At 50.1% G+C, this 141,669-nt stretch overlaps 2 protein-coding genes across 3 annotated transcripts; one reads left to right on the plus strand and one right to left on the minus strand.

Annotated features, from left to right (window-relative positions):
• Positions 1–1,815: 1,815 nt before the first annotated feature.
• On the plus strand, positions 1,816–90,046 carry TNRC18 (trinucleotide repeat containing 18). Its single transcript, XM_065411812.1, has 30 exons — positions 1,816–2,204; positions 4,282–4,614; positions 32,102–32,257; positions 36,723–36,848; positions 38,233–40,026; positions 48,225–48,327; positions 49,088–49,293; positions 49,625–49,771; positions 51,073–51,257; positions 52,003–52,426; positions 52,976–53,926; positions 54,613–54,788; positions 56,410–56,546; positions 56,907–57,035; positions 59,148–59,322; positions 60,382–60,745; positions 64,540–64,812; positions 73,810–74,043; positions 77,267–77,709; positions 78,723–78,887; positions 79,981–80,122; positions 81,044–81,161; positions 81,689–81,764; positions 82,282–82,390; positions 83,491–83,607; positions 84,069–84,233; positions 85,380–86,647; positions 87,474–87,710; positions 88,343–88,417; positions 89,063–90,046. Exons 2-30 carry the CDS (start codon positions 4,410–4,412, stop codon positions 89,267–89,269), a joined length of 8,907 nt encoding a protein of 2,968 aa, XP_065267884.1. The 5' UTR covers positions 1,816–2,204; positions 4,282–4,409; the 3' UTR covers positions 89,270–90,046.
• A 17,882-nt stretch (positions 90,047–107,928) lies between these two features.
• On the minus strand, positions 107,929–122,084 carry SLC29A4 (solute carrier family 29 member 4). Of its 2 annotated transcripts, none has more exons than XM_065412613.1 (10): positions 121,922–122,084; positions 119,320–119,451; positions 118,265–118,378; positions 117,047–117,175; positions 115,364–115,438; positions 112,787–113,052; positions 111,537–111,672; positions 110,167–110,354; positions 109,385–109,625; positions 107,929–108,071 (listed from the first exon to the last, which is right to left on the minus strand). In XM_065412613.1, exons 1-10 carry the CDS (start codon positions 122,082–122,084, stop codon positions 107,929–107,931), a joined length of 1,587 nt encoding a protein of 528 aa, XP_065268685.1. The 2 variants fall into 2 exon arrangements, with proteins under 2 accessions (XP_065268685.1, XP_065268687.1); XM_065412615.1 differs by having other exon boundaries at positions 112,796–113,052; positions 121,922–122,030.
• Positions 122,085–141,669: the final 19,585 nt, after the last annotated feature.

Consider the following 141,669-nt stretch of genomic DNA (forward strand, 5'->3'; position numbering starts at 1 on the left):
AACTTGAAACTATCCTACAGGACTCGACTTTTTTTTTATTATTATTTATACTGGAATTAAATTCGATTTCCCCTCCCCCTTTAAATACCCAAGTTGGGGGGGGGCAGAGTTTCTAACTGCTTGACGAATTTCAGGACTGCTTGGTTAGGGGAGAAGAGGTGATTCGACTGATTTAAACGCCTAAACTGTTAAATCTAAGGCTTTAAAAATAAATAAATAAAACCAAACCAAACCGTAGAGCAGTTAATCCCAAACCGGGGTAACAAAACAAAGCTGTTTACAATGTCTCTCGCTCATGCGGAGCATTGGTTAACCATTACAGTATCAGAGCCTTCCAGATCGCCTCTGAAGGTTAAAAGGAGGCATGTCTCGCTTGCTGTTAAAAATAGTTTACAAGCTTTTTTCGTGAGGAAGGCGGCTGAATTTTGAGACAGGGTCTCCGTTTACATGGGGCCGTGTGTGTGTGTGTGTCTCCCTAAAACAAGGTATGTTCATCTTCCCAGGCGGGGAAAACACCAACAGACCAACAACGCAGTGTGCAAACGGATTATGCTGAAAGAGGCATTGTAATATCAAATACCGAGTCGTTCGGTTTCTCTCTCCTCTCCCCGCTCCAGCTAGGGCAGCCGGGCTTCTCCCACCTAAGCAGATTTCGCATGGGGAGAGAAATATCGTCTTTGAAACTCAACACGAGGTGGAAAAAACAGAGCCAAGAATGTTTATTAAAATGGGGAGGGAGAAGGGTCTCGTAGGAGCCCTGCAGTGAAATGCAAATGAAATGAAATGTCAGTTGGGATTTTTGACCACAGATCATTGCTCTTTAATCGTGTTTTCAGATCGGATTTTTTTTTTTTTTGGCTGGGGGGGTTGTTTGCCTTCAAAGGAGCTGTATAAAGGGACTATTGACTCTCCTCTAACGTGCATTTATTCTGGGATTATTTTAACCAGCCGGGCTGCAGTTGGCTCTTATCACCTATGTTTCTATAGGAACCTCTGTTGAAAAGGTTATACACACACTCACCGGCCTCTCGAAAATATTAAAGAGTAGCTGCCTTCGATTACGGTCTAGTGAAGGTTCTTTAGTTTCTTCCCCGACCCAATAGCCACCCACCCCCACTGATCCTTGGAGCAAACAGCCCCAACCTCCGGCTCTATCTCTCCCCCCCCCCCCCGTTAAGAACAACGTTTTCTCTGGAATCCATTAAAGCTCTATTTGAAATGATAAAGGGGGTGTGTGTGAGTGTGTTTTTTAAAAAAACCAAGCTGGGAAATATTTCCCAGTAGATCTGAGTAAAGCCCCAGCTAGCAACTGCAGAAGGGGGGGGGGGGAGAGTTTGTCCTCCCCCCCCATCCTGCATTATTTGCCCTGCCAGTTTATTTTTCAATCCGAACCGCACCCCCGCGGCCCCCTGATCCCTGAAAATAGGGGACTTTCGCTAAATGCAGCATTTTCACTAAATAGAGCGAAATGAAAAGCGCCAAGCTTCAGCTACAATCACCTTCTATTTTGATCAGTCAGCCCAGACTGGGGAAGGGGGTGGGGGGCAGCCTTGAAACGGCCTCCAAAAATTCTCACCACCAGTTTTGATCATTCAGCCCTGTTAGGGGAGCCTAGAAACCGGTCGAGTCCTTGGTCCATAATTGGTTTTATAGGAATGGCTGAGGGCCAAAGTGTTTACATGAGGGTGAGTGGCAGTGCGAGCAGCCAATGGGAGACTTACTATGAAATTTTGGCTGGCCAGCTTGGAGAGGGGTGGGACGGGAGGAACAATGCTTGTTTCATTGCTAAAGAGGTTTTTTTTTTTTTTTTTTTTTAAGATCCAGAGAGAGGAACTTGAAAGGGGGTTTGTGTAATGTACCTTTTCCAATCGCGGGCTGTATATGGAGATTCTGAATTCTCTAAACCAGCGCTACCTGGATTTTATTAAAAAGCAGAGACCTCTGGAGCAGGAAAGCTGGATTTTAAAGGAAAGCAGAGAGATCGGTGCCTGTGCTCCTTTTTCTTTCAGGGTGGAGGAGAGGGTGAGACCGACTTATGGACTAAAAGGACATTTTTATACCAAAAAAAGGCAAGACGGGCAAAAAGTACAGTTCTAGCTTGGATCTAATTTCGGAGTCGGGAGAAAAGCAAAGGCAAAGAGCTAAAGAATGCCAAAGAAGAGAGTTGCATAGAGGAGAAAAGCGGATTCTTCGGGGCTGGAAAGGTACAATTCTCCGATTTTTTTTTTTTTTTTTTGCAGCAAGTTAACTAGGTTTTGTTTGCATTTTTGGTGAATAGCTTCCCTATGGGATCCGCTCCCCCGTCATCCTCCAAAAACCTTCCCGTAGTCTAGTTTGCTTTGATTTCACCCCAATTTCATTACTTAAAAGCCCCCCTCCTTTCTCCACCCCCTCCCCCGACACACACACACACACACCAAAAAAACAAAAACCAAAAACCCTAACCAAAAACCGAAAATAAAAATAAGGTTTCCAAAGCGACTCCCCAACTTCTCCTTTGCTGATACAGGCTTGGAAAGGAGGTAAGAGAGAGACATGTTATGGTTATGGGCTGTTTTTAATTAAAAGCAGGAATGCAGCCATTTTAACTGCGTTTAAGAGGAAGGAAAAGTAAGGAGGTTTTGAAATTGGAACATTGAATGAAGGCAGATAAATTAACCCCCCTCCAAAAAAAAAAAAAAAAAAGCTAGAATCAAAAAGGGTCAGCTAAACTTGTCCATTTTGCCATATTTCATTCCACCGTAAAACAGACCATTAAGAGGAGGGCTTTAAAAAGAATGCAGCAACAACCCCGGCTTAAAATGGAAAGCATTTAACTAAGGATGTCCAGTATTATGTTTTTTTGTTTTTTTTTTTAAGTAAATGTTTCATCTGGTAACCAGAGGAGGGGAAGAGCCACTACTTAATAAAGTGTAACTAAAACCAGGCTAAAATAAGAAACAAAGCTGGAAAGAAAACTCATGTTAAATGGCTTTTGAGTGTTCTGGACAGTGCATTCCCTCTTTAAATTCTGTGTAGGTTAAAGAGGGGTGGAAATAATTTCAATTTATTTCAGATAATTCTGAGTATTTGCTCTTGAGAGAAAACATGGAATACATAAGATTTCTTCACTTGATCTGGGAACCAATGCTCACTAGACAGCTTGAGTACCCTTTAAAACATATATATATATATATATATAGGAATGATTGCATGGTATTGAAAATAAATATTTGAGGGGGGGAAACAGATTTAAAATATTCTGCTTCCCTCTACCGCCCCTTTTCCCTCAGTAAATTCTAGATCTCTTAACATTTTAACTGAAAGGTGAGGAGTATTTACGAAGCAAAAGAGGGTTCTCGAATTAAGCATTTTTTTTTACTAACTAATTTCAAGTCGCGGTTTAGAAAATATGTAAGAGTATTCCTTAGTAAACCAGTAACTGAAAATGAAACTGAGGATAATACTGTTTCTTCTAAGACTGTGCCAAGATGCAGTCCCATCTCTAGGTAATCTCCGAATTAAAATTATATCGTTGTTGTTTTTTTTAATCGTGTGTTCAGTAATAAATCCACTTTCACACAAAGTGGATTAAGGAACACCAATTTAAAAGCCAAATAATAATAATAATAATAATAATTAATTAATTTAAAAATCCCCAACTGCGTGTACCTACTGCAGTGTGCAAGGGCTAAAAAGTTAAATATTAAATACTTTCAGGATAAGATAATGGGTAAATGTGTAGTGGGACATTTTAATCCATGGGAAGGGGAGGTTTCGCGGTTTTGTAACCTAAAGTTGGTGATTGTGGAGAAGAATATATACTGCGGTGGCTGGTTTCAACCAGATTCGGGGGGCAGGAGAGTCTGGAATGCCTGAGTTAGGTTTTTATTATTTGTCAAAATTATTCTAACTCGATCTAGCAGGGCTTGGTGATCTCCCCCTTGGTTTTGGTTGGGGGCGGCAGAGGGGAAGGTTCTTTTAATTTAAACTGAATTCTCTCTGCTGTTATTGCAACAAAAATATCGGATTCTCCCAAGCAACATTGAGGTCCTCCCTCCGTCAAGCCCTCTCCTTTCCCTCCTTCGAGGCGAGGATTTTTTAAAAAAATGATTTATATCGGTTGTTTAGAGAGAGGAAAAAATCAGCCCAACTTTTGGGTGACTTGTGTATAAATCATTTAGCCTCCGTTTGCAAACAAAATGACTGATCGCGTGTGTGAGGTTTGGATGTGAGGGTGAATTCACCGGAGGGACGGTAACCTCCCCCCCCCCCGTGTTTGTGTCTGTCTCTCCCCTGCAGGGCACTCGCCTCGCCAGGACCCCAGCACCCCACCGCGCCATGGGACGATTTCACACCTTAGTTTTAAAAAACATCTGAACTGGGGGAGGAGGGGGGGGAGATAAAGTCAACTCGGAGTCCGCGAGTGGATGATGGATGGCAGAGATTTTGGGCTTCCCCGATCTTTCCCCCCTCCTCTGTTGTCCGGGCTGGCCATGGAGAGTCACCGAGTCGGACCCGCCAGCGCAGCCGGGCGCATCGCTCCATCCGCCGGCCACATGGCTGCGGGGCTCCCGGCCCCTCTGGCACCTGGAAAATACCTCGCATCGGGCATCAACATCCATTCCCACCCGGGTAAGGCGCTTTGCGGCCCCTCTGGCGGTATGTGATTTAAATCTCCGAGTCTGACCTCGAAAGGAAAAGCCCCCAGCCCCTTGCAGAGCCCCGGGAAGGGTGGGTCCCGGTTCGGGGGCACTCGCTCACCCTGGCGCGGGACGAAATAGATCCGATCCCATTTTTTCTCTTCCCAAAATGTTTCCTTTTCCCGAGAAGGAGGAAGGCTGGCGCGTGAGGTGAGAAGTCTAGGGAGGCATTTCAGTGTCTGGGGGGCTTTTTACTTTCTCTCCCCTCGAAGAAACTGACTTGAAACGCGTCCCATGCCCTTCTAAAACCTTCTCCCGGCTGATACAATTTTGTATTGATACCTTTGAAACTTGTCTCGTGGTTTTTTTGCTTTAAACATAACCCCAAGATTTCTCCCACCTTCCTCCCCTTTATTTTTGTTAACTTGCTCGATTACACTTTCCCAAAAAACTATTTTTATATAAAACTGGGACAAGGGAGAAATCTTCGCTTCTTCCTAGTCCGGATTTTTGTTTAAACCAAAGGATTACCAGGTTTCTAGTCTAAATACCCCCCGTAGCCCCAACATGTAACAATTCATTACATTTTTTTTAGCATCGGATTTAAATCTCCTGCCGGGAACAGGATTAAAAAAAAAAAGTCTGAATCTAAATTTCAAGACGAGATCGCTCTCTGGTTGGTTTTCTTGTAGATGATCATTTCAGTGAGTGAGAGAATCTTGTTTAAACAAAAAACAAAACGTGCTTTTCAGTTGAATGGCAAGAGGTGCTAACGTAGGGGTGGGAGACAGGACGAGTTTCCACCCCCAGTTTCTAAGCAGGGCAGTTACATAGTTGGAACAGGCTTTGTTTTGCTAAGGTCTGTTTGTGTTAGCGTTTGAGAGCTCCCCTCTGCTTTCATTCCCCAGCGTCTTCATGGCGTCCTGGGAAGTTCGTTAAGTAGGGCAGGATTTTTGTGGGGGAGGCAGGGGGATTCAACAACCTCAAAAGTAAATTGTTTAATAGACACCAGCTGGATTTTAAAAAATCAAGGAAACTGCCTGGGAGGAAAAGAAGAGAAAGCGGTCCGAGCTGTGTGGTGGCTTGCTCTTTTTTAATGCATCGCCTATAAATACCCCCAATATACCATATGAAGCCAACATTGTTTAATTTTAGCAGCCTTATTTCTTTGATTGCATGGCGGAGAGGTGTGTGTGTACAAGGAATGCAAGCTAAGAATGTCAGATCGAGCCTTCCTCTCTTTCCCCCTCCCCCAGTCGTTTATTGTCCGGGTTTTGAGCTACAGCGGTAGTCGGTTGCTTTGGGGGTGATTCAAGGCAGATGAAAAGTTTTAGTGTTCTCAGAAATTCCCTGCTCCTAGACCTCCCCTTACTCCTTGGAAGGAGAGGGGTCCGCATAGGGGAGGGGAGTGGGGGAAGGGGAGGCAGTCAGAAATAACACACACACCGCATTATGAATCCCCGAGGCTAGCAGAATGTCCAACTTTTGCACATTAACTGAAGCTGCATTTTTGTGGTTGTGTGCGAGACTCCGTTAAAAAGCTGAGTAGCTGGAAGTGTTTTTATTTTTAAAACTGTAGATAGAAAACTGTGGTGTGGAGGGGGGTTTTACGGTTTACGCTCTTTTAAAGAATCAATCTTTTACCAGCCTGATGGATGCAATTTCTAAAGTGCTTTGGGGCTATTTCTTATTAATACATAAAATCTACTCTCAAGTGCCTGCCTTTTTTAGATAGGTTTTTTTTTTGTTTAAATTCTTATAAGTCAATATAGCTGGGAATCGGTCTGCACGTGTGCCAGCCAACTGTTTATTTTTCTTTCATTGCACATTTAAAAATATGTTGCCTTTTCAGCTACTTCGTGTTGTGTAGCCTGTGTTTGTGGACTGAAAGGCGGTTGCTTGCAGTCCAACACTCAAATATTTCTTCAATTAAATTTCTTTTTTTCTGGGTGTGGAAAGGTGACTGAGTTTACTTTAGGCGTTGGTAGGGGACAAGTTTTGCAATAATAAACCTGCTTTTCTCCACGGCCTCATGGAATGAATGACTTTGAAATTTACAAACCTGATTGCCAACATCTGCAAAGAAGGAAGCAGCCCGCATCGAGGGAAAGATTTATTGGTTTTAGAATAGGTGGCAGTGCCAATTTTCCAGGTGCTAAAACAAGAGGTGTAAAATGAAGAGCAATAAAACGAAGCACATGGGCAAACACCTCATTTTCCACCACCTCCTGCTAAGGCAAAATGTAATCTCTCTAAAATTGATCTCCCTGCCTAGACAAACAGGTTGAGCCTAGTGTACCAGTTTTTAGTTTCTTTTATTTTTAAAAGCCATACAGACATGTAATTCTTTGCTAGGGAGGATGATTACAATTACCTTTCCAACTTGTATTAATAGAAGCGTGTTCTTCCCCCTCCCCCCTCTTGCTTGCTTGGGCTATCTCATGAAATAATTGCTTGATGTTTACCCCATTTTCCTCTGGCTGATCCCAGAAGCTTCTATTAATCTTGTGGCTCTGAAGTGCAAACACTGTCCTTTGAAAGGGGGTTCAGGTAGAACTTCCCCAGGGCTGGTAAGCCAGTGGGGAGATCTGGTCCTTATTTCAAGGAATTTAATCTTCTCTTTTCCACAAATTCGGATTTTACATCTAAGCCACTTCCAAGATAACTCCCCCATCAGCCTTCCACAATTCGTTTCCCTGCACTCCCTCACCAACTCCCTACCCTGTATTACTAACTATTAACAAAGCTCTCTCACCCAGGTTGGCTACAGTAGGGAGTGGTAATTCCCAGACAGGCTAAATTGCATTAAAAAGATATGTACAATTAACAGTTTAAACTTCCATTATACCGTGGCAGTTGGTAGACAGGGATTTTTTACGGCTTTAACAATTTCATTTTAAATGATGATTGCTTCCTGCTATTTAGAGCCTTTTTTTTAGGCTGTCATTTTAAGTTGTTGAATGAGGGAGGGGTAGCATTTTAACAGAGCATCTTAAAATCAGTCAATGAATAATGCAGGGCTAAAGAAAGTGACTGTTGAATCCCTCCCCAAGTCATCTTAAATTAAATTCATCCCTTTAAAAATAGCATGATTTACCATGCTTCTGGATCTAGTTCTTTTAGCCCATTGATTTAAAAATTCTTTGCTGTGTAGCCTTTCTTTGCTAGAAAACCCCGAGCTGAAGGACCCTGCACTCTGGTTCAGCTAAGAGACTTGCAGGCAGCTGTCTCTTCTCCTATGTATGTATTTTTCATGTGAACTTGCCAATAATCCTGATCCATTGAAGATTTTTTTTGGGGGGGGGGAGTGGGGACAGAAGTCTACTGTCTGATGCAGTACAGTGTGGGTTGTTGCAGTTATGGGGAGGGGATACTTACTAGGGGCAGTGAGAAGGTAGAACTGGCTTCTCTGCCATCTCAGACCTGGGGCTGGCAGCAAGCAGTTCCTAGGGGTTCTACATTTCTTTGATTCTTGGCTTGTTGGAGATAGGCAGGTCGTTCATGTGGTTTTTGGGTGGCAGAGGACAGGATGTACATGCCAGCCAGGAGGCAGCATGACGCCTTCCTAAGGGTCCTGCTAAATGTCCATGAAAAGAGTTAGGAAGGTGACGTTATGCAATGGGAACTCATCCACAGCAGCAAAGGAGTTTGGCAAGAAGAGGAGGTGTCCTTTAAATAAAAGAGAAGGTAATTGTAATCAATGATGCCAGACTGCAGAGTCCATTAATACGCTAGCTTTTCATCTCTGGAGACCTGGGTTCAAAATCTGGTGGGTTATTACTGGTTTTTGCCTTGGGTCACAAGTGAAATGAGTTTAGTGGTCTCGGCTTAATCCACAAAGCAATTTTAGTTCCAGCACAAAACCCAGAGTTAGTGTGTTACTATTGGCAATCTCGGCATAGGAAAAGCCTGAGACTGAACAGTATGGGCCAATGCAGGACCACGTTGATGTCAAGTAGCAGAGATGTGTGAGAGAAACTTGCCCAGCACCTGACTATACCAAAATGTACCAAACTCCCTGAAAAACAAAACAAAACCCTGCTTTCCCCCCCAGCGTTCGGATTATTATTTTGTGTAATCCGGTGAGTGCTCTTTGTAGGTATTGCTACATTCTGGTCTGAGGAACTCGATCTTCCAGTGTGTTCCACTAAGGCTTCCTTAATCCACAAAAAGGGACTTAAATCTTAATGGCAAGACAAGTTCAATATTAAATAAAACTTGCAAGCTTGCCAGCCAAAGAAAAAGGGCCCAGATTGAGGGAAGAGATGCTTTTATATTTCCACGTTAAGTATCTGTGTCCGGATATAGGAAGTGTGAGAATTTTAAAATGGATCGGAAACTGATCCTATGTACACCATTGCAGTGATTGGCAAGAAAGTCTGTTGCACGTATTTACTGAGTATGAGACTTGGGCCTGCATAAAATTGATAATTTTTGCCAGCATAGCTACATTGGTTAGGAGTGTGGGTAAAAAAACCACAACAAACCTCTCATCTGACATAGCCGTGCCAGCAAAAGCCCCACGTAATGGCAGTTATACTGGCAAAAGTGCAGTTTTGCTGATATAAGCTGCATCCACATGAGGAGTGCTTTGCTGGCGTAGCATCTGGTACAGCCGTACTGGCCAAATGCTCTTAATACAGACCTGGCCTGCCATCTTCTCTGCCTGTAAATTGCCTATCACACTGTTTAGTGCGAGACAAATGGTAAGAAATAACAACCTGTAACCTCTACACCAGCCTGGCGCAAGCTGGGATTGGGATGTGGACTCTAAAGTTATCCAGTGCTGTAAATTCAACTGATCAGCTTAGTGGTTCAGCACAGGTATTTTTGTAATTATGATACATTCTGGGAAAATTTCATTGTGTTGAATGGGGAAAATTTCATTGTGTTCAATGGTCCTTGAAATCACACTTCCCCTCTGGGTAGCGTGGTGGGTCTGGTGCTGTGGAGTGCCGGCTTGTAATGTAAAACAAGAAGGAATGTTAGCTGACTAGAGACCTGCCAGAGGTTGTATTTCTCCCTCGCATGCCCCTCCCTTGTCTAAACTAAGCATTTTTGACATAAACTTACCACCAGTGCAGTCCCCCCCAATAGCAGTGGTGGAGAGAGGCACTTGTGCAAACAGGGCTGCAGACCACCATGATCTAGATCGGCTCTGAACAGGGTTCATGCTTGAACCAGTCACGTGCAGCCTTCGCTGCTAAACCCAGGGTTGTGAGTTCAATCCTTGAGGGGGGCCATTTAGGGATCTGGGGCAAAAATCTGTCTGGGGATTGGTCCTGCTTTGAGCAGGGGGTTGGACTAGATGACCTCCTGAGGTCCCATCCAATCCTGATATTCTATGATCTGCTGCAGTAGCAGCACAAGTGGAAAATCCTTGGCAATGAAGTCTAGGCTAGGAACACCCCCCCTCTCCCCGCAAACACACACACGCTGTCTGGGTTACCAACTTCTTGGCAACAAATTGCTGAAGGTTGATAGAGGAACAATGACAGTTCTTTGTCTATTCACCCCAAGGGGAAGTTGTGAATATGGTAGTTAGGCCATGTATTACTTTTGTCCCCTCGTAGGTTTTTTTAGAAATATTTAGAGCATACATTGGTAAATTACGGGGCAAGAAGAATAATTGTTTTGTACCTAAGAAGGACGGGAATGGATTGAGATTCCCTGACCTTCCTTCCCTCCACTACCAATTTTCCCACCAACTTAAATTGAGATCACTTCAAAGCTTGCAAAACCAGAGAATGTTATGAGAAGAACTGGCTTCTCTGTTCCTGCACTAGTCTTCATTTCTGGGACTGTCCCATGGGTGCAGCACTTCTTCCAGTGCAGTGACCCTAGTGACAGTCATTGTGAAGCCATGACTACATGAGAGAGACTTGAACTGGTGTAACTAACACCAGTACAGAATGCTAGTGTGGACCCCTCTTGTAGGTGCAACAGTCTTTTTAAACTACAGATGTACAGTTATTAACCTGTTCTAGACAATCTGCATAGAAAGGGCACCAGCATGTATGTCACTGTGTCATCTAAACCTGTTCACACCAACTCCAGGCATTGCTGGTGACCACCTGATCCCTGTCGACATTAGAGCGTCCATCATTGCAACTACCACTGGAGTTGAATACCTAGTAGCGGCCATAGGAAATTCTAGCAGAGGAAGAGTGGGAAACTACTATAGACTAGCCCTCATCGCTCTAGTTCACAACAGACCTATTCCTTTCCAACCCTTCAGCTGGTAGGGGAATGGAACTTGTTGGAGGGAAGATGGGGATGAAGCTTGCTTGTTATTTAGCTTTTCTAATATAGCAACGTTGGTGAGCAGAGCGGTTGTTTGCAAAAGGGAAATTCTAAATTTCATTTCCTTCCTAAAGACTGCAGCAACGTTCTTGTTTGTTGGTTTATAATTATATTATAATAGTGGTTATTTAAGGAAATTAATTTAAGGTTCCTGCAACAACGTTAACACAGCGTGTGGCACTTTCTGGTGTGGTCTGGACTAGGATTAAAGGTGTGATGGTAGATTTAGCTAATGTGATCTAACACCTAGCTCTAGACAAGGCAAGTTGTCCTTAAGCAAATGCTAAACTTGTCCGGTTACAGCCTGGGTGCTCCACTCTCCACATTTTGACTGGCCTAGTTTAGCAGGTGCTAAAGTACAAGTTGCAGTGTTTTGTCCAGTTTTAGGAGGTGTTAGCTAGCTCAATCTAACATACATGATCAAAACCATGTATTGGTTGTACCAGTGTCTGGTTTAAATGCATGGCTTAACCTAGCACTGTCATACAATGTATACCCTAAAATATAAGGGATGTGTGAGCTTGCTGAGTTAATATTACTGTAAGAACCCTTGCGTTTTTGCTTTTATTTTAATTGAAAACTTGAACTCAGTTTTTGCATGTATCTTTTTAACAAAAGAGGGTAGGATGCAGGGAGTATGGGGGGCAAATGTCTGCCCTTAATGATGGTAACATTTAAGGGGTCCCAATTAGATTTTAAAATCCTCACCTCAGTGAGGTGTGAATTTTAAAACTAGGGTGACCAGACAGCAAATGTGAACAATCAGGACAGGGGGTGGGGGGTAATAGGAGCCTATATAAGAAAAAGATCCAAATATCGGGACTATCCCTATAAAATTGGGACATCTGGTCACTCTAGACCTCACTGAGATGAATGAGATAGGAGCAGAGAGAGAGAGAATCTTTTCTGCTGTGGTTTGTCTGAAAATAGTTTTCTGAAGAGGTGGGTTGGCAGAGCAGCCTGTCATCTGTTTGCATGGTGATTGCTGCATCTTACCAATAGGGGTGGGGGGCCCTTTAAAGAAATTCAGGCAAGTCTAGAATTGCAGGAATACTGCTCAGTGCAGCAAAATTTGCAGAGATCTCCCTAAGATCATCCAGCCCATAATTCTCATTCTCACCATTTTCTCTTTTTTCCCTGTTGTTGAGGCAGAATTAGGGGAGATTTTTGTTGTGTGGATTTCAATGCAACATTTAATATTTCTTTTTAAGTGTATCAGAACTGCCCTTTTGTAAACTCTAGCCCTCTGGTGCTGTGGCTGGATCTGTGTGGGCATGAGATTTTCTGCACCTAGCAATTGTGGGATCAAGACTCCATGTGACTTTTCTCCAGTCTCCAGATTTTTCACCAGTACAAACTCCCTTTTTGTACTAGTACGGCACAAGTGCACTGGGAGAGTAAGTGGTGAAAAAATCCCTAATGTAGACAAGCTTCCAGGAGTGGTGTAGCCATGAAAGTTTGGCTCTCTTTACTTAGTGTCACAAATGATCAGCTATTGTGTATGCAGTATGCTTCTGTTTTCCTTTCCAGCTGTTTTAGATGATGATTATGGGAAACAAAAGGTGATCATTTTGGTATCACTCTAAATCAGGGGCGCATTGAGAAAAAATCGGGAGGTGAAGGATGATTCTAAACGGACATTGCTGGGGACCTGAAGAATTTTAGTGTTTTAATGTGGCAAGAGTTGAAATGTTGATAAAAGATGTAGGTGACCTTGGAAACAATTTTTATTACAAGCATCAGTAGTGGCCAAAAGAATCATTTTAAGGGAATTGGAAATTGACAAACCAGCTGAAGATTGTGGGACTGGTACAATGAAATGAGTGATGTGGCAAGTCTGGAAGAGATATGGTTGCCTTAGAGAAATGACTGAGGGAGAATTTTAAGGAGATTTGGACCTCCTTTCTAGATCTGTATGCCTGATAACTTCAAAAATGGTCCCAGTTCCATATATCTAGCCATCCTTTCTATCCTGGTATGTTATTAAATGTTAGATTATTTTTATTCTTGACGGTTATATATTGAATCTTGCCTCCTGTGTACTACTGCTTTTCTCCTCCCGACTATGTTCTGTTCAGCCTCTTATCATTGGTCTTTAAGCTGCATTCCCCTTAGTTTTGAATGCACTTTTAATATATTTGGTTCTAATTGATTTTAATTATGAAAATCATTTAAATGATGGACATGCTTGGCAGGTGAGGTTAACTTTGCTTTGCATATATCTTCTCTGCAAAAAAGAGTGTTCTTAACTCCAGTTCGCTCAGTCAGGTTAAAACAGCAGCAAAGACCTGACAACTCAGCTTTTAATTCAGGTTAAAGTCTGTAGGGGAGCCTGTGGTTGAACTCACCTAAGTTAACTGAGTTGCCAGGTCTTTGCTGCTAGTTTAACCCGCATTAGCTAAATTCGGTTAGCTAACCTGTGTTAAGAACACCTTTTTTTTTTTTTGTGAAGATATACCCTTAGTGCAAGTCACAATCAGGGCAATAACATAGGTGTGTGTGTGAAATAACTAGAAAGCAATAACACATGGCACTCCCTCCATGTACTGAGTGTGTGACCATTATGTAATTCTCTTTCATATCCAGATCTGTTATGTCAATATACATCATATGGACAATATTAGGACAAATCAAGTTCTATTCTATTCAAGTGCATAAACATCTGTGTGTGTGTGTGTGTGGGGGGGGGGGGTATTCTCAGCCCCCCCGCCTCCTCCCCCCCCCCCCCCCCCCGTTCCCCCTGGGTTTCTTGGTTTCGGTGAAATACCAAAACACTTTTCCTCCTTTTTTATGCTCCAGTAGCTATACACACCACACGTCATTTCAATCCTGTGTTACACTCAGGGGTTTCCCTTCACTATCCCACTGCTACAGCAGAGCCTTCTCCATAATGAGATTAGTAGCACAAAGCAGTGATTCTTCTGCTTCTTTTAATGTATGTTCTGGGTTTGTGTGGGATCGGAAATTCCTACTTTCATCAGATGAGCCCTCTCTGTAACATTTTTGGACAGATCTTCCTCATCTCCTCCTCACAATGACATTTGTGTTGGTACAAGCATTGTATACTCTCCCCCCCCCCCCCGCCCCCCAGCCATTGTTAAAGTTAGTTTTACCTTATTTTCTTCTCTAAATCTCTCCACATAACTGAATTGCCTCCATCTTGTCTGGCACAAGAAAACTCTCTGTCTTTTCCTTGTCAGTTAAATATAGTTCTGAGAATAATAAAACCATCTCTTGTATCATTTAGACAAACGTTTCATGCCTATATGTACAAGTATAAGTGACATCCCGTAGATGACAATACACCACACAAGTAGCATCTGTTGCTGGGTGGCTGAACTTTGCAACGTCAGGTGCCGCGCTGGCAATTTGTCAAGAGCCCATGGGCTGTGTTTTAATTTGAATATGTATTTGCATAATTTACCAAGAATTAAGGCACACAACCATAATATTTGCTTATACTTTTATCTCCTTTGATCAGCGACTAGAAAGCGCTTGTTTTGATTTTTTTGCCAGTAGTAAAAAGATGGCCGTTTCCAGTTATGCCATCTTTCTAACGGCAGTGAGATGTTAGCAAAGGGCTACTTTTTAGGGGGCATCCTTGATATGGGGTGACGTTGCAAGCAGAATGGTTGAGCATGAGGACCAATGGAGATGGAGCGTGTAGTGTGTTTATTTCATTAAAGGCATGGTTTGGAATGTCAGAGCAGGTGGTAGAAACAAGGTGTAAAGAGAAGTAGGGATACAATTGCAGATGGTGCTGGTAGCAGGAGGAAAGGTTCTGCTGCCCAGAGTGATAAGAAAAGGAAGGATGGGGTGGTGGAGTTTGAGAGGACAGGGAGAACTGATGGCACTCACTGGAAGGTGTTGTGAACCCCACTGAAGACAGGATTAGGGAGGGAATGAAAAGGGCTAGAATTGTGGGGTCTGGTCATGCCATTGTTGTTAGTGGGGCTTTCTGCTTACAAATGGATGGCGTGTTTTGGCCCACGGGCAGAAGGTAATATGGTGAGATTCAACCTGTCGAAAAACTCATGGTACTCAATCTGGGGAGGGAGAGAACCATCCAAAACACAGAATCAGTGGGAGCAAGAGATGTGGAAAGGCGTAGTGCTGCAAGAGACATGGGATGCTAGTGAACCGTAAATAGAGAGGCATCCAGCACAGACCAGAGAGGTGAGTGGTGCCTCTTGAAACCACCCTGGTGAGACAGCATTGAGAATTGCATGTGGCTTTCTGTGCACCTCCATCCCTGGAACAAAAAAGGACAAATGGGACGGGCAGCTTGACTAAGGAGGAAAGATTAGAGGACTAAAATCTGAATAGTTTAGCTGAAAAAAACCCATCTGTGGGGATTGCAACTTTAGTATTTGGAGGGGTAAAGGCCCAAGGACAGAGGAATGTTCAGAATGGTTCAAAGAATAAGTGGGTTGAGATTAAGAGGAGAATTATTTAGGGCAAATACCAGGGAAGAGATCTTAAAGATGTCACGGTCTATTCTGGTTTGCCTAAATTAGGGACAATATCAGTCCCCGATATAGATCTCTGTATGTTTCAGGATCAGGGTAAAACACCTCAGCGTAAGGCCATGCTTTACACCTGTACAGAGCATTTACACTGGAGTTTGTATCCTATATTGGCACAGAAATCCCTAATGTAGCCAAGTCCATAGGTTGTTGACTAGTCTCACAGGAGAAGTGGTGGAAGCCACTTCAGTTGCAGATGTCCTATATGAAGAGGACAAAGCCATGTAGGGAACGTCGGCAGAAGAATGTACACTGGGTGGCTTCTGTTCTCTCTGGCTTCTGTGATTTTAAGCGTTGGAGTTTAGGAAGACTGTAAAGGAGGAAGTGAGGGAAGCCGAGATGAGAGGAGATAAAAAGCATGAAGAAGGAGAATTGTGCATGAGCTAGTGGCCAAATACCACACGCCTTGCTCGTGTGAGCAGTCCCAAAGAAATTATGAAGTTGAGGGGACTCCTCACATGAGTAAGGCATGTGGTATTTGGCCTTATTCAGATGTTTTGAAGGGGACAGTACAGAGCTGGGAGATGGTGGAATCTTGGCCTTGTCTGCTAAACCCAGGGTTGTGAGTTCAATCCTTGAGGGGGCCATTTAGGGAACTGGGGTAAAAATCTGTCTGGGAATTGGGTCCTGCTTTGAGCAGGGGGTTGGACTACATGACCTCCTGAGGTCCCTTCCAACCTTGATATTCTATGATTCTATAGACCCCTTAATCCCTTTTCATCTGAGATGATTCTATAGTGTAGACAACCAGTTTAAATCAACTTAGAAATCTAGCTCATTAAACCAGTACAAACTCCTTATCTGGATGCTCTTGAAGGGGTAGTGATAGTCCGTGTAACTGTGTCCCATTTGAAGTGACACTGGAGTTAGGCTAGTTTAGGGGGGAAAAAGCGATTCAGACACTTGGCTCTAACGAGTCCAGGTTGTGCCATTGTCTGTAGGGGAGTTTAGTTAGCCCAGCTCAGTAGGGGACGGGCTGTGCTGCCCCACTGCATGTAGCCATTAATATTCTTCCACCCCCTCTTGCTACCAGGGCTGGCTCTAGGTTTTTTGCTGCCCCAAGCAAAAAAAACCCCTCCTGGAATGCTGCCCCTGAAATTGTGCCGCCCCAAGCACGTGCTTGGTTTGCTGATGCCTAGAGCTAGTCCTGTTTGCTACACAAACCTATGGTTCCAGATTTTTTGGGTAGGATGGTATTAAAACTACTTGCGAGCCCTTTATTGCCACAGTGTCTGAGCGCCTCACGGTCGTTAGTGTGATGTAGGGAGGTACTCCTGTTCCTAATTACAGGTGGGAAACTGAGGCACAGGGTGGCTTGCTCCATCTCGTATGGGAAGTCTGTGGTCATGTAGAGAATGGAACCTGGATCTCCTGACTCCATCTTAGGGCCTTATCCACTTGGCCACCCTCACCCCCCGCCCCCTCGCCTGGAATGCTTCAGCCTGGTGTGGTTGGTTTCAGAACTAGGCTTTCCCTGAGTGATTAGTTTATGGTTTGAGCACTCGGTGCCATTGCTACAGGAGAGAAATGGCTTGCAGAAGTCCAAATGAATTTAAAAGCTCTTAAGAAGGTTGGAGCAGCTTCCACCTATGAGAAGCTTTGCAGAGGTCTTATCTTCTGCAGCCCTCTTGTTCAGTTTTGCTATCCCTCTGAATTCTGAAGTGTGTGCCACTGGTGTCTGTCTATGGTCTGAGGCGCTCAATGGGACGGTGGTGGTGGTGGTGGTGGGGGGGCGGGCTCCTTTGTGTGCCAGATCCAAAGACTCCCATTGATTTCAATGGGCTTTGGGGCCCTGATCCTGCAAAGACTGATGCACATGCTGGACTTTATGCACTGTGAGTAGCCCCATTGACTCCAAGTCTTTGTAGAGGTTCCTCACAGCCACGTTCTGTGTCTTCTCTGCCATAAGGAAATTGCAAGTTTCACAACTTAAATATAAGACTCCCCACCCCACCCCCATTTAAAGTGCCTGAGAATCGCAGTTAACACCAAATATGCTAAGGAGTCAAACTGGCAGCTCATTAGGAAGGGGATTTCTGATAATAGGGGAATTTTGGATATTGGGAGATGAGGACTCGGGAGACATTTGGGTTCTGTTCCGAGCTCTGCCCTGACTGGCTGTGTGACCTTGGCTAAGCCTCTTTCATAGAATCATAGACTATCAGGGTTGGAAGGGACCTCAGGAGGTCATCTAGTCCAACCCCCTGCTCAAAGCAGGACCAGTCCCCACCTAAATCATCCCAGCCAGAGCTTTGTCAAGCCTGACCTTAAAAACCTCTAAGGAAGGAGAGGTTTTTAAGGTCTTTCTTTCCCCGTCCCTCAGTTTCCCCATATGTAAAATGATGCTGATTTCCCTTGTGAAGTGCTTTGACATCTGCCGTTGAAAAGCCCAATATCAGAGCTAGATACTGTTCCTCTGAAAGCTTAGACACCAGGTTTAAAAATAAGCAGTTGAGAAAGCCACGTCTACTGTAACTTTGAGTCATAGCTGCTCATGCCAGCTCTGTCTGGCTTCTCCTTTTTTGTTGTTCTTTTGGCATGGTCCTTGGAGTCAAAACAAATCCAGATCCAGCTGCCACCTTATAACCTAATTTTAATGATGGGGGTTGGGTGTTTGTTGTTTTGGCTATGTACAATAATGGATACCTAAAACCTGCTAGGGGGAGGAGGAGATGCCACCTTCTGGTGACAGTTGTTGTTGGTATGTTTCGTTGCAGCCCCAGTAAGCAGGCTAGTTCGCATAGTGAAAGTTCCTTGCCCACAGGAGGACAGGAAACCTCAATGGAGAAGATGCAAAAAGTATCTCCCATCCTGGGCCATGTTGATATTTTCACTGCTGTGGGTTTAGATACTATCTATATACTCAGAGCCCGTGAGCTAGGTGTCTCGCAGATGGGTCTGAAGATACAGTCCTTTCCCCTAAGAGCTTCCAGTCAAAGGACTGGTGGACCCTGCACCTCTGTGGTGTCCCTTTGGGGTGTGTCCTCAGTGCAGAGGTAACTGCAGATTGGAGCTCGGGCTGGTCTAGCCCAGGTCTGAACAACCACATTGCAACGTTCTGTTTGCTCCCACTCAGCTGCGTTTACACTGGTGCTGTACCCGCTCGGGTGTGTCCCATGGAGGCATATCCCATGGTTCCTAGCTCTGCAGTAAGCTGAGACATTCTCTGATTCTTTCTCAGTGAATTGTGGGAGAACTTGTCTGTTCTTCTGGGAGGGTGGGGTTGGGGGGGATTGTGGGAAGGCACTGAAGATCAATCACTTGAATGGCGTAGCCCAGTGGCTCTCAACCTTTCCAGACTACTGTACCCCTTTTCAGGAGCCTGATTTGTCTTGCATACCCCCAATTTTCACCTCATTTAAAAACTACTTGCTTACAAAATCAGACATAAAAATACAAAAGTGGCACAGCCCACTAGTACTGGAAAATTGCTCACATTCTCATTTTTACCACCTAATAAAATCAATCAATTGGAATATCAATATTGTACTTAAATTTCAGTGTCTAGTATATAGAGCAGTACAGCCAAGTCAGTGTCTGTGTATGAAATTTAGTTTGTACTGACTTTGCTAGTGCTTTTTTTTGTAGCTTGTTGTAAAACTAGGCAAATATCTAGATGAGTTGATGCACCCCCTGGAAGACCTCTGCGTACCCCCGGGGTACATGTACCGCTGGTTGAGAGCCACTGGTGTAGCCTGTGGCCTCATTGCAAAGTGGATGGGTTTCCAGCCCACGTATAAGCAGCACTTGGACTCTAGCCTACACCCCAGCTGGCCTGGGTGTAAACCCCATCACATTTGAGAGAGAGGATTTTGTGTGTGGATGGGAGTGGGGTAGGGGGCAATGCCCAAGTTAACTCTTCAGTGAAAAGAAGCCTCTCAAATGCAGCATCACCTGAGCACATCAAGTTTGCAGGATCAGGGCCTGAATAGACAATGACAGATGAAAGCTTGAGGGATGCAACACAGAGCAGAGTGATACGATTACTCAGGAATATATTACAAAGCAAGAAAAGGGGAGAGCTCTCCCATAATTCACTGCAGATATGGCCCTGTTCAAAGAACTGCGGCAGAAAGGGAAGAGAGGGCAGATGGTATTTACCTTTCCGAGTTCAGCTGCCTCCTCCGGTTTTTCCTTTCAGGCACCCTGTTGTGAGTACTCAGGGTTGGCTAGTGCCCATCAGGCAGGAGTATTTAATTTCTCAATGGGAGGGGAGGAAGATAATGCGGCATAGTTTAATTTAACCTGCTGGTGACCTGGTCTTAAGTCATCATGTCTGAAAATAGACTGTATTCCCCTCAGGGCATGGCTAATGACTCTGGGAAGGCTGGATTCGGTCTCTGAAGGCTGACTTAATTGTTGCTGCCAGAAACTTGGCACAGGTGATCTTGGGACCAACACCTGTGCCATCCCATAATAAACACGCCCCAAATGTTTGTAGCCTTCGCTGAGAAAAGGCAGCTAAGGTGGTGCTCCCTTTTTAATTAAAGGGACATTGTCACATAGTTTGGGCGCAGGGTTAGCTTGCTTCAGCTGCACATTAAGTGGGTGGACAGGGCTCTGAACAATCAAATGAATTCGGTGCCACGGGCTTTTCTTCCAATCTCTTTGCAATTTTGATTAAAAAAAAAAAAATCATGGAACTAACGTGCCATTTGCTGATCACCTTGTTCACCCTGCTGGTGTGCTCTACCCCTTCCCCCGCCCTGTATCTATCTGGTCCATTTAAATTGTAAGCTCATCGGCGCAGGGACTATGTGTTTGAACAGCGCAGTGAGGTGCTGTTCTTGGCTGGTCCTTAGGCACTACTATAATAAACATGATTGGTGATTATTGATTAGCATGAATGATTATTATAATAAACTGTGGGCCAAATCACCCACTGCCACCAGTAGATGGCCTGGCAAAGGCTGGGGACGAATGCGTTCACATGCACAGCTTTTCTCTGCTGGGAAAATGAATTGTGCTAGAAAATATGTTAACTAGTGTAAGGTCAAATAGCACTTGGCCCTTAGTGTGGACAGAAACTGGTCCTGGTTAACCCTCAGGCCCTTGCCATGGTTAATATCCATATTTGTTAACTTGTTTTCTTACAAGATGCATTTTCCCAGTGTCAGCCACGTGTCCCCCCTCCCCAATCTCTCCTTCTCCATGCAGCAAAGAGGGCACTGCTCTGCTGGGGAAATGTTAGGTGAACCTGCATCACAACAGATTCCTGGGGCTGCCCCCCAAACCTGACAGCGGGGATGTGCAGTGAACCTCCTAGGGCTTGGGCACCCAGAAGCTGACACTCTTCCTCAAACCTGTTGTCAACTGCAAGCCTGGATTCTACAACCTTTGGGCCCTCTGAGGGTGTAGAGAAAGGGCGGGCTTTGCCCTGGGGTGAGCAGGAAGTAACAGGCAGGTTTTAAAAAAGTGTTAATTTTTTGGTGATGCTGCAGACATACAGATAGTAGTGTCAGCATAAGTAGGAGCTCTCTACCTGTCTGGGTACTTGTATGGCAGCATGGGCTAGTGGGTAGAGCATTGGTGTGGCCTCAGGAGACCAGGGTTCTGTTCCCATCTGAGCCTGCTGGGTGACCTCAGGCAAGTCACCTCCCTGCTCTGTGCTTCAGTTTCCCTATCTGTAACATGGGGATAGTGACAGTGGCATTTTAAAACACTGTGAGATCTACTGATGGAAAGCACTGTACCAAGCTAGGTATTAAAGGTTCTTGAGGCAGGCACTCGCTTTTTGTTCTGTGTCTGTACAGCGCCAAGCACAGTGGGGTCCTGGTCTGTGACTAGGTCTCCTAGGCTCTATGTAATACAAATAATAATGAAGCATTGTACTCTCTGAGGCACATGGCCAGTATCTTTAAAGGGGATCTGCTGAAGAATCATCTCAAAAGTTAAATCCCATGCATAGCTGTTTGGTTTACCTTCATGTCCACTCACCATCAGAGTCTGCTTAGCTCTGCAAATAGGGTTTGGTGGCTGATTGTTACTGCAGCCTCAGAAGAGGGAAGAAGGCACCAGAGGATAAAAATAATAGATCACAGAAATTCAGATTAAGAGAGATGGAAAAGATCAGTTAGGTCCCCTCTGTCTAAATCTTGCTGCTAGTGCAGGATTCTCCTTGAATATATTGTTCTGGCAGGTATCAATAGGTGGCGTGTTACACATAGTTTTCTAAGGTGTATTTTTTTTCCCCCTGTGTGTCTGAGCAAAAATATGTTCAGTCTTGGGAAGACATGTGGTTGTGGTGTTACATTTTGTTATGCAAAGTGCTGTGTAGATGCAGTGGCCCATGGCATGGGAGCAGTGAGACCAGCAGAAGAGTTTTGCTCTTCGCCTTCAGCTCTGATTAGAGTCGATTCTTGAGGCTGATTTGCATTCTGAGAACTTTGGCATTGGTGCTAGGCTGAAATTCCTGGGAGAAGAGATTGCCCTGTATGCTGTTTGACCACCTCTGTTTCAGGACTGGTGTATTTTTGTGTATATATAAATAAAACAAGTTACACTTAGAATATAATCAGGCTCCACTTCCTTGATTTCTTATCCAGTTGGGAAGCCAACCTGCAAGGCCTCGGACATATGCTACTGCTTGGCAGAAGGGTGACACTAGTGTCAGGAATCGGAGCAACGATATTCAGACTAAAATGTGAATTGCCTTAATTTTATTCCATTAGCTCTAGGGCCATTCTCAAAATTCCCTTCTCCCTTGGAAGGTTTCTGTTCTCCAGATACTTGCAGAGAGTTAAGTATCAGAGGGGTAGCCGTGTTAGTCTGGATCTGTAAAAAGCAACAGAGAGTCCTGTGGCACCTTTAAGACTAACAGATGTATTGAAGCATAAGCTTTCGTGGGTGAATGCCCACTTCATCTGTTGCTTTTTGCAGAGAGTTGTCACTAGTTATATATTCCATGTGTCCTTAAGTGAATCTTTAAAAATTCCATCCCTCACTATGCACTTGGCTAGAAGGATGTTCAGCAAAGAAGAACATTCAGCACATAAAGGCTTTCCCTTCCAGGCCCAACAGTCCCACCAAATCTTTGAGAATCATGGCATGTATGAAAGAAAAGGAATGCATTTGAACAACGATTAGCTGGTTCAATGTTCCAGCAGCGTTCTCTGTAATCAGTGACATCTGGTGTAGTGGTTGTGACTTTAATTTATTTTTTATTGTTTGCGCTGGATGCATCTCTTAGCACATGGAACCTTTGGCGCATAAGGAGGGAATAAATGTTATTTGGTGTATGGGGTTTTTGCATTTGAAGTCCTATATAAGGATGGATCTAATGTAAAGAAAACTTGCTTGCTATTGATGTGTGTCCTTGGGCACCCCCTTGTGGTTTTTCAGAGCAAGGCTGTGGCGGGCTGGACCTAAATTCACCCTCGATTCTGCAGCACTCTGGTGGAAATTCTGGGGCAGTTAGGATTAATTTAAAAATAGAAGTTCTTGTTGAATTAAATACGAGAGTGAAGGATGCAGTCAGCTCAGTAGCCCCCAGGCTATTTAAACTAAACTGTGAAGTTGTCAGGGGAGAAGCTGGAAGTTTGAGCTCTGAGATAGGAGACAGCTGGGGCATTGGGCACTTGGGAAGGTTTTGTAGATGAATTGGGATTGTGAGCTAAATGCTTTTAGGGCCTGTCTACACCTGGAGTTATTCCAGAATAAGAACATCAACACATGGAGTTAATCAGGAATAGTTCATCTGCTTTAAATTTATCCCCTACTTTGTATGGGATTAATTTGCATGAATAGACAAGTCCTAACTAGATAATTTTAGCAAAATCATCAGCAATGAGATAGTCAATTGTTGACACTGACATTGTCATCTTTATATTTTAGAATTAACACCCAACTGAGATGAATGTGGGTGGTTCACACCTCTTTGAGCTACTGTTTCAGGCTGTTTGCACACTCAGTGCAGTATACGATTTGGCCACTAGATGCCTCCATGCTGCATAGAGTTCCAGACAGTGTGTGGTCCCTGGTAAACAAAGAAGACAAAGTTGAAGCTCAAGCTTGTTTGTATCTGTGGTTTTTCTTTTCAAGGAGGACCATGACCCTCAGGAGACCTCACTTAACCACGTTTCACATATTCAAGGTTTTCTTCACAACCATAAGGACTAGACACTCCCCCCCCCCCCCAAAAAAAAAAAGCTGAGATTCTGCAGCCAAGGGGTGAATTTTTAAAGCTGAGGAGGAACTAGGTGAAAGTAAACCCTCTGATCTCGGGACTTTGGAATAAGATTTCTATTGCAGTCATCCACAGCAGGCTTCGCTGAGAGCGCCCTGGCTAGCAAACAGGCTTTGTCAGGGTCTTTAGTCTAGCAAAGCTGCAGGGATAAAGAGAAATAGTTCAAGCTGCTGATTGTTTGCCATGGGGAAAGGGAGTGTTTTGTAGGAGCAGCCACTTTACAATCACTGGGCTCTGTCGGTTGGCATAAGTCTTGTGCCCCTGTCAACAATGGGCATTAATCAGTGGCCTGGTTCTCTCTCCCTCCTCTGCTGCCCCTGAACGTGCCTCCATGGGATTGGCTGTTAGCCGCTAAGGGTGATGCCGTTGTTGGCTACATGAGCATCATAGGCAAAAGGAATCTGATCAATCAAAGCAACAAAGCATCTTTCAGATGCTGGCTTTGTCAGCCACTTTGTGGTTTGGAAAGAGAGTTGGGGGATGGCAGCCGGGAAATTCTGTCATACTAAATTGAAGCCTTTGCTGTCTATTTCACGGCTCCCAAAAGGGAGGCAGAGTGCCCATCAGCAATCCAGATTGCTAGCCTTAGAATTATGCCCCAATTCCTCTTTTTGGGCCAAAGAGAGTCTAGGGAATTGGCTCAAGCTGGCGTGAGCAGCTCCCACTGCGTGTGGAGTAAACTGGGAAACCGAGGCAGGAAGGCTAGGACTGGGGATGAGCCATGGGACATTAGTTAAAACTCTTGCTTCCCTACAGAAAGGGAGGAGCAAGATAGAAGTCAGACTGAGAGTGCTGTAAATCCAGAGAGGCTCAGGGAAAGCCATCCAATACCAAACAGATTTACTGGCAACTCAGGTAAATGGGCCACCGAGCAAGAAGAGGCAGCTGAGTGTTTCTAGCTTGCAAGGTCTCAGTGCAGATGCCGGCGCTGACAGACCCGCCCCGAGCCTGCCCCAGTCCTCTCTTTCCTTGACCTGTGTCCAAACGGCTGGCTGCGGGCAGAATGGAGAACTGAAGAATGGGGAAGTGGTGGTGAGTTGGAAGGTACAAAAGCCTTCGGCAGATTGCAGGAAGGCTGGTTCAGCTGTTTTAAATTTCCTGTTGCTCAATCAGGCCTTCTCCAAGGCCATGGAATGTGAGATCCCAGTTCCATCCTGCCTGAGAAGCGCATGTTGATGCTTGGCTTGGCTGCTTTTTCTCCTCCCGCTCCTCGTTTGCTCCTGTCCTCACGTTCCCCACAAGGACCCTCTTCTTGGCCCAGGCCTCACAGCTAGCTTCTTGCTTGTTAGTTTCCCTTCTTTACACTAACAATCTTTCCTTTTAGGGGAGCAATAGTCTGCTGGGTAGAGCCCAGGCCTTGGGAGAGCTGGGTTGTCGTCCCAATTCTGCCATGGGCTTCCCTATGGGACCTTGGGCAAGGCCTGACTTCTTCATCTGGGGGTGCTCTGCACTTGTGGAAATCAGACCCTTAACCGCTTGTGTTCCGTTTCTGTATCTGTAAAATGGGCATAACACTCTAACAAACTGGCTAATGCGCTTGTGTGTGTGCACACATCACTGCCTTGACGGGAGGGAATCAGACACCGCTCAGCCGGTTATCGGAGGCACCATTCTGCTAGTGGTGAATGGCGATTCTCATTGAGGCCATGAGGACCTGGGTTCTCTTCGTGTTTTCACCGCCATGCCGTAGTGTCTGTAGTGACGACTCTGTAGTCCTCGGTGGCCACAGGTTTGTTACCATACGTGGCCACGTCAAGAGCCTCAAAAGGGAGGTGCCGTGCTAGTGCACAGCAGACTTCTAGCTATGGTACTTATATGGCCCCCATTGTCAGTCTCTGACCACCTCCCAGTCTATAAGGTATCTATCCTCCCAGCAGCCCAGTGAGGTAGGGCCATGCTGTAGCACTGTTATCCCCATGTCACAGGTGGAGAACTGAACCCAGGTCACGGGCTAGCATTCCTACCCACCTGATCATTCTTCCTCTCCTCCTCAATGTCAATGGGTGTGTCTTGCTTCCCCTCCCACCCGGGAACCAGCAAAATATCATGGGAGTCTCATTAGCTGTGTCGGTTGTGGGGCGAGAAGGCTGGAGCTTTTATGTAGCAAAAACCTGATTTTGTTGTCTATGGAATCCCCCTCTGCCTTGCCCTAGACATTGGGCGTACGAGGCTCGGGGGTATCTGCGGTGGGTCACCGAGGGAGAGTGTTGTAAGAAGGGATAACTGATGCAGAAGTACTTGCAGAGCATGCTGGGTAACAAAGCCACCTCTCCACCCATTGACTAAGGGACTTGCTGTTTCCATACCATGGCAGGTGAAAACAATAGTCCGTACTGAGCAAGATGAATTTTTAAATGGCACAGGTCCAGACTCCCCAGTGTATTCAAGGCAGGAGTCCATGCAGGGCTGTTAACTTGCACCAGCTCAGCAGGTGCAATTTGGCGGCAAAGGGACGAAAGCTTGAAGCACCAAAGACTAAGAACGTGAGACCTCCTGCTCAGCCGCGCAGTTCGTTTATGTCGGGAAGATCTCGGCAGTCTCCAGAGCCCCCCGGAAGATGATACATTGAGTTAAATTGGTCTCCTGGCTCTGTGTCGAGGGGCTGTGATTGAAACCGTCACTACGCTCCAGGGGATATGCAGGATCAATGCCACAAATTAACTCTTTGAAGCCATCGTTAGCCGTGGGACATGGGCTGATAATAAGGCAGCGTTGGATGAAGCAAGACTCTGGGGGGGACTTTGGCATGCAAAGGCTGGTGAACTTGTGGCGCTTCTAAGGAAGGGCTATAGCAGAAGCTATTAGAATAGCCATATGGAAGCAGACTGGTACCAAAGTGCAAAGGATAACAGGAGCAGTCCCTAGCAAGGAGCTGATGAGATGGGCTTTAGTTCAGCCTTGAATGTGCTGGCACCCGGGTATCCCTGTTGCCTTGCGTATGGCACGGAGTCAAACATCCTCGGTACCTAAAGTATAACTAGAACTGACCCGAGAGACAAAGGAGGAGGTGGCAAAGATTTACACTGTCCTGCAATCTGTCTCTCAGCTGTTTGGAGCCATTACCGTGGGAGTGTGAAGTAGCTGCTGTTTTGAGCTCTGCGGTGCTGCACGCCAGTGTATCCCAGAGTGGAGACAGGGAAGGGGAAATGGTTTCTATTAGGTAATCTGCCCGAAGAATCTGCTTTTCGGTAAAGTGATCTATGGACATGCTAATTACTCAGCTGCCCATTTCTAGAGTCTCTGTCGCTGGGGGTCTTGCTCTCTCTGCAAATTCTTTATGTGGGGTCTGTTATTGGCTCTGCTGCTGGGCCTGCCAGTTGGGAGGCCGGATTTCAGGCGATGTGTGTAACGTGTTTTTGTCCCATGCGAGCCTGCCGGGGTCAGAAATAAGCTTGCTGCTTCCTTTCTACTCCCAGCTCAACCCTACTCACCTGGCTCTTCCTGAGGACAGAAACAGACAAGTGGGTTACCCAAGTGCTTGGGAGGAAAAGGGCAGATTGGGGTGGGTGTGACGCTTCAGAGATGGGTGTCAGATGGGTGGGGGGCTGGCAGTCGGTGAAGTAACAATAAGCTTCCATATTACCATCCAAGGAATCCATTTGCGCTGATTAGGCCTCAACTGGAGTATTGCGTCCAGTTCTGGGAGCCACGTTTCAGGAAAGATGGGGATAAATTGGAGAGGCGCCTCTCCCCTTGCCGGGGCTGGGCTGGGGCTGGCAGGGAGAGGCGCTTCTCCCCCGGCCGCGGCAGGTCCGGGGCTGGGCTGGGGCTGGCGGGGAGAAGCGTCTCTCTCCCTGCCGCGGCAGGTCCAGGGCTGGGCTGGGGCTGGCGGGGAGAGGCGCTTCTTCCCCGGCTGAGGAAGGTCCGGGGCTGGGCTGGGGCTAGCGGGGAGAGGCGCTTCTCCCCCTGCCGCGGCAGGTCCGGGGCTGGGCTGGGGCTGGCGGGGAGAGGCGCTTCTCCCCCTGCCGCGGCAGGTCCGGGGCTGGGCTGGGGCTAGCGGGGAGAGGCGCTTCTCCCCCTGCCGCGGCAGGTCCGGGGCTGGCGGGGAGAGGCGCTTCTCCCCCTGCCGCGGCAGGTCCGGGGCTGGCGGGGAGAGGCGCTTCTCCCTCTGCCGCGGCAGGTCCGGGGCTGGGCTGGGGCTGGCGGGGAGAGGCGCTTCTTCCCCGGCCATGGAAGGTCCGGGGCTGGGCTGGGGCTGGCGGGGAGAGGCACTTCTTCCCCGGCCGCGGCAGGTCCGGGGCTGGGCTGGGGCTGGCGGGGAGAGGCGCTTCTTCCCCGGCTGCGGAAGGTCCGGGGCTGGGGGAGAGGCATCTCTCCTTGCAGCAGCCCTGAGCGCCTGCGTGGTGCTTAATAGGCTGCTGTCCGGCGGTGTAGCTTAGAGGGAACTCAGCCAGGGGGCTGTCATTCTCTAGCCCTTTGGCTGAAACCCCTGCTTGTCCCTAGAAGACGCTTGTCGCATCCCTACAGTTCTCCGATATGGTGGAACAACTTGCAGTCTCTGCCCTGGAGGGGGTAGGGGCTGGGGTAGCAGAGCCAGGGGCGTTGCAGGGCTGGATCAAAGGACGCCCGCATACCCTTTGCACAGCTGCAGCTGGCACCATGTGTGGCTCTCTCTGTGCCTCACTAGACTCTGTAAAAATAGTGAACGTGTGGGAGCTACTTTGCCCGGGGGGGGGGGCAGGGGGGGAGGGCAAAGAGGGAAGGTATTTCATTGAGGTGCATGTCCCAAGTTGGGAAGGGAGGGGGTTATACTAGAGTGTATAAGGAATGCCCTGTCCTTATCACCACCTGGCCCAAGAGCTGCGGGCTCTGCACCCTGCATGCACGGGGGGTTATGAATTATGGATGTGTGTTTGCTGATAGATGAGTGCTATATTTTCTGCAGTTTGTTGGAGCCTCAGATTCTCTCTTTGGCTGCAGCTCTGAACGCTGGCTAACTGCAGGGCTGTATATTTCCCCATTCATGTCTCCATGCTCTGAGGACGCACTCCGGCATCTGCTCCTCCATTACCCGTCCCAGCCTTTTAGCACCGTGAGAGACGATGGAGGTGGAAATGCCAAGCGGCCCCCCTGAGCTGGTTCGGTTGGCTCCAGGTGGCCTGAGCTCCTCCATTGCACTGTGCACTGAAACCACCATTTTCTCTGAGAGAAAATCTGGAGTCTGCAAACCCAGAGAAGAGCAGCTCTCCGGAAATGTTGAGGTGGCAGATCGGAATGAGGGGAAGCAAAGGGTCTGCTAATGCAGGATCCCCCCATTACCTTATGGTCCATGCAGTGCTCCGGCATGTTGATCCTAGAATCCTTTGTGATCCCTTTTGATGCAGGATCTTTCGGCTCGGAATGGCAGGAAGTTTGTAGAAGGTGGATGGATCCTTTTCTATTCGCTCATAACAAGAGATAGGTCTGAACGCAACTCTCAGGTACCTGAACCCTCCCCATCTCCCCGAACCTTGGGGTGTTGGGAGCTGGATCCAAACTGTGCTAAAACTGAGTCCCAGTAGCCTTGATGGTTCGGGGGATAAGAGATGCCTGGTCCCTTGCTAACTCGGAGGGTGAGACCAGAAATGGAAGTGGCGCAGGACCTTAGGCTGGCAGGCGACTGCATGTAACCAGTTCTAGTGCTCATTGTCCAGGTCGTGGTGTAGGCATGAGACGAACCCTGGCCTTTAGTACACCTCGCGGCCTGGACCCGCCGGCTATGTATTGGGATTCCTCTCTCTTTCTTCCTCGGCTGGGAAATGGAGCTTTTTAGCATTTAACTGGTCGTCCAGCCCAGTGAGCTGTTTGTGTCACCATCTCGCATGCCAGTTGCTGTTTACAGCGATCTAGGGGAGAGGGAAACCTTCACTGGGGGAGCGGGAGGGGACGTGTCCCTGGCTATGTGGAGCGTCCTGGCTCTCTCTGCTGCACGTTGTGCATGCCAGAAACTTTACAGCGACAGCAGGGATAAATCTTGGGTCCTCTTGTTGTAAAACCACAGTCTCTTACTGCTTAATCTGCAAATCTGCTTTAGGGCCTGCCCTAGGACACACTGTTGAGCTGTTCTAGCTTCATCCAGCAGAGGGCAGTATCAGACGGACAGAAACACACACACACAGCGGATCAGTTGCAGTATTTTTCGGAGCTGGTTGGGCAGACAGGAAGTATTGTCCTGTTTTACAGCCGTTGGCCCTAACCTCAGAGTGAGACAAGGAGGGCAGGCTCTGACCCAGAGGAAACAGTGATCCAGAGGCGGGTTTCCGACGTAGCTGTTGTGGAATTCGGTATTCACTCCTTGGTGCTTTGTCTCCGCAGTGTGGAGTGCTTGATCTTTGAGGAGAACGGGTTTTTTTGGCCTCCACTCCCTGTGGGCTCTGTCAATGCACTAGCAAATAGAGCTGCTGCTCTCGAGGTGTTAGGGGTTCTCAGAGTTGCCAGTTCAAGCCCCTCTCTGGATGTTGCTGTAATTCTTCTGCTGGGGAAGGTGTGGCGGCCTCGGGAAGACAGAGCTTTGGGGCAGATCCTTTCCTCGGTGGTGCTCTCGTGGCACGGGCACATCTGCTCCTTGCAGGCCTTGGCTCGAGCCTGCGCCACTTCCCTCTCTGGTCTCCCCACTTCCCGCCGACATGTCCATCCATCAGAAGTGCTGCTCGAGAGGCCTGCGCGGCATCGGCCGTTAGCAGTATTTCATAAGAGGCAGAAACCCCATAACTGGCCAACCGGCGGCATCTGTGCACACGTGCGGAGCAGGGGGAAAGTTACTTAATCTCCTGCACAGCCTCGGAGGCCACCAAGCTTCCGGCGAAGAGTCTGTGGCTTCTGAGGGGAAGGGATCGCTGGAGCACATGGTGGTGTCTCCCCACACTCTCTCCGTGCATGAACTGTTCCATCTGTGGGTTCCCTGCACTGGCTCTGTGGCTGGCTCTGCCCTCCCCCGCCCCGAGACCAGGGATATCTAGGCTAGCATGCTGCTTCCCAGCTGGTTCCAGGAGCTCCATCTTGCACCAGATCTGGTGGGCCATGGCTTGTGCGTCCTGAGTGCTGCTTCCACCTTGCATGGCCGTGTCTTGCTGGTGTCTTGTGGTTTGGGTCACTAGCAAGAAGCCTGCGTGGAACGGAGCACGGGGCCAACAGGCTTGATTGCCCAGAGTGGTGGGGGATGAGTGACCCTCGCTGATGTCCAGTTTCTCTCACATCTGCCTCTAGGCTTTATCTCTGGGTACGTGCCTTTTTTTAAAAAAATTTTTTTTAAAGGCCTTGTTCTGCCTTTCGCCCATCTACCAGCATTTCCTATCACGGGGAGCTGGTTGACCGTGCCCTGCTAGCCGGCCCTTATGGCAGCCTCTGTCTGACGGGGGGAAGCTGTGCTGCGGCGGGTGTGGGATTCCTCGAAGTGCTGGGCACATCAGAGCTTGGGTGGAGGAGTTCCTCTTAGGCGGGCGCACGCCAGTGGCGTGTGGTGCATAGTCTGGCTTGGATGCTGTAGCCACCTGCCTGGGGAGGCTCTGGCCTCTTCTAAGCGCGGGGGGAGCTTGCAAATGTTTCCTTTTCCTCTGCCATCATTTCACTTAGCACCTATGCTGAATGTTCCGGGGATGGGTCTACATTTGCTGGCGGAAATAACCCGCAAGACAAAACTCGGCGGCTGCCCTGCTCTCAGCGGGTTTGAAATATGTGACCAGAGGGGCAGGTTGGATCTTTCACCACCCGTCCTGGTGGAGGTGGCTTCGCTGTGGATCTGCGTAGATTCTGGGCGATCCTTTCTGAAGACTTTCTTCTGGGGACTTTTAACCCGAACCAGAGCTGGCTGGGCATGTCTGCCTCCCCCGACATCCCCGCCATGCCAGTCCCTCAGAGCAAAGAGCAACCCTTGCCCCCGTTGTGTGTGTGGTTTGTGTGGTTGGTTGTGTTTAATCGTCTGATCAGTCGCATCCCCTCTCGTTGGTGAGTCCCCGGGCCAAGCCCTCCCCCTACAGTTTAGAAAGCAGAGCAAAGACAAAGGGGTTTTCGGCTGGGCTGACACAGCTGCATCCACCAAGTTCCTGTGCTAACCGCTCTTGGCGTGGTTTACGTCCTACCAGCGCTCGTCCTCGCAACGCCCCCACCAGGCAGGTCCGTTTCATTGCCCCCGTGTGACAGCGAGGGACACTGAGGGGAAGCAGACTTGCCCAGGGAATCAGCACGAGAGCTGGGGATGGGAACTAGGGAGCTGCTGCCTGCCAGCCCGGCTCCCCCTGCACGGGCCCAGGCATCCCCTCTCGCCACAGACCACGAGGGTTTGTGGCCAGGGGGAACCAAGTGGGAACATGCGCCTAAGCCAGGGACTTGCTCATCTTGCAGTGCTTTCTCATTAGGCCTGCTAGCGGGCAATAGGGGAGTGGGCGCCGGGGCATAGCAGATGGCAGTGGGAGGGGTGCGAGCTGGAAAGAACCTCTGCTTTAAAGCTGGTACCTAACCCTGACTTTCTTCTCCATCCTCCCATTCAGGTGAGGCCTTCCTGGGTGGGTATGTGGCCAGCGGACTAGGGACCTCCTCCACGCCCCATGGAAGCCCTACCCCTTTACCCTCTGACCTGTCCTTCAGGTCACCCACCCCCGCCGACCTACAGATGGTGCAACTCTGGGCTGCTCACTCCCATGAAGGTAAAGAGAGAGAGAACCTGAATGCTGATGGCAGTGGCTGATTGCTGGGGCGGCCCCCTCTCCTAGCCAGGTGGAGGGGAGCGTTGCTTTCAGAGCATCCTTTAGTTGGGAGACGGGGTTGGGCCACCTTGTGGCCATAGGTGCTCAGTAATAGCTTTTTGCCCCTGTGCAAGCTGGCAGTGCCCCTGCTGCCGCGGGCTAGGGCCGAGCGATCAGCTGGAGGAGCAGCAAGGCAGAGTTGGTTGGGACTATTGGGGTGTCTGTTGGCCCAGGACGTTGTGCTGGATTGCAAAGCTTTCCGCTCCGTTGACACCAGGGGGAGATGGCTGTGGGTTGCCCCCTTCCCATGCAGAAGACCGTGGCTGGGGTAAGCTGTATGTTGCTTGTTGCAATAAAGCCCTTCCCTCGGGCCTTGCCACATGGTACAGGGGCCAGCGAGGTATCTGGTGCCTTTCACCGAGGCCACGGCCGGCAAAAGGAGCAACGTGTGTTAAGCAGTCGTCCGACCTCTAGATCCCTCCTTGTGTCTTCTCTTGTGGTTGGTGTGGGGGTTCAGTGGGAAGCTGCATGTGCGTGTGTGTACACAGGTGTGCAATGGATGCATCCCCCTTCCCAAAGAGAGTTCTCTCGCCATGTCCTCATTCTCCATTTTCCCCATTGGCTGCTGCTGATGTAACCCGGTGCTATGATCTGGCTTGGTTGGGCAGGATTTGGGACTTCTCCATCCCTGGCAAAGGGGAGGAGGGGAATGTTTCCCAGATCACCAGGCTTGCTGTGCCCAGCAGTTCAGTGGGATCCTCCACAAATGTGAGAGAGAGAGGAGCCTGGCTGAGTGGTGCATTCCCAGGCCTGGGAGCTAGGTGCTCCTCCTGGGGTCTGAACCCAGCGCCAAGGCTGCCTATGGCCTTGGGCGGGTCACCTGCCCCCTGCCTGCTGGTCTGAGCGTCATGCACACCTGTCTGACGGGCTGTGCTCAGGGTTACCCGAAGCGCTAGAGACATTAGAGAGGGGCTCAAGTGGCAGAGTTGGGATCTGTGTCTTGCGTACACATTGAGGTTGTTTGGATCTGGGTTTTGCCTTGGTCCCTTATAAAGATAGGGGCCAATCTGCAAAATTCAGAGCCTGGTTCCGGCTTCAAGCACCCCAACATTCGGAGCGTTTGGAGCGGGGGTCCCGTCGCAGCCCCTCTTTGCTGTGTGAGCCCCGTGTTCTGGCCTGGGCCAGGTACCCCCTGGCTGGTGTGTGTTCATGGTGTCTTCCCACCAGTGCATGGATTCCCCTTATAAAGTCAGGGCAGAGGGGAGATCTTAGTGCCTGCGAATTGCTCTGGTCACCTGAACTCCTTCCCGAGTAGATCCCCGCCTTGTGCGCCCATCGCCTCCCTTGTTCTGACCTGGTGTGAGGTGCTGGCCCTCTGGGCTCCCGAGTGCTGAGTCCTAGGCTTGTCCCCCAGCCCCGGAGCCCCTCGTAGGAGTTTTTCCTACAGTGCACCAGAGCCTGGGGATGCTTCCTGGGTCCTGAACATGCACAGGAGGCTGGTTTGTCAGCCACTCTGCTCCTTGCTTCGGTTACCGTGACAGCAGGTGTAAAACATCAGTAACAACCTCCATCCCTCTGGGGAGAGGGAGTGACTGAAAGGGGCCTTCACCTGACCTGTGACCTTCCACCCACACGCGATTGCCCTCCCCCTAATCCTCTGGCCAACCCCTCCAGTGCTTCAATCAGCTGGCTTGACAAAGCCATTGAACTGAGAGAACTGGGCGGGAGGAGTTGGGATGCAGTGACTGCCATAGAGAGGGGGACCGTAGAAAGCCTGAGATGTTATGTTTTGTTATGCATAGAGGGAGGGGGAATCGATATGTGTGATTCAGGAAATTCAGCAAGTGGCTAGCAAGTAGCAAACTGATTCCAGGTTCTGCTTATGCCTTATGCCCTTGAAACTGCCTTTGCAGCCTCAGCATGGAAAGGGGGATCAAGGTGAAGTAGCCTTCTCTGGGCCACTGCCCTCATTCAGTTCTATAGTCTGGATTGATGTGATCCCATAGGGCAGATCTGTGCTGAAAAACTAGCCATGTTCAACAGCCAATGCAGAAAACATCCCCAGCCCTTGTTAGAACCAGGCTTCAATCACACACACTTACTTGGGCTTGGAAGACAGTTTGATCCTGTCCACCCCAGCAGCTAAATCATATTCCTCTCCAGGGTTGCAGCGAGATCTGTGTTTGACGTCAGGTGTCAGGTCTTCGGGTTCCCAAGGTTCCACACTAGCTTTTTTTCTTAATTTCTTACCACGGCTGCCATTAGGGGGAGTTCTAGCGAAGTCACCAGTGTGGACAGGCTGCTAGAAAGTCCTGCATGGGTGGAACTGCATCAAGTGGGAGAGCTTCAGGAAAGAAGCCTGGATAAGGCCCTTGTGTAGAGGTGACCGTGGGCAGTGAAGAAAATGAAACAGTGGGTCATGGAATGGTGCCCTGTGTGTAACCCCTCAGAGCAGCTGCTTCTGCAACACATTCTTGGCACCACTCCCATGCTGATTCGCCACCCCAAATATTAGATCCTGTGTGTCTCCCTCCTCCCCCCGTCCCCGAAGGCCTGGGCAAATGCCTGGTGGGGACAGCTAGGTCAGCCGTGAAGTTGAGAGTTTACCACTTTGGAGCGCATGCGTGGAGAGTATTTGCTCCCATGTGTTGCCAAACTTTCACTTGACTTGCGCTCTGAAAAATGTCCGTGTTCTCATGACTGATTCTGCTCTGTGTGCAGAACTCCCATGGTCTTCAGTTGGTTTTTTGCACACAGCAGCTGTGGAATTGAGACTCAAGCGGTAGGTTGTGAGGGAAATGGTTTTGGGTCTCCTTCCCTTACTGTAACCATGGGCCCTGCCAGATGGGACACGTTCAGTCCCATCTAAGTTAGCTGTAATTTGTTCCCAGGGTTGGCTTGTTCCTTACCCTAGTTCCTGACAAGGCGGCATGATCTAGATGAACATACTAGTCACTAATCTAGAATAAATCTCCTCGTTGTACTAGTGCTCAGGAATTATGCAACTCTCTCCAGCCCATGGAATAAAAAGGTACATTTCGCTGTCCACACATAGTCTGAATGTTCCTGTGTGAACACTTCATGGCTTGCAAAGGGTGTACGTGCAATGTTTTTATATAATTATGCATAGAACTGTAGCAAATCTGTCCCACCTGGGATTTAGCAATTGTCTCTTTGCTCTGCACTTCAGCCAGTTGGAACGTCACAGTGACAGCTAGGATAAAGCTCCGGTCATCCTGCTCCGAAAAGAGCTTGGGCCAAAGAAAGATCTCCATTAGGAGTGAGCCATATAGGGGTTATAACCAGGGCTTGGGGTTTTGGGTTTTAACCAATAAACACCCCCAGTACAAAATAAATGAAATTGCTGTTCATCCAATACGCACCAGAAAAATACCAGAAATAGTTACTCAATTTATGTTGACTTCACTCCTTTCCCAGTGCAGTTTGTTTACATAGGTGCTGTTCCTGATCCCAGACTTGTCTCTAAGATCTTGTTTACACTGAGCAGTAATGTGGACTACGGGGGTGTGATTTCTAAAGCACAGTAATGTGTTGCACATTCATTGAGCTGTGTAGACCCTGCTGGTGTGCGCTAAAGGTGCTCTAGTGTGCTTGAATGTAGTGCTGTTTGAAACAGTACTACGTGTATATACAGAGACAAAGCTAATTTTTTTTGACAGCTACGTAGAACTCAAAAATTGTTAAAAGAAAACCAGAAATGAAACTAATGAAAAACAAGCTGTAACACAAAAATTAAGCAGTTCTGATTCCATCCAGTAGGTGGCAATGGTGCACATAGCCAATTCATCAGTGTGCCTTATGTAAATATATACATAGCAAAAGATCATGAATAGCGTCTAAATAATTTGAAATATTAACTAGGTCATCCAGATGCTGCTCTGAGCACAGGCTACAGTTATTGTCTGTCTCCATTCAGATTCTGTTGTGGCTCTTTAAATCAGTTGTTTTATGGATTCTCTCAACAATATTGCTGCCACAACAGTGGGATTGCTGCGATGGGGAGTTTTGTTGCAAATTTTGACACGTTGATCGCTCCCTGCAGCTGCCTACGGACTGGGGCAGTGCTTACATCCCAGCAGGATGGCGATACAGCTGGTGCAGGAAGGCCATGTGATCTGTAGCCACGGATGTTCCCGACTTCAAGGGGGAATATCGGGGCAGCAGGCAGCGCCCTCTGGTGGGAGGATCTACATGGTGCTCCAGAGCCCTGGAGTCTGAGTCTGACTCTCAGCACCCTGCAGCCTGGCATGACGCAATGGGTTGTTCAAGCAAAGCCGCCTCTTCTGGCGTGGTGGTGGTGGGGTGTGTGTGTGTTGCCAGCCATAACAGTCTGTAGCTCTGCGGGGTTTGTTCCAACACAGGGAGCCGGCTGTTCTGAAACATGTTTCCTCTTCTGTTTTTTCAGGCTTCTCCCATCTGCCCAATGGGCTCTACCCGTCGTACATTCCCCTGAGCCACCTCGAGCCCCCCCGCAGCGGTAGCCCCCTCCTGGCCCAGCTGGGTCAGCATAGCCTCTTTGAGTCACAGAAAGGTCAGTCTGCTTGCATCGGTGTGTTTGGAACCGGGGTTGTTGTCCTTCTCCGTACAACTGGCACGGGCTCTTCCTCTCTATCCTCGCCGCTCCTTCCCCATCTCCATCCTCTGAGAGACCTCTCCATCCACCCTCCTTACCGCTCCCTGCATGGGGGCCCAAGCCTGGCAGGTGTTAACAGGAGGGGTGTTCCCTGGGAGAAGATGGTGATTTTATTAAAGACCGTGGCTGCGCTGAGGCATTGCCCTGCTTTTTAACGTAGCTGCACCAGTGCGAACCACCAGCACCGACAGGTCAAATGCTCTGCGCACCAGTGGAACAACCACTGCTGGAAATGGAGGTTAGCTGTTGCGGTGCAAATCACAGCTTATGGGGGCTTCCCCTGGGTGGCCGGTCATCGGTGGCTCTAATTAGGGCAGATTCCCATGGTGGCCATCCGATTTCACCAGCATGCTCTTCCGTGTCCGGAGATCCTCTGCCCAGCAGCCAGAGAGAGTCAGCCCTTAGATTCTGCTGATTCCTTCCCTTCCCCTGCTCCCTAGAAGGGAGAGACCTCAGACCTGGCAGCCATCGCCCTAGATTGTCCCACGTGACCCCTTACCAGGCTACCTGCCAGCCGTCAAACCATTGGAACTTTGTCCCAGACCCCAAAGGGTTAAGGGGGTTGTGCTGTCTAATGGTGGGCGACAGGAAGGGTCCCAGCTGAGCTCAGTCTGGAGTTAAAATGCAGAACCACAGCTGCCGGCTGGGTGATGCTCCGAGAGCTGAGCCTGGAAGGAGGCTGAGAGGCTGATTTTGAAAAGTATCTTGAGACCCCAGAAGAATCTTGACCAATCAAATGAGCGACATTAACCCTTCACAAGTGTAGTTAACCCATCTCAGCCCCTTCGCCCAGGCTCCGTATGAGCCAGACACTCTGTGGCAGCAGGTTCTTGGGTTGGTGCGCCCATGGTGCCCTACCCTTCAGAACAAGAGAGGCTCGTGTGTACCTCCCATAAAGGCTCAGGCAGTTTCTCCGTTGCATCACCGCTGTGCAGAGGACCTGGGGGCCTGTCTTTGACAGAGGTGCTGTGATCAAGGGGGGATTCTTGGCAAGATCCTTCTCCCCTTCAGTCTGATGGTTGGGATTTGGTGGGGCTTGGACGTGTTCTGGGAACCCCATTAGAATCCTGGCTCTCTGCTAACGCTAAGGACTAAAGGTTTGGGATTTGTCCTGCCCCCTTGCCAAGAGCATCTAAATGCTCATCCCATATTGGCCTGGCCCCATTTTCCCCATGTTCGTGAGTCACAGCCTAGAGTTTTTGGGCTTGTGATGGGAGCAGTCGCGGTTGGGAGTTTGCAGTGGCGAGAAACCAAGGTAATCTTGTTCCATTTCATTTTGCAGATGGGTTTTACTTATCCGGCCACGCGGGACAGTCTGCCTTGCACCCCCAAGCCCCGGTCTCGAGGACAGCGGCCAACCACGCGCCAAGCGCCGTGCACCGTGAGAAGGACCTCGGGCACCTGCACAAGAGCTCCAAGGAGGGCCTGAAAGACGCCCCCGGAAAGGAGCGGGCCTGTCGGAGTGACCTCTCCCTACACTTCCCCAAGAAAGATGGCAAGCCGAAAGAGGAGCCCCGGCCTCGCAGCGTGGTGGATCTCACCCAGGAAGCCAAACCCGACAGTGACCGGAAAGGGACTGGCTTGGAGAAGCCGGTGAAGGCAGGGGAGCGGCTGTCCCCATTCCTAGCCGAGCACATGCCAAACCGGGGGGCCGGCAGCGGAGAACCAAAGTCCAAGAATCCGCTGCAGACTTCTTCGCTCAACAACTGCAATGGCGGTGGGGACCCCATGCTGAAAGCGCTCGGGAGCGAGCAGGACCGCTGTGCCAAGGACCCCAACCGCCATGACGAGAACATGAGGCCTTCTACTCATGCCCACTCGGACAGGCTGAAAAGGGGCGACTCCGCCATGACCCCGGGAGGCGCTTTGCACATCTCCTGCAGCTGCCCCTCCCCTCACCCTTCCCAGACAGGGAAAATGACGCCCTCCTCTGCGTTCCCACCCCAGTCTGTCCATTCCAGCATGTACACCATCTTCCCGCCGGCCAAGGAGCCCGGGAGGGAGCACAAAGTCGTCGCCCCCACCTTCGTGCCTTCGGTCGAGGCCTACGATGAGAGGAACGGGCCCATCCAGATTGCCTCCCAGGCCCGGGACAACAAAGTGAAGGACAAGGACATGGGCAAAGTGAGTGTGTTGCAGTCGCCCACGGAGCGGGGTCACACTGACGCCTCTCGCACGCTCTTGTCCCAGGACTTCTCTTGCCACAGCGATGCCAAAAGGATGGAGGCCCTGAGGGAGAAGGGGTCCGTGATCAGGGCCAACTCCATGGCGCTGAAGAGGCAAGTGGCTTCAGAACCCTTTCTGAACCGGCCCGGGCTGGGCTCTCCGGAAAGCAGGGAGTTCCTGGCCGCCAAGGGCTTGCTGAGGCCGTGCCCGGAGCCAGAACACCGCGCCTGCGAACGAGACCGCTTCCAAAGGGCCGGCTCAAAAGAAGCAGCTAAGGTTTATGGCACTTTGGACTCCTCCAGGCAACACCTGGACCACCGGCAGCTGAAGCCGCCCGAGCACAAGTGGAAGCCCTTTGAAATGGGCAACTTTGCCACCACCCAGATGGCCGTGCTGGCCGCCCAGCACCACCACGTCAGCCAGGTGGAGGAGGAAGTCAAGAAGGCGTACCTCGACCCCAGTGGCCTGCAGAGGTCTTCAGCGGTAGGGTCCCGGGGCACGTCTGAAGTTCTGCACCCCACTTCCCACAGCGAAGGGTCTGCCATGCAAAGCCTCATCAAGTACAGCGGCAGCTTTGCCAAGGAGACGACCGCTCGGCAAAGCAATGGCAAGAAGAGCCCCTTCGGCGGGCTTGGCAACATGAAGCTGGACTCAGCCCAGCTGGGCACCTCCAAGATCCAGCAGCTGCTGTCCCAGCAAGCCGGGAAACAGTTGAAGAGAGACCTGGAGAGACCAGAAAGTGCCAAGTCCTTTGGCCGAGAGAGCATTGGGTCACAGGGCGAGGTGGAGGTCAGGCACCTGCCCGTGGGCATCGCGGTGGCGGTTGCTCGGCAAAAGGACAACAGCGGCAGCAAAGTGGGGCCTAGCTTGGCTGACCGGGATCGCTCCCTCTCCCTGAGCAGCATAAAAGGTAGGACCCTGGGGTCTGTCTGAGAGCCTTGAGCTCCCTCCCGTGGGACTGAACTCTGCCATGCTGGGGTGTGCCCAGAGGGGAAGGATGTATCGAGATGCCGGGGCTGATCTGGGCTCCCCTCTCTAGGCTGCCTTTGTGGAGTGGGGGTGAATGAGAACAGGGTGGGAGCAGAGGAAGCTAAAACCTAGACGCTGCTTGGTTGGGGGGATCTGGTTGGCTCAGGGGCTTGGTTAGAGCCCAGGGAGCCTTTCCTCTCCAGTATCAGGAGGTCAGCCAGCATGGTAGTGAGAGCTGCCCTCTGCTGGCTGTACCGCAGGAGCTGAGTTCAGTAGCCAACTTCCCCTTATGAGCAGCCTCTGCGGGAGGCCAGGGATTGAAGGGGCGTTGGGAATCCTCCCCTCTCATGCCTCCAAGGCCTTGGCAGGGTGAGGTGCAGGGACAGCTTGCGCTGCAGCTGCTTGAGCGGTTCCCATTCTTGGGATCCCACCTCCCCATCCTAGGCCAGCAGGTGCCTGCACCTGGCTTGAAAGAGCCTTACAGAGTGGAACTTGCCACTGTCCAATAATAATGGGTGCACCTTGTACCCATTATTCAATCTAGGATTTACAACGGGTTTAAACGGAGTAGGACCAAATTCAGCCCTTGCTCAGGGTAGAGACTACATTGAACGTAGCTATTGTCTGCTAAGACCGAATTGCTCCATTGCATTAGTCAAGCCAGACGAGACTGAATTCAAGTAACTGTTCAGCTAGACTAAGGGTGCTCAGGGAGGGTTTGCATATGTAACTCCCCCCGTGCGTCAGATAGAGAATAGATTCTCCCAAGATTGGGAGCTAAATGCAGTCATCTGCTGGGCTCTTGGTTGGCTATTTGGTATTAGTCAGAAGGACAGACATGGAGCTGCACGGCTTTAAAGCCAGAGGGCTGCAAATCTGCCATTCGATTCCTCATTTAACTTGTGGAGTTTCTTTTTATACCAGGCTTCTTATGTTCATTCTGTCCCGCATCATGGTTGTGGGGTGCCTGCCTCCTCCCCCCGCTGCACAGAAACACACACACTTTCTCTGATCATTTTTAACAGGTTTCCGTTTAAATCTAGCACCCCGCCTATTTGATTTTCACTGCCTTTCACCTTTCCGAGGTGCAGAGATCACCAGCGGGGGCTGCTGCCTGACTGAGTTCACACCTCGGGCCTTGTTTTAAATAGAAGCAGGGCGTTTTAAGAGCGAACCTCTGAAAACTCATACTTGCAGTTGGTCCAACTGGCCACTGGATGCCGCTGCTGTGCAACCCAAATCTGGCTGGGAAGCACACCTGTTGGTGTGTGCAGCATGAAACAAATGACAAATCCCTTCCTGAAGCTAATGGGCTCAGTTTTGGAGGGGTAGCGGGAAGGGAGTTGGTTAAGCTTTGGGATCAGTCTGAGTGCCCATGAAAACGAGGGGGTCGCTGGTATTGGTTAGAGCACATTGGTTGTTGTACAAGCTGCCACCTGCTCCACAGAACGGGCCACTCTCCTGATGGAAAACCCCGGTGAGCTGTCGGCTCCGGTGCCTTGGCTGATCTTGCCTCCCGCAATGTTGCACTGGGAGAGAGGTGGTCTCTGCAACAAGCCCCCAGCTCTTTTAGGGTTTAGCTGCTTGAAACCAGCCCATCCAATGGCACCTGAAAACAAGTCTGAGGCCAAGCATAGCTTATGGAAGTGTGATTCACCCTCTGCAAAAGATGCCCTAGACCGAGAGCCATTTTGGGGCCCAGCCTCTGAATGCCCTTGAGGAGCTGCCCCCTGTCGAGTACGTTGTAGCAATCCACGCTGCGTGGCAAAGGCACTGGTAGCCATCACGAGGCTTCCCGTAACGCCCAGAATAAAAGGCTGCAGCTCTTGATACGGACAGATCATTGGCACTCTCACACTCCCAGCCACTGCGTGAACATCCAGAAAGTTCATTATCCCCTCTGACCTCTCTATTCAACTGCAGGAGGATTGCTAACCTTAGTGACATCAACTCTAGTGGAGGGGCTGAGATCCTCTCGGCCACTTTGGCCGACTGCTTCCCTACCTACCAGCATTATCCCAGTTTTATCTGGATGAAGACCTTCCTCCAGATACGACACAACCACTGAGAGCTTCCTGGTGCTGGAGACCCCATGCTTTCACTGTCACGGCCAGTAGCCTCATGTGCACGTCAGACAGGAGGAGCAATGGGATAGAGCCCAGAGGGAAGATAACCATTGTTACCCCCAAAGGCCCATCAGTAAGCAAAGAGCAACTCAAGTCTGACTCTGGCATGGACCAGCAGGAACATTTAGGCTGCTCAGATAAGGCCTTGTCTCAAGCCTGATCAAGTCAATACCAGTCTTCCCATTGAATTTAGTGGTGTCTGGCAGGCCCATACCCTTCATGGTCTGCTATGATTAGAGCTGGTCTAGAGTTTTCATTTGAAATCTTTTTGACAAAAAAACAAATTTTTCATCAGAACAGAAATTTCTCTGGGAAATATATGTTTTTGACAAAAATGTTCAGGTTTTTCATCCCCAAACTGAACATGTTTGGGCTGTCAGTCACTGAAAACAGACAAATTTCAGCTCGTGTGGATGGGGGTGGGGTGGGGGGCAGGATTTTCAGTGAAACCAAATAATTTGTGCCCTGAATATTTCAGTTTTCAGCAGCCAAAGACCAGAAATCCAAGAGTTATTGGGCTTTTTTTATGAACCCCTGAAAAATTTTATTGAAAACTTTTTACAAAAAAGTGGGGTCTTTTGTCAAAATTTTTTGCAGGGAAAAAGAAATCGCCCCCAGCAGCTCTAATGATGGCATTTACTTGTGTTTCCAAAGTAAGGGGACCAGATCGAGGGTGGGGGACGCACCCATTCACAGACCCTTCTCATCACATAAACTTGAATTGATTTAAATGAAGGTGTGAGGATTTTTTTCTTTTTTTCTTTTTTTCTTTTTCAAATCACTTTAGTTAAGCTGGTGTAGGTCCCTTTTTTTTTGTTAGTTCAGTTTGATTTTAGTTGTATCTGGTATTAAAAAAACAGATTAAGCTAAACCTACACAAGCCAAAATCAGAGCGTCTACTGGGGTGAAGAAGTGGCTTGCACCAGTTTAACTAAATCAGTTTAAAAAACAATGTAAATTAAGCTGATGCAATGTCATGTAGAGCGGCCATGACTGCCCTTACCTAGCTTCCCAAGGATATTGTCGTGTTAGGAACCTTATTTTCCATAATGATTCTCTCTTTTCTGCTCTATCGTTTCCCCAATGTTTGTGGATGCTTTTGCCTGTACCATCCTGCTCTCCGAGTGCATTTTAGAGTAGCACTGAGGCATCTCTGGGACGCATGCTCCCAATAGAGTAAACACACAGTCAGCGCAGGGGAACAGCACTGGAGTCAATCCTCCTGCAGTTGAATAGAGAGGTCAGAGGGGATAATGACCTTGTGTTTCCAGGGTCTCTGGGTGCTGCATCTTACACTAAAATACACTTCTAGAGAGATGCTCCAAATATTGTAATAACCCCTCCACCCCGCCCTCATTGCAACAAAAAGAGACCCAAGGGAGTGCAGACAACAAGGGGTAACAAGCGTGGGGCTGTCAGGACTTCTGCTGAAAGAACGCCTGGTTCAGGGGGGAATGGCTCCAAGAACCTGGCAGGGAGAGTTGGGGCTCACTTATATGTAGGTGGGAACTCAGCTAAGGAGGGAATTAACATCTTTTTGAACCCATTCCTGCTTTGTTGAGAGGCGGAAGCGTCTGGGTTATAAAGCCACACTACTCCTTTGCCAACTGAACTGACCCTGTTCTGATCTCTGTGTCAGGCCCATTAACACAACCAAGGCCCAGCGCCCAAGCTTAGCGTGCCGAAGGGGTGCGGGTTATCGAGCTGATGCGTCTTGATCGAGGGAGGGCGTCGGTACTCCAGAGCAGAGGGAGGAAAGTGATGGGATTTGCAGTTTGGGAATTTATGGCGGAGATGCAGAAATTCCAGTCTCGAGGGAGTAACCTCCTAGCAGTTCCCAGCTGTGAGCACCTCTGAACCCGCCAGTCAGACCTGGGCACCCTGTGTTCCTGAAACGCCAGGTTCCCTGACCTTGTCACCGCTTCTCCCCATTCCTCCTATTGGCACCTCTCCTCTGTCAGCCCGCCGCCTCGCCTGTACTCTCCATGTCAGACCTCCTGTCTGAGCTGGGATTGATTGATTGGCAGTGCTGAGGGAGCCTGAGTGAGACAAACGCATTCATTCAGCTTAGCTTTTTAATTCTCCAGAGGAGCAGAGATTCATCACCCTGGCCATCACACCCCAGCCCAAATCTTTGTCTGGAGAGTCATTTTTCTCTCTGTTAGCAGCCTCCTCCCCTGTAACCCCCCCCCCATCCCATTCCCATAGACCCCTTGGGTCTTTCCACGCTCTCCTCTGCTGTGGCTTGAGCCATCAGAAGGCCTCATAGCCAACACGGGGGGCTGTTTGTTAAGCCATTCAGGCACCCAGACCCTCCCAGCCTGCGTTAAATGTAATTTACGGAGCCAAACTAAAAGGCTGCAAACAAAGGTTGAATTCTAACAGGCCTCCGGGTCTGTTGCTAAGTGATGGAATTGGCTTTCATACAGAAAACAAGGCCGTTCTTTTTCTTTCTCTACCCTCCTTTCCCCTTGTGCGCCAAGAGAGATTCTACTAATAACATTAGCTTGCTTGCACTGAGTGGACGGTGCGTGAATGTTTAGACCTTTTAAGAAAGAGAAAGCAGGCTTTAGTTGGCTAATCTGTAGTATTTGGCAAGTAAAATGCAGGTATTTAGTACTGGGCATTGGTTGCCAAGGAAACAGGCCTAAGCTTTTCCTCTGTGCATAAGTGATTGAATTTTGTATGCGCTCCATGCGTCATGTTCATATAGATGGACAAAATGGGCATTCACGGACAGGGACAATCGCTGGTTTGTACAGAAAAGGGGCCGTCCCCTTATGGGAGGGGAAATTCTGTAAGCAAGAATGAATGGGGGGGTTGGGGTTGGTTTAAAAAATAAAAATAAAAGCCCAGCTATAAATAGTAGATCTGAAATAATATAGATGGCAAAAAATAAAATAAAATATAAGCTCTGCAAATAAAAAGGCTGGTGGGGGGACACGCCAAGGAGAGAAAACAGCCCGAGAGGCTATTAGCCAGTGTTCTATCCCATTTTCAGCTGCCAAAGAGACGGCCAGGCCTTGATTAAAGCTAAATAAATCAAAAGGGCTCTGAATGGAAAAACCTGGGTGATTGGGCTGCGGGTGTGTGTACGTTGGCTACGTTAGCAAGCTCTTAAAATAATCCCAACCCCGAGATCAACTGGCGTTGGATCACAGCACAGTGTTTGGTTGTAGATGAGCAGAAGCCACACTTAAGATGGGTTTGCTGTACACTCCCCCACCCGGCCCGTGCTGCCAGCTAACTTGCTGGCTGTCCCTGGAAAAATCCATCTCCTCGCCTCTCTTTTCCCCCTGTTCTGCCTTCAAAGACCATCAGACAATCCCCTTGGTGCTGCCTGTTTGAACAGGGGGAGGAGTGATGGGTCTCCCAGGATAGCAGGGAGAAGCATGAGGGCATGAAGCGGCTCAGCACAGAATGCCACTGGAGTGTAGCTTTTTACATGCCAGAGAGAGGCTCCAAATGCCCTGCCCATCAGCCCGTCCCAACAGGGCCTGTGCTCTCAAGCTGTGCTCCTGAGGGATTCGACCTCGGAGGGGGCCTGTCTCTGTCCTCTGAGAAGTCATTCACAGGGGCAGCAAAGAAGATGCTGCTCTCTTCACTGGGGCACGAGGCTGCTACCTCAGCCTCTGTTCCATACCAGCCTCGCCCCCTCAGGGCCGGACTTTGAGAAGCGTATGGAAGTCATTAAAACTAGGGAAGGGTCGGCTAATGGGTGCCAGAAACTGGCACCCAGCTTGATCTGCCGGCTCAAGGAAGCAGCGGCCTGTGGAAGCTAGTTTCTATAAAGTGCAGTGTCCAGCCAGGCTTCGAGCCGTATGCTGGCACCATGTAAAGCCCCTTGAGAAGGCTGGTTGAGATGCTCGAGAATCGGGCGTGCGCCTTTCCACCTGATGCCCACTGGAAGCAAGCAGGGGGAGGAGGTGGGGGAGATGTTGTTTCACTACAATATTCTTCCTGACAGTAGAAGCTGAGGGAATTGGAGTCTTGACAGCTAAAAAACACAGACTGTCCAGGTCTGCTGAAATACACAGCGGAGCTTTCCCTTGAAAGGATCTTTGTCAGCAGAGTAGACTTAATGTTAAGAGATGCTTCCTGGTGCAGCAGTCCCAGCCAGAAGGGCCTTGGGAAAGGGATGCAAATGAACAAAGGTGCGGCTCTGTGAGGCAGTGCAGCATGGCTGCAAGCCGCCCTGTTCCAAGGGAGGCAGCTATTAGGAGTTTGGACCGCTGCCGTGAGTGGGGCCAAGCCAAGGCCAAGGCTGGGCCTGCTAAAGGGGACCTGCCTGTGTCTAGTCAGGGGAACAAGGAGGCATCATTGGGTACGTCTACACTTACCGGAGGGTCCGGCGGCAGGCAATCGATGTTCTGGGATCGATTTATCGCGTCTGGTTTAGATGCGATAAATCGATCCCGGATCGATCCCGGAAGTGCTCGCCGTCGACGCCGGTACTCCAGCTCGGCGAGAGGAGTACGCGGCATCGACGGGGGAGCCTGCCTGCCGCGTCTGGACCCGCGGTAAGTTCGGACTAAGGTACTTCGAATTCAGCTACGTTATTAACGTAGCTGAATTTGCGTACCTTAGTCCGAAGTGGGGGCTTAGTGGGGACCAGGCCATAGAAGATTAGGATTCGAAGAGACCTCAGGAGATCATCTAGTCCACTCCCCTGCTCAAAGTAGGACCAACACCAACTAAATCATCCTGATTTACTGGGAATAGGAATGGGCTTTATTAGCCACCCCCAACTCCCACCTCCCAGCCCTCCCCCCAAAAAGTACTAGGCAAGGGCAATAATGAAGTGTGTTTGTGAGAGCGCAGGGTGGGGGTGGGGATAAGAGGCATAGACAAAGGCTTTAGAAACAGGTGAAGAAAATATAAGCCACTTGAGCTGAAAATACCCTTGGGACACAGGAATTGCCAGACTGGATCACCCCCGAGGTCCGTCTAGTTTCCTGTCTCTGTCAGAGGAAGGTGCAAGAATTCCCACAGTAGAGCAGGACAGTCTGCTCCCCACGAAGGTCTCGTCCTAATCCCTAACAGAGATTGTCGAACACCCTGAAGCAGTAGGTGGTTATCCCTTCCCTAGCTCTTTGTTTGCACTCGCAGTTCGAACTCTGGGTACTCTTGGTATCCGTGTAAGTGCCCAGTGTAAGTGCCCAGTCCCTCATTGGATCTTGTTGTCTTCTCCTAGGCCCTAGTGCTGCAACGCCTCCCTGTGTCTGGGCAGAGTCCCTTTCATGTCACTTGGATTCTGTGCAGAGACGAGAGCTCTATGCTAACAGATCAAGGCTGTTGCTTCTCTAATGGCTATTGCTTTTCTGGAGTATTTGTGTCCTAGCTCTCTCCCCCAGCACATGTTGTTGGGCACAGAGTGCTCTTATTAGAGTGGGTGCGTGTGTAAGGTCATAGATTTATAGACTGTAAGGCCAGAGTGGACCATTAGGATCATCTGGTGTGAACGCCTGTACAGGACAGGCCAAAGAACCTGACCCCAGGATGGCTGCTATAGTTCACGCAGATGTTGTGGGCTTTGTGCAGATCATATAGAACGAAATGCAGTCTGGACTTTGTCTTTAAGAATCAGTTCTTCTTGGACTTACCTCCCTTCTCTTTTACCTTGGCAGACGATTATAGCGGGAGAGCGCAGGGGACAAACTTCGCTAAATTCAGTTGCTTGAAAGTACATATTTCAAACCACACAGGATTGGGATGGGAATAGTGTGAGAAAATAACCCCAAGGCCCAGACTCCCCATTTAGATAGTGTATCTTGATCATGTCTCTGATCAACAGCTACATTTAAGTCCCTGCTCCCAGTCCCATCACTCCAGCTGATTTTATTAACTACTTGGGGGCTTAGAGCTGCAACCCTTTGGAGATACTAGATGGGGACGGTAGCCCTTGAAATGCAGGTGCGGAGGGGAGAGTACTTGGCACGTCTCAGACTGGAAGAGAGCTGCTTGTCTTTTCAGGGACAGCACCGGTGTTAACTGCTGATGGTTTGTGTCTTAGGGCATGGCCGCTCAGATGAGGACTGCGGGGACGACCGCACTCGCCAGAGGGACAGTCACTTCCTGGCAGGGCGTTTGGAGCGAGATCAGGAGAAGCTACTCAGGTGAGGTTCTGTGTTTTGCTCCTTCAGGTGTGAACTAGGCCGTCTTGCGGAGCATGTGGGCTTGGGGATGCACCTAGCGAATCGTGCTTGAGTGCCTGGCCACGTACCCTCTTGAGTGAAGTCACGGATTTAACCAGCAGTGTGGCAGGTACCCACGTTTGAGCGGAGTCAGGGTGCAGCTCCCCCCTGGTTCAGCAGGGAGCATTGGACTTTAGGACCCCAAGGACAAAGACCAGGCCTTGAGAGGGCTGGGAATTGGGACTGCGGAGGGGGGGCTTAGAATGCATCCAAACCTGCAGGCATTGGGTGTGTGTCCAGAGCTGCCCGAATCTGCACACAAAACGATCCTTTCAAACTGCCACGCAAGGACTGAAACTCCACCAGACCTTGGCGCACAACCCATGGCTGCTGCAAATGAGAGGCAAGGTGGAAAGAGACAGCTCTGGGTTGACAGAGGAACAGGACCAGCGCGGGGAACGCAGGCTGAACCTGCTATTAACCTTCCTCTTTATTCTAAGGGACCCCTGGGCACTGTGTGTGTCCTACTGGTCTCCCTTTGCGTCTCTCTTCCATACTTTGAAGACTGGTTCTTGGGGGTTCCAGTAATCTGCAGATCCGCTCTCCTCCTCCTCCTTCCCCAGTGCTCTGGTTCATCGCTAACTGACATCCCTCGTGCTTCTCAGTCTGTTCCTTTAGCCACACAACACGCCCAGCACGAAGATTGACTCTAACTCTTCTGTTTTTACCTCCCAATGACCAGAGAAAGCAAGGAGCTGGCGGACTTTGCCCGGCTGCATCCCTCCAGCTGTGCCACAAACGGTTTGAACTCCAACCTCATGGTGACGGGGGGGCCAACCCTGACTGGCGCAGGCCGCTGGTCTGCCGACCCGGCTTCACATTTGGCAGCTCACCCCTGGCTACCCAGGACGGGCAGCCCTTCCATGTGGCTAGCTGGCCATCCCTATGGTGAGTCTTTCTGGGAGAGGGAGGGTTGTGTGAAGCTCTTGACTTACCCATAAGAATAAAAGAGGAACAGGGTCGCTGTGACTGACCATGGTGATTAGTGGCATCGCCCTGATTTCAAGAGGGATGTTTCTTGAAAAGGCCTCTCTGAAAATAACCTGCAGTATCGAGTGCACCTGTAGGTGCTATACGTCTGAGTCCCTGTGGGCAGCTGGATATTCCAATGTCCCTTCTCTCTCCCTGTCCCCTCATTTGTCGATATCCGGTGCATGAATGTCTACAGGAGCCCTCGTTGATTGTCTGACCTAAGTTTTGATGATGATTCTCCTTCTAGGACTTGGCCACCCATCCTTGCATCAAGGCATGACTCCAGGCTTCCCCCCTAGCATGGGGGGTGCTATCCCTTCTGCCTACCAGTTTGCCAGAGATCCTCAGTCCGGGCAGCTAGTTGTGATCCCCAGCGAGCACCTGCCGCACTTCGGTAAGCACACAAAGATGATGATTCAGGGGTCCTGTCTTGAAGGAAGATAACCCAAAGCTCAGTGGGGACAGAACAAGGGATGTGGTCTATCCATGGTAACAGACCATGAGTGTACACGTCCAGTATCTAGTAAGAGATACTGGAGTTTAGAACCTTCACTCAAGGCTCAAATGGTAGATGTCTGTCCAGAAGGCGCTCCCTGGTACCTCCCCGTAGTAAGTTTTTCAAGAATAAAATTCTAGGGCAGGATGTGTGGTTTTTGTTGAGGTGGGGGGCGCTGGTGGTGAAGCTGTGCGGCACTGGTATGTTGATGGGCAGCATGGGGGTAGTTCCCCGGCTATTAATTCTTTGGACAGCTTTGTACAAGCCTTGTAGACCATCTCCTTTCCCAGCTTGACAGTCTCCTGTCTCTCCGTTCTGAAAATGGTCCATCAGGATGGGCTCTGCAGGCTGTGGGAGATCTGTGGACCATAGAATAATAGAAATGTAGGGCTGAAAGGGACCTCAGGAGGTCATCTAGTCCAGCCCTCTGCACTGAGGCAGGATCAAGTATACCTAGAGCAGCCCTGACAGGTGTTTGTCCAACCTGTTCTTAAAATCTTCCGGTGATGATGGGGATTCCACAAGCTCCCTTGATAATAGCTTGGGAACGGGGAAAAATACCTGTCCCAGAAGCTGCTGCAGAGCCTGGGGAAAGATTTGCCACCAGTGCTGCGTCTGGCAGTGTTCTGTAGAGGCTGTAAAGCTACAGCCAGGGTGGGATTCAACTGTCTGCTTGTTAAATTATTCCAGCAGTTGCAAATATGTTACACCAGTTCTTCAACTACGACACTGGCTTCTCTTGTAAAGCCCTGTGAGGCTTGGGGCCTGGCTGTCTGAGAGACTATAGTTGACGTCAGCTGGGGGCATTCAAGCTAACAGTTGCTAGATTTAAATGCAAGTGTGATGGCGCCATGGAACCTTCAAGGGTAGGAGGCTCAACTATGGAACTTCCTTTGCCCCACTGGTCCGACACAGACGAGGTTTGCTGGCCTTTCCAGCAGAGCCAAGACCCTCGAGTTGGGTATTGCCTAGATGTGGTGGGGTGCAGGAGAGTGTGTGTGAGGGGAGAATTAAAGAGGGGGAGTTACTTGCATTTCTGTGTGCGCTATTAAATTAATCACCATGCAATCTGGGGAGGGAGCACAACATAAATCTACAGCGAATATTAAACCCACCTCTATAGCTGCTCCATGCACTCAGGTTCTGTCCGTTTTAACAACATGGTTGCGATTGCCTTTGTGTCTTCCCTTGTTCCCTAGCTGAACTGATGGACCGGACGCCCCCTCTCTGGCCTGCGATGTACCCTCCTACAAGAAGCACCCTCCAGCACGCTCACCAGCTCCAGCTGCTGTCTCATCAGCAACTGCTCCGGCAGCATGAGTTGTACATCCTGCAGCAGCAAGCTGCCCATGCCATGGAGCTCCAGAGGAATGCGCAGCTGGTGGTATGTTCTAAGGGATGTGGCAAGCAGGGGGGACTCCCCTGTTTTAAAGTGGACCAACCTCAAAGTCTATGCTCTTGGGCGAGCAAACATCAGCGACCTGCCTGCTTTGTGTGTGTGTCCCCAGCATTCAGAGGAAGAGATCTCCTTAGTAATTCCCAGTCCCTAAGGAAACCTCAAGTTCTGGGGGCATTTGGCATGTTCTAAAGAGCCAAGTTCAGATTTTGAACACCCCTGAAGGTGGAGGTGTTTGGATGTAGGGTTTTGGATTGGGGCCATGTAAGCCAGAGGGTCAGCTCACCAGCCAGTACTGCTTCTAGCAGCAACAGAAGTTCAGATTGTCATCTTACAAAATGCGCCAGTGTTGACTCTGCTCTAAACAAGGCTTTCATACACTGGATAGTTCCTTCCTGAGACCCAGGACCAGTATTACCAACCCCAAGTGTTCAAAAATCACGAGTCAGGCCACAGACCTGCTGCCTGGCCTCTCCTAAAAACCTCTTCCTGTTAAAGCATTTACCTCTGCTCCCTACAGGTATCTCCTGCCAGACCTTCCACCTGCCTTTTGCAGAGAACCATTCCCAGGTCCTGTTCCTGCATCTCCAGCTCTGACGGTGCAGGCTCCCTTTTGTAGGAAGTCCTGCTTCTGGTCTTGTTTAGTCTTGTAGGACCTTTTTGCTTTGTAGATTCTAACCTGATACCCTAAGAAACATCCTCTCCTGACGCCCGTCTCTGTTTTTTGCAACAGGAGAGGTTAAAAGTAAATGAGCAGCGAGCAGACATGGAAGAGAAGGTTACTAAACGGAGCCTGGACAATGTGAAATCAGGCCTTTCCTCGTCCACGTCAGGGCTGCTGCACCGAAAGCCACCTGTTCTGTCTCCAAGCACCTCCACTTCCTACAGCAAGGCCGTGAGTCCACCTCCCCTGTCTCCCAGGGCCTCGCCTGTATCTGTGCTCAAAGCTGAGGTTATCAAAAAGATGGAGGAACCACCTACGCAGCCGGCCTACTCTTATCCTGCCACCCCAAGCTCCCACCCTTCCAGCCCGCCCCCTGCCTCTCCGCCCCCTGCCCCTGCCATCCCTCCAAAAGAAGAGGTACCTGAGAACGTGGAGAAGAAAGACTTGGAACTGGAAAAAGAGGCTCCCAGTCCTTTCCAGACTTTGTTCCCAGGTAAGAGAGCCCTGCTTTGGAAGAGCCTCCTTCTGTTTGTGCCCAGCTCGCTTTCTTTCCTCCTCTCCTTGGCTCTTTCCTGCCTCAAACCCTCCCCAAGAGAAGACCAAGTAGGGCCTTTTTAAAGGAAGGGCTAATGTGAAAGGATCAATCCGCACTTTGGCAAGTGTGGTGCTAGGATTGATGTGTGACGCAGCACTGTGGGGAAGCCTGGAGCCATGGTCCTGTATCTTGCATTCTCGTCTTTCCTTGGGAAGGGTTAGTTCCTCAAGGTTGCAGTCTATTGGGGGAACAGTAGGGAGGAGCCCAGCATGGACGGAGTGGAGGCTGAAGTCTCCTCTCGCCCCAGGAATGGGTTGGGTGAATCTTTGGTCTTGCATCCTTGGTGGAGGGTGACATCTTGGGCAGAAGGAAAGTTCAGCAAGCAACAGCCACTGAGAACGGATAGGGGTTGGCAAGGGTGAAGTTGAGTAATCGAGAACCTGCCCTGGGGGATGAGCCCCATTGGCACCAGTCACTGTGTATTGTATTCCTTTGGGTCTCTTGCAGAGATTCCACCGGGATATCCATTCCAGTCCCTTCCTGCCTCCTTTGGACGACATTATCCCTACCTCCTTCAGCCCACCGCAGCCTCTGATGCGGACGGCCTGGCTCCTGATGTCCCGCTGCCTGCAGAAGGGTCTGAGCACATGGAGCTTTCTCCAGAGGTCAAGCCCATCCGCCTGTCTCCATCCAAAATGCTAAAGCCTATTCAGGCTACGGCAGAAGAGTCGTCCTTGGAAGACCGGGTGAAAACGGAAGTAGAACTGGATGAAAGCCAGGGAGCTATCTGCGAGCAGGACATAGAGGCTCTGAACGCGGCCGCCTCCAGTGCTGTCCCAGGACAGAATGTGGACAGTTGCAACCTCCTGTTGCACCAAGGTGAAGCTCTGAGAGCTCTGGAGCAGGACCAAGAGGCCCTCCAGAACTGTCAACAAGCATACCAGGTAGCAGCCTGCCCTGCAGAAACGGAGGCCGGGGCTGAAGCTGGGAGCGGGGCGGAAACCTGTTCTGTGCATATGGACTACGATGACTCAGTACCACACCCGGATAGCGAGCAGCCTGGGCTGGACCTGGCACCCCAGAGAGAGGAGCCTTCTCTAGCCATGGAACTGCAGAGCAGCGACTCACCCCAGGGGGGAGAGTTTCTTAGCCTGCCTTCGGATGAGGGGCGGCAGGGCTCAGAGATCTCCTTGTACGCAGATGAGGCGATATCCTGTCAAATCCCAGCTCTGGACATCAAGCCAGACGACCCACTGGCCGGCATGAATGCCTTAGTGGCTGCCACAGAGCTGCCTGAGGCTTGTTCCTTGTTGACAACTGGCAATGGCATAACGCAAGCCCGGGTAAACCTGGAGGTGTCGCCCGGCCTGTCCCTGGAGCACTCCTTCCTGCAGGGGATCACTCTGCTGAGTGAAATAGCAGAGCTGGAACTGGAGAAGAGGAAGCAGGAAATTCAAAGTAAGTTCGGAAAGTGTGCTGTGTCTCCTACCCATGCAGAGGCTGGGGACCTGGGTCTGCCAGAGCAGCTAGTGCTGCCTCCATACACAGAATCCCCTCTGGGTAGGTGTGTGATGTATATCTATCCTCAGCCTTAACTGTGGGGTCATGGCCAGCAACTCCACAATGCTCCTGCCGTGAGCTTCCTTTATTGTTGATGCTCTAGACTGAGTTGGGAATCCTGCTCCAAGAGGCTCAGATGTGGGTGGTGTCTGAACTGTTCTTCCCTGTATCTGCACAGGTTACAGTATGGAGACTACATGGTATAAAAGTGAAGGTGCACTTCACCCATATGCTCTTGGTGCTCCCTCTTGGCAGCAACGGATTCTGCAGCCATTCAGTCTTCTGCATAATGAGCTCCTACCGCTCATAACGACTCTCGTTGCAAAGAGATTCCAGTGGATCTTGAGGGGATCTTGCCTCCAGTAGCTTCTGGGGAGAGGGGAAACTGAGCCTCCCACCAGCTGGAAGGTTTCTGAGTATCCTGCGAGTGGGTTGTAACAGGCTAGATCTCAGGGGTAGGTCAGGGTGGCAGTGAGGCAGCTGAAGAAGTGCTAAGGCAGAGAAGAGGTTGTTGGCCTCTTTGATGCCTATGGGAGATGTGCACTTGCCCTCGCTGAATGCTAAATCCTGAACTTTCTCCTAAGCAGGTCCAGAGAACTGCCTGGTCCGACCGACGCTGGAGAGCTTGCTAGCTGCCAGCACCCATGTGCTAATGGAGGTTCTGTCAGCCCCCTTTATGGAGAGTCTGAAAACCATCCGGCTGCCTCGAGAATTGAACCCCAACAAAAAGTACAGCTGGATGCAAAAAAAAGATGAACCCGTAAGTAGCTCTTCCTGCTGAGCTTGACAGGACATTGTGAACCTACCTAAATGTTCCTCCTCTCGCCACTCGTCATTCACGTAATGTTGTATTTCCCTATTGACGTTCTCCTTCTCAGTCTGGCAAACCTAGACCTTCCCCCCCCCCGCCCTCCTGTGTTTGTAGCTGAGCAAAAGTCAATGTGGTGTGATTTAATTTCATTCCTTGTTTGTGTGTCAGCATCACTGATCTCAGCAGGGAGGGACCAGGGCCGGCTCCAGCATTTCTGCTGCCCCAAGCAAAAAAAAAAGCCGCGATTGCGACCGGCGGCGGCAATTGGGGGGAAGGGAAAAAAAACAAACAAAAAAACCCGCGATTGGCGGCGGCAGTTCAGTGGCAGGTCCTTCGCTCCTAGAGGGAGTGAGGGACCTGCCGCCCCCGAATTGCTGCAGGTGCCGCCCCTCTCCCTTGGCCGCCCCAAGCACCTGCTTGTTAAGCTGGTGCCTGGAGCCGGCCCTGGGAGGGACACAGCTTTAGGGACAGTATTTGTAATACAGAGCCAGCAGGAGAAGCTCTTATGCTGTTTCTTTGGCTGTGGGGACAAACAAAGATGGTGGCAGGCTTCCCCTCCCTGGAGATGGAGTTGCAGATTCTTTAGCACCCAGAAGGTTAGGGTTAGAGGCAGAACGCCCAAGGACATTTCCCCAGCAAAAGGTAGCTACGTGCTTTAAGGTTGGTTGTGTTTTGAACTGTATTTAAATCTGACATAGAGGAGAAAGAGTTCATTGGTTTATCCAGCCCTCTGGCCTTCTCACTTAAGAATAAAAAAAAAAATAGAGGCTGTCATTGGTGCCTCAATGTCTCCTAGTAGAACAGGAGCCTGAAATCTCCGGCACCAAGTGAGAAATTGCTGAATGTGTATGAACCTCCGCACTCGTGCCTGACCTGCAAATCCCACCCTAGCTGGGAGGCTTTGGCCTTAGGGTCACTTTGCTGAAGTCGCTCATTCATCTGCCCTGAAACATTTAATATTATTATGTTAAACCACAAAAAAAAAAATCAACTGGTTTGAAATGACCCTAGAGCTGTGTCCTGGAGCGGAGGAAGGCACCCCCCTTCCAGGCCCTACATTGCATCCTGCACCTTTCCAACCAAGGAGGATGGGGAAGTGGCTCAGTTTAGATCCTGTCTATTCTGCCCCTTTATCAGCTGGAAGGGACTCACTGCTCAGCAGTGGTGACCCCTTGCTCCCAGGGGCTGGCCAAGCTGCCTCTGCAGGACTTGCAGCTCCTACTCACCTGGAGAGTAGGAATTTCACCAGGGTCTCCACATGATAGTACAGAGCACTGCTACGAGGCAACCTGGCCAGCCAGCTAGCTTGTTAAAGCTCCTTCCCTTGAAGGTTAGTATGCAACCTCCGTTTGAAATATGACTCTCCTGCCAGTGATAAAATGAGGTAGGTCCCTTCCCTTCTGCAGGTAATATGCCACTAGCTGTCTAAATGGTTGCACCAGTGGGACATCTTGTCCCTTGCTGAGCCGTGGGATTGGGAAGCAATAACACACCCATTCTAGTCTTGTGGCTGGCATCTGCATCCCTTCTTCCCCTCACCACCTCTGCCTGTCTCGCCTTCCCACCCCAGATGTATTCCATCAAGTCTGCCATTGAGAACATGGACGCTATGGAGCTGGACTACAGGATGAGGCTGGCAGAACTGCAGCAGCGCTACAAGGAGAAGCAGAGGGAGCTGGTAAAGCTGCAGCGGCGCAGAGACTCCGAGTAAGTCACACAGATTGCTTTTTTTTTTTTTTTTGGCCGGGCAACTTCTCTGCCTCCGGGCCCAGGAGAACATTCTCTTTCCCCCACCTCCCCTCCAATGATGCATCTGCCAAAGCTTTGCAAAGCGCTCCTAGGCTAGTAAAAAGGCAACCCGACCACTGATGAATGCAACTGGGCATGCTTGGAGTCTCGGGTACTGGTGGTCGGTGGGCGACCCTGTTAGGGAACCTTGGCTTTCACGGCTCAGCTTAGCAGTTTGGTGCCAGACAACGGTTCTGGGTTGGCTTTTGGTGGTGTAATGGATTTCGTTTTATTTTGCGGTTGCCTTGGCTAACAGTCAAGCGTGTGGTTTTTTTAAAGGGAAAAGCATGACGAGAAAAGTAGAAGCTTGGCAAGAAGAGGCCCTGGAAGGCCCAGGAAGAGGAAGCATGGATCAAGCGCTCTGTTGCCCCCTAAGGAGAGAGGGAAGAGTGACAGCAAGAGCGGAAAGTAAGGCTGGAACGCGGGGAAGATGGGAATGTCAGGGTTGTTGCACCACATCCGACCTGGGGACGGCATTTCGGACGCAGCGGGGGGTCCCTGCGTGGTGTTGTGCTGGCAGGGCGCGTCTATGGCAGCAGGGTCACTGCGTGGCGTTGTGGTAGAAGTGTGTATGTAGCCCCCTGTGGCGGCGTGCGCCTGTCGCTGTAGCAGGAGGGCTGGCACGGCATCACGTTGGTAGTGTGTGTCTGGTGCCCCTCAGGGAGGAGACGCCTGATGGCGCAGAGTGAGCAGGCAATGGAAGGGTTCTGTGGAACGCTGAGCCAAGTGAAGAGTGGGGCAGGCGGACAGTGAGAGGAGCTGCCCGAAGCAGGGGCTGTGTCTTTGTATGCGTTCTGTTCAGTGACTAGCACACTGTGGCCATCCAGGCGCCACTGCAATCCAATGAATGTCCATCTAGAGTGACGCTAATGAGTTCGATGAGAATGATTTTCACGAATCCGAATGACTTCTGTTCTGCGGCATTCACTTCCTGGGGCTTTTCTCCTGGGCTTCTGCTGTCTTCCCTGGCCCCTATTCAGTGGGAAATGGTTTGGTCTGGGTGCTCTCTTTCCTGGTGTCAGCATCACCCTCTCCTGTGGTGCTCACTCTTTGCAAGCCCAACAGGTTTATTTGGACACCTTGGGCAAAGCCCCATTGACCATATTTCTCTGCCCCACCTGTTGTCGCTGGTTGAGTCTCTCACAGTGGTAGCTCGGCATGAGCTGGCTTCCCAAGCTCTGCGTTGTCTTGAGAAGATATTTTCAAAGGCACAAAGGGGTGTTAGGTGCCTAACTCCCATCGACTTTCACATGCCTTTGAAAATCTGCCTCCTTAGTATTTTGCTTCTGGGCTTTGATGGTTGGAAAGGCTTGGGATGTCCACAGGTGTCTGGAGTTTTCTTGTGCGTGCATTTCCATTGGGGCCAGTCGTCATGGGAACTGTGTGGAAGCCTTGCCCTGGAAGCTAAGCCATGCATGCAACTGGCTTCAGCTAGCCTGATCTTGTAAAGTGGTGTTGGTTTGGTTTTGGGTTGGGGGTTAGCAGAGGAAGTGAGGTGGGGGGAAAAGCTGCTGTTTACTACTTCTGGGAAATGAGGGTGCTCTGCGGCATCGGTGATTTCACAGACATGGCAGCCATGGGCTGGATCAGGAGGCTTAGTAGGAAGGAGGCAGGTTTTTTTTTTTTTTTTTGCCTCTAAATCTTTAGGTGGTAATTGGCAATGATGGGGAACTACAGACAGCGTGCAGGGTAGTTTCATGAAGGCTTGGCAGTGGCTCTTTAACCATTGACTCACCTCTCCATCTCCATTCATCAGCTAACTGCTGAAACCAGATGGGGAGCAATGAGACCTGTTTGTCTCACCTACTCTTTCCCCTCTCCTTTCCCCCAGAGCTTGGAAAGAGATTGAAGAATCAGACTGCAAGTTACTTTTAGAGAGGGACAGTCTAGGAAAAGTGGATTAACTATTCTGTATACTAGTTAGTCTCTCTGCCTGAGACGTTCTCTCCCACCCCTTTGTAAGTTAGTTTTTATCTTCGCTTTGCTGTCTACTCCTTGCTAAAATGCTCATCTCCCACGTGCTCAAGAGCCAGCATCTCAATCTGGATGCAGCCAGTACGACACCTTTCAAGTCCTGGGAAATGGGAGGCTCCTTAGATCTACAGAATCTTAAAAATTAGAGGTGGGAAAAGACCTACATGGTTGTCTCATCCATTCTTCTTCTCCTGGTCCTAACCAGAGCAGATGATTCTCTGCAGCTTTTTTCCAGCGCGTTATCCAGCCCAGTGAGTGGGTTCCACCACTTCACAGGCATACGGATCTCTGACTTGTGCTGATATTCCAGAGAATGCAAAGGGGAGCTCACTGGCACGTCTGTTAAACAGACAATGGGACGGATTCTCAGCTGGTGTAAGTTGATGTAGCTCCATTGAAGCCAGTGGATTTACCCAAGCTGAGGATATAGCCCCAGGTGACCCATGAGCACTTTTAACGGGGGAGCGGACCACACTTCAGTGTTTGCTAGTGGTGTGCAAGGAGGGAAGGGCGATCTCAGTGACCAATCCTTTACCTGGCTTGCAGAGTGAGCAAGTCCTTGCTGCTGTCCGAAGACTCTGAGACTGGCGAGGGGATGAAGAAGAGGCACAAAGGGGCTCTCCCTGAGGAGGACGAGGATGCAGACAGCAGTGGTGGGAAAATGAAAGGGAGGAACCAGAGCTGGGATGAACATGATGCAGCAGCGAGCTTTTCAAATGAGGTCAGTACTTTTGTGGTGGTGGGGGGAAGCTGTGTTCTAAAGGAAGAGGCAGCACGGTCTCATGGATGGGGCATTGGCTTGGAATTCTGGAGACTTGTGGGGGTCTGTTCCTAGCTCTGCTACTGCCTTGTTGTGTGATATTGGGGATATCACTTCACCTCCCTGAGCCACCATTTCCCCTCCCACCCTTGGCCTGTCTTGCCTGTGTAGATTGAATGCTCTTTGTGGCACAGACCGTCTCAGACTACGTGTATGTGGACCTAGCAAAAGGCGTCCCCAATCTCAGCTGAAGCTTTTAGGTGCTCCTGTATAAATAATATGAGTATGCACCACTGTCAAGAGGTTCTTTGTGTTCCTGTTGGAGCGATGTGTTCCTCAAGGCCGAATGCAAAGTCCATTACACCTAGTCAGTATAATATTGCTGCCTGCACAGTTACTTTAATTAGTACTGCTATTAACTGACTAAATTAAAAATCTTTTGAAGCAGCAAGGCAATACTGACATGGTTAAAATATAACAGCATTGCCAGCTCTCACAATTGCATCACGAGTCTCATGATATTTGGTGTTTTTCTTAAAGCCCCCGATCCTGGAGTCAAGTGATTACCCAAGACTCTCAGCTGTCATTTTTAAAAATAAGTAAGTTTTTGGCCCTCGTGCCTGTCGAATAAAGCTTGGATACATGCCCTGAGTGTACACTGACGGTTCAAAATTCAAAAGGCAAATAAAAAGAATCCAAAATGTTGTATTAATTTTTTTAAAAACCTCATGATTGTGGTATGCCTGGTACTAGGTACCACAAGGCAAAGCATACTTTCTGAACCCCCCTGTGTGTGGCACATCCCCATGGAAATGCCCTTGGAACGTCAACCCTAAGGAGACTGTGCGGAGGGAGAAGGAAACAGCGGAGGCCACAGCCAGCTACGACAACAAAGTGGTTAAGTCGTCCCTTACTAGGCCTTGTTGTTTTGGAGTGTCCAATGAACCGAAGTCAGGTTCATCGGGAGAGTCAAGGCTGGGGGGTATTCATATGGGGCCATGCTCTCTCCCTCCTCTGCAGCTGAAGATCAAGAAGAAGAAGGTGGCGTCAGATCAGGAGCAGCTGGCAAGCAAGCTCGACAAGGCCCTGTCTCTCACCAAACAGGACAAGCTCAAATCCCCCTTCAAGTTTGCAGACTGTTCTGGAGGGAAACAGAAAATGAGTGGAGGCGGCAGCAGATATCTGTCTCCCCACGAGCACCTGCCGGGCAAGGATGAGAAGAGAAACCTGGCCAAGAGCCTGAGCCTGGCACTGAAAAGTGTCAAGGAAGGTAAAAACAAAATGGCCACCAAAATGAAGAAGATGGAGGTGGGGTTAAAGGTCAAAGGTCAGCTGAAGGTTTCCCATTCACCAGCAATATCGGAAGTTAGCAGCTACTCCTATAGTAAGTAACCTCTGGTTTCTCTCTATTGTGAATGGTTCTTGGGCTTTGTGGGAGCTTTTAGCCTTTAAGTGACAGCATCTCAGGTCGGTTGGAGATGGATCTAATTTTGCTTTCCTGTGAAAAAGTCACCTCCTCCTTAGCTGACTGTATAGCTGACCGGGCAGATTCTTGGTGCTTGTTTGGAGTGAGTTTGCATCGTGGTGGGGAGGGTGGGGTGTCGTTCGTTCCAAAAGCAGTGAATACTGAGAGCATATTGCACGTGTCATGCTGGCTGTTCTGCCTATATTGGGTTCTGCTGACTTTATAAAGCAGGGAAATACACTATTTGCATCTGGAGCTACGGACTGTCTAAGTCCTGAATGTTCCTCTCCCTTTGGGCTACACCTGCCATGTATCCCTGCTTTCTTTGCTGTTATGTGCTCTCCGTTCATCTGCAAGACCGGTCTTCAGGGTTTCTGCTCCAGGGGTTGACTAGTAGTTGACTTATCACCTTGTTTTTAGGGGGTTATGTAGGGTTGACCATAGGTATATGCTAAGGAGGCAGCTGTCAAAGGCAACATATATAAGACGGTGCTGGGATAGCACTGAGAATTCTATGGTCATTAACAAGCTTGTCCCTTCTGGCCACTTGGTCCCTGGTCTCCTCTAAACACATTTCCGTGTTCCTGCCTAGCTGTCTGCCCCAGGCATCATCAGGTCTCATTTGTACCCCAGAATCTATTATGTTGTCTGCAGCTCCCCCTTTTTGAAGCAGTGCTGCAGCTGATGCAAAAGATTCTGGCTTTGGGAAGGAAGTTTCCTCATGCATACAACTAAGAGGAGCTAGGGACACCCTTTGGAAGAGAAAAGGCCACAGACTGAAGATGAGGTTGGGTTGGTGGGAGAAAGGGAACAATGAGTGAGAAAACTGCTCGGAGGAGGCGGGCAGCACTTGTTAATTGCCTAGGGAATAAATACACCTACAGCTAGCCCTGTGCGTATGTGAACAACGTTCTACGCTCATGCCAAACGTTACTGCCCAAAGGGGACAGGGTGCTGTCAGCTATGAGAGTGGAACCAGCCTAGCCATCAGACTCTCATAAATCCTCCCCTTTCAGGTCATTCCCTGGCAAGGACTTCACTGTCTTGCTGCTGGTCTTAATTGTCTGACTGCTGTCCACTTTTATGTTGGATAAGAAGCAAAAATAGTCATCACGGGGCAAGAGAAAAGGGGAGGTGGGTAGGGTGTCTGAGAAAGCAACAGGATCTCAATTTCCTTTGCTTGCTATCTGGTGCCATTGGAAGTGGGGAAAAGATGCTACCAAAAATAAGGAAAGCTAGGGTGGGACACTGTCTCTAATGGCTCAGACAGAAGTCTGGGTGGGATGGGGGGCAGAGGCCTCCTAGGTTTGGGGGACTTCTTAGGGAGCTGGTCAAAATCATGTGTGCTTAATTTTTTGTTAAGGTTTGAAAGTAAATTTATTTTACTGTTACGCAGCTACCAAAGTCCTGTAGGGTTGAATGTGCATGACAAATGTATATCCCTGTTCACCAGTATCTAGAGATCCCACTAATGGAGAAGGAGATTCTAACAGTTCTCTAATGAAATAAGCAAGTTAAACAAAATTGGCCATTTAAGTGGCAAAGTAAAGGGGTAGCGCCTATAGCCTCTAGAAGGCAATGCCTCTTACAGCCTCCTGCTGACAATGATTCACTATCCACTGAGCAGCTTGTTTTCCCTGGAATATGTTACTGAGCCAGGAATGTCCCAGTGGCTCCCCCGAATTAGGCATAATGAGTTGATGGAAGTAGGAGCTTGGGCAGATGGCATTGTTATGTCTGGGGAGTTTGGCTCTTGGCCTGGAGAGGTGAGGCAGATATTCTGCTCTAGTTGCACCAGTGCTGGGTACCTAAATTCCTTCCCATGGAATTATAAACCAGCGCTCCAGGGAAGCATTTGCCTGTATCTCCTCCTGTCTGCTAAACTTTCATTGCACACAGAATCACATGACAGTGCATGTCAATTTGTGTCCTTTCTAAATCGGTGTGGGGAACATGGTGATGAATTAAGCACCCACTGAGTGAAATGGCTCCACATTCAGAGCGTAGAATTCTTCTGCTGCAGTGACACAGAAGCCCCATGTTCAGGGAAAGGGTGTGATTTTTTTTTTTTTTTTGTCCCCCCCCTCCTCCTTAACAAGGGACTGCACACCAGATTTTTGCACTTCGGTATGACACAGATTTGAGGGCAGGATGAGTGTACATAGGTGTCTTTTGCCGTGTGTCAGAGACCTGCCTATAACCAGGGAGGTGGGTAGGTTTCTTATCTCAGAGAAGGATAAGTGGTAATGGTGCCAGACCCTTCCATATCTTGCTCCAACCTCCTGATTTTTACCTAGAGTCTTAAAAGGACTCAAGACCCCTAGACATTCCCCACACCCTAAAATGAAGAATGATGCATGAGCGGGACTGCGATTGGAAAGCAGCTGCTGAGTCTAACCAGTTGGAACTGTCCCCACTATAGCGTTCATTACACTTTGGAATTAATGGTGCATTCACGAGTAGGGATGTAACGGTTCAAATCCACTTTTATCGGCTCCGTTGGGTACCAAATACTTTGTTGCTCCACTCATCAGATACTGTGTGGAAATATTGGACAACATCTCGGCATTATGTGCCCATGGGAAAATGTCAGCTGTGTAAAACAGTAATCCAGCCAAAGCAGAGTTTATCACGGAGACTGAGGAAGTACTCCAAAAGCGCCGCCCCCTTTGGTGTCACTCCAACATAGCTCACAATGGAGGCCTCGCTCCAAGTATTGCACCATGCAGTTTGAACAATGATTGATCAATCAATCCACCAATCAGCAGATGTGGTGTGTGCTATCCCTATTGTTTCCTGGTTCGCTATGTCAAAATACCTTCATGGGGTCAGGATTCATGTACAAATAAGGATCGGGGCTAGGTATATTCATCACCCTGTAGTACAGACTAATGCATCCCGTCTGACTCTTGGCACCAGTCAGTTTTGAATGGATGTATGCACTGTCGATTTTTTTGTTGTTTTTACAAAAATCAAACTGGATTTTTACATTGGTGGGGAGTTCCAGGAGCAATTTGGGGGACGAATATCTGTGCTTTTCTTGCAGATTTCTTTGCTAAGGAATAGGGATGCCATAGTAAGAGTGTCAGCAGCAGAATACCACTAACGAATCCCTTTGTGATTTAAGAAGATTCCCCTCCCCCAACTTCCAACATTATGCAATTGGGCGTTGGCATTTGTCAAAGCCGAATGCTTTAAGAAGGTTGGAGCTTTTCAGAACCCCCTTTGCCCAGCGCACAATGAGTCTGCTGTACAGCATACTCTTAACTGGATGAAATTTTGAGCAAAGGCTAGTTCTCACAAATGTAATGAGTTTTTTCCATTCGTAGATTAAATCTAAAACAGCTCAAGACTTCTAGCTTAAAATAAGGAAAGACCTATAAAGTTTGTCCTGGACAGAGAGTGCTGACTTCTGAAAGGTCTGTGTAGAGGCCTTGTAAAATTATTATTATTTTATGTTGGTTCCTGCATACCAAATCACAAAGTAATGATGGCTTAGGACTGCAATAGGCAGCTAGAATTGAGGTGCATCATCAGAGCCATTGAGGGGAAGCTTGCACTGCATTGGCTCCACACAGCATCTGATCCACTCTGGCAAGCGTTTTCAGTCTCTCGTTTTCATGGGCACTGAACTGTCACAATTTAAGACAATAAAAAAAAGCCACAAGAAAGTTTATTGACTTAATGTTATTTAAAAACTACTTTGACTGCAGATACGGACTCAGAAGAAGATGATGAATCCCTGAAGGACGAGTGGCCTTTGCAGTCTCCATCCAGCTCCAAAGCGAGGCCACCTAGTCTCTACAGCATAGGGGCCAAAAAGAGCAGCAAGCAAGGTGGAGGTCTCAAGCCAGCCAAGAGGGGCATGCCTACCACTAGAACTCTGAAATCTAAACAGGCCGCAAGCAGCAAGCAGCAGTTTTGCTTGCTGCTTCGGGAGACTGGATCTTCATTCAGTGACTCTTCGGAGGACTCATTCGATCAAGGTTACTAGATTATAACAAACACAAAACAAAAACAACACTTATCTTCCATGTTTGCAGAGTGAGAGAGAGAGAGAGCGAGAGAGTGTATGTGTGTGTGAGAGAGAGAGAGATGGCAACACTGAGGTCCGCCATCTTTGATGGTCAAAGTAGGGGCGGCCATCTTTGTCCTTGGCAGCGTAGGCTGCTTTATCACTATCATTTATTTTTTATTTTTTTTTATACTTGTATCATTGTGATATTATTATTGGCTGGCTCTTTTAGAGCTTTTATATCGACTGGATTTTAGGCTCCACCTTTCCCCAGCTTTCCTCTTACCCTTCCTCCCTTCCGTTCCCCCCTCCCTCTTTTCCTTGCTGCCGCTGCCACCACCATGATATTATTTTTTAAAAAATTTTATATTATTTTTATTGGCCTGGGCCTTGTAGAGGTTTGGAAGGAGCAGTTTGGTTTGGTTTATAATGGGATTCTGTTGTGTGGGTGTGTGACGTGATGTTTGTACTGCGATTTGGTATACCAAGCTTTATTAAACATATCGAGTTCATTTTTAACTAAACCTGTGTACCTTGTCTCTCTTGCTGTGTCTCTTATTAGGCGATTTAGAATGCCGCTTCCACTTCATCCCGCTCTGCCTACCCCTTCCCCCACTCCCACCAAGTAGAACTGGAATTAACATAGTCTTGGGCGCTCTCTATTATTCAAATATCCCTGATTGCATTGGCACTTGCTACATTTTCCAGGATGAAACAAACATGAGTTGTTCTCTCCCCCACCACCGCCCCGCTTTTAATTTCATTTATATTTTGCATAGGTTGTTCATTCTATTTTTTTCCTAATAGAATCTTTTGAGGCAGATCCTAAAATATTAATAATTTATTTATTGATATTATTTATCTTTCTGCTTCAAAAGGGTGGCTTAGTGTATGGTCTACAATATTTAAAACTCAAAGATTTTTTTCTTCTATATATATATATATATATATATATATATATATATATATATATATATATATATATATATATATATATATATATATATACACACACACGCGCACACAGAGCACATTTTTAGGGAAAAAAATCTTTATGGGTTATAAATTTTTCAGATCCTGTACTTTAACCCACAAATGCTCAAGTATGTGGAAATTAGTGCACTGAATTTGATTCCTCCTTTGATTCCCCACCCCAACTCCAAAATATTTGGCTTATTGTCTGCCCGCCGTTAGCTCTTAAGTGGGAAAAGAGGTCCCACGAAACTTTTCCTCAAGAGACACAAGGTGGTTTCTCTTTTAGAACACACTCATTAAATAATAATCACGGGGGGCAAAGTCATTTTAATGAGCCCTGGAATTTTGAAGCTCAATTCCCAAAAGAAGATAGCACATCTGTACTGTTAAGTAAGGGAAATGTTGTTGTAAATTTGAACATAGTGTAGCAAAATCCTTGTAGCCGTTAGTTTGTGTCAGAGAGCTGCTGATTGTTAGGGTTTTGTTTGGGTTTTTTAAGCTTTTGATCTGATTATCCTAACCTCTCCTCTCTTCTCTCCCCTAGACCCACCTTCCCAACAAAAACAAGTTACCCATTTTTAAGAATCAGAACACAACGTAAAAGCTAGAGAACATTAATTCGGTTCTGAAATGAGCTTGCTGATGCATTTAACAAAAAGAAATGCCATAAGAAAGAACGAATGTTTCAGAGAAGAGACGTTTTATTCCTTAGAGAACCTGAAATGATCCAGTGTTGGTGGATTGCCTTTAAGGGCACGGGCTCTGTGTTTTCTATGAAGAATCGGATTTAGCTTCCATTCAGTTTTACGTCCTTTCCTTCCCCCACCCGCTTCTTTTTTTTATTATCATTATTATTTTTTTGCTGCTGCTGCTGTTGGAAATTTTGAGGATATCAATCCCTTTTAGACACCAAGTTCTTGAGGTTTATCTACCCAACTTGTTCCAGAAAAAGTAGATAGATAACTTGTCCAGAGACTTAAGAACCCAAACTGGCGGTGGGAATATTTCAAGCAACTTATCTGTTTAAGATGTTTAAGATCCCGATTTCAGAGAGGGCAGGGAAATCTGGAATAAGGGTGGGGAGGAAATGCATTTAATAACAAAAATACAACAACATTCTCTGGTGTCATTTAGTGGTGGGGAGACAAAATGCAAAACATTGGGGAGGGGAAGGGAAGTTTGGTGGGGCAGGGAGGAGGGGTTATTGATTCTGGGTTTCCTGCAAATGAATCTTTTCTCTGAAGCATTTCTTTAAGGGATATTTGGGTAATAGGGTTTCTAATGGCTTTCCCTGATACTAAAACGATTAATAACCTCAGCTTTTCTGGAAGTGCTCGCTTTCTTCTTGCAGCTGCTTGGCCAATCCCTTCACCCCTGACCCCTATCCATGATGCTTTGAATGTCTGTATCGGTCTCTTGCATTTGCTCTCACGCTGCACTAAAGAAGCAAAGTGATTGGCTGGGAGTAGGGCAGACACTGCTCAGCGAGGGGTCACTAACCATGAACCTGAACCTTGACCATTGTTATGTAGGTAGGCAAAATACCTTTTCTTTATGTCATCTGTAAACCTGAGACATTTCGCTGTTAACCCCATTAATAATAACACTTAGACGTTTGCATTTTCTGGGTTATTTTAATTTGACGATGATCAATGTCCACTTTGATTTCTCTGTTATGAAGAATCTTGCAAGGAAGCTTTGCTTGAGTGTGTATGTGTGCTGAGGACTCCAGAAAAGCCTTACAGTTGTAAAACTTCCTTATGGGAAATCTCCTTCTCCCAAGCAAAGGGAAGGACTAAGTAGGCAGGGTGTACCCAATGTAGGAAGCTATACCACTTCCTGTAATGGTACTGGCCTTGTCTTAAAGGAATTCCTGGGGCCATGATCTAGAACCCACTGATGCATTACCAAAACAAATTATACCAATTCCTTAGGATCAACTTCAGAAGTAGGTGATTAAATCCCACTGGTTTATTATGGGGTAAAACTTCTCCAGCTGAGAGGGAAGAATAGGAAAAAACAAAAATCATGAAGAATGGGGAAATGTGGGTCTTTGGTTTTGGAAAGTTCACAGTATTACCATCTTGATGGCTTGCAAGGTTTTTACCTGGTTGTAGAAAGTTGACCACAGAAAGCCATCGTTTTTCTTTAGCTTTGTTTTTTTTTTTCCTGGGGGAATTCTTTTTTCTTGGAGAGTAAACAGTGTCACTATATTCTGATGTGAGCAAATCTGACATTGTGAGAAAATCATCATTCGGTAACCATGTAAGAACTTTGCAAACTGTCAAGATGGTAACACGGTGAACTTTCCAGAACCAAAGACCCACATTTCCCCATCCTTTATGATTTTTGTTTTCCTTATAAAAAGTTCATCTCTCTTTTTTCCTATTCTTCCCTCTCAGCTGGAGAAATTTTACCCCATAATAAACTAGTGGGATTTAATCACCTACCTCTGAAGTTGACCCTAAGGAATTGGATAATTTTTCTGGTGATTCAAATTATTTCTGGAGTCAGCAGCAGAACACTTGGGGGGGAAAAAATCTTAAAAGAATGGGAGATTGTGTTTGACAAACTATGTGCAATCTTATGAGGGAAAATTTTAAAAATAATGTCCAGAACAGGACAGTTCAATCCAATCTGAATGTGAAGGACCCAACAGCTGTCTAAAGTCTGCCTGTACTTAGCCTGCTTTGTACGCTGTAGGCCTGCTCGGCGTTATGACAAAACCATGCTATTTTTTTCAGTGTGAAATGAATTTTTGTGTAGTTTTACTCCCCTTTCTCCTCTGCCCATCCTCTCTACCCTCTTCCAAATCTATCCTGTTACATCAATCTCTGCAAACTAAATAACATAACCAATTTCTGTCCATCATTAACAAAACCTATTCACTTACTGCTCTCCTAACAACAAGAAGCCAGGCTAATATAAATAATAAATAAATAGTAACAAAACCCCATGCTAGCTCAGTCATTTTGAAAGACTAAAGAACAAAGAGAGTTTTCAATTATTCTCTTTAAAAAAAAAAAAAAATGTGGGGACACAAGTTGAAATTTTGTTGATAAAGTATTTGGTGGCTCTAGTTTATTTGCCATTGATAGCATTTAAACATAAATTTGTGTGTGTATATGTGTGCATACATATATGCATCTGTGTGTGTGTGTGTGTATATGTATACTTAAAAATTGTAGGTAAAGAGTTTTGGTCTTGGGTACATGCTTTTCTTTCCTTTGCAAAGTATTGGTTGGTTAATGAAGTTTGAGAAAAAGTATAATGTTTTGAAAATGGTTTTTTCTATCTTTGACCAGAGATCACTTCTTTCCAAAATGTTTTAAGGCCATGATCCTGCAACAACTTATGTACTTGCTTTACTTTAAGTAGTCCCATTAAGTTCAATGGGAACACTTACACACTTCATGCGTGAGAGCAACAGAGCCTAAATGTGCAAGCTACATTAATTTGGCTGCTGTGGGCCACCATAGCAGCATGTATACCCAGACGACATGCTCAGTATTTAATCGTAAAGTAACCTTTGTTTTTAGCTTTGAAGTGTTTGAGTTCTCAGAGTAGTTAAAAATACTTTTAATTTTTTCTTGTCCACGGAAAAAGTGAGGGGTGAGGGAATGTGCAGGTTGTGAGAGAGGGATGGATATGTAGCGAAGAAATAAATTGTATGAGTGGTGGGAGTAGGGGAAAGTGATGTTGGTGAAGGCTGTGAACATTTTAAAACGTATTTTCTGTTCTGAAGATTGAGTCTCGGGGGGTAAAATATGGGTGATCTTTTAAAATGCTTTGGGTACATATCTGCCATAGTCTTTCCACTGTATGACAAAATATATTTGAAGGAGATTAAAATAACTGCCAGGTCTATTGTTATATCCTGTATTTTCAGTAGCAGGGATAATGATCAGTTTCGTCATGGCTTTTAAATCTGTTTTACTTTAGTGCATTTGAAATACTGTAGTTGTTTGAGACATTTTATGGACTAGCATATGCTAAATGAATTGTTGGGCTTGCTGAAAGAGGAGCTTAAGCGTTAAATGAAAGGCGTTCCCCTAGCCCAGCAGAACGACTAGTTTCTTTTTGATTTCATGCTGGTGGTGGGCATTCTCCGTCCCCTCCTCATCAACCAGATCTGTACAGCAGAACATGGTGGATTCATCCTAGCTATTCATCCTGCTAGATTCTGTTAGTTCGGGTGCAGCTGGTTGACTTCCTGTTTTAAATGTGGAGGCTTCGCTAGAATGATAGTCTGATGGCTACCATCTCGGCCAAGCCAACTCACTGGAGATTGAAGTGGGGATCTGCAGATTTAAAAGAATGAGCTGCTACAGCTTGAGCGAGAGCTCTCAAGCTGTGTTCCAGATTCATAAGGTGTATCAGTTTCATATCCACCACAGATCAGGCATAGCGGGCACCTGTGAGGCACGCTTACCAGTGGATAGCTGTCGGCGGGCGTTTCATGTCCAGTGCTGAAATATTCTCCTCCACTCCCGCCAGGAAGAGTTGTTAGAGCCAAGACTCTGAAACTGATAGCGCGAATGACTCCATCATAACCACTTGGCAAATAAGTGTGTGAACAGAACAGGTGCAGCCCCAATAACCAAGCTACTGTACAATCCACCTGGAAATGAGCTATGGATCAGACAGGACAGACTCTTGGGAATATATTGAAAGATTTCTCCATTTTTTCCCCAACCTCTTGGGCTAGAACCTCTTCACTGGTTCAATGCTGTAGATTTAGAGATGGGGTCAGGAGACTACTTTTCATCAGTTTCTGCTTGTGAATTATCTAACATGTTAAACCCTTGAGGGAAATCCTATATCTTTGTCCCTCCCAGGGGTTGTGTAAGAGGGAAAAGGAAGGTAGGCAGGCTAGGAAACGAAGCAGGGACAAACACCAGTCTCCCTGATTTAAGGAAATCCAAAAGACACGGGGGGCATCAGCATTACAGCCATTTTAACAGAAATCTCCCCATCGCATAGGCCTAAAGTACTAGACGGTTGGTGATGTGACTATACAACAGCGAGGGCAAAGTTCCACTATGGGAGTTTCTGTGGTAGATGGGCCATTGGCCAATGTACTAAACAGTGTGTAGTGTGGAGGGGGGGAAAGGGGCATCTCTAGTTGACATATTTTTGGTGATCTCTGCTTTTCTTTTATTGCCCATGAAAATATCATGGGACCTGCAGGCTGGCATTTAGTCTGTGGGAACTTTTGCAAGGAGGGCAGGTCTCAGTTGATGAAGAAGAGTTGAGATTGCTGGTCAGTGTCAGGATTTATGACTGTGTCCTTCTGCACCATATTAATGGGAGTGTCTCTAATCTAATGCAAGTCAACTTTCTGGCTCTCTTTATGCGGGTAACTTTTGTCTCATTGATCTGGATGCCTTTTAATTTAAAAGTTGAAATGCAGAGGAATAGAAGTAGTGCCCCTTTCTGCTTGTTTCTGAGTGAGAAATAAAACTAGGAAGTGTTCTTATTTCACCCCCTCCCCCAATTTTTTTTGGTCTTTACCTTGCATGGTGTTAATGTCAGAAATACCAGGTCCGGATTTCCCTGTTTTTGCTGTAGGACTGTAGAACTAGTGGGATTTTGACACCCCAAGAAACAAGACTGAGCAACTGAAAGGGGGAAGGAATTTTTAGTGATCTAAAATTCTTTGATTTGTTAGTAGCTATTTAACTCTAACTCCTAACACATGCTCTCTCTGAAAAATTCATCGGGCACATTCAACTGGTGAGTGACAGGATTCCAGTAAAAACAGGGAAGGCAAAACTGTTTTCTGGATTCCTGTTGTTTCTAAGGTTAAAAAGCAAGTCAAGGGGGAGGGGAAAATAACCTTTTGGTTTTTTTGGGGGGGGGGGGAGTTTGGGGAGGAGGGGGACATTGAGACCATTTTTGTTTATATCATAGAGGGCACAAGTGGAAGGAAAAATGTTTTCCTGTTCAGTTCATCTTTGAAAGGGGATTATGGTTTGATTTCTAGGCTGGTAGTCTTTCAGAATGCAAAGACCTTAGCCTATAGCAGTGGTTCCCAAACTTCAACAACCTGTGAACCCCTTTCACTAAAATGTCAAGTCTCGCGAACCCCCTCCTAAAAATGAATATTTCCAGGGATTTTCTCCTTTATTTGAGTATAAATTATAAAAGCAGTGATCTGGGAAATATAAAATTTGTTTTTATGACATGCATATTACACACTATTTATTATTTATTATTATTTATCATTACAGTATTTTTATTACATTATGAAAATGGCGACACTCTTCCAATATCTCACTTTCGTAGCTTGTATCACTTTGAATAAGCCTGTTATAAGACAAGGCTCCTATGTTTCATCAAGGAGTATCAGATGTGAAACATCATGAAGGTATTTAAGAAGCCAACTCAAAGAGTTCCTCCTACACAAGCATTCAGGTCTTGAGCAGTCCAGGCAAACAATTCACATTACAACAAAGCTTAAACTTGTTCTTCATAATAATTAAAAAAAAACAATACTAGCTTCCTATTTAATTTTAAAAACAGCAAAAAATATCCACCTCCCTTTCCATTTCTTATAAGGAATCTTGAAGTTTAAATCTCTTCAGTGTGATAGATATGCTTGCTTTGATCTGCTTAGCTCGTGGAAGTCCAGTGGCTCCAGGCTGCTGGCCCCATGCTGCCCGGGGTCCCTAGGGACAGCTCTGTCTGCCATTAGGGAATTTTTTTCCGAGAACCCCCTGTAACATTTCACGAACCCCCAGGGGTTCACGAACCCCAGTTTGGGAACCACTGGCCTATAGGGAACTGAGAGCTAGACATTGATGGTGCAAATAACATTCCTACTACTGAAGGAAATTGGGCATTCTTGAGGATCCCAGTTCATTTCTCCTTTTAAACTAGAGCTCTTAAATAGGTTTACCAGATCCATTTTGTTGCAATTAACTATACAGAGAGATTCCTTTCTAACCAGTACCTACTGAATCACACATTCAGTAACTAATCACCCTCAAGCTGCTTTACAGACTAACTAGCAAGAATGTGCTACAGGGAAGAGAGTGATGCACGCTTCTGAGTGTGCAATCCTCCCCTAATTCCCCCCCAACACACACCCCATCGAGTAAAAGATCAAAGCAAAATGCCCTCCACTTGTATCAGCTCAGGTGGTCTGTTTGCATAAGGATTTGTCCTGTTAAAGCTGGACTCATGCCCACTTGCAACTGATCCTGCATTACTGGGCTGGGCCTGAAGGGGCATATGTTGAAAGTTTTATGCCATGTGTTAGTGGAACACGGCTCATGCCCCAGCTCCAAAGCAATCTGCTGAAAATATTACCCCTTAGGAACTGCCATTCTCTTCCCTTATGCCTCTCTCCATCCACAATTATTTGTCTTAAGCATTCAAATTTCATTGCTCTTGATACCCCACCCCCATCCCTGCCTCCGTCTTGCCATCTCTGTCTTTGTCTCTGTCTTGCTCTGTGTGTCTCTTCCCTCCCTGCCAGGGCACGTGCTGATTTCTTGTATTCCCCTTCAGTGAAGGAGAGCTCTGTTGCCGTTACAGAGCCATTCCAGTGCAGTCACAAAGCAAAGGATTTCATTATGAAGAGGGAGAGGCAAAAAGTAATAATAAAATCTGAAAACCTTCGCCTAAGTCTCTCTTTCCCTCCTTTGCCCCATATGGGTTCAGTTGTGGGGTTTTTTTCTGTTTGTTTTTTTGACCGCATGCTACCGTGTGCACCTGTTTGAACAAGGCTGGTATTACCAGGCAAGTCTTAGTAGGTGAGGAGTTATACGCTCTGTGACTACGAGCACTTTCTTGTTTTCCGTGGTCTAAGGTGTCTAGCTCAGTTTGGGTGGCTCTGCAGCGTAAGAGAGGACGCCACAGGCTTACAGTGATAGAAACCCTGGCGCTCTGTTTGCTGGGAAGCTGCAACCTGATGCACCAGGGCTGAAGGATGGACAGTGGAAACCTGATTAGATTTGTAATGGGCTTCCTTTTTTCTGCGTGCTAGATTCTAGCTCCGAGGAGGAAGAAGAGGAAGAGGAAGAGGAGGAAGCAGAGGACTATGGGATGGACAGCAACGACAGGCTTTCGTCCCCGGCTCTGGATGAGAGCGGTTTGGGACTGCTAGCGAGGTTTGCTGCTAGTGCTATGCCGAGCCCCATTGTCCCCCCTCCTCTTTCCATCATCCAGCTGGAGGCCAAGCAAAAAGCGAAGAAGAAAGAAGAGCGGCAGAGTCTGATGGGTAAGTCCCATGGGGAGGGGGCTGTTGGGTACAAGATGAAGAGAACTCATGGGAGTGGAGGGTCCCCCCTGTGCTGAAGGTGCGGGTGGGGGGGACCTGAGGATCATGGATGGAAATATTGGTTCAAGGTTTTCATTCAGTGATGGCTTCTAAAGAGAGGGAGCAGAACCCCTCCTCCCACACACACACAACTCCCCACTCCTGCATCTCTCCCCCTATTTTAGGCCCATACTGAAGCACCCATGTTGAGGACACTGGGGTTGTCTTACAGGGCCACTGCCCCTGGAGAGGTGGGTGGGCTCCAGTCCATCTGGTGGTGGCTGCTGGGCCAGTGTGCCCAGACGTCATGGCTCTGCAGGGGGAGCACCAGCACAGAGGGATAGCAACCCACTGTGGTCAAGAGTAAACCTCACATTGCCTGGCAAAGTGCATCCAGTTGTTTGCTGCTGGTTGCCTGCATCAGTGGCTTTCCTTGGGGCTTCTAAACTGACACTGCCTGGCTTCTCTTTGTTGGGGCCCCAGGGTGTGTTGGATTGTCATCCTCTTCCCCCCCCTTACCCCCCATCTCTGTGCTGAACACATGAGTGAAATGGTGTTACATTCTGACAGCCCCTTGCCCCTTTGTATGACAGTGCGAGAGGGCAGAGGAGGGGAAGCCTGTGTGGCTGTAATTAAGGATGGGTCGGTGAGGTTTCCTTCAGGGTGCGCGTGGCAAGGAGCTGAGTTTGTGCCTGCTGGACAGGCCATGGTATCTTTGCTGTGTGCTGCAGTCTGCACCTGATCCACAGTCTACTGAAGTCAATGGAAAGGCTCCTCTTGACTTCCAGGGGTTGCGGAGAGCAGGTCCGCAGAGACAGGGCCCCCGGCGTGGCTGTGGGATCACTGGGATTCAGATGCACACATGCTACTCCACTAACTTTTGAGCCCAAAGTGCCACCTCCCTGGGCAAGCAGCAAAGGCAGCTGAAGGAAGCCCCATGGTGGCAGCAGACCTTCTAGGTAGCGTTTCGCTGCCTGGATAGTGGGTCCTTCAGGGCGCAGGGAGTGTGCACGACTGGTGCAGGGCAGAGGGGACATTGGAACAAGGAAAAGTGCTGAGCCCCAGTTCACCTCCTCCCTGTTCCCGGGGAAGCTCTGAATGCAGTCAGCATGGGAGCAGCTCACGAATAATAGGACTGCGTCCCACCAGACAAAGGCTCTCTCCTCTTTTGCTTTTCGGCACCCAGCTCAGCCTTGAGAACGTGTGTTGCCAGTCTCCCTGAGCTCTCTCCTGTCACTTTCCTGTCCTGGGATGTAGTGGGGGGAGACCCACAAAACAAGAAAGGAGGGAGGGGGAAAAAAAAAACTAAAAAATGAAACAAGGCCATTTTATAGATGAGGAAACTGAGGCAGAGAAGTTATGTGATTTGTCCAAAGCCATAGAGGGAGTCGTTATCAGACTGGAACTCAGAAGCTCCTTACACTATGTTGTGCACTCAGATTGGTGGACATGTGTCTCTCTGTCTGTCTGCTGCAGTCTCTGTCTTCCACGTTCGTCTTTTCCTCCCCATGCACCGTGCTGCCAAAGGTACCCCAGGGTGACATCTTTCTCAGGCAGCCAGATCTATAAAGGTTCCATTTATAAACTCTTTATTAATATTTATTAAATGATAATGGAATTTATGGCATGCTTCATAATGGAAAATGATGTCTTCCCTGGGAGCCCCGCTTATTTTAGCACCATTTCCATGCTAGATTAGGCTTTTGCCAACTTGTTCCAGTAGCCTCCGTGAAGAATTTATCACAACTGCTTCTCGTAACCTGTCCCTCTTAAAACCCAGAGCGTCTAGAACTTGTCTAATCTGTATTAATAAAAAGGAGGGTTAATATCATAACTATGAATGGATCCTTCGTTTCAACCAGTGCCTGCTTTGACTGACTTTGCCTTGCACTCTTCCTAAGCATGTTTGGAATGTCTCATTGAGGGAGAGGGGGAGGCAAAACATTGGTTTTTAGCTAGTGAAGGAGAGAGAGAGAGAGAGTGTGTGTGCGTGTGACATTCTCTCACTCACACAAACATGGGGTAACTTTGATCCCAATTTCATGCCTTGGAGCAGCTTCATTCATTGTTTGTGTGTTTGTCAGAGAAGGAGAACTGGAGGAATTGATGACACTTCACTGGGGACTAGAGGTAGGGTTGAACTGTTAATGTCAGGAAGGGGAGAAACGGTAGTCTCAAGGTTAGGATGTTATCTCAGGACTCAGGAAACCTGGGGTCAATTCCCTGCTCTGCCACAGCCTTCCTGTGTGACCTTGAGCCAGTCACCATCGTGTCTTCATGCCTCAGTTCTCCATCTGTACAATGGGGATAATAGCACTGCCTTACGTCACAGGAGGATGAATGCCTCAAAGAGCATGAGCTGCTCGGATACTGCCGTCATGGGGGCCAGAAAGGACCTCAGCCAGATATTGTCTCAGGTCTCTGCTGTGGTACAGGGAAGAGGACAGCGGGAGGGGATTTCCACTTGCTAAGTGCAAGAGATCATTTACCTCTTCTGAACGTTACAGTGACTACTGGAGCCAATAGAAGGGCCCCTCTGCTCTCACTGGCCAATCAGAAAGCATCGCTTGAAGCTGGGTTTTTTAATTAATAAAACATTTCATCCTAACCCAACATAGCCAAGTGGATCTGTGTGAGGAGCCCGGCCGTTAAGGGAGTCAGCCTTTGCCCCGCAGGAGGAGTTTCTGTTTTCTGTCAGCCACCAAACCCTTTCATACTGGGCCCTGTCTGTAACTTGTTAAAATGAGTGCAGGCTTTTCTGTGACTGCGGGGAGAAGTTAGGGGTGGCGAGGCATACCCCACAGGCAGCAGGCTGGGAAATGTGGATTGATGTGGCTCTTGGGAGGTAAGGAAGGGGGAAGTGATGGGAATGGTCATTAATTCTGAGCGATGCTGCGTTGGTGGGTGCGGTGGGGGTTGTTCCTTACTCTTCGCTGCTCACAGCGCTCTCGGGGGAACGATGAGAAGGAGAGATCTCCTCTTGCCCCCTGTCCCCTCTGGGGAGTTCACTTCTATTTCCTGGTGTGGCTCTGTGCAATGAACTAGGGTGGATTTTCTTGGGGATTTTTGGCCATGCTCTGCGGAGCAAGTGTAAAGTCCGGCATCAAAGCCAGAGGACGCTGGGTCAGACCCAGCCCACCCTTATCAAAGTTGTGCATTGATGGTTCAACCTCCTTGTATTTAGGAACGGAGTTTGAATACACCGACTCGGAGAGTGAGATAAAGATCCGGAAGAAATCTCCCTCTGGGCTACTGCGTGGGAAAAAGGGGCTGATGGAACAAGGCAGCGCTACCCCCGTCCAGGCACCCAGCAGCATGGACCCCAGCCCCGGGAGCGCTGACAAAGCCAAAATGGGGGCAGAGAAAGGCCGGAAGCTGAAAAAATTCAAGTCCACCAAGGACCTGAGCTTCGAGTTCGGGCTGGAGGCGAGTGACGACGACCTGTGGAACCGGCGCCGGAGCGAGCGCATCTTCCTCCACGACGCCAACACTTCCTCATCCGTGCCAACGCCCAGCACGCCAACGAGCTCCACCCCTGTTTCCAAGCCCAGCCGCTGCGGGAAGGGGGCACCGTTGAGTCCCAAAAAGGAGGGGAGCAAAGGGAAGGAAAGGAAAGAGCTGAGCAAGGTAGGAGCTGCTTTGCTGGGGTGGGGCACACAGCCGGGGGCATGACTGACTTGCAGGGGAGTGGGGCTGGAAGGTTAATTCTGTTGATCCTGGCACCTGGAAGGAGGTGAGTTTAATGGCCATCTCATCTCAGCAGCTGGTCGCTGCTGCATGGAAACACCCTCCCCGCTGCCCATAAAGGAGCTTCCTTTATCCACTACTGCCCAGTTTAACATTGGAGCAGGCTAGCTGCTCTTGCCTGACTATACCGGACCTTGGTTTAGGGATTCTGGGGGAGGTCCTGTCCCTGCTGAAGTGGTGGTTAAACTCCCATTGACTTCAATGGGGCAGGATGTAACCCCCAGGCTAGCCGTGCAATCCTTTTTCTGCCCCATTGTAAAACTGGGGACTGGAAAATTTGCTCTGTCTCCACCATGGAAACCGTGTACTGCAGTCAGAGGGAAAACTCCTGTCTCGCCCCCAAGTCTCCCCCGGTCTGGTCCCCTCTGCCTCCCTCGCCCATCACATGGCCTTCGAGGCGCTTTGCCTTTAGCCCAGTGACATCCTAGATCCTCACATTCTCGGGGAATAGCTGTGCTCCCTTCCCAATCACGTGCTAACCAGTTTGCTGAAGCATTAGGTTCCTTTGGCTCCAATTTGGCCTATTTACCGCTTACTGGGGAGATTGGCTTATGGGAAGAATTAGACAAGTTGTGACACGACATCAGGTGGGGTCCTTTTCCAGCAGTTCTGGAGGAAGGATTGGTCAGCGGGGGGTGCAGGCTGGGATAATGAAAAGCTCTCGCTGGAATGTCGATGCTGAACGCAGAGTGCCAGAGAGGCAGGGAGAGCCTCAATACAGTGCAAGAGTCTGGCAAGCTGCCCTCTTGGGCTCTGCCCCGTCGTGGCTGGAGTCTCTGTTTGAATACGAACTGCTGCTCTCCCCTTTGCTCCATCTTTCCCCTGTAACTGGCTAGTGAGCGTTACTGATCAAGCCTTTTTATGGGCGGGGGTTGTTTTGTATTTGCTTTTAGCAGAGGAAGAAGGGTAAAGAGGCCCCTTGCTGCTCCTCCTCCTCTTCCATGTCTCCCCCTGGCATCTCCAGCTCCCCCTCCGATGCCCGGGTCAGCCTGGCCAACTCCCTGAGCGCCAACAAGAAGAGTAAAGCCAAGGTGAAAGCAAAGGAGGTGAAGAAAGAGGTGAGGGTTGACTCCACAGATTGAAGTCAGGTTGTAGCAAGGCAGCTGGGTCTTTGCTTCCTTCCTGCCATATTGCATTGTGAGGGGGGAAGACAGACAGACAGACACACCCTTTTGGGAGCTGGGACGTTGGTAGCACTATAAAGTGTTCTCGCTAACGAGGCTGGGGCAGGAAGGGTTGTACGGAAACACCCCTACAGGCAAGACAGACTTTATTTCTTTCAAGTTCTCCTCTTGCCAGGAAGCCTAAAGACTCAGATGAATGTAGAACACCACCATCTAGTGACTTTTCTCGGGCCCGAGGGAAGGTACATCCAGGTGACAGTTCAGGGAGCTCAGGACTGAGTGGGCTTGCCAACCAAATTCCACTTGTGCCCCGGAAGAATGTGGCCGCGTTAGGGCAGCATTGAGGGGTGTTGCTGGACCAGTGGGCAAGAGTTCAAGACTGAATGGGAGTGGTGACTGAACTGCCACCTTCCCCAGGGAGTCCCTCCTCACCAGTTCCAGGTTATAAGGGACCCCGTCGGACTCTGCCACAGCAGCCGAAACACCGTTCTTTCCGTTTCTCATCACAAGTATCTCAGGCCAGTCCTACGGCTGCCTGGTTCTGTTCTGACGGACCCGGCACGTCAATATTTCTTTTAATGTCCAGGCAGGTCAAGAAATGCAGCTAGAATGTAGGAAAGGGCTCTCAGAGCCCTCATTCGGCTGACGACAGCAGTGGGGGATAAACACAGCAAATAAACAAAGCAAAGAACTCCGTGAGCTACCAAAAGGCAACTGTCACTTTGGGTACGGCATTGGCAGGGCCCACTGACTGCGGTGGTTCACGCTGAGGCGGTCTGCGTCCTAATTACATTGTGTCCTGAATGGCCAGGTTACTTACCCCGGGAGGGAGAATGGCGGGCGTAGAGTCGGGGCTGGGGTAGGGATGTTGCATCTTGGCCTTCAGCATGGAACCTTCCACGTCTAATGGGGGTCACTTAGAAAGGAAACTGCAGAGCTGGGGAAGGAGGGTTTTTAAAATGGCTCCTGAGGCTCGATACCAGATGTGGCCGAGGTTTCTGATGTGCTCTTTTGTTTCCTTCTCCAGAACCGAGGGAAGGGCGGTGCAGTCAGCAAGCTGATGGAAAGCATGGCAGCCGAAGAGGACTTCGAGCCCAATCAAGACAGTAGCTTCTCGGAGGACGAGAATCTCCCCCTGAGCATGCTTGTAGAGCGGGCGCCTACCCCAGGTGAGAGCCGGAGGCTGTCGCTGTCGGGAGAGGGGAAGCTTTTCTAAACACGTCTGGTGTTTCGGCAGCAATGGATGGGGGAGTTGGATGAGCTTTTCCCAGCTGGATAAAGAGCAGCCTGCCCAATGTTATACAGGGGATGCTGCTCCACTCTGATGAGGAGCACAGCTCTCATTCTGTGTGCCCTGAATCCTCCACAGGCCAGACCTGCCTTGCCCAGCAGTCGCAGGAGCGCGCCATCAGTCATTGGGGCGGGCTGTGCTTACAAGCAGTTGGAACAAAGGACTGGGTCCCAGGAGGGCTATGAGTTCTAATCCCCGTTTGAACCACTGACTAGTATTTTGGCCCCCAACAAGTCCCTGGACCTTCCTTGTGCCTCAGTCAGTGCAGCTGCAAAGCCGGCCCAATAGCAGGGCTGCCTGGAGAATCAGGCAGGGTCTCTGCGCTGCATTCACCTGGGAATGATATGATCATAACTGAAAGAAAGGGGTTTGCATTATCTGCCTTTACCCTTCCCCCGACTAGAGCCCAGTGATGACTGGTTTTGTTCTGTGCGTTAGCCCCTCGTTAGGAACCATAAGCCAGTAAAGAGCCACCCACTTACTCCTTTAAAGCACCCCTACAGGTTTCTAGGTAAAGACCAATCTCTACGAGGTGCTGGGTTTTGGCTGGCCTATTGGTATTATTACGGTATCTCCGAAGTGCCTAGGGGCCCATTGTGCTAGGAGCTGTACAAAGAAAGACAGCCCTTGCCCCAAACAGCTGACAGTCTAACTGAGGCCAGTGGGAGTGGCGGGTGTTGTTGAAAGCTGTGGAATGGCCTATTTTGGTTCTTACCAGACCCTTGTCCCATGGGATCTGCCCCTTTCTGTTGTGTTGAATGGAGCCGCTCACTCCATGTCTTGCTCCGTGGTCCTGCAGCCCCCCGCTCCTGTATCATTGACAAAGATGAACTGAAGGACGGGCTGCGTGTCCTCATTCCCATGGATGACAAGCTGCTCTATGCCGGACACGTGAAGACCGTGCACTCACCTGACATGTGAGTAAAATGGCAGCCTCTCCCTGATGAACCCTGCTATGGCGGGGGGGATAGCGCATGCTTTGGGGGCTCCCCTGGGCTGTATGTACGCACAGTATTGCTGCCCTGTCCTTCGGGCACAGTGGGGTTTTAGTCCTAGCTCCACCAGAGACCCAGCCGGGGGGGGTCTGCTCAGTGCTTTCTGGCACCTGGGGTGTGATCCAGCACAGCTGATTCTGCGCCAAGCAAGCTGGATACCGATGAGCTGCAGATGTTTCTTGAGAGCTGCAAAGCTGGGGGCAGTGGCTGTGTTTGGCTGGAAGGAGGAATTTTCCATAATGAGCTACCCTAGTTTACCAGTGAATTCCTCAAGCCTCCTGTTAAACAGCCTTGGCTAAACTGGGGATTTTGAGGTGGAAGATGATAGGGCTTGGAGAAGGCAGGACATTGGGGAAGGAACTAAGCCCAGGGAAGGGTTATTGGGGCACAGTGGGTCCTTCTTGTTAAGTTCTGATACCTTGTGATGCCATGGGGTCTTGTGCTTTCAGATACCGAGTCGTGGTGGAAGGGGAGAGGGGAAATCGTCCCCATATCTACTGTCTGGAGCAGCTTCTGCAGGAAGCAGTAAGTTGGGCCATTTTACTCGCCACATGTGCAATGTGATTTTCATATCAGGGATGGGGGAGGCAAAAGGAAAATCCCTCCTTGGCTGGTGGGTAGTTGCGGCTTGCAGCGGTGCCCCCAATCCGGCCCCGGGTGCCCCATCAGCATGCAGCAGGTGCCAGACAGATCACTTTGTGTGCCTCGGCAAATGTAATTCCCTTCCCGGCATTGTGGATTCAGCTTCCCATCGCTGGCATTGGGCGAACACACACCAGGGCCTGTCCTGCCAGGGACTGTAGGACTTTGAGTCTTCCGCGCTGTCCTGCATTGTATCACGTGGAGGAATGGGACCCTTTCCTATAGAGGCCACCCTTCTCCTGCTCTGCAGCCTTCAGCAGAGGCACCTTTGAATCCTGGTGGAGAAGGAAGTCCTCCCTGGGGAGGTCTTGACAGCCAGTCTCCTGAAACACTAGTGTGGAGGACAAAAGATCATGGAGGCCTGAGGTGGGTTAGTAACTTGCTGTCCCACCCCAAACAGATTATTGACGTGAAGCCGACCTCCGTGAGGTTCCTGCCTGAAGGAACAAGAATTGCCGCCTACTGGAGCCAGCAGTATCGCTGCCTCTACCCAGGGACCGTGGTCAGAGGTAAGAGCATATCATGGCTGTCCCTCTTACGCTCACAAGCCAGGAGTATTTTAGCACAAAACTTCAGGAGAATCAGTGGACTAGTACAGTGCAGCCCCAAAGCCTGTCGTGAAAGCCCTGCCAGGCCAGATTCCTTACTTGGCGTAGTGCCTGACTCTGCAAAGAGCCCCATTGTGGTATGTAATCATCACAGCTGCCTTGTGGGCCAATATTACTGTTCACTTATGCTGGGATTTTCACAGAGGCCTAAGGGAGTTAGGTGCTTAAATACCATTGAAATTCAACAGAAGCCTAGGAGGGGGGGATAAAAAATTTCAAAAGCCCATAAGTGAGATAGGAGCCTAAGTCCAGCTGACTTTCAATGGGGCATAGGCGCCTAAGTCACATAGGCACTTTTGAAAATTGTACCCTGAGTGCCTGACTCCATTCGTCCTCGGAAATCTTAGACGTAAAAAGTGCCTGTAAAGAGAGCAGTAGGAAGGGCTGTGAGCTGACTGCAAAGCACTTCCTGCTTCCCCACAATGCCCTGGTCACGTGGTTTAATATTGACTGGCCTGGAAAGTGGCCACAAATGACAAAGTGGCCCTTGGAGTGCACTAGCCGAAGGGAGCATAAGAGGGGATTGCACATGACTAACAGACTGGGGAGGCTGATACAAGGAGAGAGGGATGAAACAGTGATTCTTTATCTGGGAGGGAAGATGAATAAGAGGTGGCCTACGGTAGCCAAGGGTGGTGATAAAATCCAGTCAGAGATGGATCTGAGGCTATTGGACAGGCCATAATGAAGGGACATCAGTGCAAACGAAGAGTGAATAGGCGTGAAAAGAGATGGAATGGAATTGTGGGGTGGAATCATGTGGTTAAGCTATTGGGATGACTGTGTTGAAAGAGTAGTTTTGCGCTTGAGGGCGGGGTGTGTAATTGGATCACAGGTTGTTCGCCCCAAATGGGTCTGGCTTAGTAGCAGGTTCTGAAACTGGCCCTGCCTCCATCCGTCATAACTTCCAAGTGCCAGAGTCTGGCCCATTTCCTCTCTACTGTTCTAGCTGAGTGTGTTCCCAGTCCTCTCTTTCTAATCTCTTCCCCCTCAAACCACAGGGGCCCTTGATCTGGAGGAGGATGGGGATCTGATAACGGTGGAATTTGATGATGGGGACACTGGCCGGATCCCCCTGTCTCATATTCGGCTTCTACCACCTGACTACAAGATCCAGTGTAAGTCTGGACTCCTGAATTGGGTTCTTGCATGAGGTTTCCCCCAGAGCCCTGGTCTTTTTGCCCATGAGCAGCCTCCTTTTAAACCTGCTCAAAAGGGAGATTTCCCATGCTAGGGAACTATCCCGTAAGATTCCAGGGATAATTCACGACTGTTTTTATTCCAGGATTGTGTCCTAAGCTCTGCGGATCAGGACTGAGTTTTCTAGGGCTGTGGTGTTGGAAGGGGTGATGGGGTGAATCCCTGTCTGCCTGGCGTTAGTAGGTGGCAGTTTCCCAATAGCACTTCATGTGCATCCTTCATAGGCATTGTGTGATGCCAGCGAAAATCTGGGGACAGCAACAAGCTCCTTTTTAATGGCTGCTGCTGAAAATTCAGACGTGCAGTTTTGGCGCGGTTTGGTTTTATTAGTGGGCAGGCATACACCAGGATTGCTCATCTGTGTGACTTGTTGTTACAGGTGCGGAGCCCTCCCCTGCCCTGTTGGTGCCCAGCACCAAGCGCCGCAGCCGGAAGTCCAGCAAGGATGCTGGGGAAGGAAAAGAGGGCAGTACACTAGGGTCAGAGGAGCCAGTGGCCAAGGGCAAAGGTCGTGGGAGAAAGCCAAGCATCAAGCTGAAAGCTGGTATGTTGATTCACCCTGTTTTAACGTGCAATTCGGTGAGTCCTTGTGCCAACTGTTTAATCTGGAAATGTAGCATTTCTTTTCCTAGAGTAGCATCCCTTTGCCTAGGTGGTTCTGCAAACACCCAACCTGCACTAGTGCAGGTCTGCATCTGGTCTTTGCTGCTAAACTTCCTAATCCTTCCCTAGAAGACGGCTTCCATCCAGCACTGTAACCCAAAGTTCAGGAAAAGTCTTGAGCAGCTACTGAGTTTCTCTCCTTCTTGCAGGAGTTTGTTCATGGGATTTGGTTGGTTACAGAGCTAGTTATTTACCAGCTGGGGTTCTTGAATTCAGTGCTGCAAACAAGATTTGGAAACTCCACTCCGTTTTCTCAGCGGCGCATCTGTGGGCATGAGTTGCAGACCCGCTGGGAGGCTGCTCCCTTTCCTAGCTGCAGGGAGAGCGCTGCACCTGTAGGGAGGTGGAACAGGTCCAATGGCTGAGCTTGCAGAGGGAGGGAAAGGAGCTTCAACATTGCAGCTGCTCCACCACCCTATGGATGCAGCGCTCTGCCTACAGCTAGGAAAGTGAGCAGTCTGCAACTAGTGGCTGAGGTGAGGCCTCCAGAGGCTAAGGCTGCCCTCTCAGCACTGCTCCCAGGACATGGCTAGCATGAGAAGGGTCATGAGGTTGGCTCATGCTAAGTCTATTATGCTACTGAATGAGCCACCATCTCACCTTGTATTTCAAGGCACGGTATCTGGGCAGCGGTAAGTATCGCATAGAGTGGAGAGATCTAGATTGTGCTTTCTCAGCTTGGTTTGTGATAGAGGAAACTCATAGCATGCCCTCTTTATAGCGGTCAGCAGTTCATCGGTGTTAGCCTCAGACATACTGGCCTGTATTATTTATTAAGTCCTCAAAAAGGGCCTTGCTAAGATGGTCGCTGGTTGGAGTGAACAGTATGGTAAAAAAGCAAGCCATGAAGGAAGAGCAGAAATCTTTAAATCCCCCTCCCCACCCAGGGCCTCAGCTCCGGAGTTACGTGCAGGGAATATTCAGCAACTGTTGTGACTTGAGGGAGTCCATCCTGGCTTACTGAAAATGTCATATGGGTGATATTTGCATCTCTCAGTCTATCTATCTGCTTTCTGTTCCTTTCCAGAAGAAGCAGTCCTGCCGGAAGAGACAGACCAGGGAGATTCTTCAGCAAACCTCCCTTCTGCTCCAGAGAAGACAGTCTGCCTCGGCAAGCAAAGTGTGAAGGGGTCAAGGAAAAGCCAGCAGAATCCAGCAGGAGTATCTCCCCCACCTGCAGAGGAAAAACGGAATAAAGCCGGCAAAATGAAGATCTCTGCTAAACTCCATAGCCCACCTCCGCCTTCTTTTCAGCCTCCTGCGTTCAGCAATGTGCTTGGAACGGAACCCTACAGTGAGCTCCCGGGGGCGCTGGGGTCCTTCAGCTCCAACGACAACCCCTCCGGGAAAACCAAGGCCAAGAAGGGAAGGCCTGCCGAGGAGTCGCAGGAGTTTGGTTCGGGAGCCAAGGCTCAGAGAAAGCAATTGGACAATGAAATCCTCATCAAGCTGGACCATGAAGGGGTGATGTCTCCAAAGACCAAGAAAACAAAGGAGGCCATGAGGATGCTGGAGGGGTCAAACCTGACCAGCAGGAGGGACGGCAAGAGTGTCCTGGGGCTGGGCTACCCCGCTGCGTTGGGCAGTGAAGCCAAGCAGAAATCGTCAAGGGTTAAAGCAGCAGAGGGGGAATCTTCGACTTCTACTTTTGGAGGCAAGGATCAAGAAGTCAAAACCACCCCCGCGACGGCCACGGAGGAGACTGAAAGCAACAGCAGCGGCAGCAGCTCGGAGTCCGAGGGCGAAGAGGAAGCCGAGAAGAACGGAGGTGAAGCTCAGGACAGCAGCTCAACCAGCTCCAGAGCTTCGACCCCTCTGTCTTCATCTAATTCCTCCTCCTCCTCCTCTTCCAGCAGTAGCAGCTCTTCTTCATCCTCTTCCTCATCCTCGTCATCAGCATCATCCACCTCATCTTCATCAAGCTCCAGTTCCTCCTCCTCTTCCACCACGGACGAAGACTCCTCGTGTAGCTCAGATGAGGAGGCGGCTGATGCCCAGCCGAGCTCCTCAGTCCAGCAGGCTGTCACTCCGAAGCAGACCAAGCAGGCAGGAAAATCCCGCGTGTCTTCTCACCCTCAAGGCCAGAAGCCGCAGCAGCAGCAGCAACAGCAGCCGCAGCAGAAGCAACCGCAGAGCAGCAACAAGAGCAGGCCCAAAAAGCGGGAGGGGATCCATCTGCCCACGACCAAGGAGCTTGCCAAACGGCAGAGGCTGCCTTCGGTAGAAAACAGACCCAAGATCGCTGCCTTCCTCCCTGCACGGCAGCTTTGGAAGTGGTTTGGCAAACCCACCCAGGTGAGCATAGCTCTCCGGCTAGGTCTTTTGGCCCTTGAGCTTTGTTTTCATAATCCCTGTCACCTTTCTATTCTGCCTCCTCCCCTGCCAAACCAGCCGTTTCATCCCCACCCTCTTCCTGGCTGGCGAAGGCATCTCCCGGGGGTGAGGTTTGGTGCGTTCCCAACCTGGTTTGTTACTGGGGGTTACTCCAGGCAGTAAGGAAGAAGATCAAAAACGTTTCAGGCAGATTTACAGCAGACCTCCGGAAAGACCCTCCCGGAGCAGCTGCAGTCCATCTGTTGGAACTGCCTGGCCCCTCTGTCCTGTACTGAAACCATAAACAGAGACACGATCTTTAGGTGCGTTGAGGCTTTTAGGTTTAGCGTTGTTGGTTTGTTTCTGGAGGAGCGACACCCCACTGAAATCTGGTCACTCTATACTCCCCACTCCCTTCTCACTAAGGGGTTCTCCGTTCACCCTTTAACCATTCGATTTCTTTTGTGACATTTGCGGCTGTGTCACTGGCCCTCTGGACAGGAAGGGATAAATGCCTCCCATCAGTGCTGTTCTCTTTGTTAGCCAGCAGGGGGTGCTTAAAAGGGGCAACTCACCATATCTTCCAAGGTAACATGCTTTATCTGGACCCACTCACTGTCGAGATGTCCTCAGGTTGCTTTGCCATACCATTGGGCTGACCCAACAAGAGAGCATAACTGTTGGTGCTCTAGTTATCCATAGTGGGATGCAGGCAGGGAGCACAAGCTATCCCAGAGTGGGGGGATGAGTGAGACTGGGTTTGTACCTAATATTCTGTTCACTCAGCTCTGCACTCCTAATTTCACAGAGACGAGGAATGAAAGGGAAGGCCAGGAAGCTGTTCTACAAGGCCATTGTCCGTGGCAAGGAGATCATCCGGATTGGAGACTGCGCGGTCTTCTTATCAGCTGGCCGGCCCAACCTACCCTACATCGGCCGGATCCAGAGTATGTGGGAGTCCTGGGGGAACAACATGGTAGTCAGGGTCAAGTGGTTTTACCACCCAGAAGAAACCAACCCTGGAAAAAAGCTCAACGAAGGCAAGGTATGTCGACCAAACGCTGCCCACCCTGTTTAATGGCCACGCTGCAAAGCTTCCCTCACACCTTCATCCTGGCAGGGGAGGGGTGACTTTCATAGTTTTTGACTAAGTGCAAAATATAATTTGGTTCCATTTGTGACCAGTAAACGGTGAACATGGAGATTCTGTACGATCAAAGTCATTAGTGGGTGGACATGCCTGGGGTTTCTAAAGCCACTTGAGACGGAGAGGTGGTTTTTATATTTCTAAGACACAACTTGGAAACACAACGAGCAGCCTTTTGCATGAGTCCATCAAACTTCTGTTTGTTCCCAGGGTGCACAGAGCAAAGTTATTTATTCCTGCTGTCTGGTGTGTGAAGGGTGAGAGGAAGCCCTTGGTGTACGGGCAGGCTGTGTGGGCCTGATGCTCAGAGGTGCCGAGCACCCACAGCTCCCCTTGACATCACTGGGAGCTGCAGCTGCTTGGTTGCTCTAAAGATCGGGTTCTGTTTAAGCTGATGACTCAAGGTCAAGATGTAGGCTGTGGGAATGCACATCTTTATTTGGTGAGGGAGGCGCCTTTGAAAGGTACTAACTTGCCTGCTTTAACTTTTCTCCCTCTCCATTTTTCCTGGCTGACTGTTCTCGGCATAGCGTTGGGATCAGAAATCTGGGAGGAGCCTATCTACCACTCTGCAGGCATCCAACCAGAGGAAGGACTTCATGGAGGTAAGATGAGGGTGCGGATGGCAGAAGGCCAGGCCTTGGAGAAGGTTTTGTGATGTGTTGTTGACTGCTCTGATTTTATAAGTGGAGCAACAAATGTTAATGAGGTAAAGGCCATCTGATCTGGTTCAATTCTATGCTGAGATGAGTGTCAGACCCAAGTCCATGGTTTTGGCAGAGCATCTTACAGGGGGGGAAGGTAGCTTGCAAAGATCCATATGTGAACATCCCCAGATTTCAGTGGTGTTTGGCACCAGCCCTGTCGTTCAGGCTCATCTTTGTTTTTACTTCATTTAAATTCTGGCAAAGTGTCGCCAGACTGATCCTGAGGTTCACAGAGAGGCTGAGAAACATGCAAGATGGCAACCGAGTCACCGGATTTGATTGAAACTGGGGGAAACTGGGGGAAAAAGCCTTCACAAAGTTCCATTTGGTGGCCTGTCTCACTGTGGGGATGTAGCAAATAAACCTCAAGGTGTCACCTTCTGCATCCCACCATTTTCACTCCCTGTGTGTAGCTCTCAGGTCCTTCTGTGGCCTGGGGCACCTAACCTGTAGGGAAGGGGTGTGTTCTAAGTGGTGTGAAGTGTCCGCTAATGATTCGTTTCCTCTCTATCTCCCCCCCACCCCCCCATTCCTCTAATGCAGCGAGCACTGTACCAGTCCTCCCATGTGGATGAAAATGATGTCCAGACCATTTCTCATAAGTGTCTGGTGGTTGGTCTGGACCAGTACGAGCAGATGCTAAAGACTAAGAAATACCAGGACAGTGAGGATCTGTACTATCTAGCAGGGACGTACGAGCCCACGACAGGCATGATTTTCAATACAGATGGCGTCCCAGTCATCTGCTGACTGTCTAGGAAGAGGGAATTCAGGGACATGTGCCATCTGCCTGGAGAGTTCCGATTTCCCTTCGGAAGAGGAGCGTGGCGAATCTGAGGACATGCTGTTCGGACAACATGATTTATTTCTTTCCTGCTCGTGACTTCTGTGTCGCACTATGGACAGGTCTTCAAAAGGAGAAGAGAGAAAGTTAGGGTGGGGAGGAAGCAACCATAGGACTTTCTGAAGATGCCTTTGGGATAGCATTGGAGATTGGACCCCATCGTTTTCTGGATGAACGGGGTGGTTTTAATTTAGACAAAATTAACCAGCTGCTTCCTTCCCCCTTCTGCTCTTGGAGCGTCGATGATTCTCAGATCCCTGAACCAGCAGAATAACATCAAAACAGAGGAGGCTTCTTTTGTGTTGCTTGACCCCCTGAAAAATTCAGAGGATGACCTTGTCTGGAAGAACACCTACTAGCCTTCAGGGTATCTGTACCTCCTTCCTTATAGCTCCTTCCTTGTTAACTGCACATGACTTTCTGGAAAGTATGAGGTGGAAGAGAAAGGAGCAGTGTCTCTCTAAGCGCCTCAGCTCAAACAGCAGGTGCACCTTTAATCAGCTTCCCTTCTTCTAAGTCTGCTGTCTGGGACCTAATGGAGAGCTAATGCGAGTGGACAGCCAAGGAGGAATGGAGTCACTTGGACACAGAGACGTTGACTAATGTCCCTTCTGGGTTACGAGGAGTTGGGTAGAAGGAGAGAACAGAATCTCTCATTGAACAAATTGATTAACTCAGTAGATTCATCCAAAAAAAGAAAAAATGTCTGTGATGGGGGGGGGGGGGTAGGGAGGAAGGGAAAGGGGAGGGCTGTAATCCATGAGGGGGGCACAGGGGTGGAGGGTAACGAACAAACATCTCCCTTCCGGAGGTGAAATGAATGGGGAAGTTGCTGCAACCTGCTCACAAACAAGGAAGCCCCTTCTTGCGGCTCGAAGGAGGCCATAGCCCATCACTGCTTTTTCACACAGGCGCAGCACCTCAGCTTTCCCATGGAGCTGAGGGGGGCTGCACTCGCCCTGGGTGTGAGGCTCCTGCAGTTCAAGCAGAAGGACACACAGCTCCCTGAGATGAGAACTGCCCCCAGGAGTGTCCGTGCAGGAGACGCATGCTGCATATCCACAGTGGGAGCCAGAACCAAGCTGTCATCGGGAGCGGCCATTCAGCTTAATGGGTCCATGTGGACAGTCACCCCGGGGCTCATTGAGAGCAGTCAGTCTCCCTCCTCCAAGCAGCCGGCCCACCCATCTCGTTGATCTCTCACAGGCCTGAGCCTTCAGCTTTGGCCACTTGCCTTCAAGCAGCTGCTTCAGGAAGCCAGGTTTGCAACCCGGAACACCAATACACTCTCCGGGCAGCACGCAGGGAGCGTGGGGAGTGGAGCAGAACAAGGCCACGGCGCAATGTCCTTGCACTTAACTGAAATCTCACGAGATGCACTGATCTTTGCAGCTAACCGATTCGCACTACATATTTCTAGGGCACCGAGATTGTTCCAGCGTGGATGGGAGCAGAGTGACCCACCCAAAGCTCCAGGGGAGAGATACTTACAAGGACAGATTTTTAGCTATCTGCCATGGTACTATCTGAGTACTAGAGACTTGCAGCCTCTATGGGAAGAGCAGAGGGGCACCCCCTAAAAGATGATCCCTCATACTTTAAAAGAACCACAATGGTGCTGAACCCCGGCCACCTCTGCTCCAGCCCGCGGCTCACCAAGACTTGGTGGATATTAATGTTTCTAAACTGTACAGTTTTAATGTACCAAAAGACTCTTTAAACCCTTCTGTATTATAAGTCTTTAAATGGATTCGACTTTTTAATTATAAATATAAATATATATATATAAAAATATAAACTTTTTAAAACTGTGAAAAAATTATGAAATTATAAAGAAGAACACAGTCTGACGTTTAGAATATTATTTTTTATTTCCAGTTGGATTGTGAATGTAAATGATCTGGGAACAGGCACACACAAACAGCCACACACAAAGTGTACTGTACTTATAGAAGCAAATTGTGTGAGCAAATTTTAAAGAGAGAGAGAGAGAGAGAGATTTTATGCTAATGTTAAATAGAAAGCACTTACTGCCCAATGCCTTCTATGGAACACAAGGATTTTTCAGACAATCGAGAGGAAAGGAGAGCCAGGTTTTTGTCGTTTGTTTTCTGTTTTTGTTTTTAATTTTTTTTTTTTTGGCATTATGTTTGTTGGAGAATTCCGTGTGACCGTTTTTCATAAAAAAGAAAAAAGTCTATTGGAAAAAACGAAGCATCTTTCTTTGTCCTGTTTTTTAGAGTTGTGTGGTTTGTTTGTTTTTTTGTCGTCGTGGTCACCTATCGTCTGTGGATCAGCGATGCATACGGGGGGCATGCGAGGTCAAGTGCCTGCCTCCCTCTCCCCCGCCCCAAATGGCAGCCAGGCCCAGGCTGTGAGCGGAAGGGGTGGGACTGGCCACTGGGTCGCTGCTCTGTTGCAGCAGGTACCTGAGAGAGCCTGGCTGGGGAGGTGGCAGCAGTGGGCCACCAAGTACATAAAAGGTTGTTACAAGGAGGGGGGAGAAAAATTGTTCTTCTTAACCTCTGAGGACAGGACAAGAAGCAATGGGCTTAAATTGCAAGGGCGGTTTAGGTTGGACATTAGGAAAAACTTCCTGACTGTCAAGGTGGTTAAGCACTGGAATAAATTGCCTAGGGAGGTGGTGGAATCTCCATCATTGGGGATTTTTTAAGAGCAGGTTGGACAAATACCTGTCAGGGATGGTGTAGATAATACCTAGTCCTGCCTTGAGTGCAGGGGACTGGACTAGATGACCTCTCAAGGTCCCTTCCAGTTCTATGATCCCTGCCTGGCTGCCTGGGACAGGGGCAGAGCGAGCAAGAGCGCACCCTCCCTTTCCCCCCCCGCATGCTTGGCCCCCGTTCCCGGCAGCTGAGCCCAGGCAGGGAGTGGGTTGCTGCTGTCACCTCCCCAGCCAGGCTCTCTCAGGCAGCTGCTGTCCTGCACAGAGCAGCGACCCTGAGCAGACGGCTTGAGCCTGGGAGAGCAGCCGAACATGCGGCGGGGGTGGGGGGGCAGGCGCAGCAGGAGAAGGACAGAGCCCCTCCCCCTCCACAGGTAACATGGGGTGGGCAGAACGCAGCAGCCCTGGGCTGGGCACGGGGGGGGAGGGGGTGTCACTGGGCAGAGGAGATACATGGGGCAGTCACGTGTCCTCCCCATTAGATTGTGCCCCCTCTACGCCCCCCCCCCCCCATGTGGGGAGGCAGGAGTTGTCTACTCTCTGCAATGCAGTGAAAGCCCTCCTGCTCCAAACAGTCACTGTAAAAGTGGTACCCTCGGCCTGATTGCTTGTCTCTGACTTCTTGGTCCCATGTGCTCCGTTTGGTGCCACTCCAGGGAAGCGCACATATATTTGAATCCATCCCTGTTTAGGAAAATCCTTTATGTATGTGCTTAAGTCCCATGGGCTTCAATTAAAACTAAGCGCATGCTTAAGTGCTTTCCTGAGTCTTTGTGAACAGAGAGAGGGTCTCTTCCAACTGCAACCTCAGCCTCGGATCTCAGCCAAGCTGCACTCTCCTTCTCCTATAAACACCATTCATAAAGGTCCTGCAGGCCAAATCATGGCAAGAGTTACAGCCAGCCCACTCCTCTGCACAGGTGTGAATGACTCTGCATCTGTCTGACTGTTCCCTACATCTCAATATGGAATAGAATCCACAGCTGGCTCCGAGCGGTGTTGGCTCGGCAGAGGTAAGAGGCAGCGAGAAGTTAGTTTACGCTCTGAATCAGTAAAGCATGTGTCTTAACTGAGGCGTCAGTCCTATGTGCTGACTCTAATGCACACAGGAGGGCAGGTCTGCTGAGTGAGAAGGTGCCGTTTTTACTGAGTCACTTGTCCGTGTAGAACTGTGCTTTTAACAGCTACTGAGGGACCAACACAGGTTGCTTTGCTTGATGGAGACGGCATTCTCATAAAGATGGCTAAAATTGTGCTCATTGTCTTTGGGGAGATGGGGGTGTGGGCTCGACACAGAGTGTCTCCATGTCCGTGTATTTGCTTACGCACTGAGATTTACCAAGGAGCAGCCGATAGACCAAGTGGTTCCTAAACACTGGTGTGTATACCTGTATTGGGCCAGCTCGAGACTCATATGCACCTCTCCTAACGCAGCTTCTGAGCTGCGCCCGAAGGCACCCATGCTGTCTGCACTCTAACAGACAATGGAATTTGGGCTGCTCCCAACCTGGGCCCCATATACTTGGACAGGGCCATGTCCTGGGAGCTACTGCCTGGTAAACGGGAATAGTCCAGGACCCTTTGCCATTAGCTCCTTCTATGGAGGATTTTTGCTCTGCCGTTGGCATTCCATCCCCATCCCTTACTCCCCATGCCAAGTGTTGGCTGCTAGCCGCAGGCAGGTGCCACCAGCTGGGTCATCACCATCAGGCACCTCTCGCTGGACTCAGCCATCTCAAACACCTCTGGGTGAAAATAGGACCATAGAGAACCCGTGAGGCCAGGCTCTCGGTTGGCTTCCTCTCTCCTCTGCATCTCCAAATGCTACTAGGCAAGCTACCAGGCTTCACCCCCTTGCCATGAGCAGTGTCTTGATGGCAGTGGCACATGGAAATCTGTAGCAACTTGCCAAATTGGATATTTTTTTCTGTACATGGAAAACCAGCTTTGCGAATGTGTTGTGTGTGTAATTTATGGGGGAGGGGAGAGAACACTATGGATTCTCTCTCCCCCCCCCACACTATTACTTCACCCCCAGCATTCTCAAAGATGAGAGGTTGCTCTTAGCAACTGTTCTGCAGCACTAGCTTGTTGGAGAGGAGGGCTGGATTTCCCCTGTCATCTCCTTGTGTCTCAGCCCAGACCAGGGTGTCCAACTCTGTTGGGGCTTGGGGGACGAAGTGAAAGTTGTCCTTCTGTTGCAGACCTCCACCAACGATCCTTCTTCAATATCTTATGGTCCTAATGCAAGTTCCTCCCCCCCGCCGTCCTGCCACTGTTCATCAGGTCCCACCTGCAGCACCTCGAAGTAGCCTCTTGGGTTCTGTCACCATTGCCAGAGGTGAAAGGTGGTCCATGGAAATTTAATGAACTAGCCCTGTTTCCACCACAGCCCTTGTTCTGCAGCCGGTGAGTCCCAATAGACCAGGGGCGGTGTTCTGCTATTCTGCTCTTTCCAACAGTGAGGATAGGCCAATGGACAGTGGCTTCTGGGACTCGGAATGAATGTTTTCTAGAAGCAGTAAGACACACCACACTGACCTCCTCCCGTTCCCCTGGGCTCCCAGAAGCCACCCTCTCAAGGAGCTGCACTAGGAAGTGAGATACCCAGAGGGCAATGTACCTTCAAGGGTGCAGCATAGCCCAAGGGTGGACACAGGGCAGAACCGCCCCTACTATGACATGGTTAGGATACTATCCCACACGGTGCTGTTACTCCGTAAGCTGCTATCCTACTGCTTCAGTTGCCAATGGCTCAGGTATCTAGGAGAGATGCAGTCTTAGTGCTAATGGTCCTGGGTTCAGTCCACGCTGTCTCTTAAGTGTGCCGTCAAGCTTTGGTACACCCTTACGCTGGGTTAGCTGAGAGCGGCCAAACAGATCTGTTGTGGATTTGTGACAGCCAGATTTAGGCGATTGAGTTTGACACCCTCTCTGAGTGGCCCTCCCTAGGGCATCCATAGGAGTGCAATGGTCTAATTACACAGCACCCAACAAACCTGGCTCTGAGCACAAGTCTGATGAATGCTCTGCCCTGCATCTGGAGCACTCATCGCTCCCAGGGTGGGGAGCAGAGAGGAGGCACGTGCAGGTTTTGGGGGTGGCAGGTAGATGCCTGCAATGCAGAGGAAGGAGCAGTGCAATGAATGGGGTGTGGGCCACTGCAGGAGCATCAGTGCCAGGCTCCTGATGGTGGGAGGGATAGCTCAGTGGTTTGAGCATTGGCCTGCTAAACCCAGGGTTGTGAGTTCAATCCTTGAGGGGGCCATTTAGGGAGCTGGGGCAAAAATCTGTCTGGGGATTGGCTTTGAGCAGGGGGTGGGACTAGATGACCTTCTGAGGTCCTTTCCAACCCTGAGATTCTACGGAACCATCTTCCTTGGTTGTTCTCAGTCAAAGGAGTAATCCAGGGCACCTCTATAGCCAAGGAGATGGTGGCTGGAGCAAAGGGAACAAGAGTGACCTTCAGGCCTGGCTGCCTTGACCCCAGGTGGGGAAAGGAGTGAGTTAGCCTGGACAAGTTGAGCCCCCAAGCTAATATTTGGCTTGCTTGGAGCCTCTGCACTGGGCAGGGGGAACAAGGTGAAAGGGGTATTGGGGGAAATGTGCATTGGTCCTGCAGTGCCCCCAGTCTGGGTTGGGGTGTCTGCTGCCTGGGCTGTTCCTGCAGAAACTGCAAGGCTGGATTGTGCTGGATGCTCTTCTACCAGAAAGCTGGGGAAAGCAGCGGTGCTTATGGAGAGCCATGCACCCCTGCTGAGCCCAACTACCTCCTGGCCAAGGCACATGTATTTTCAGTACCTGTGATGACACAGGGTGGCTGCACCTCACTGGCTTTCCCAGTTCAGCATTGGAAAAGAACCATTAGCACAGTAACTTCCTAACAGGAGCCAGACGTAGCCGTCTCTCAGAAGCTGCAAGTAACAGCCAGCGCTGCATGGATAGGGCGAGTCTGCCATTGGGAGCACGCAGCCTAGAATGAGACAGGACAGGGCGCGGCTGGAGGGGGGGGCAGAGACAAGGACAGGAGACGTCTGTTAAAATGAGACTGGCCAGAAGGGAGGCAGTGGCTTTCCAATGTTGGCTGCCTGCAGCATGTAAGCAGCCCTGATTCCCACCCCAGCTGCTCTGGCCAGCTCAGCTAAGCCATGGCGTTTCACTCGCAGTCTCCCATGTCCCAGGGAATTCCCATCAGCTTGGCTAAGACGCCTGTTCCTATTTCAGGGGATTCGGGATTCAAACAAGCTAACCCAGCTGAGCCAGGAACCTGTCCACCTGGAGTTTAACCTCAAGCCCTTGTCTCACAGCACTAGGTTTTTCTCTCGGGTCAGGTAAGCTTCCAAACAAATCCATCACTGGCCTCCGAGGTCCTGCTGGAGACAACTTAAAAAGGGCCTCTAATTAGGGCTGCCTTGGATGTTGAATGACCAACGCTAGAGACCTGCCTTTCAGGATGGCCATGCACCCACAGTGCCCATTGATTTTGACTTTGGATTGTAGCAACTAGCGAAGGCAATAGACCATCTGTGGTTCTACGGTGCACTACGCTGCATCTTATTCCCTGCCTGGCCGCCTTCCCACACGTGAGCAGCCTGAGCTTTGAGCCAATGAGAAAATTGCACCATTATATTGATTTAGTTACACTGGTGCAAAGCCCGTGTGTGGACACTCCTAATCTGGTTTATTTTAACTAAATGGGGAAGAGGTATAAACTCAACCACGCTAGACTGCTCTTAGAGCGAAATGAGGTTCCTGCAGGTCTAACTAGATCAGTTTAAATTCACACTGTTGCATTTTTCTCTGAGAGCTTAGCCAACACGGCCAGGCTTACACAAAGGCGCTAAGTTAGAACTCAGCAGAGTGAGGTCAAGGCTCCCATTTTCCTTGCGCCACGACCCCACCTCCCCCCTTCAGGCCTGGGCACTGCAGAAGGAGACTAGGTTATTTAGTGTTTGGGTGTGTCTTGGCACTTGGCTTTGACAGGAGACGGCCTAATAACCATTTACCTCCTGCCCAGGCCTGGTTGTGTGGCGGGTGTGCAGCTACCCCATGGCACTGGCGCTGAATGCCGGCTGAGGTGCTAGTTTTCAGATGGTGACTTCCTAGGGGCATCCTCTACCTTTTTCTCCAGCTTCCAGGCATCCCATGGACTCAATGGGCCAGCACAACCTGTGGCGTCCCCGAGGCGCGTGCCTGTAATGGCAGGGCGGGGCTGCTGCTGCGTCGTGGATGGCTTTTATTGTTGGTGAACGCCAAAGGAAAGCAATTTCCCTCCTCTCTCGAGGCTGAGCCCATTTGTGGTGGCACTAGCCCTGGAAGGCTATTTTAGAGGCATATTTAGGCTCCTAGCAAGCTGCTAACAGCCCTCAAGGTGGCAAAGTCTGGCTGGCCCCAGCTATGATGTAGCAAAGAAGCAGGAGGCTTCTGCCCAGAGCCCACCTCTCCCTTGACAAGAATACGCTGCAAGGCGGAAGGGCGTGGTCAGCTCAGCTCCTGCCCCCGTGCAGATTGTTTGGAAAGACCTCATGGTGGGCGCATGCAGAGGAGGCCTTTGCCTGACATCCCACCGGATGGGGGAGGAGGTTTTTTCCCAAGCCGTGACAAGGACTGCTCCCTTTGCCCCACTGACGGGCCTGACCCCACAATCCAATGCTCCTGTTCTTTTGGGAGCAAAGGCTCACAGGTTTAATTGTCTAATGGTGGGGTGTGAGTTATAGTTTTACTTTGTGATCTAAGCTGAATAAAATGTATTCCTAAACTGGGCTTTAAAAGCTTGGGTAGGGCAGTGTGAGTTAGGGCCATGCACGCAGGGCCAGGAGGCAGAAACTCTTGCGGTCTAGGCCCATCTCTGCCCTGACTCACACCCCCAGCCCCGTGAGGTAGGGCAGTGCTATTATCCCCATTTTACAGGTGGGGAAACTGAGGGACTGTAATAACAGACCCGCGGCTGCCCCAGGTCCACTAACTGAGGCTGGGGCTGGGGGGCTACCAAAGGGCTGTACAGACTGTGCTGGAAGGGATGGTGGGGCGAGGGCGGCACCCTGCTTTTGCCCTCTAGTCCCAGAGGGGCAAAACTATTCAGGTGCCTAACTCCCACTAAAATCAATAGGTGGTGGGCACCTAAATACCGCTGAGGCTCAGTGACTAGCAAATGGCTGCTGGCTGGCTGCTGACTGTCCCCTCTGGCCAGACCTCCCCCAGCAGAGAAAGGAAGCGACCCGGGGCCTGCTCTCTGGTGCCTTTTACAAAAAACAGAGTTTATTCATCAGCAAACACACAACAGCAAAGTGACAACTAAGACAGCGACACAGAGACTGGACGAGGCCTGAAACCCCTCCTGAGAGAGACGCGCATTAGAGTCTTTAGCTTAGCCCGGCCCGCAGCCCACGGCGCTACTGCCCTGTGGATGCAAACAAAGATGTTTCAGCAGCACTCTGGGATAAGGACGCCGGCACATACGCACCCGCACGCCAAAGGGGGAGCCAACTCCAGAGCGAGCCAGGCTCCCTCACAAACCACCCTGTGTGTTCAAGGGAACCTGACAGCAGCTGGGCTGAGACATGATGCTGCTTCCATCCTGCTATGTAGTGAGTAGCCCCTTAATTGCCCGTCTAGCTTGGCCTGGGGGTATTTTCAGGGGCAGAAAAGAACATACTGAAAGGTGCCAACCTCGAAGTGTGGCTTACAGTTAATGTAGCCCTAAGTTTATGGACACACACTGGACAAGCTTAGATGGGAGGCTGCACGTGCCACTAAACAGTCATATTACACCTGTAAACCCTGCCGGTCAAACACACGTGATTTGGCTTTGATAAGCTGGTACAGGCTATAAAACGGCCCTGCTCAGCCAGCCCATACGATGTTTGCTTAGTCGCAAACCGTGTGCTAGTGAATCAGCTTGTATTTGTCACACGACTGGCTCCTTCACACAATGCCACTTGATTTGTCTTTTCTGCAATTCCCAACAGCACCTATCTCAGCTGAGCTGTTCAACGCTTCTGGGGGGAGCGGCTACGGAAATGGAGTGCCCAGTTCCCCTCGCTGACTGCAATTTTCAGCCTGCTCTTGCAGGCGGCATCATGGACTTTAAATGCACCGCTGAGCTCAGTCGTAAAGCATTTTTTTATAATGGGTGTTGGTGTGGAGGACAGGTATAAATTGCACGCTAGGATTTTCCTGGAGGACTCTTTTAGCTGACCAGGGCCCATCATAGGATGACCAGACAGCAAATGTGAAAAATCAGGACAGGGAGTGTGGGGTAATAGGAACCTATATAAGAAAAAGAACCCAAAATCAGGCCTGTCCCTATAAAATCGGGACATCTGGTCACCCTAGCCCATCATCACTGAAAAGCTCACATGAGAGACCCAGACAGGTTCTACCACAGTTTAGGCTCCCTTCCATCGATGGGCCAAGCGCTGAGCAAATCTCTCCAGACGTGACCAGTCACCCCAATTAAAAAAGAACAAAACAAAACTGGCATTTGCTTTGCCCATGCTCAGGCTGTGTTTTCCAGCTGCTTTCCATGCCACCCTAGCCAAGGAGTTTGCTGGCAGGCACATTTGTGTGGCCAGCCACTTTAAATCAAATGTTGGAGGCTAGTCAAAGGCAGTGGCTTTTTGAATGGGAAATGTGAGGATTGGACCCAAGTCATTCTCATCCCGGTGGGGGGGGGGGGGGGGGGGAGAACACCACAAACAATATCGTCTCCCTGGGTTGGCCAATCAGAATGAACCAAGATTACCACCCCTCCCCCCCCCAATGTCACATACACACCAGCAATGGCTGCTGGACAAGCTACAGGGCAGAGTGACTAATTTACAATAGTGAATCGGTTTGAGAAAATGGCAGCCGGCAGCGAGGGTGGATGGCCCGATAAGCTCCTACCCACTCAGCTCTAGTCAGACCCATGCTCGCATTCTGTAACGACCCAGCACTGGCCAGGGTGAGCGCGCGGCCCACTGACAGCTATGGTGTTGTAAGCGCTCCGCTGCCGTGATGGTACCTGCAGTGTAGGCGGGAACAAAGCCTGCCCGGACGCATGTCCAACAAGCCGTGTGTGTGTGTCCCGCCATTTGGAGTGACGCAAAGAGCTGAGGCTGGACGCCTGTGCTCATCGAGTATGGCCTTTCCCCAGGAAGAGGCAAGGGAAACCAGCAAGCCATTGGTCTCCAAATGTGGGGTGTGTGTAAGTAGTTTGACACAGGCTTGAACCTGCTGTGTACAAATAAGGCTCTAGTACATGAGGCCTGGCCAAGCGCATCTTCAAAACTGTGGTCTAGCTCCGTTCCTGGCCCGGGGTAGAGTATGGTGGCTCCACCACAGTTTGGCCCCATCCACCCTGGCCACAAGATCAGCAGCCCATGTTGCCATGGCAGTTTAGGCTGTGCGCCAGCCTGTTGTTACAGCGCTGCAGCCACAGGTGTGCGTCACCTCCTGCCACCCATTAAAGCCCACGCCAGGCGCATAACTAGATTTCTTCTTTGTTGTGCCATAGGCGTCAGCTACGCTGTGCTGGCGCTCTTGTGTGCTGTGGTCACACCATAATTAAATCCCAGGTAGGTCAGGAAAGGCAGCTGGGAAAGCACAGGGGGCAACTAGCTTTGGCGTCGGCATGGCTTGGAGTTGTGCCGCGTGGACTGGCTGGCAGCAGATCTGTACAGTGGACGTTAACGGCTCAGCGGCCAGTAGCTGGGACTCAAGCTTACACAGCACCAGTCCTGGGGTTTGGCAAAACATGTTCGGCAAATACTTCCTCTGTCCAGGTCTTTAAGTAACACTCTTAGCAGCGAGCCCAGTTAAAATGCGGACTAGGCTTCTCTGCATTGCAAAAAAGCACCATGATGGGCATTAACCCTGCTATAACTGTGGCCTCTGTGTACGGTGGGGTGCAGACCTTCGGGTCCCTATACACCACAGTTGAACCTATGCTTAGCAACTACCCACACTGTTCAATCCAAGCCGGTGCTTGCAGGTTCCCTGATCAGTGTACATCAACCCAGCCAACTGGGCTCCCCCCGCATCGGACCTTCCACACGGTTGTGCACCAGAAGAGGAGCACATATTTCTGCACCCGTTCCCGCTAAGCACTAAGTGATGATTGGCCAGTACTAACCTCCCTCTGCCACCAGCGTTCACAATCGTCTCAGCCAGTGCCCCTGAACAGCCCTGTGGATGAGCTCTTAAACCAGGGGTGGCCAACCTGAGCCTGAGCAGGAGCCAGAATTTACCAATGTACATTGCCAAAGAGCCACAGTAATACGTCAGCAGCCCCCTATCAACTCCCCCCGCCCAACTTCCAGCAACTCCTGCCCACCGGCAGCCCCACCGATCAGCGCCTCCTCCTCCCTCCCACACCTCCTGATCAGCTGTTTCGTGGTGTGCAGGAGGCTCTGGGTGGGTGGGGGGAGGAGCGAGGGCATGGCAGGCTTGGGGGCGGGAAGGGGTGCAGTGGGGGCAGGACCTGTGGCAAAGCCAGGGGTTGAGCAGTGAGCACCCCCTGGCCCATTGGAAAGTTGGCACCTGTAGCTCCAGCCCCGGAGTCGGTGCCTATACAAGGAGCCGCATATTAACTTCTGACAAGCCGCATGTGGCTCCGGAGCTACAGGTGGGCCACCCCTGTAATTAAACTATAGCCTTGGTGTCACAGCCCCCGCTCTTGCTGCTGACTGATGGAGCGTCGGCTTTGACGCCAGCGGTTTGGAAGAAGGGAGATCTGGCTCCTCTCCCTGCTGTTGCTGTGAAGGGCTGATCGGCCAGGACGAGCAACCAAGATGTGTTGCCGTGGTCATGGATGTGCTACACTATTAAATCGCTCTCTCCCTTGATATAAACCTGGTCCCACTGCATGGGGCAAGGACACACTGGAGGGAGCTAGGCACTTTCTGAAAGGGTTAGGTAGCACATGTAACTGCTCCTAATCAGGAGGGGTGGGATGGACGGGGCAGAATTAAGTAGTTGGGGTGCCCCCCTCTCCCCCGATCCTGAATAAAATCTGGTGGTGAGGGCTTCGTCACTGAGGCAAGCAACCACGTGATCCTGAACCCTTCACAAACACTGGTCCCATCACGTCTTCCCACGCACCAACCAGCAGGCCGTGGCCCTCACTGAGCTTGCCTTGGCCGGTGCAAGCGTCTGGGGGAGCTGTGGATGCTGGAGGCCACCGCTCTCGCTGACATGCTATCAACACGGAACCCCAGCAGCAGGTATCGGCGCAGGGCAGATGATGGGGCCAGTGCCATGGGTGGGGGAGTGTCGCCTCCTCTCCTGCCCTGCCCTTCCTCAGCCATCTGCACAGAGCTCTGAAACCAGAGGGGCACATCCACATGCCGGCCCACTTGAGTTGATCTCCCAGAAATGGCTCCAAACAACTGCCTGGCCCTGGCAGACGAGGCCTAGCCCTGTTCTAGCTCGAGGCTGGTCAGCCCTGGCTTGGGAAGCTGTGCTAATCGTGCTCTGGGCCCCTACAGCAGCATCCGGCTGATGCTCTCAATGTGCTTTACAAATACTTCTGTGAATGACCCACCCCATCCCCAGTGAACGTACTATCATCAGCTCCGTTTTGCCCAGGGGACCAGTGGCAGAGCTGGGAAGGCCTCTGAGCTGACCATCCCCTGATGGCTAGACTGCTCTCCCTCGCCGTCAGCCCCTTCCTGGGAAGAATGGTTTAAAACCAGCCCCGGCGAATTCATTTCCCTACTTACTTAGCCTGACTCCAACTCTCAGCTCCTCTCATTCACCAGCTGTCCCTGCAACAAAGCTGGGCCATTGGGAGTGCGAGGGAGTGTGTTTGGTGCCCTGTCCCTCCACTCAGCTTGTCTGCCCTGCTCTAGTGCACAGGCTGCCATGAGCCAACGTTCTTTTACAGCACGCCACTCTCCCGCCCAGGCCCAGCGGCGAGGCGGGTGTTGGCGGGCGAGGCGGGAGATGGAGCCATGTGCTCGTATTCCCTACAAAGCCAGGTACTTTTTGGCCGCATCGCTTCCCGTGTCGCTGCCTCTAGACAATTTACACTAGCTGAACTAGCTCTCCCAAATACACATAGGACAGCAAATGAGTCTGGAATGGCTGACACACAACTCTAGAGCTATTTGGGGCGGTACATTTGACAGCTCGGCCTTTCCTGTACCGTTTTCGGGGGCTAGCCTACAAAGTGACCTTATGTAGCAACCACTCCAGACCCAGCGTGTGGGGAAGGTGGCTTGGTTTGGGAGGCTCTCTGAAGACAAGCTAGGCCTCATCAATCCACTCTTCAGAGCACAACTCTCTTAAAACAAGGCAAGCACAGTCTGTGGCTGTTTTGCCACTAGCGCTCTTTTTAAAAACCATTCCTCCTCGCTCATTGGCTCAGGGATAGTTGGCCTAAAGTGCCTGGCTGCCACTAGCTATAGCTCAGTGGTTTGAGCATTACCCTGCTAAACCCAGGGTTGTGAGCTCAATCCTTGAGGGGGCCATTTAGGGATCTGGGGCAAAAAAATTGGTCCTGCTAGTGAAGGCAGGGGACTGGACTTGATGACCTTTCAAGGTCCCTTCCAGCTCTATGAGATAGGTATATCTCCATATATTATATTATTATAAGGCAGCCTGGCTCCTGACCATGCCCCCGCCAGCTCACCCCAACAAGGCATCGAGCGGTTGGCTGGGAGGCAGTGTCGTCACTGCATTAGGAGTGGTTGACACGGCTCGTTTTCTGTCCATCAGCCAACTCAGCGCTGAGGACGTGTGTTCAATGTAGTGCTAGATTCTGTGTGAGCACACGATGCTGGCAGACAAGTGTTGCTAGGTTACACAGAAGGGAGGACTAGGCCCCCCCACTGCAGGCGAAATTCTCTGGCCTGTGCTATCCAGCAGGTCGGCCGCCCAAGAATATGATGTTAATCCCCTCTGGCCTTACACTCTGTGACTCTGCATAGAAAGCAGGAAAGAGGCCAGGGAAGGATGGCAAGGAACCATTAGCTGAAGTGGTGCATGGAGCATTGTGCTGCAAAGGAAAAGGCTTTGTGCCATGACTAAAGTCACATGGCTTTGAGACTGCAGGCCCTGGCCACTTAGGGTATGTCTACACTGCAACTGCAATCCTGCAGCTGCCCCATGCCAGCTGATTTGGGCTTGCAGGGCTCAGGCTGTGGGGCTGTTTAATTGGAGTGTAGACATCCACGTTTGGCCTGGAGCCCAGTCTCTAGGGACCTACAAAGTGGCAGGGTCCCAGAGCTTGGGGTGCAGCCTGAGCTGGAACGTCTACACTGCAATTAACCAGCCCCGCAGCCAGGGGAGGTTCTATGTTTTTTGCCGCCCCAAGCACGGCAGTCAGGCTGGTAACACGGATTCGGCGGCGTTTCTGTGGGTGATCTGCCGGTCCCGCGCCTTCGGCGTATCCGCCGCCGAAGCTGCGGGCCGGCGGACCTCCCGCAGGTATGCCGCCGAAGGCTACCTGACTGCTGCCCCCCGCGGCTTGTCGCCCCAGGCATGCGCTTGCTGCACCCGTGAGCCCATGTCAGCTGGCAGGGGCCAGCCTCAGGGTATGTCTAACTGCAGTGTACACCAGGGATCAGCAACCTTTGGCACGCGGCTCGCCAGGGTAAGCACCCTGGCGGGCCAGGCCGGTTTGTTTACCTGCCCTGTCCGCAGGTTCGGCCGATCGCGGCTCCCACTGGCCGCGGTTCGCCGCTTCAGGCCAATGGGGGCTGCGGGAAGGGCGGCCAGCACATCTCTCGGCCCACGTCGCTTCCCGCAGCCCCCATTGGCCTGGAGCAGCGAACCGCGGGCAGTGGGAGCCGTGATCGGCCAAACCTAAGCCACGTGCCATAGGTTGCAGATCCCTGGTGTAGACAGACGCAAATGCAGCCCGTGACCACCCTTGCACTGTAACTGCAGGGGATGGCCAAAGCTCAGCACCATGACTGGATGACTTTGTTTAATCGTTAGTTTCACTGCCAGTGACAACTGATCAGGTATTTCTAGTCAACTGGCAGGATGACCCAGGTGCAAGCAGACACACCTGTGCTTGGTTTGATTCCCCTGAGGAAAAATCTATTGATTTCCCCATAAATAGCTTAGACAGCTGCTCTGTATTACAAAAAAAAAAAAAAAAAAGGAAAAAAAAGAATATGACGTCCTCTAAAATATAGTTAAAATATTACAAAATGAGCTACGTGCACATATAAAATTTATGGAGCAAGCAGCTCGTCTCAGTATTTGTTATCATGTACTTTACGATCTAGTCCAAAGATCATAAAACTGGCCAGTGTCTCTCTTCTTGATACAGTCATGCCTGTACTTTGCGGCTCTGTGCAATACATGCTCATCACGCAGATAAAAGAAACCAGTGGCACATACTATGCTCCCCCTGGACTCAGTGATACGTCACTGAAAGAGGAGACGGGGCACATCTGCAGCACCACTGAGCGTTTAAAACTCACGGCTCAGGCTCCTGAAACTCATGAGAAAGGTTTACAAATCATGAGATTTAAAAAAAATATAGTAAGACTTGGGTGCTTTTTATTTGCCTTCAGGGATTTGGGGGTTCAGGTTTGTCTCTAGAACCAGGAGGGCTGGAAACGTATATTGTTTGAATTAAAGCTGAGGTTTTTAACTCCAGGCGCTGGGGCTTATGGAAAACGCCAACGACCAGGAGACTTGCAAGAGTATGCAACATGGAGCTGCAATTTACAAGGGGAAAAAAACCTACCCCCATTTCAAGTCACCTTAGTGGCTTATGCAGGACTGAAGCAAGCCTTGATTGTGGCACAACCTCTGGGCCTCTCTCTAGGGCCCTGCACATTCAATAGAGAGGCAGTTCTAGTTACTGGGATGTTCTTTTATGGGGAGGTGTCAATAGTGGGACTTGGGCATGTGGGCCCCACATGAGCTCTGTGCGAGCTGAGCTGAAGAAGCCGCTCCATCCTACTCTCCAGTGATTGTTCTATTCTCCACCCCACCCTCCTTAACGCCTGCCACTGTCCCGGGGACCAGAGTGGAATGGTCACTGATCACGTGCCCTGCTCTGGGGGTGGACCGAAGAGGGGAATGGGAGAGCTAAGCCCTTGGGTCTTTCAGGGTGGGTGACTGGTGGAGCTGCTGTGTCTCCACGGGCAGGAATTCCTAGTACAGCATCACTCTGGGGAGGCTGGAAAAGGAAGAACTGAACTTTCGAGAAGGCTTAGTCTGCACTAGCAAACTGCATAACCATCAATCCCTCCCCAGAGGTGATGGCAGTGGTGGAAGCTGCAGTGTGGAGAGGACACTGGGGCTTTTGCCTGCTTGTCACCCACCCCTACTTCAGCATTTGCTAGTGTAGACAAATCCCCGAGGACAGCAGAGCAGCTGCTCCTAGGTTCCATTCAGCTCAGCTCAGGACCCATTCTCTTGGGAAGGGGCACACCCCCTACAGCGTTACACTCCCAGGGCCACAGTAACAAACACCGGGCAGATCAGTTGTGGTGCCTGCTATTGATAACTCCTTCCCCACTCCTACCCCATCGAGGCCAGTGGAGGTTTGGCCAGTGATTAGAAATAAAGTGTCTCATTCTAACGCAGCATCTTTCTGTCGCCGCAGGTCTTTTCCCCTCCTCCTGCCCTCTGTCAGGCTCTCTCTCTCTCTCTCTCTCTCTCTCTCCCTCCTGCTTTCTTCCGCCCCTCTATCACTGCCCCCTCACCTTGCAATGTCTCCCCACTTTCCCATCATCTCCTCTTTGCATCTCCCTGGCACGCACACTCAGTCTTGGGTTTACACCTGCCACATGTCAGGAGCGCTCTGGGGAGCTGTGATAGTCGTGATGCAGCAGGATGGTGCTGGGCGGTGACGTGTACTGCAAAGCGGCTGCGTGCGGGTCTGACGACGAAGAGGCTGGACGGTAGGATGGTGGTGGGACATGCAGAGGTGGTATAGCCAAGGGGTCCATTTTATCTCAGAGCCAAAGACCACCACAAACGTCTGACACAAATGCCATCACATTCCCACCAGTCTCAGCACCCTGTCCTTTGTGTGCACACGCTCTCTGGGTCAGGGTGGGTGGGGACACCCCACGCCCTGTACAAAATCGGGAAACTACACCTCAGGAGTCTCCTCCCCGCTCTCCCCTGCAGGGTGAAATGCTAAGGCAAGGGGTGCAGCGGATGGGCAAGCCCCACTGCTCTATCCCCCAAGGAGTGGAGCCCTTCTAGTCATGAGAAACGGCTCCATGGCGGTGGCACATATCAGCTGGACTTCCACGATTCACCCGCCCCCTCACATTTGTTTTTAATTTGTCACCTGGGAACAGCCAAGTGTCGATAGGGGATAACACCTCAGCCTAGACCCATAGCTGGCTGGGAAATCCCTGAGCCAAGCTTATCCCTGGTTTAACACCTTGGACTTCAGTGGCATTACACCAGGCATGCGCTAGACCCACTATATCCCCTAATGGGTATCCAGCGTCTGTAAAGTTCTGCTCCACTAATCCAGCCCCCGCGAGGACCTGGCAGGGGTGGGGTGTGGGGCGGGGAGATGAGGCCAGCCTAGGAGCACTGAGCGCGCCCACAAGAGCAAGCAGAGAGGAGGCTAAGTCGGGGGTGGCCATTTCAGGGCGACACCCACTGTCATCCCCAAACTTCTGTGCCATTGCTGAAGCCAGTGACGACTCACTGCAAACACCTCTTGGCCCTGCCTGTAGCCAGCTCGCAGGCCTGAGGATCGGCTCCATCCTTTCAGTCCATCAGGCCAGGGGCCTGGAAGGGGGATTAATATTTCAGGGATCAGATTTTGGCGAGGGTGGGAACTGATTAATAAATACAGGACAGATCATTCCCATTCTCCTTGCCTCCCCAGCCCAACCCACCTGCCCCCTTCTCCTGCACCCCGTCCCGGCACAGAGCTTCTGCAGCCTCAGCCGCATCGCCCACTCAGTACCCCGCCGTGAAAGAGCTGTTGTAGGTTTCAGTGTGGAAACAGGTACTGTGAGACGTACTGGTGAGGCTATAGGCAAAGTAGGCCACGGCGGAGCCCAGCGTCAATCCGGTCATATAGGACACAGTCATGGTGTTACCTGCAGGAGAAGGGGAACGGGGAAGAGAAGCCAGGAGGTTAACCCTCATCTGCCAGACATGCGCTGACGGCTCAGACCCTAACAGGGTGCCAGGAGGTGTCTCCACTCATGCTCCTGGGCCCCGCCGGATTTGGGACAGAGGTTCCCCGCTCTAGCTCTAATCCGTAACATACCCCCCAGAGCACATTGCTGGCAACCCAGCGCCAGTGGCGATGCTACCAGGCCAAGGGAGAGTGAGGGTGCGTCCGGTCACTGGTTTGTGCCCTGCAGTGGATAGGGGCGCAGCACTCTGGCTCCACAGTGGTGTGAGCTGGGGTGGGGAGCCTTAGAGCAGGAATTGGATCAGCATGGGCAGGAGGCAGCCACCAGGAAGGGAGCTCTACTGGGGCCAAAATGGTGCCACCCTCCCCAAAGGGACAGCAGGATCCTCACTCCCGCGTTGACCGCCTGCCCCTCCGGTGGACCCCAAGCACAGGTGCTCTTAGAAATCGGGCTTCAGGGGAAGGACTCCCATACTGGGCTGGCACCACTGGGTAAGTCATGCTCAGCGCCAGCGCTGCTTGTAAAACGACATGCAGGGCAGCCGGCACGTCGGTGCATAGCCAGGCTTCGTGCGGAGGCAGCGCTCTCTGGCCTGCAGCCCTCTGAGCCTGGGGGCTATTGCAGGGATAACAAGGAACAGGAGAGGGACTCGACCACCCATCGAGGCCTGCTTCCCACCAGCACCCGTTTAATATTTGGGAGTGATCCAACCTCGTCCTCTCTCCCCACCCAGGCACAGCTGGTCTCCCCCTACTGCAGTAAGGGTCTCTCCACACTACAGAGAGCTGTGGAACATGTAACCGGGATGGGACCTGGTTCCATGCACACGGCATCTTTTCCCCCACTGGCCTGCCCGCACCTACCACATCCCACAGCAATGTCTGCCGCAATGCATTCTGGGTACATCTGGGCAATCTCCCACCTGCTCAACTGCTGCTTCCAGGTGCACGTGGGAAGTTGAAACGCAGGTGCAGGTGCCAATAATGTTATAGGGTCATGAGCAATGGCAAACCACACCGCATTATCTGGTTAGGAGCCACCTGCTAGCCATGGGGTGTGTGGCCATGTGTTAAGCCAGCTAAGAACTCAGCAGCACCTGAGGCCCGAAGGCGGGAGCAGTGACAAGGGTGTGGCAGTACAGCCTGGTCCCCTTCTAACCGTGGGAAACACAAATGGAACTTGTGACGCTGTGGGTCCAGCCAGCACTGTCCCTGCCTCCCTACACGGCTCCTGTGAGCGGCTGGCATGTGTCAACACTTTATTCCTCCTACCTGCCAGTTCCCGCTGCTCCGGGCTCACTTTGCCAGCAGCCAGGATCATGGGTACGCTGCCAAAGTACCCATTTGTGATCCCCATGAGGAGGGAGAAGATGCAAGGCCAAGCGGGGTGGTTGAAGGTGGGTTTCCCACTGGGGTACACGCACATTATAAAGAGGGGAATGAAAATCACTCGCAGACAGGAGTAGATGAGAAGGTGGGTCCCTCTCCAGTCATAAGGCAAGGCAGCCAGGATCTAAAACACAGAGGGAAAGTCACATTGTGTTGCAAAGTAAAGCGATTTTTGGAGTAAAATCTAGATCAATAAAACGCGGGGCTGTTCAGGAGGCCGGCCTAGACTCAGTGGTAGTTTCAGAGCAAAAAAGCCACTGGAAACAAACAGGTCTCTAATGTGGGATCTGAAGGAATCCAAATTTAGCCCATCCTCAGTAACAATCCAACCCCATTTAGACCAGACCCTCAGCCCAAACACACACCAACCACATCCTTAATAACACACCAGATCAGCAGACAACCCGGTTTTATCGGATTGGTTTTCTAATAGGAGAAGAGGGAAGACAAAGTCTGTAAAAATATGCACTGCAGGAAGTCACGAGCCACTCCAAGCCCATGGCCTGAACCTGGGCAACTGACTCCCAGTTCTCTTCCACAGCAGGGTAGACTGGCCATCAGACGAGACCTGTTCCTTAGTAATCTACTGCCCATCTGGCACCTTAACGGCTACCCACCCTCCCCAAGGAAGCCTGCACAGGAAGTCTAGCCAGGACCCCTCCTACCTTGCCTACAAAGTCCGAGAGGTTGAAGACAGCCATGATTAAGATGGGGAGCCACTCCCCAAGAGTGCAGTTGCGGATCTCCGACTCCAGCCCAGGAAAGAGGCACAGTGTGATGAAGTAGGTCATGGCTATGGAAAGCATGTAGGCCCAGATCACCCTGGAGACAACGTAGCGATGGAGCATCATGTCTGGAGGAGGACACCAAAGCAACTCGTCAGCTTATTACTAAACCCACGCTCTTGCCCCTGCAGAGCAAGGCAGTGACAGGTTCACCTCCACCAGCCTTCGCCCGGGTCTAGAGGCGCTCACAAAGGCACTGATTAGTTCTGCACGTGAACGGATGCTTTCCCAGCATGTGGCAGAGACGTATCAATCCAGAAGACCACACTGGCTTCTGCCCTCAAAACTCTGACCCCATCTCCCACATTGAAAACCCATTTGCCCTTGCCAGACTCCATTCCTTGAACTGTGGCCCAGGTTCAGGACTGTAAACAGGTGCTGTTCAAATGACTTCAGCAGAACTCAGGGCTGAATCCAGCAGGCTACCTAAGCAGTCTCTCTGATTTCCATCGGACACTAGAGCTGTATGAATGCTGTAATTCCACATGTTGTGTACATGCCACAACTGCAACTCCGGGGAATAGCTAATTTACACTAGCTGTGACCTCCCTTTCCTCCCCTGCCCCCTGTGAGGGCAAAAAGGTGAGAGAGACTGCGGTAGCTGGCAGTGTTGTTTTATGTCCAGTGCTTGGCAGAAATGTTGCCTCAGACTCCCTGTGATGTGCATCATGAGATTACCTCACTTTGGCCTAAAAGTTTCTCTGTCTCTACTGCTGTTCAGCGCGATGTGTTGGATAGATTCCACCTCCCACACCAGAGGCAGCTGCATCTCAGAGATGCTGTGTGTATCTAGAGGGCGACGCATTTAGGGGTGGAAGGTCTATCCTAGGGATAGACGTCTATGGCTGCCATCACAGTAACCTCTGAGTGCCTCGCAGATATTGATGAACTAGGAGTGTGTTTTCATCCCCTTTGTGCAGATGGGGAGCCGAGGCATACAGAGAATAAGTGACTTGCCCAAGGTCACATGAAAATGCTGTGGCAAAGGAGGAGCTGACCCCAGATGTCCTGAGCCTTCAGTAAGGGAATATCCTTCCTCCCCCAACGGCACGACAGAAACGCTCAAGCGGACGCAGTACTATAAAAAGGGGACAGTTCCACTTTAAATTGCAGCCTCCGAAAGCCCCTTTAAGTGAGAGTGTTGTCACTGCCAGCTAGAGCAAAAGACAAGCCGCTCGTCACAGCGAGTGCCGGGGAGGGTCTGGACAGCCCGGCTCGCGGGTCCCTGCAGCTGGACTCTGGTGTCCTACCTCGGAAGCTGGGCCAGCTCCTTTTGATTCTTGGTCGAGGGACGTCAAACCTCACGTAGGTGCCGCTGCCAGCCAGCTCAGCTTCATGCCCCAGGCTGCCCGGAGGGGAGCCCACCTGCCCACAAGGCCGATTTTCCTGGGGAAAGCACAAGAGGGATCAGGGTAGCGTTGAGCCAGGGGGTATTTTGCAAAGAAAAGCTCAGTGGGAGGAGGGGGAAAGACTCCGGGAACTTATCCGGCTTGATGGAAGACTGTCCTGCTGTCACTAGCAAAGCCAGAATGGATGAGGTCAGTGGCTCTAATACACTCCATCCAGGAAGGGCAGAGGGAAATATGGGTTAGATTGAGCTATCAGTTTATGTGCCATGCTAGGACACCCACCTTTATTGTAGAGATTTATATACAATACTTCAGTTCTCTCTGCACCAATGCACCAGTAGAGGGCGCCACATACCTCCTAAAAGAGGGGCGCTCGCATTTTTCCACAGTGTGCACAACAATGGAAAGCAGGTTGTCTTGTAGGCCCATCTCCTCTCCCATTCCGGGCTGCACAGCCCACCTCCCCTCCCATGCCCAATCGCGTACCGTCCCTATGGCAACCTCAGCAATTGTTTGCACAGGATAGTAATGGTAGGAAAATCTTAAAGGTCTAATGTCACAGCTACAAGCAAAGAGCAGGGGCCAGCGTGCAGAGATCAGGCGGCCTACCAGAAAGGGCTGAACCGGCGACAGGGTAGCAACCCTTGTCCTACAGCCAACGAGATGCAGGCCAAGTATCACACTCATTCATGAACATCGTCTGTGAGGGGCTGGAGCGCGGAGCACTGCATTTCTAGCCCACCACTCTGCCTGCGAAGCTGAAGAAGCAGCCCTGCTAATGCCCTTCGGCAGGGACTTATGTGGCAGACAGACCGTGATGAGAAGCAAAGCATGGTTCTCATGCCAAACAACTGACACCACTGGTTGGAGCTGCTCCCATGGGCCCAGCTTGCCGCTTTCCTGGGTCTGGGGGCAGATGCTGTGCTCCAAGTTCTAACCCAACTCTGGGTTCTGCACCAAAAGGCTGCCTGGACCAAACCAGTGCATCTTTGTACACCTTTGTCAGTCCTTCCCATTTTCCTAGGAGATAGCTTCCCCAGCACATCAGCCTCAGGCCAGCATCAGGAGGCCCAGGTCAGAGGCAGCAGAACCCCAGCGGGATCTAAAAGCTCTGGCACTCCCGCCCACATAGCACAGAAAGGGAGACTTACGAATCTGACGTCCTCTGCAGTGACGTCGTGGTGAACCCTGTATCCGGTGCCGTGGTCTGGGACCCCTTTGCCCTCAGGTGCGCCCTCCCGGGAGCAGGCGGTGTAGTACCGGACGAAATGGGTGCGCTTCACCAGCAGGTGGAGAATGAAGCACATGAGCTCGATGCCGATGGAGATGAAGAAGAAGATGATGGTGTTCTCCTTCTCGTCCGACAGGAGGAGTTTGGTGAAAATGCGGCTGAGGGAGATGATCACCCCTGCGGTGCCTGAGTGGAAGAGAGCACAAGAAGGCCCGTCGGCACAGGAGGTCCAGGGACAGCACGCCGCTTAATGGCCGGGGCTGCAGAGCCATTCTGGAGCGGGTTTGAAACCCACTGACAAGGACAAAACCCAAGATGTGACTCGGTGGCCAGGCCGGGCCTGTCTTGGCCTGGCCCCAGAGAGGGGCACTACCACGTAGTGAGTGGGCTGGTGTGGGCTGGATGGAATGAGAACTGAGAACTGCTGTGGGCCAGCGGCTACTCTGTGAGCTGAGATGATTTCTGTCAGTAAAGCTGATTCCCTAGTACTTCCCCCAGCAACACAGGAGAACAGGCACCTGGTCCCGGCCTTGTTTGCTTTGGAGTTAGCTGCAATGGGGGAAAGTGAGTGGAGAAGCCAGTGGCGCAGCACTTTTACCTCCCCGACAAAGGGGTGAGGCACAGGAACTGTCTGTTCTCTCTCCCTGCTGTGAGACGGCTCATCTCCTGCTGGGGGAAATACAGGGGAATCGGCTCACACCACACAGACCTGGCGCTGCCCCGTCGGCTGGCAGTCCCTGGCAATGCTCGTGCTTTGCTCTCTTAGGTGTTAGCAGCAGCCGCACACGTGCAGAGCAAAGGGAAACAGCGTCAGATCAGCGCATGCACCCCTCTGCCAGTCAGTGTATTTCCCCGAGGAACCCAGGAGCTAGCACTAGGCAGAGTTACAATGCCAGAGTTTTCATGCCCCTCCGTTAAGCGAAAGATACAGGCCAACCAAACTGAGTGCTGTTCATTACCCCAGCCCATGGGAGGGGGCAGCCTTTCTTTCTGGCCCACATGCCCACTGTAATTACAGTTTTTCTCTGTCTGGCGTAGGGACATCTGGCCACTGACTGATGAAAACACCAACCAAAGACCAACGAATTTCCCCATCAGTCAAAATATCAGTGAGAGCACCCCAGCTGTCGTCAGTTAGCGCATCTGCCAATGGTAGGTGGTGAGCGTGCCCACAACCTGCTAGTGTGTGCCAAGGCCAACGGGTCTGAGCACAGCAGGATGTCAAATCTATTATCCCGGCCAATGGCTGTTGACTTTACCAGGAAAAAACTAACACCTCTTCTGGACAGCAGCACCTAAGGAGTGAGCAGCATGCCGGTCAGTTTCCAGCGAGCCATCTCAGGGAGCAGGGCTGGAGACTGAGCGATTGCTGGGCTGGCTGGGCCAACGTACGCTGGCAATGGGGGATGGAGCGGTCTTCTAAAGAAGACTCAGCTAATAATGAATGAAGGCCTTTGCTGTGTACATTGAAAGATGGGCTGCAATCTAACTGGGATGGAGGTCACCCCTACCCCTGGTCACGGCAGAGACTCTATCCTCTGTTCTACTCGCTGTAAAATGCCCTGGGACATGAGTGTGCTGTCTGCATGCTGCTCATGCTGTCCTCCCCTCTACAGAGCCAGAGAGACAGCTGTAGAAACACGGCTGTTACAGCTACACTGCAACAGTGACTGCAGCATGTGGAGACATACCCAAACTAGCTACCAAGCGCAGTGAAGCACAGGCTTCAGCATGGACTAGTCACCCGAGTAAGTGCCCCGGGTCCCAGGCGGGCTTGTACAGGCCGCACTGAAGTCCAGGCCACCACAGCTTCACAGCTATCAGCACTCGGGTGAGCTAGACTCCAGCTAGCTCAGGTATGTCTACATACGCTGCAATCACACCTCTGACCTCAGCAACTTTGCTCTGGGCGTAACATTACCAGATTGCTAAAGGCGGGCTCTGCCTAGACCTCTTAGCGTGTAGAAGTCACATCTCTCAGCAGCATCTTCCCCAAGAACCTGACATTGTGGTGGATGGACCATTGCAACCCGCCTCTGCCTAGGTCTACCCTGTCAGCTAGGGATGCTTCCAGCTCCCGCAGCCAAACCCGTGTGAGCTTGAGAGCACGGGTAGCAGCAGCACGGGCTAGCCACCCCAAGCACAAACCGCCTGAACCCTGTGGGTATGTACTCAGGGGGGCCAGCCCATGACGCTGATCACGGCTGCCCGTGCTACCGTGGCTAGCACAGTAGCTTGATGAGAGCTAGCATGAGTATGTCTGCGCGAGCTGGGAATCACATCTGAGCTCCAAGCGTAGACGTCGTCTCTGTGTCAAGCCGGGGGTCTTTATTACACGTGCCAACTAATGATTACATCCAGGAGAATGGGCCAACTAAGGACGCACTGGCCAATGTGCCAGCCAGCAGCTGGCTAATGAGCCTATTATCTAATCCGAACGGCGAGTCGCTCTGCCAGCTAGCAAGCTTTGAGACTCCAGGGTTAGGAGGATACTCACTCTCGCCAGTCATCACCCCCTGGGTGTACCGCTTGGGCAGCATCCCGGTGTAGCCGTAGAAACTGGATTGCTGCACTTAAAGAGAGAGGCGCGCCGAAAAAAGAGAGGAGAAGAGGTATTATTCCCTACCCACAATTCCGCGGGGATCTAGCCCAAATATATTGCTGGGAGTCCTACCGAGGTCCCTGGAGCGGTTGAAGCAGGAGAGGTTGGTGCAGTTCTGATTCAAGAAAGCACATGCTTAACTTTAAGCTCATTGTAGCTGGGGAAGGACTCAAGCAGGTCTAAGTGCTTTCAGGAATCAGAACCGCCTTCTTCACTCTTGCCAACGCTATAAGAAGACAATACTGTGGAAAGGCACCAGCTCTCGGTCCTGGATACCTCCGGCACATGAGAGCCCTAGGTACTAAAAGCCAAACTGTAACAGGGTGCTGGGGGGGGGTGAGGGTGCAGATTGAATCCGGTTGTTTACAGATGTGAAGCATCACGCGAACGACTCGTGTTCCAGAGTGTTAAACAGCATCATAAAGAAAATCATAAAAAGGCTGTAAACACACCTGGGCTAGCTGGTGCTAATTAGCTGCAGAAGGCTGGGTTTTTACGGGATGAAATATGGTCGGCGAATAAAAATCACCCACTTGGGGATTGCCCTGGGATTAACAAGTCCCGCTGCCCAGCAGCTGCACGGGGCCCTGGAATTTCATTATTCCAAAGCATTCAGTCACAAGGGAAAAGGCTTTGGTTAGCACAGTAACAACTGGACTTGATGGCTTTGGGTTACTAATATTTTCAAAATGAACCAGAAACTCAGCAGCTGGAACAGCAAGCAGTGATTCAAAAATCACAAATGTGTCTCCTTAGCTCAAAAACGGGCACTTCACAGAGCCCAAAACGGGAGGAGGAACCCCGTCCCTCCCCACCCCCCGCCCCACACACACTTTTTTCACCAAACAAGAGGTGGGGTTCAATTCACGTTCTTTTCTAGCTAATCTATCTGCCTGGTACTCGTATGCCCCACCCCATCAGCACTTCCCAACACAACTAACAAACCAGCCAGGCCAGCTGGCAAAGCAAGGAGCAGCGGTGGCTCTGCTGTGATCTGGCCCCATTGACTGACGTGGTGATGCTAGGGATGCATGTTTGGTTGATGATGGGCTGGGTGGGTACGGAGTTTGGTATTTGGGGGTTCCAGGAGAAGCTGAAAGCCCCCCAGGCCATCAGGCAGCTCTTTATGCAAATCATGGTAATGTTATGCAAATATATGCCATTTTATGCAAATCAGATATCTCCTAGTTTTCGCTGGCAGGTGTGCATGCTGCTTCATGTGCTATGGGTTACAGGGTGTTCCCGGGATCTGAGAAGAGCAGATGTAAGTGACTGAACAAATCTACTTCAGAAGAAGAGTGAGGAGATGGTTCAGGGAGCAGGGATCTGGAGTTTCAGGCAGCAGCAGGTGGCCCATCAGCAGGGCTGCAAACCGCTGAGTTATATGGACCCAACAGAAATGTCAGAAGGTTTGTTCCTGCTTTTCCTTGCAAGGAAATAGGATCTTTGAGGGGAGGGGCAGTTTCCCCCTTCCAGATACTCCCCTCTCTATTTTCAAGCAGGCCTTGTACCCTGAAACAAGACTCTGCTCTCCCCAAAACCACCTGGCCTGTCCTCCTTGTGCCAGTCTTCACATACCTGTGCAGCCGAAGGCCACGACCCCTACGGCTATCAGGTTAATAGCATACGCTTGCCTGTGGGTGAAGAGCTCCAACCAGACATCACAGATACTGACGAAGAGAAGGGGACCCAGAGCAAACAGGTATCCTGCAGCGAACAAGATGGACACGGGAGTCAGGGGGCAGAGCTGGAAGCCAGCCTTTGGAGTGGCTCCAGACAGCGATGTGATGAGTTCGGCAGCCTGCGGAATCCCAGTGAAAACCCAATGGGCCAAGCGCCAGAGCCACTGGAACAGCCTAGAGGTAGAGTGCGTCCCTGCACTGAGGAGGCGGAGATGGAGTTACAGAGCAGATGAACAAGGGGCCAGAGAAACCCCCCGTTTCTTTCCATCTACGCCAAGATGGCTTTAGTTATTTAACTGCTTATGGGGCAGAATGGAAGCCTAGGCATCGACATGTGGGTTCCTCGTGATGTTTGAGTTTCTAGGCAGCCAGATGTTTGGGTGGCCAAACGTCTGCCTGATCGTATTTCTGGTGTCCAGCTAATGGTGTGTCTGATTGACCGCGTGGCTGGAAGTTTGGGTGTTTAATTTAATATATGGAGATATCCTATCTCCTAGAACTGGAAGGGACCCTGAAAGGTCATCGAGTCCAGCCCCCTGCCTTCACTAGCAGGACCAAGTACTGATTTTTGCCCCAGATCCTTAAGTGGCCCCCTCAAGGATTGAACTCACAACCCTGGGTTTAGCAGGCCAATGCTCAAACCACTGAGCTATCCCTCCCCTCCAATTTACACTGGATGCTGGGCTAAATCTAAGTGACTGGGTGGCCTGAGGCTTGGGTGAATGGAATATGCTTACACTGCTTTGCACATGACCAGCCCGGATCTCCCAACCCCTTTCCCCCTGGAAACTCAACAGAAGGTATCTGCACACACAACACGCATCTCGTCCTCACTGCTGGGAGATCAGGCGGGGAGCAGAAGTGACACTCCGGTACTCTGAAGGGGCCACGGACGGGCAATGATATCTCAGTGCTTGCAGCCTTTTCCCAGGTCAGTTGGTGGAGACGCGCTGGAGACGGGAGTAGAGTCCACCCTTCTGGCAAACGCTAGCTTGACCGCTTGCACCGATGGGATGGGAAAATAGCCAAGGAAATATGGTAGCCCCAGAATGCGGGGGTAGGCTTGGGTCCTGTCTGGATCCCTGGGGCAGGGGAAGGAATTGGAGAGACCTACCCACAGAGATCCTGGTGTGCAAACTCAGCAGCTCCACCAGGGCGTTGTTCAAGATGACGGCTACCAAGGCTACCAGGATGTAGGTGAGGCTCATATCAAACACAATGGAGGTCCCTGCAGAGCAACAGAAGAGGTGAGGGCGGTCAGCCACGCTCCAAGAGCAGCGTCGGACTGAGTGCGTTGAGTTCAGCGGGGAGAGCAGGGTGCTGTCAAGCTACTGCTGACCCCGGGTCTGTGTTGGCACCTTGGTGAACAGAATTTGGGGTCTGGTGGCTGTTCTGTATTTCCCCCAGCCCACCTGTCTGGTTTATCCGAGGGCTGAACCGGGCTCAGTGTTTATAGTACCATTGTTTGGGTAACTCAGCTGCGGCCTCAAAGAACAATTTCAGGGTTGCATTGTCTAGGGATATCCAGGAACAGGAAACATTTTCCAGGTTGTGGAAATAGGCAGCCAGGGCTGTCTGAAATAGAAGGCTGTGGAATGATAGAAAGTGGGGTGAGGGTCTGGGGAGATACCCCATGGGCAACACAGGAGATGCCCGTGGGGCAGCTGCACATTTTTTATAGCTCCACTTTGCACTCAGGATACAAACACCCCTGGGTGATACTGCTGTCATTAATTGGGCTACATTTGTGAGTTCAGGTTGGTAGACACCCAGCAACTGTAAATATTTGCATCCAGAAGAACTGGGAGACCAGGACAAGTCCTATTTCAAAACCAGACCCCCACCAAATACATAAACACTCACTTCAGCAGCCTCTGTCTTTTCAACATCCTAGCACCAGCTTCTAGGATCTCCTGTCACTAAATTTGACTGTGTTTGCTATTGGCATTTAACATCAGGAATCCGGACTGCTGGCTTTCAAAGGTTAAATGTGAATTGGAAATCAGCGGCCTGTCCGGGCTGATTCCCCTCTGCCTGTCAGACTAGCATTCTCCTGCTAATGAGGACTCTGACATGACAGCTTCCATGTCATGTCCTGGCTTAGTGTGAATGAAATCCAGGGAGCAGAGCCTGGGACATGCCAAACCACCATCGCCGGGAAGGACCCACCTGGATATTTGTGATGCAAATAGTCCACATCTGTGATAAAGCTGTTGTACGGCAGGAGAAATCCAACCCCTGCTAGCAGCATGGCAAAGTAAATCCCATGGTATCGATCCTGGGGTTCGGGGTCTTCCGAGGCTACATGCCAAAATATGACAGAACAGGTGACCGTTATGCTGATGGGCCTCTTAGAACCCAACACAGAGTCCTACAGACAGGCTGGGAAATATATCGAGAGGCAACAGATTTATTGTTCACTGAGATGAGGTACAGAACATTCCCAAATGACAGGCTCTGTCTGTGTCTTGCAGCTTTAGTAAAGAATCCCCGTTATATTCATTCCAACTCTCTTCTCTCCCATGAGACACTGCAGTGCCATTATTCTACTCGATCACCCACACAGGAATAACCAGACTAGACCAGTGGTCCAGCTCGTCTGGAATCCTGTCTCTAACAATGGCCAGCATTAGCTGCTTCAGTGGAAGGGGCAAGAAACCCACATATCGGACATCTGTGTAGTACCAGCCAACGGGGGAAGTATCTTCCTAAAGACACTCGTACGTATGGATCTGTGTACACATGCCTCTGTTCATCTACCTCTAGTTCCCAGCCTTCCATACCGGGAGCAAAGAGGGAGGTTTTTCTATCACAGAATTAAATGGTCCCTGTACTAGGAGAAGTTATTTATCTCCACAGCCAGACATATTTTCACAGAATCACTGACCCCAGGCCAGCCACACTTCTTCACGTGAACCCCCCCCCCCCACCCCGGAAAGAGCAAAGCAGAGACACCTGCTTGTTATCTCAGGTGGGCTCACAAGGGAACATCTGGGGGCCCCAAAAGAGCAACAGCTGTATTAAATCTCAGCCTTTCCCAAAGGACCACCTAATGGCCCAGGGGCGAGTGCTCCACAAGGCCACGTGGGAAAGCAGCTCCCAAGCCCTAACCCCTCATTACAGGGTCGGAGAGCTCCAAGACGGATTAAACAGCAGGGTCAGCCTCTTTATAACAAACTGTAAATGGCGGGATTCATGTTTGATAGCTGTATTGCAGGATTCCCATAATGTGCCCAACTCCAGGCTCACCTATGGCGCTCCACAAATAAACACCAGCCTGGCTAAACTGCACCCTGTGAATAGAGGCATTTCAACAGTGACTCTGGCTGTATAAGAATACCAGGCCTTTGATGTGCAATGGACGGCAGTAATCTGGTATGAAGCAGTCCCATGCCAACCAAATGTACGTACAGGGAGTGATTGGCAGAGGTTCAAACCTAGGGCCAGAGCCGCAGCTGGTGCAAATGCAACTAGCCCCAGTGGAGGTAAGGTAAGGGTCTGTCCTACAGCTGGCACCTGCTCATGTGACTCAGCCTGTGAGATGTTTGGAGTAAACTCTCGAATAAGATCATCTTGGCCAGGGGAGCGACTGCTTGTTAATTGCTTTTCTGTCATCTGGGAACACACTGCAGTTACGACATGTCGGAGTCTGCACTGTTCAAATACCGGGGGCTCTGCACAGGGAAGTGGTAATGTGTGTGCCTTGCAAATAGCACGGGCCCCCAGGCTCCCCACTGCCCCGGCATCAGACGGAGAGGAACGAAACCACGGCAGGAGCCACAGAGAGGCCTGGCAGTGAAGGGGGAGTGGTTAAGAGCAGAGGGAGGAGCCATGATACATCGCACGCTTCCTCATCCCAGCCCCAAGAATGGCCTTTCTTACCCAACCCTGCTGGGATGTCAAAGCCTGCACGCCTCCTCCGAGGGGAGGGCTCAGCAGGAGCGTGGCCAGCCAATAGCCACGCAGTTGCTGGCCCAGTCATGTTCCCCTGGCTAGCGAGCAGAGAAGCGTCCTGCATGCTGCCTCGGACCCACGCAGTTGGGGAATTCCCTGCTTGTTTTGGTGGGTCCTGGCTGCAGCACCCCCTGCCCGTCCTGGGGATGTGGGAGGGTTACAAAGCCACAAAGCTTTGGGATTAGCTTGTTCTCCCCGCAGGCTGTTTGGACGCAGGAGAACGTCCGGGCCATGGCGATGGCTCAGGGGCTGCCTGGACAGCAGGCTCCACTCACAGTAGTTATGCTTAAGGACTGGGCCAAATTGCTCCTGTACAATAAGAACCAGCCCCAGACGCTGGCCAAGATTTGAACCGAACCTTCTGGAGGCCTGGGAAAAGTTCCCCGAACGTACCGTTGTTATTATTTCTACCCTGTCCTGTGGTCTCTGTGCTTCCGGGTCTCATTTGGGCCTGAAGCGTTACCACAATGAGGTAATGGCTGCTCAAGGGGCGCGTCTGGCCTGGCCAGAAGACCTTGCAAGAAAGCCCACCCATGTGAGATCTCCCGACCCAAGGAGCCAGGATAATCTGAACACCTGGCCAAAGTCTGGGGGGGGCAAAGCAGGGTTTGCCCATCGCTCTGTGATACATGGAACATTCTGCTGGTTGGTGCAGCACTGGCTACGACAACGCTCTCTCTCCCCACTCCTCTCCCTGCATCCAGGGAGCCACCTCAGCAGTCTGTCACTGCCATCGCTAGGTGCCCTGTTCGGCCCTTCCTCCACGCTCCCTCCTTGCGAGCCAGGAGAGATGCGAAGCCCAGCCACCAAGCCCTACCTGGCTCCATGAAGGTGAGGACTCCCTTGGCCTGATTCCCTTTCGCCTGCAGCTCCTCCTCCTCCAGCTGGTAGCTGTCAAAGCTGAAGCTCATCACCACGTTCCCCTCGGGGGTCACCACGGGGCTGATGTCCTTGAAGTGATCTCCTCTGACGGAGCCCATTGTGGTGGACCTAAAGCAAGAGAGGGCAGCAACACACCATCAGCTCAGCCCCAGCGTGGTCCTCAGGGGATACCCCCCGGGGGCTTATTCCCAACGGGGCCAAGGGCTCAGCTAACGTAATACGTAGTAGGGAAAACATTAAACGCTCCATGCAAAATAGCACAGTAGCTAGTGAGGGAAAAGAGCTGTGAGATCATCTGGCCCTTCCCCCTGCCAGAGCCAGAATGACCACAGCATCTCAAGTGCTTTGCCCTGTCTAGTTTTAACTGCCCCAAGCGACGGGGCTCCCACTGGCCTCAGTCCTGGAAGGCTTTAGTGTAATTCACCTCACTGGCAGGACGTCTCTCCTGATAATCAGCCATTTCCTTTGCTCAGTCTCATCCTGTTTCTCCTCGTTACACCCCCAGGGCTTCTGCATCATTTCTCACAGCAGCTCACACTAGCTGAACGTTTGGGACCGGAGGGATGTGCATAGTTTCATTTTCAGCCCAGACCCAGAGCGTTGCTCTTAGCAGCTGGCACTGGAGAGAAACAGTATTCTTAGTGGACCAAATCCTGAGGGCCTTATTGAAGCAAAAGCCCACCGAAGCTAATGGGTCCAATCCACTGCAGTCAATGGGAGCTGTAGGTGCTCGGCAACTCAGAGGTTTGGCCTGATGGATGCTAGGACTGAGTCAAACCTGAGCAAGGCCCGGGGGATCTGGCCCCGAGTGAGACTGACTCTCCTAGTGCAGAGACATCACAGAGGACAGTGCCAGGATCCCACGCACAGGCAAAGGGGCTCTGTAAGGAGTGCAGGTTGGAGACTGCAGACTGGTTTCAGGTTATTTTGTTGCAGGGCCACAAGGAAATCCAATTGCTCCTTCGCTCCCACTTGCTCCTTCGTCCACTGCCTCCGGAGACCTAGCTCAGGGATGGCTATTTCGGCAGAGACCTTTAGGCCTGCCGTCATATAGGCTTGCATTCTTTGCACAGGTGCGTTCCTTCCACAGACACTCCTTAAAGGGCACTGCATTACTGTATGCAATTCAGCACCTCGTGTGGTGCACCGAAGCGAGCCCCCTTTGGCTGACCCCTTCTTCCGGCAGCTCAGGGTTCTGCCCAGGCTACAGAACAGAGCTTTGCTCCCCAGGTCCAGTCACTGTCTCGTCCATCTCAGTAGCTTCTACTGCACTGGCACCAAATGCAAGAGCAGAGACAGCAGCTTTGAGCTGGGCTATCTGGAGAGCTTATCTCAAGCTTTGAGGGGTGGTGTTAAGGTTTATCGCCGCTGCAGATCCCTCACTGAAAGCCTCCAAACCCGATAAGCCGGCAGGACGGGGCTGCTGCTACTCAGTGGGCTTTTCACACTGACAGCCAGGGGTTTTCCTGCCTTGGGTGTCAGGGTGACAGCAACGGCTGTCAGGGGTTTGCTTTGGTGCTGGGGCTTTAATGTCCCCATGCTCCTGCTCTGCAGCACCCTGTCACATGCTTCAGTTTCAATAAATAAACCCAAGGAGGTTTTTTTTAATCCTCCGTTTTGCCAGGAACAACAATATGAAAAAGCCCAAGTCAGGGGCCAGAATAGACCAACCAGGGCGGCTTTGGCTCCAGACCAGGCAGTCAGCGGGGTTAAAGAGGACTTGGGACTGGCCACGAGACGGCATCGCTGGCTGATTAACGACCAAGAGCGAAGTGCCATGGGAGAGGCAATGCTGTCTGTGGTTAGAGCGTGGGCAGGGTTCTATTCCTGGCTTGGATGTTGACTCATTGTATGCCCTTGGGAGAGTTGTTTAACCTCTGCGCCTCAGTTTACCTTTCTGTAATATGAAGCTAATACCTTCCTCACAGGCTTTAGAAAATGTTTGTAAAGGCATTTGAGAGCCTCATCTGAAGGCAAAGGGCAAACTATTGTAACAAACTGGTGGCCCTCCTACAACTTTGTGCATGACTCTATGCTGTCCGTGTGATCAAAAGGAGCACGGGGAGAGAACCCAACGCCTCCGGGTCTGAAAGCAGAGGCCCTACCCCTTGAGCTGAAGGATAAAAGCAGTATAAAAGAGTTCTGCTAAGAGTTGGAGATTCCCATTCCCTCCAGTAGAGGGCGGTGTAGATACATAACCTTCCCAGCAGGGCAGGTTGGAAGGCTGGTGTGATGTTTACTGTTCGCGCCCCAGGGCTGCTTCACACTGTCTGAGAGCTCGGTAATCAATGGGACAATAACCTGAGGCTGCTGGACACTCAGGACATCTCCCCCTTATCCTGGCCCTGGCTGGTGCTCTGGATTTCTGCAGCAGGCCTGGGAGAGAATCTGCGCTTCTCAGTAGGGGATCCCCAAGCGAACGGCTTTGCAGGGAGACACAGATTTGCTTGAACTGGCCCTAGCTCCACCATTCCCAGGGCTGTAATTTCCAACCCAAATCGGGGGCTCCAAACCCCAAACCTGTGAGCCCAGCAGAGAGCAGCAGGAACCGCTTTAACCGATCCTTGCTGTCATGAGGGGCCACTTACAAAGAACCCCTTTAAACTTAACTGGGGCTGTGTTGCAGGGACCTAGCTCTGCCTCTAGGTGGTGCTCTAGGCCACCTCAGGCAGGAACATGCCTCCCAGAGTTGGGAGTCTTTTGGATTTGATTTGTTTTCTGTTGTGGTGAGCACCATGTGTCTGGCTACCACAATGAACGATGGCTCTGAAGAGGGGAAAAATCTACCTGCATATCTGGAATCCCAACAGGAACACAGTGATTCCATTAGGGGTCTGATCAATTAAGTCTCCGACCCGACCCCAAGAAGCCTGGCAGGGAAGCTAGAGTTTGCAAAACTCCAAGAGGCTCTTGTGGAATCAGACAGCGCCAGCTGATACCTTGAATATTTGTTCTTAATGCAGGAACATTTCATGTATATAGGTCCTCAGTGCACAGTTCTTTGCATGGTCAAAATCCTTGTAGATGATCCCCAGCTTCATTTCATTCCAAACACCATCAGAGGGTAGATCCTTATTTATAGTTACGTCTACTGTGTATTACCCCAACCGCCCACTGGATGTCAGTGGTGCTCCACCAAAACACAGCTTTAGGTACACTCATCGGGGGAATAAAATGCTCTAAAAACAGACTCACAGGGGTGGGGGGGAAATTCAATTTCAGTCATTTCCTGTCGCATTATGAGATGTGATGTTTGCTAGGATATAAAGGTTTACATGGAGTCTTAGCCATGATAAGCCGACGAGCCACATATTGGATAAACAGGGATAGAAACCTAATGCCGTAGTTAATTGGGTTGCAGTCCCAATGTCACACAAGCTAATGAAAGTTATATTGACCCCTTAGAATCTAGACCTTCCAAACTTTGATTGCTTCCTTGAGCCATAAACGTATTTACTTATTCCAGGAACGTGCCACAGCATCCTCTGAATCTGTGTGATAGGCCAGTCAGTACCATTATGCTAATAGCATAATCCACTGTCTCTGCCTCTGACATGTGAATGTTGTTCTTTCAGAGACTAAAGGTCAAAGTAGCAACAACAGGTCCTGTACTCCAGCCACAATCTAAGGGGAATGTGCCCTCTTCAACGAGCAGCCTGGCAATGCAACAAGAGCAAAGCAGCTGAACTACTCAAGGTAACTACAACCCAAAATTGATCCAAACCGAGCATCTTGATCATGGGCCTGGAATTTTTTGCCTGAACTTCCATTGAATGGAAAGAGGGTGAGGGTAAAAATCTAGCTACCTGCTCCTACATGGAACAAACGTAGGCCTCATGCATTGGGTCCACGCGCTGGACGAAGCTTGCAAGGTTGGCAATACACAGCGACCTTGGAGTGTCACATTTTGAAGAAAATGAAATTACAACAGAAAACTGACCCCTAAGGCTCAGTCACCTTGAAGCACCAGAATTGACTCCTGGTCGGTTTCACAGGTTATTTCTTTAAGTGGGCTTCACTCCCTTTTAAAGGTGGGATAAAACAGTTGTTGACGCTATCTGCTAGGAATCTGCTTACAGAACTGAGTTTGGAATTAGCACCTTTTTGTCTACTGTCAGGTCAATGCTTTGTTATTCTCTGTGAGAGATGCAAGACCATCCAACAAGGAACAGAGCTTTGACTGGCTCAGACAGGACTGGGAATGAATACAGATCCTTTCTGTATTATTTTTTGTTGAGAAAGTCATGCTTCATTAACCTTTTCTTAACACCCTACAGCAGAGTAATGAGAGCAGCTAAAATTATTAAAAACAAACACAGCAAAAACCACTTACCAAACACCTGATGCTAAAAGAAACAAATCAGATAAGACTAGACAGGAAATGGTCTCCAGACCCACTGTAAAGCCTGTGGTAGATTTTTTTAAATAGAAAACCTATTATAAAAGCCTCTTATCACAACTTAAACGTCTTACTGATTATACTAGACCAATAAAGCTGGGAAGCATGGATGAACCTTTGCTGTTCTGCAGTCAATGTGATTCCTTAATAACACCCAGCCCGATTCTGCACTCACAGTGGGTTTACACTGGTGTGCATCCATTGACACCGGTGCAGTTACTGCTCGCTTACACCTCTATCAGCGAGAGAAGAATTGGGCCTTAGGCGAGTGACATCCACAGTCCCTTTCCCGGGCTCAGAACGGAGAGGATGGGGAGGATGAATCAATTCTCATCAGGAAGATTTTTGTAGGTTTTTTAAATATTTTCAGTAGCAAAAATCTAGTGAATCCTGGGTGGCTGGGTGTGGACAGTGGCTCTCCTCTAGCAGGTCCGGCTCCCTCTCCTAGGCAAGATTTATTCCCTTATCACTAAAAGCAGCCTGGATTGTTAAACCCCAGCACTGGGCTGCCCCACAATCGCTGATGCTCTCTGTCCCCAAAGCAACTTCTTTCCTCTCTCTAGCTCCTTCCCTCCTCTGCCATCTCCTAGCCCAGCTGTCCTGCTGCCAAGGTGGGCTCCTTACAGGGCTGTGAGCGGAGGAGAGGGTGAGAAAAGCCGGGCTGGAAGGGAGCTCAACACTGCGGCTCGCTCGGGGCTCTGCTCTCCTGCGGCTGTCTAAAGAGGGGCCCGGCGAGATGCCTGTCCCATTTCATGCCAGCAACAGCAACAAGGCAAAGACAGATGATTTCTCCACCTTCCATCTGCTCCCCATTCACCCCCATGACACGAGCCGGGCTCCCGGCTCCCTCCCCTACCTGGGATGCCCCCCTCCTGGGGGCGCTGCGCAAACACCCACGTTGCACGAAGGCAGAGATTTGAAAAGCCCTGATTTAATTACAGTGCTATGAAGGGGGGGGGGGGTCTGAATCCCGCAGCGATCAACCAGCCGCCGGGCGCCCCCCCCCGGGGGGGATTTTTTTTTGGGGGGGGGAGATGCCTCCCGGCAGGTTCAAAGCCCGGGTGCATCTGGGGCGGATGGGGGTGGTGGTGGCTGTGTCTCCCCCCCACTGAAATCTCAGGCGAGGATTTACCCAGCTCCGTGTAATGTGCAACCTGCGCTGCTCGGAGTCTTTGTCCCCCGCCCCCGGGCCGCAGCCTGAGCCGGGCTGGGCGGCCCAAGCCCCGGAGCCGGGCTCCAGCCGTGCCCAACAGGTTAGCCCCGTCCTCCCTCCCTTACCTCTGCCCGGGCTGGCTCCGCCGCCGCCTCAGCGCTCCTGCCCGGCCGCCTTCAGCCCGGCCGCCTGAGCCAGCCCGCTGCCTCCCCTCGCCCGGCCGCCGGCTCCATCCAGCCTCTGCCCGCTCCGCTCCGCTCCGCGCCGGCCCGCGCCTGGGGGGAGCCGCCGCGGGGAGGCGGAGAGCGTGTGCGCGGCGGCCCAGCCCCAGCCCCCCGCTCCCTCCTCCTCCTGCAGCAGCCAGCCCGCCTCCTCCGTCCTCTCCCCGCGGCGCCCACGCGCGCCCGGCGAGCCCCCGGGGGATCCGCGCCTGCCCAGGGCTAGCTAAGGGGTGATGCCCGGGCCTCTGGTGCCAGCCCCAGGCGGGTCTCCAGCCCGCGGCTGGGGAGCTTAGGTGAACCTGGGTGGCTTTAGCAGCCCGCCCCTGGGTGCCCGGTCACCCTCTGCCCCCCTCCAGGCCAAGGGTCCAGCTGTGGGCAACGGAGCCAGGCACAAAGGCAGCAGCCTTGGCAGTGGCAGTTTGGCCTGGGGGAGCTGGGCTGGGCGGGAGCAGCCAGGCGCACAAGGGGCACTGCCAGCCCTGCAGGAGGTGGCAGCTTCCCCCAGGCTGGTCTGAGCCAGCGCCTGGGCACCAGGCTGGGGGCCACTGGCTGGCAGACAGGGCAAATGGGCCTTGCTGCTTGTGGTTACCAAAGGCCTTGTGGGGACTTTTCACCATAGGAGCAGGAGTATTGCACCCCCCCCCCTCAAAAACGACCTGGGCGTGGGGCCCACAAACTGCCCTGCCCCACGCAGATGGGCAGCTGAGATGGCTGTTTGCTTTACTGTAACCTCCTCCTCCCACCCCACCCCCATGGTCTGTTTGGTCCATCCTGTCCCACATCTAGATTGGCAGCTCTGCAGGTCAGGGACCTCTTTGTTACTTTTCTGTACAGCGCCTCGCTGTGGGGCCCTGAGCCTTGATCGGGGAAGGTCCTGCACATCATCAATAATAATATTAAGAGATGGGCTAATGCGGGTGGTCACATTCTGCCTACCTAAACTTCCCCATCGTTTCAATTGGAGCCAGGATTCTTCTTCGCTGACGGACCCACAGTGTTGCTGTGCACGGTTAAATAGCTGCTGTATCTCACCCCAGAGGTGGCCGCATTCCAGGATGAACTGATAAATGTATACATTGAACCAAGCCCTTTGGAAGGAAAGGAGCTACATAAATGTAATCTGTTGTTACTCTCATTAATAAATAGCGCCAAACCCTGGCCTCCGTGTGGACCATTTGGGAACAACACACAATGAATGGGATTTGTTGGTGTCTCAGGTCCACAGCCTGAGGCTGAAGGCTGAGTGATACTGAGCACCCAAGCTGTGTGGGTACCTGATTCAGGGTGTTAATGTTACTCCTATGGGAGCTTGACTTAAATGGGAGCAGGCCAGTGTGTGACACTTTGCCTGGTTTTCCCCTGCCTTGCAATGTGCTATCCTAGCCGAGTGGCAGCATTTTCCACCCATTGCACTTTGCACAGGTGTGAATGACTGACAGTGAGGAATCGGGCCCATCGAGTCACTGCATGTATCCAGCAGCTGTGGCAGGTGCATTCTCCTATAGCAGTTTAAACGCTGACTGCCAGTGCCCAGAGTTGGAGCATCTAACCTGCTCTCCCTCCCACATACCAAACAGAAACACTGACAAGACAAGACAAACAAATAGAGCAGAAAAACAGTTTCACACACCTTCTTCTCGACTAGCTTTTGCTTGTGATCCCCACTAGAAAATGACTCCAACTGCCCGCCTTCTCCCCCACTCTCCTCCTGAATAAAACTGGCAGAACACATTCTACGCCAAAGCCACTTAACTAAATAAGAAAATTTTACATTTCTTTTGCACCTTGAGGATCTCAAAGGCATATGACACTTCTGGGGTGGAATGCGGCAGCTGTTTAATAACGCACAGAATCCATACACAATAGGTCAGGGAAGTAAGAAAAATACCATCCCCCAATGGAAACACCTGATGTAATTTTGGCAAGCAGAACCAAATAAATTTAAATGGAAAAGACTTATTAGATCATCTATATCCATATTCCAAGGCAGTGCATGATTGTTTTCAGAGACAGTGTATGAGAGCCAGACAGGAGTCAAACCTACACTCCTATAATTCACAGTCAAATATGCATTGTGCCCCTGGTATTGGAGAGAATGTATTTACCCAGCATGGAGTGCCAGGGACAGTCACAGACTGGGCCTCCTCCCTTCTGGCTTTTTGTCAGGGGACAAGCTCTGAGGTGATTGCCAATGAGTTTTAGTGATTCTGCATGATGGATTCATGACCCAGCAGTCTGAGTAAATGGCAAGCCCTAGTCATTGTCAGGGTGCGTTGGTGCTCACTGACAGGACCTTCCCACCATGTGGATTCGCTTCATGCAGCTCCCTTGGTCTGTTAAGACAGCAGATGGGAGTGGAATGGGGCATGAGGAGCTGGAGCCCCCAGGGAGGACACAGGGAAACTGGGGACAGGCATGCAGAAGTGGGACAGGAAACAGGGCAAGGCATGCAAAAATGGGACAGAGCACCCGGAAAGGGGGTACAGAGGCCGATGATGGGGTGAACAAAGCTCAAACTGGACCAGAGCAGGAAGGGGTTAATGGCTAGACCTGGAAAAAGAGGCAAAAACCAGCTCCACCCTGCAACATCTGCCACTAATATCAAGCTAGGAGGAGCCTCCTCCAGCAGGACTGCGTTAAAAGGGACTTTGAGATGCTTGATTTTATTTCTTAAGCTGCTAAAAACGGCAATACATGTCACCTTCCGGCTGACCCCAGGCACGGCAGGAAGAGGTGTCAGGCAGCAGCCCTGATGCACCAACCCCTTCTCATGGTGTAGAAGGATTGGCTATTGACTAATAAGTTCTTGCAAACTTCCCTGGGGGAAAGACAGAGCAGTCCTGAGGATTAAAACCATTGGAGCCCACCAAGTTATGCCTACCCTACTCTCTGCACTTTGATGCTTGTGGCTGACCGCGCCCGAGGCCTGGGTGTCACAAACTCCTCACCTGGCGTCTTGCTGGAGGCATTGCTGCTTTTCCATTAACGGCCCTCTTCCTTTAATTACAGATCTGCACACGTTTGGCCAGGCTGCCAGCTTTCTGGGGCACTTCATCCTCAGACAACGGCCCCCATGTCTCGGCATGAGGTAATTATACTGCAATAAAAGGGTTGATTATGGTTTAATAATGTTCAGCTAAGCTGTAGTGCAGAAGGCTCTGCTCACTTGCTTGGAGAAGGCATAGGAACTGGGATCCTGGAGGGACCCTTTCAAACACCGGCAAAACGGTGCAGGCCCACCAACGGTGGAGCTATCAGAGAGCACTTCATGCACTCCCCAATGGGACCGTCCCACTCTCCTGCAGGGGAGAAAGTATGTCTGTAGGTGGGGAATCTTCACCCTCCACCATTCTCTCCTATGCGGGGGCAGGACACAATCTGGTCAGGGTTAAAGTAACTGACAGGCAGGTTTATTGGCTACATCCCTAATGGCCAGTTGTCTACCCGAAACGAAGCCTCCCAAAGAGACTGTCCCAGCCTGGGTCCTTGGGGCGCTGGCTCTACTTTGGCTGCTCCAAATCCCTGGTGGAGGGCATGGAGGCGGGTCCTTCCAGGGGGGATATTACACATAGACACTCATTGGTTTCAACCTACTGTAGCAAACAACACACATTAGAGCCACACCCAAGATCTGCTGGTATCGCTCAGCAGAACCTGTCTCCATCCCTCTAGCTCCTAAAGAGGGACAGAGCAGGGAGGACGAGTCTTTTTGCCTCTAGTCCCCACAGTGCCCGTTAACCCATGCTCGAGAGCCGTCTCTGTCCCTCTAGCCCTGCTGAGCTCCCTCTGCCCCACACTGACTTGCATCAATTTCAGCTGGAAAGTTTGGGCACCAGAGCAGATTTGGATATTAGTCCTCCAAAGTGTTGCCTTAGGCAAAGGCTAAGCAAAGGGGACACGTCTCCAAACTGAGGATACAACTGGAATAGTACCAGGACCATGGCAGGCCAGTACCAAACTGTTCTCCAGCTCTGGATTTTCCACCCATTCAAATCCTGGCTTTGCTCATTCATTTGCAGTTGACACCTTTGGGTCTCCTCATTCCTAGCCCTGCCATCCCAAAGGACCCAGATACGTAAACCCCAGAACTATATTAATGTCAGACTAAGTAGCCCATGTTTGAAAGAAGCAATGTTTGAGCCCATTAGGGGAAGGAGAGGGGGAGGTGAAATTTTCTTTACTTTCTGATTAGCAAGGGGCTTGCCTGGAACCAAAACAGATACAGCAGGTAGGAGCAGAGGAGGGGAATGACAACAGCAGTCCCGATTCCCACCTCACATGCATCAGCTGCAACTTTGAAGAGCCTCATTATGAATTACAATCTTCTGGTAGTCAGGAAGTGCCACCTTCCATAAATCAGCTCACAGGTCCTGGGGGACGCAGTGCTGGCTGTGATGCTGGAGGAAATTAGAGAGACACAGTAGGCAACAGTTCCTCAGCATCCTCTTCATTCGGAATAGAACCGAGTGAAAATCCAAAACAAATAATTTACCCAAGGAATTTGCCTCTTTTTTCCTTTGTGGGACAATTCCGGGCAGGTGGCAATTTCCACCCATTTTATTTTCCTTCAACAAAAGTGTTTGGTGACTTTTGCAGTGTTCTGTAGATCACAAATAGGATTCATTACTCGCTAGTCAAACTATCTTGGTAAATTATGATTGGTCAGAATAGTCAGGTGTGATTACCTTTTTGCTCCTTGCTTGGATGAGCGTGCAAGTACATCCCACACAAATACGCACATGCAACTTTGGCGTTCACTAGCATTTGACCGGATTGCATGAATGTTTGTGGGAAGGCACGAAGGGGGAAGGAGAAAGAACACAGCCAACGTGGATTCCATTTAAAGTTAAGAGCAAATAGTAGTGGAATCTTTTTTTTGCTGTATTTGTCCAGCTGTAATTTGGTGAGAAAGAAAGAAAGAAAGAAAGAAAGAAAGAAAGAAAGAAAGAAAGAAAGAAAGAAAGATTGTTTAAAGCAGGGAATTTTAAAATCTCATCCATGGCAGCTGAACTCTAGTGTAATTTCCTAGTTAGACCAAGGCCTGTGTGCGTGTATATGTCTGTGTTTCCATGTGTATGCCTGTTTAGACATAACCTAGAGATCTCCTGCCATCCCCCCAAAACCTGTCTCCATCCCCCTCGAACTCCTAAAGAGGGAGGCCTCCCTCTGTTCCATAGTAGGAAGGGAGGGTCTCTTTGCCTCTAGCCCCATGAGCTCTCTCAGCCCCACAGTGAATGGGAGTTTTCTCCACACCTCCCAAGATCTCATGTCTAGCGGGCAGGAACTAGTGTTTGCCAAGCTGAGGAGCAGGGAGCGTGGGGGATGCTTTCACCAAGCAGACAGTGAAGGAGACGCTGTCAAGACCGGGAAACCTGACAGAGTGAACTGCGTTGGTTCAGTTTCCAAGCATCTTTTCTCTGCCTGTAAGCTGGCAAAGCCCAGAGATATCCAAGAACCCCCTTCTGTGAGCACCCCCGGGAGTGGGATCCTGGTCTGTTCCAATAACACAGCTGCTCAGAGGAAGGAGCAAGCCGGCAGGTTGGGCCAGAAGGACTGTGTGCCATGTACACTCGCTCCTGCCCTCGCAAGTGAAGCTCAAAGCCCTGGGGTAGGTAGAGACAAGTGGCATTTCTTTTCTGTTGCAGAAAGGACATTGTGGACCTGACTTTCCCATCACTCTGATCTAGTAATGTTTTATACCCACGGATGTAAATGACTCACGCGGGGCAGGCAATGGTGAATCAGGCCCTATGAAGGTAGGTGAAATTCTGCAAGCTGCCCAACCTATAGACTCCCCTTCATTCCTGTTAACTACATTCTAGCTCCCCCTCCTTCAGTGGAACGAGCCACTGAGCTCAGGCAAGTGGCAGGAACACAGCAGCTGACAGTGAGAGCAGGACTGCAGCTTTTCTAGCTGTAGCCTTGTGCCTGTGACCCAGACAGCCTGGGATTCCCCAGCCACTACCCATTCTCCCTGAGAGCTATTAGGCAATGCTTGGTTACAGGGGTTTCTATTTATTATTGTGAGATTATTTCCCCTTTGCTGGTTTATAACTTTGCTAAACAACATCGGTTTGCTTCCCTTTCACACAACTCACAAAATAACAGCGATGTATTAAGTGACAGTCAGGGCAGATGCAAATGCAGACTCTCACCTTCGCACAGGTTGCAGAGCCAGGGATCACACCCCAAGAAATAAATCCATCCCAGCGATTAACCTAACTAGCTTCTGTTCCACTTTCAATAAGAACCAGGGCCTGTGGCACCAGCCAGCCAGCCTTCTGGGCAAGAGAGCTGGTTGAAAAATTAAGAGGCCAAAATTGCAGGGAAAACTTGGAAATTGCAACGTTGTTTCTATTTCACAAGGTTAAAAGACAACGGTGGCAGAAAATTTTAAATCAAAATCGTTATCAAAAGGGTTGTCAACATTTTTCATTTACCAGAAAACCAGAGTTTGGTAAACGCAACATTTTGATAACAATTGCAATAATGATTTTGTTGACAAAAATGTCGTGAACGTTTTGTAAAGACTGGAACAGTTGGGGGGGAAAAATCTCAACGGTTCTTCTTGAAAAAAGCCATTTTTTAACAATAACAAGTTTCGTTTAAAAAATGCGGACCGGTTCGAAGCGGCATGCAGCTAGGGTGACCAAACAGGAAGTGTGAAAAATCGGGATGGGGTGGGGGATAAAAGGAGCCTATATAAGAAAAAGACCCAAAAATCGGGACTGTCCCTATAAAATCAGGACATCTGGTCACCCTACATGCAGCGTACGTCCTAGGAGGGAGCAAGCAGCAACTATAAGGCAGAGGACCGGGATTCTATTACTGGCTCTGTCACTGATCTGCTGTGTCACCTTGGGCAGGTCCCTTCACCCTTCTGTGTCTCACTTTCCCCATCTGTTAAACGGGGGCTAATGACACTTAGCTGTTTTTGTAAAGCGCTCCATGATCCTGGGATGAAAGGGGGTGTACACGTGCAAAGTCATTGTTATTCTCCTTCTCAGAAGCCTGGCTCACGTATGTCCTTAAAGATAACACAGGACTTTGATTGCCACGTGTTTTTGCACCACAGAGTTCAGTTCATGGAACAAGCCTGTCTCAGGGGTGGGCTCAGCTCCCAGGGCTTTTCCAAAGCTGGCAGACTCATTTCTGCAAATATATTTGCACTGTTTTTAAAATATTATTGCTGATGCACAGGTCAGCATAGCAGAACCTCAATATCCTCGGGAGGTGCGCGCTGGAGGAGAAACCCATGAATATGGAAGGTGGAAAAAATGAATGTTTAATAACTGCTGACCAAAGGCAGTCCAGCAGAACATCGCCTTTCCCTGATGCGCTGAGGATTAAGTTTGGGATGTAGCTCGCTTTTCTCCATTAGCTACGTACTGTCTCGCAGAAATGCCATCTGCCAGTATGAAAAATGAAGCCAATTAGGAACCAGCAGACTGCATGGGCCAACAAGCACTTCAGCAGCTCCTGAGTTTGTGAATAACAGCAACAGCCATTTATCTTACTAGTCGCATGGCATTTTTCGCCTTTCTATGGCATGGATCCAGTCGGGCAACAGGCAGTAGCATGGAATAAACAGTAGCAGGATTAACTCTGGTATGGGATGGGAAATTTATCATGGAATGTAGCATATGCCCTCCCCTACACTAGGGGGCAGCGTAACCAGCATCTAGGTAACATGAGCCAGTGCTGCAGTCGATGAGGCTATGTTCAAAAATATGCCCCAAAGTTGATTTTCCTGTTGGTTTGCAATTGTATAGACCCTGTCCATAATATTTTTTGCCTTTGATTTTAACCAAAAGGATTTGCTTCCTTGAAAAGAGCAGGTTCTGGTAAAGCAGGTGTGGTTGACTTTTCTAGGCTTGTTGGCTACATGTGCAATCATGTCACAGTTCAGGGAAATTGCACCTATATTCCCCCTTCCTGGTCCAGCAAGGCATCCACTCCTACAGTCAGAGAGAGGATTGCAGCAGATGGGCCCGAGCTAGCTTTGCTCGAGCTAGTGTGAATAACAGTAACAATGAAGTCATGGCAGCACAGGCAGTACAAGCCCACCAGGACCCTGGGTACGTACTTAAGTGGCTAGCCCACGCTGACACGGCTTCACTGCTTTTGAGCTGGCTAAATCAAAGTTAGCACGTGCTGCAGTCACACCGCTGACTGCAGTGTAGATGTACCCTGAGCTCCACTGTGTCGGCTGACACGCACACTCACGATTTTACAGCGAGGCTCGCGATATTTAGTGGTTTTCTTGAAGCCCCAGATCCTGGAGCCAGGACTCTGCACGAGAATCTTGGCTTTCATTTTTTTAAAAAGTAAGTTTCTAGCCTTCATGGTTGTGGAGAAAAGTTTGAAAACATGACCCGAGTGCGCCCTGAAGCCTCTGAAACCAGAAGGCAAAGAAAAAGAGATAGATAGATAGATAGATAGATCTCATGATTTTCAAGGCAATCTCATGATTTTTGGAGCTCGACTCGTGATTTGTTCAGTTTTGGGGTTGGCCTTACGCCCTCTGTCACAGGACTACAGTATGTCCTGCCTCCCCAGGGAAGACTGACTCAATGATCTAAGAGGTGTTTTCCCTCACTAACCACAGTTGGCGTAGCAGGCAGTAAAGTTCTTGGGTCCCATTGCAGTCCCTGTGTGTTGTTCTGATGACGAGGGGTATTTAATAACAGAGCGTCTAGTGATCTTTGAATGTGTTAGACACGATGACTCTTGGTTAGGAAAGGCCCAGAATCGGAACTGTATGCTTTATATTAAAAATCACAAAACCTGTCCAGGTTTTTCCAAGTGTAATGTGCGCTTTACCCCGAGGAAGTATTTTGGATTCACCAGTAAATAAACAAATAAGCCCGTCTCTAATGGAGCATTCTCTGTAACGACATCATCATGCCATCTGGCTCCTGTGGAGACGAAACCTAATTTATCCTGAACTTATTCAGTTAAAACCTATTAGTCTCATTTACATCAATCTGTACAGGACAAAGGAACCGCCTCTCATGGAGAAGCCCAAAGAGACGGTTCAGAGGGGCAGCTGGTGGCTGCTATAACAATGCCGACATCACCATAAAGAAAGACACGTCACTGTTTGAAACAGATGAGGAACTCCCCATGAACGCGGATGCTTCACTCCCTGGATTTCTGCAGAGAAAGGTCCTAGGCCCCAGATCCTGAAAGGCACAGACTGGGCTGGGTGAGATCTCCACCAATGACGTCTCCAGGCCCGACCTGGGAGAGCTTTAGCAGACAAAAGGGAAATGGTTTACTCTGTACCAGCGGTAGGGTTTTGGGAAAACTATGAAAAACGTCCTCTCCACCCAGCCTGTCACATGCAATAGCCTGATGCCCTAGGACAGTGGCTTTCAACCTTTCCAGACTACTGTACCCCTGTCAGGATCTGATTTGTCTTGCGTAACCCCAAGTTTCACCTCACTTAAAAACTACTTGCTTACAAAATCAGACATAAAAATACAGAAGTGTCACAGCTCATTATTACTGAAAAATTGCTCACTTTCTCATTGTTACCATGTAATTATAAAATAAATCAATTGGAATAGCAATATTGTACTTACATTTCAGTGTTCAGTACATAGAGCAGTATAAACAAGTCATTGTATGAAATTTTAGTTTGTACTGTCTTTGCTAGGGCTTTTTATGTAGCCTGTTGTAAAATTGGGCAAATAACTGGATATAAAATATAATAATAAGGAGGTATACCTAACTCATAGAGCTGGAAGGGACATTAAGTCCAGTCCCTTGCCTTCATAGCAGGACCAAGTGTTGTCCCTGACAGACTTTTGTCCCAGATCCCTAAATGGCCCCCTTGAGAATTGAGCTCATAACCCTGGGTTTAGCAGGCCAATGCTCAAACCACTGCGCTATCTCTCCCCTGCTGAGTTGATGTACCCCCTGGAAGACCTCTGTGTACCCCCAGGGGTACATGACCCCCTGATTGAGAACCACAGCCCTAGCATGATGGTGTTCTGCTTATGGCAGGAACCAGTACTGGTTTGGCTTGATTGTATGGCAATACAGCTACATAATGCACCATGCAAATATAGTGCATCCCTTGCCCAATGCACTGCCTCAGTGCTTTACTCCACCAGTATTCAAAGACTCCCTGGAAAGCTAAACCAAAGGAAGCGAGTGAAGATGCCAACCCTGGAGGGGACCTCCACAAATTGATGTGGGATGGGGCAGTCCGCCAACCGCAAGTCTGATTATAAGAGCCCACGATGACCAAATTAAATTTAAATGTGGGACATAAGGCAGAATGGCACCTTTAGAGTGTCACATCCCACTGTCCCCATGTCTGCACACAGGGGACCGCGCGTCCACACAGGCAGCTACATCAAAATAAAGGGTTTGTGTCTATCTGGCCTTTTGCTTCTTTACATTTTGGGTTTGTGAATGGGAGTCGAGTGATTCCTAGGCTCACTGCCTCGCTGGGGTATTCTGAGCCCCGTCTTGCTGCTCCCATTGAAGCCAATGGCAAAATTCCCGATGACTCCAATGGAAGCGAGGTGAGCAGTGCTTAATTTGTAATGAAAGAGATGGTGGGGCTCAAGCCATTTTTTTGCTTTCATAACTGACCCCCTAGAGGTGCCAGGGCTGTGAACTGCCAAGCCCAGAGGTGCAAAGTAAGCACTGGAGACGAGGTTATAGCCTTACAGGAGGACATAACCAGAGCTGGGCAAAAAATTTTCAGCCAAAACTTTTTTTTGCAGATTCAGCAACAGTGAAACATTTTGCAAATTTGTGTCCGTTTCGCTAAGTTGTTTCAGGACCGAAGGCGGCTGAGCTGAGTTTCCTGAAGATGGAGCAGAGGGGAAATATGCCATAGGAATTAGGAACATGGCTGTGAAATTAGATTAGTTAGGCAATGTCAAGCCTTTGGAGCTATGGTCAAGCCAGAGAGCCAGACAGTGGCAAACTGTACTGCTCATTCCTGGAAAGGCAACAGAGGAGATCCCCCACGCAGGCCGGAGCAAGCAGCATTTATGTTGTTATACATCACACCTAGGGACTAGGACAGATGGCGATGCTCTTAGGAAATGTATAGGGAACCACCTCCTTGGATGTGGGCAGCTAAAGAGGCAACTCTCACAATTTTATTATGAATTCTGTGATGTATGATGTTTTCTCCAAGCCCCAGCTCCCGGAATCATGTGATTATGAGGGAATCTCAGCTTGTGTTGTTTTTTTAAAGTACGTTTCTAGCACTCATGGTTGTAGGAAAAAGCTCAAAAATGTGACCCGAGTGCATCATAAAGGTTCAAACTCTTGAAAGCAAACATCAAGAACCTAACATTTAGTTTGTATAAAAATCTCATGATTTTTAAGCCAAGCTCATGATTTTTGAGGCACTGACTTGTGATTTTTGAACACATGGGGTTGGCACAACTGCCAGCATACACATCTCATGATTGACTTCTAGACACACACACAAATAGCTGGTGTTTTAAAAAAACAGGAATAGATAGTCTGAAAAAGACAATATAGAAATAGTTGGAGGTTTAAATAGAAATTATAACTAGAGGCAGAAATCTTAAAAAAAACTAAACTAGAAACAGGCAGAGATTTAAAAGGAATTAGAGAAAAAGGCAGAAATCTTAAAATTTATTAACAATTAGAAACATTAAAAATAAATTGGAAACAGATTTTGAGAAATTAACAGGCAGGGGATGTTTCATGTAACTAGTCAGTGGTTATTTAGCAAGTGAATACGGTTTAAGGGCCTGACCCAAAGGGTACGTCTACACTGCAAGTGAAAGCGTAGTTGTAGCATGGATAGATACACCCATCCTTGCTTTAATCTAGCTAGCAGGGTAACAATAGTAAAGATGTGGCGGCAGGGGCTAGCCACCTGAATATGTGTCCAGGGTCCCTGCCGGGTTTGTACGTGGGTGGTAGACCTTGTCACCTTGGTTTCACTGTTATTGTTACCCTTGCCAGCTAGATTAAAGCAAGACAGTTACGCCCAGCTACACTACACTCACCTTCACTTGCAGTGTAGACATACCCTGAATTCAGTAGAAAGACTCTCACTGATGGCTTTGGTTCAGGCCCTAAGGGTTGGCCTGGATTAGGAGAAGAGATTGTGATTAGGTCGGGGTTAGATAATCCGTGTCAGCGACCCGTCAACTACTTTACTAATCCAGACCTACCCAAAATGCATTGTCTTCCCCACCCCTTTCCCCCTCTCCCATTGTTTGCTACATTCACGTGTTGCTTAGACCAGGGGTTCTCACAACAAATTTTTGGTGGCCCCAGCGTGCAGCCATCAACTCTTGCTGGTGGCCGGTCTGACAATTTTTCCTAAAATACTTAATTAACTTTAGGAAAAACAAATCAATATGTCCATATACATGGCCAAATCACTGTGATGTATTTATGTAGGGTTTTTGGCAGACTCAGTAATAAAAATAATGTACAGTTGTCTCTGTTCTTGACTGGACCTAAACAGAATAGAAACACAAATACGGTGCTTTGCACGTTCTTGTCTTTTGTTGTTGTTGTTTCTTTTGCTTTTTTTGGTTGCTTTTTTTAAGACTTGCTAGCTAGTAAGTCTGCTGCTGTGAAAAGTGGCATCTGTATGTTTGTTAATATCACTTTTCACAGCAGACTTACTCAGTCCCAGCAAGCCCGGGGACAAATTAAGCCCTGGATGGGGAGGTGGATAGGGAGGCAGTGGAGGCCAGGGGCAATGGGGGGAGAGGGGGCTGAGGGTCCAGGGAAGGCAGCAAGGGCCAGAGATGATGGGGGCGGGCTGAGAGTCGGGAGAGGCACTGGGGGTCAGGGGCGATGCGCAGTGGATGTGTGAGGGGCTAAAACGGGGTAGTCAACCTATGGCACGCGTGCCGAAGGTGGCACGCGAGCTGATTTTCAGTGGCACTCACACTGCCCGGGTCTTGGCCACTGGTCCAGGGGCCTCTGCATTTTAATTTCATTTTAAATTAAGCTTCTTGAACATTTTAAAAACCTTATTTACTTTACATACAACAATAGTTTAGTTATATATTATAGACTTATAGAAAGAGATCTTCTAAAAACGTTAAAATGTATTACTGGCACACGAAACCTTAAATTGGAGTGAATAAATGAAGACTCGGCACACCACTTCTGAAAGGTTGCCGACCCCTGGGCTAGAGTGATGCCTCCACAAGGTAAACCTGCCACAACCTCAACCCCCAACTACAAGGTAACTCCACAACCCCCTCCCCCCAACAGCCAGGTATAGTATCTAGAAAGGTAACACATGTAGTTAAGATTGATAGCATCTCACGTCTCCTCCTTCTTGCATGACTCAAAACCTCCCTCACACACACTCACAGTGCGCTTGGGTGTTGGTGGGCAGACCGCTGCTCCACATTCTCCTAGGTCCCTTCCCACACGCCCAGTCAGCTCCACATTCTCCTAGTTCCCTTCCCAGATGTCCAGTCAGCTCCACATTCTCCGGTCCCTTCTACACATCCAGTCAGCTCCACATTTTCTAGTTCCCTTCCCAGACATCCAGTCAGCTCCACATTCTCCTAGGTCCCTTCCCACACATCCAGTCAGCTCCACATTCTCCCCTTGCCCCCTCAGCCAGTGGCACTTGACATCATGGAAAGCAGCCAAGCCAGCAGGAGTTGGCTTTTTATTTTTATTTTTTTTAATTGGCAGGATCTCTCTTTCTGCTTTTAAATAAATTGCGCTGGCTGAAAGCACATTCCATTAAGGACTCAGCCTCTGCTTCAGTTTTCAGAGGCTTGTAAATATTGATGGGGGTCTTGTGAGTCAGCTGCCAGTGCACTCTCTGGGAAAGCACAGTGTGCCTGGCTCAGATGCATTGGGCTATACATAGGGACTTCTAACAGTGCCTAATGAAGCTGACAGCTCAGCTCTGACAGCTT

The sequence above is a fragment of the Emys orbicularis genome, chromosome 10, assembly GCF_028017835.1.
Source record: "Emys orbicularis isolate rEmyOrb1 chromosome 10, rEmyOrb1.hap1, whole genome shotgun sequence".
Taxonomy (NCBI): Eukaryota; Metazoa; Chordata; order Testudines; family Emydidae; genus Emys; species Emys orbicularis.

Excerpts from the sequence above, each read along its gene's own strand:
- TNRC18 (XM_065411812.1), top strand. The coding sequence starts at position 4,410 with ATGATGGATGGCAGAGATTTTGGGCTTCCCCGATCTTTCCCCCCTCCT. Across the intron at positions 81,765-82,281 it reads AGCAGCTTCTGCAGGAAGCA|ATTATTGACGTGAAGCCGAC; the intron begins GTAAGTTGGGCC and ends CACCCCAAACAG. Across the intron at positions 83,608-84,068 it reads ACCTGACTACAAGATCCAGT|GTGCGGAGCCCTCCCCTGCC; the intron begins GTAAGTCTGGAC and ends TTGTTGTTACAG.
- SLC29A4 (XM_065412613.1), bottom strand. The coding sequence starts at position 122,084 with ATGGGCTCCGTCAGAGGAGATCACTTCAAGGACATCAGCCCCGTGGTG. Across the intron at positions 118,379-119,319 it reads TTTGCATCACAAATATCCAG|GGACCTCCATTGTGTTTGAT; the intron begins GTGGGTCCTTCC and ends GTTGCTCTGCAG. Across the intron at positions 115,439-117,046 it reads CGTGGCCTTCGGCTGCACAG|TGCAGCAATCCAGTTTCTAC; the intron begins GTATGTGAAGAC and ends TCTCTCTTTAAG.